This window comes from Lentinula edodes (assembly GCF_021015755.1).
Source record: "Lentinula edodes strain Le(Bin) 0899 ss11 chromosome Unknown C8R40scaffold_70, whole genome shotgun sequence".
Taxonomy (NCBI): Eukaryota; Fungi; Basidiomycota; class Agaricomycetes; order Agaricales; family Omphalotaceae; genus Lentinula; species Lentinula edodes.
The window spans coordinates 65,755-197,179 of NW_025764376.1; the positions used below are offsets into that span (position 1 = coordinate 65,755).

The following is a 131,425-nucleotide window of genomic DNA, read 5'->3' on the forward strand; positions in this document are numbered from 1 at the left end:
CTCAGAATCCGCCTCCGAACGATTACCTGCCCACCAACCTTGGGACCATGCAATTGATCTCATACCTGGAGCACCGGCGACCATGCGCACCAAGATCTACCCCATGTCCCTAAACGAGCAGGAGGAGTTGGATCGCTTCCTGGAAGAGAATCTGCGGAAAGGCTACATTGTTCCCTCCAAATCACCCATCTCGTCCCCAGTCTTCTTTGTGAAGAAGAAGGATGGGAAACTCCGTTTCATACAGGATTACCGGAAACTGAATGAGTATACTGTGAAGAACCGCTACCCCCTCCCATTGGTGGCTGATATAATTAGTCGGCTTCAAGGGGCTCGATATTTCACCAAGTTTGATGTACGCTGGGGCTATAACAACGTCAGAATCAAGGAAGGTCATGAATGGAAAGGGGCCTTTGCAACCACATGAGGGCTGTTTGAGCCTAAGGTTATGTTCTTTGGCCTCACCAACTCCCCTGCAACGTTTCAAGCACTTATGAATGCTATATTTGCAGACCTCATTGCAGCTGGAAAGGTAGCAGTTTACCTAGACAATATCCTCATCTTTAGCAGTGATCTTCAGGAGCATTGACGAGTGGTACGGGAAGTACTAACCCGGTTGGAGAAGCATGATCTATACCTATGACTGGAGAAGTGTGAATTCGAACAACAACAGATTGAATATCTAGGCCTTATTATATCGGAAGGGGAGGTGAGAATGGACCCAGTAAAAGTAGCTGCAGTTCGCGACTGGCCAGCCCCCACTAACCTTCGAGAGTTACGAGGGTTCCTTGGATTTGCTAACTTCTACCGGCGCTTTATCCGGAACTTTGCAAGGATAGCCAGGCCCCTGAACGACCTCACTCGGAAAGATATATCCTTCACCTGGATGGACACCCAGCAACAAGCATTTGATACCCTCCGAGAGGCCTTCATCTCTGCACCCATCTTAGCCCTATGGACACCGGATAGACCAACCCGAATCGAGGTAGACGCCTCAGGCTTTGCTACCGGTGGTGCCCTCATGCAGAAGCAAGATGATGGCCAATGGCATCCCGTCGCCTTCAGATCGGCATCCATGCAGCCAGCGGAATGAAACTACGAAATCTACGATCGAGAGATGCTTGCCATCATTGAAGCACTGAAGGATTGAAGGAACTTTCTAGAAGGACTCCCCCAATCGTTCGACATCATTATGGACCATTCAAACCTCGAATTCTGGCGCACTGCACAAGATCTCACCCACCGACAAGCCCAATGGGCCCTCTATCTGTCACGGTCTGACTTTCATATGATCCACCGTCCTGGCAGAGTAAACACCCAAGCTGATGCCCTCTCCCGCATGGCAGTTCATCATGTATCGGACAGCGACGATAACCGGCAACAGACAGTCCTTAAACCTGGCCACTTTGTAAAAATTGCAGTTTCAATCCTACGGAACCCCTTAGAGGATCATATCCGGACTGCCTCAGAACGGGAAGCACAGGTATTGGAAGGTCTCAAAACAGTCAAAGAGCATGGACTACAGCGCTTGGCCAATGGATTAGCTGAATGGGAAGAGGACAATGGGTTGGTCTACTACCGAGGTCGAGTATATGTACCAGCAAACGACAACCTATGCACTGAGGTACTCCGTCAATGCCATGACCATCCAACTGCAGGACGCCCCGGACTACACAGGACACTCGACTTGCTCAGTACCCATTTCTGGTGGCCAACGCTGCGCTCTTTTGTGGAGAAATACATTGAGGGATGCAAGGTTTGTGCCTGTAAGAAGATCCAATGACACCCACGGGCCGTAACTCAACCATTAAATGTACCATCCAGTCTATAGGAAGAGGTAGGGGTTGACCTGATAACAAAGCTACCTAACTCCCAAGGCTACGATGCTGTCTTGGTCTGCACAGACCTGTATGGAAAACAAATCCACGCTATTCCTTGCACCAGCTCCATCACAGCCGAAGGCGTTGCCGATATTTACTATCAAGAAATCTTCCGCCTCCATGGTCTTCCCCTTCACTTTAAATCCGACCGTGGACCCCAGTTTGCAGCTAAACTCATGTGATCCCTTCTCGCTAGGCTAGGAATTAAATTAGATCTAACCTCCGGATACCATCCTCAGTCCAATGGCCAAACCGAACGAGCAAATCAGGAAGTAGAGAAATACATCCGCCTCTATGTGGGACGGCGACAAGACGATTGGGCAGAGCACCTCCCCATGGCGGAGTTTGTGATTAACTCACGGACCCATTCTGCTCTAGGCATGTCCCCGTTTGAGCTAACCTATGGCTATCTTCCCCTGTTCAATATCCCAGTTGGCGAACGCAGCGGTATTCCAGCTGTGGATGACCGTATACGGATTCTCCGAGAAGCATGACAAGATGCCGGGGTTGCATTACATCTAGGAAAGAAACAACAGAAGGAGGGATACAAACACGGGAAGTGGAAAGCTCATCAATTTAAAGTTGGAGACCTAGTCTGGCTCAGTGCAGAGGACATTAACCTTCAGCTTTCCAGTGAAAAGTTGGGAGATTGGCAGCTTGGCCCTTATCGCATTCTGGAGAAAATTGGCCCTTTAGACTACTGCCTTGACCTCCCCCTATCCCTAGATTGCCTTCACCCCGTCTTCCATGTTGATAAACTATACCCCTGGAAAGGTAACTCCATTAACGGTGAAATACCAACACCACCAGAGCCGGTATACTTAGAGAATTAAGATGAACCGGAATACGAAGTAGAGGAGATCTTAGACAGTCGGGTTCAATGGAAGAAGTTGGAATATTTGGTTAAGTGGAAAGGTTACGACGCAGGGCACAACTCTTGGGAACCCGCAGCCAACCTCAGTCGGGCACCAAAAATTGTTCGGGCCTTTCATAAAAAACACCCAACAGCGGCAAAACCTTGACCATCGAGGGCAATGGTCATAAGGAGGGGGGTAATGTCATAAAGTACGCAGCCCCTATCATTTTCCTTTTCTCACCATCTCGACGCCTTTACTTGTATGATACATCATCCCATCACTGTCAAACCCCCATCGATTACTGATCCACCTGACCCATCTTCTCTTTCTACCGGCTTCCGCCACCTTCCTTGCCCCTGAACTGTACAGTATTACATCGTTGTTCTTGCAGACCAGATTATGTATATATAGCCAACCCCCCACAGCCTGGTCCCTTATCTTGACCTCTCTGTCATTATCTGGGACCAGGTATGTGCTTACTTACTACTACCTATGACTACAATACTCAATATATCTCTGTCATTATCTGGGACCAGGTTGCCTCCGCTCCGCTTAGTGGCTCCGCCTCACTGACCTGCTGAGCCACTCTGCCTCATCGCCTTGCTTAGTTACTTCGCTCTCCTGCTGCTTCGTGACACATCCCAGAAACCACAGGGTACACCAGAAGCAGCACCTTCAGAACCAGAATATCCTGTACTCCCACCACCTAGCCCAGTACTAGACCGACCCTCATCACCGATATCATCACTACCAAGATCTTCGCCACCTCCACCAGATCCGGAAGACCCAGATCCAGGAGCAGAAGTATCAGATCCAGAAAGTGACGACAACAACGACAATATGTCTAAAGTATTCAAAGCCTTTGACAAGGTATCTACGCTTAAAAGTGATGGATCTAACTGGGACACGTGGAAGAATCGAGTGGAGCTAGCCACCTGATCGATTGGATTTTCAGATCACCTCACATCAAATCCAAAAGATGACACTGAAGCATGGGAAGCCAAGAAAGACAATGATGGAAATTTATTAAATGCCATCGTGGGCTGCTTATCAGATCAGATCTATAGGCGATACAAGAATTACGAAAATGTCTTTGATTTATGGAAAAATTCGCTGAGTGATTTTGATTCGAAAAGTGCTCTCACTGAAGCGCACTTACAACAACAGCTCCATTCCATGTGCTGCCATGAACCGTCAAAGGTTAATGAGCATTTGGATAAATTGTTGGAAATCAGGGACAGTTTGGAGGCGCAGAAAATCACTATTCCCAAGGAAATGTTCAATAACACAATCATTGCTTCCATCCCAAATATATTCAAACCAACGATCAATGCATTGGTAGTAGTTGCAGCAAGGATGTCAGTCCCGCTGACCACAAGGGAGCTCGTTTTGACAATACGTGCAGAAGCATCAAGTCATACCCGAGGACAGTCTGGAAAGAAGGAATCTGCAAACTACGCCGGTGGAAATTTCAACCGCGGCAGGGGTGGATTTAACCAGATTGGGGAAACTCCAGAGGCCAGTCCAGGGGCAGAAGTAACAGCAATAGAGGAGGAGGTCAAAGTTGACCGAGCTCTAATAATTCCACATGCTACAATTGCAGTGGAAAAGGACATTTCACAAATAAATGCAGTTCACCAAAGCAACAACAGGCTAACGAAGCCCAAGAGAGTTCTCAGAAGAAGGAAAAGACCCAATCATCTGGGAGCGGCAGTAATAGTTGGAGATCGAAGAATAAAGAAGTGGGATCTTCAGCCACCATTGAGGAAGTACCCGAGTCATCGTGGGCAGCTGTGGAAGTTACCACAACTACATCACAGGAAATATTTAATTTTTCCGAAATTGCTAACAATTATGAGACAGCTTTTGTAGCATCTCACAGCAGCGGAGCAATTCTGTTCAACTCAGGATGCTCATCCCACATGACCCCACTTCAGGATAAACTTTGCAACACATGAAGTGTCCCTACCAGAATTATTCAGGCAGCTAATGCCGAGACTTTCACATCCAACACTGCCGGAAATCTCCAGATCGATCTTCCTATAAACACTGATGGAATTTCAAAATCACTTACACTCCAAAACACCCTCCTATGCCCCAACACGCCGAACACACTTGTATCATTGGGTAAACTCAATGATGCAGGATATGTGATGGTGATCAAGATGGAACTCTGAAGATCATCAACAGACAGGGGGAGACAATTGGAATCGTTCCCAAGACAAATGGTCTCTACCAGATTCCGAGTGCAGAATATGCCCACGCCAGGAACGCAACCAGGATGGTGTCACTTTATGAAGCACACTGCATCGCTGGCCACCAAAACTATACTTATGTCAAGCATATGTTCAAATCCAACCAGGTTCATAGGATCAAGTTAGATCCTAAGCAGATGGAAGAACCCAAATGCTGAACTTGCATGCTTGCTAAAGCTGCCAGATTCCCAATCTCCAAAATTCGGGCATCCCCAAGAGCAGAGAAATTTGGTGATGTATTTCACATGGATGTATGGGGACCAGCTTCTGTCCAGACGCTAAATCATTATGTCTACGCATTGACAGTCATTGACAAAGCAACCAGTTGGTTGGAGGGACTGCTGATGAAGGGCAAAGATGAAGCTTTTGCTCAATACGTAGTACTTCAAACCAGTCTCCAAACTCAATATGGCATAACAGTCAAGAAACTCCACTCCGATCGCGGGGGCAAATTTCTAAGTGGTGAATTCACAGCATGCCTGGAATTATTAGGCACTAGACATAGCCTTACAGTACATGACACTCCGGAACACAATGACATAGCGGAACAGAGTCACAGGACGCTACTCAATGAAGTACGCAGCCTCATGATATCATCTGGATTACCCAAATGGCTTTGGGGATTCATGATGGGGTACACAGTGTATGTATAGAACAGGACACCAAAGAAGGCAAATGGCATGATTTCTCCATGGGAGAAATGATTTTGCACAACCCCGACATCTCCAACTTCCACATCTTTGGAAGCACAGTATATGTTAAACGTGAAAAGGAGCCTGGGAAGCTTGACCCTCAAGCACAGAAAAGACGTTGGGTAGGCATTGAGCCAGAATCCAATGGTTACTTTATCTATTGGCCAGATTGCCATACAGTTTCAACTCAACGTAATGTGCAACTCTCTGATAGGCAGATCCAACCCATTGAGGGGGAGGATCAGGATTTGGGAAATCTGGAAACATTGGTCACTGAGTCGGAACAGCCTATCATACCAGTACCGGAGGAAATAGCTGAACCCATTAACCCAGATGTAATCACAGGAAAATGCATCAGGAAGCCGACCAAGAAAATCCAGGACATCATCAATGGACTTGGAGAGCCGAACCGAGAGCTCAGGCATCTTACAGCATCACTTGGTCAAGTAACAGGTGAAATCATCGCTGACCCCACATCAGTTGCAGAAGCAATGCGGCGTCCTGATTGGTCTCAATAGCGGGAAGCCATGAATGAGGAAATCCGAAGATTACAACAGCACAGGACATATGATATTGTCATTCCACCTGATGATGCCAACATCCTTACATTGAAATGGGTATTCAGGACCAAGAGAGACGAACAAGGAAAAGTCACAGGCCACAAAGCCAGACTAGTGGTATGAGGTTTTAACCAGATACCAGACGTTGACTACTTCCCAGATGAAACGTTTGCATCAGTCACAAAGCTAGCAGCAGCTCGAGCCATCCTCAGCACAGGAGCCAAACAGAACATGTTCATCCACCAGATGGACGTCAAATTGGCATATCTATATGGCAAACTGGATGACAATGAACAAATCTACATGAAGGCACCACCAGGTGTTGACATTGAAGTTAAAGCAGGACAAGTGCTTAAACTTAAGCTTGCCCTCTACGGACTTAAACAAGCCGGTCGCCATTGGTACATGAGATTCAGGGAGATCATGACATCAGTCAGTCTCACCAGGTCAAATTTCGATCATGCCGTTAACGAGCTTGCCTCATTTTTGTGTGAAAGAGAAAGGAAGGAATCTAATGGGCATGTCATGCCCTGGCTACAACCAGACCAGTCCCAGTACCCGCCACACGTTGTCACACGTCCTATCCACCTCCTGTACCTCCTCTGCACCTCCCCAAGTGCCACCAGGCACCTCCCCAAGTATTTCTGACACAACTACCCAAACATCCTTCACCCCGACACGCATACGAAAACCCTCCTAGCCAACAACCCCTTTAAGTATTAATCTCGATTACCTCCCTCCCTCGATTAGCTGCCTCATGTCTCCAGATGTTCTCTTGTTCATTTCCCGTTGATATGACCCATTTTTATTTGAGTCTATAATGCAGTAATTATGCATTTTCAACTGTAAAGTACTATCAGTGATACTGAGATTGGACAGTACATTGTATTCAGAGAAAACACACAGAACTACACAGTGATTGCATCTGAATGACACTTAAGTGGGTCTTCATAGCATAATACAGTTGTATTTCCAAGTAATAAAGCTCTAATACTAAAACCCACACTTGTGTTTGACTTGGACTATGACAATATCTGCAGAATTAAAGTGTTCCGAGCTTCACCTTTGTATAGCATTTCAATAGAGCTGAATGATAAGATTGAAAGATAACAATATTCCGGACCTCTGGAGTTAATTCCGAGAATATCAGGATTGATTTAGCATATGTCCCTCATCCGGAAAGCCTTCCGAGATGCAGCATGATTTCCATCAAAATCAGCACATGCTACAAGAATTCCACATGCTACAATGATTGATATCAGTTGTCAAGGGTTGTTTTGAGGATATATAAGGAGGGTGCTGGCCTCTAAATGAGAACAAGCACTTTCCCCCCCCACTTCTGAGAGGATTTGGTTGGTTGGTTAGTAGCTTCTGGCTATAGTGACAAGTGCACTTTAAATAAAGATGATACAGTGTTAACTTTCACTTTAAACAAGTTAGAGTTTAAGAAAGACAGAAAGAAAGAAAGTTCAAAGTCACAGATTACCATTATGCTTCAGAGTTAATAGCAGTCAGAGTGCTGTGAGTAGTGCACACTCTTTCTGTGGATTGTACTTGTAGTGTATAATACAAATCAGAGGTTTTGTTCAGTTCAGATAAAGTTAAAGAAAGATTTAGCATGCCCGAGTTTGATAGAATCTCGAGAGGAAAAACTATTCAACCTTAACATTATACCCACATGATGAAGATATTTGTAGAGTTGCAGTGTGATCTTGCTTTTTCAATGATAAACCCCCTTGAACTTAGTGTGTGATGATGGTTTGTGTTGGTGTTGGTGTGAGTGTTAAAGCTTGCATTAGCATTTTATGCATAGCCCAGAGTCAGCATATCACTGTACCTATTTAAGTAGCGCCGCAATGTCCTGAATCCCCAGCTTGGTATATTTTGAACACACACCCTTTTGCATAGGTCCAGTCCCTGTCCCTTTGTACCTGCTAACCATACAGATTTCTCTTTACACTCTGTTTCTTTATCTCTGTTTCTCTCAACTCTATCTCTCGTCTCTATGATTGTCTCCACGATCCAATACATGCTTTTACTTCACGTCTAAGCAACCCGAGTGAGTCTCCGAGCTCCCTCGAACAATACTAAAGCTCCCCAATGCCTAACGCCTTGGTGATCTGACCTCCCCAAAACCCCCTTGAGCTCCCCAACTGTTCCATAAGTTCTGGGACCTCAATCTAGGTAACGTCGAAGCTACCCCCTACGTCGAACTACGTGCCGCTTCTCCGTTACTACCTCCAACGCTCGAGGACGTTCACCTCTAACCCCCAGTTCTCGGGACCACCCCTCTCGGGCGTATACCTCCTTAGGAACTTACCCACTCAACACTTATTCTCTCTACAACCTATTCAATCTTACGTTGACGTTCCAGCGAGTACAACTCCTCCTACGCAACGCTACTAGGTTCCGTACCTCCACTTTCTCTACATACGCCATAGGGACCTCTTTGGACCTCACAGGAACCCTTCAAGGGTCACCTCTCTCTATCCCAGCCACTACTAGGTCATTCCCGTCCTCGGTCGCGGTTTCCGTAGCTCCCTTCGAGCTTCAGCCTGCTCCTAGCATGCTACAACATAAACTCTTCATACCAACACCTACCTTAAGAGCTATTCTGACCCAGATCTTACAGGGCACTCCAACCAACCAATCTAATACACAATATGCGAGTTCACTGCTATCAAATTTATTTAATAGCAAGGGGTAGCATTGGCAAAGGTTCCGCAAAGCTTTGAGAGCTAAGTAAGAAGCTTCGATCAATCAATTTGAATTGTTCTAAGGATTCGATATATTCCTTTGATCAAGGTAGATTCAGCACGATTCGTGCTTCGATTGTATTGATATGGGTATATCAAGAATTGGGGGTTTGAATCAAAGTAAATTAAAACCGAAACACACAGACCCCTACGGAGAGCTAGAACTATGTGCTGGCACAACCACACAACATGATTTGCCCTTAAGACCAACAACTGATCCTAAGTTCGAAGAATACCCAACAACTGGATATACTTCTCGCAGTCACAAGGAGCAGAACACAATGTTCCTATACTCGCAAGTGCTGGGCCCAAATGGCTGCTGGCAAAGAGGTTTCAGTCTGGCAGGAGTGTGTCTTTCCATTTTACGGATTAGCACTGCAACATCGTCCCAAAATCACTTGTATTCCAGATACATCGGATTGCTATTTATACATACAGAATATAGAGTCGCTCAGTACAATTAATTTAATACAATAAACGTTTGGAACCACAAGGAGACTTCTACAATCGGTCAGATACCATTTAATTTGAATCTTCATGTCCTTATTTGGTCCATAATGGTTCCAAGATTCTAGTATACCTCCAAACATAGGTAGGTACTTCAATGTTTATTTAATTTAATTGTCGTTGGAGAATGACTCGAATGGTGTTCAGCTGTCACTGCTGTTCAACACTTACTTCGATCATTTGTCACCTCGTCCGGAGGCAAATCAGCTCTCCTCGATTCTAATCCTATCAACCTGATTCATCTGGATTAAACTAATTGCTTCTCTCTTTCAATAGACACCCATTGTGCCTATACTCTATCAAGGGAGTTACGCATAGTATTCATTTTAATTGCATTCTTCAATATTTTCTACGTCAGGACTCTTGTGACATTCATTTGATATGTCTTCGGAGCCTCGCAGTACTTCAATCGTTCTTCTAGTCATTTTCCTCAACCATGCAACCTGATTGGTCTATTAGACTAAATCACAGTCTTTTAAATTAATGCATGATCTCGTTCTAGAAGGAGTATTTGATAATTCCTGAGTTCTAGAAAGTCATTTTGAGTCAATCCTCGGCTCATGGTCACTTGAGTAAGTTCTTCCAAACTCCTGCCAGTGTAAGGTCCAATAAGAATACCCTTGGTATGTCATACATGAATGGTCATCCTTCGGATGTAGTCCAAGTCTGGTATAGTCCTGCTTGACAAACAGGTAGACTGCTATCCGAAGGTAGTATCGGGGATGGGTAAACTAACCAACTTGTGGTAGTATGGGTATATGGTCCCTTCAACTTATTAGACTGATTCAGTATTGACTTTGACTGTCAATCTGGGTCTCAATTACAGTCCTCTTGATACGGATCTATACGTGAAAATGTCACAATTCACAGCATAGACGTCTAGCCAAAATTTAGGCGTGTCACTGTATTCTATCAAACTGATCCTTTTTGTATCATATTCATCCATGTCGATGATTTGACTATGCTTACCAAGACCATGGCTGGAATGGACACTCTAAAGAAGAAGATCAGGGACCAGATCAAAGTCATCAATTCTGGAGAAATCCACTGGTTACTAGGGATTGAGATCTGCAGATCTCTACATACATGGTCCATTCACTTATCTCAAAGGGCATATATTGACGCAATCCTATCTCGATATGGATTTGCAGATGTCAAACCCCTTTCCATCCCATTTGATCCACACATACATCTTACCAAGGATCAGATGCCAACCACCGTCAAGGATATCACACACATGTGTGACAAGCCCTACAGAGAGGCTGCTGGCGCCCTACAATACTTATCAGTAGCAACTCGACCTGACATCACTTATGCAGTCGGCATACTGGCAAAGTTTTTGCAAAACCCCGGAATCACTCACTGGAATGCTGTAATATGTGTTTATGCATATCTCAAATACACCCGAGACCTATGGCTTACATTCAGAGGAACACAAGCAGAAATTGAAGGATACACGGACACTGACGGAATGTCCCAGGAAGATAGACATGCTATCTCAGGATACGTTTTCATGCTCAATGGAGGAGCATTGTCATGGTTATCCAAGCGACAAGATACAATCTCATTATCAACCACGGAAGCTGAGTACTGTCAAGTCCATGCCTCGGGCTTCCATTCCGCCGCTCGGAACTCCGAAGATCTGCCCTTTATTGTAATCTTACTCTTATTGTTCTTTCTCGCTACACATACCCTTTTGTTCTAGTTCCTCCTTATTGTCTTTTACTTTACCCTGCAGGTACTACTCGTATAGCTCCTAGTAGTTAGTCCAGTGCTCCGCACTGATGCGCCGATCTGTAGATATAAATACTGCCTGTACGCTACTGTAGTTCCTCAGTTTAATTATCAACTTAGATCTCCCTTCTCAACTTAGCTCTTCTCTAAGTCTTCAGGCTCAACGCCTTGAAGTACGTTCCACTCGACCTTAGGACTTGAACGTTCTCTGGTCCGCTCCTCGTCATCGGCGTTCCCGCCGCTCCGACTTGGCTGCCACTTAGCTCCTCCCTCTATACTCTCGATCTCGGGGACTAACGGCGTAACGGCGGTGTTGTTAATAACTTCACTACTGTCCCACTCGTCTTCCGCACTTAGACACCTTGTGGCCCTGGCACGGTTACACGGTGTACATGATCTTAACAAGTACATTGCTTCGACTCACGCTGCTAAGGAAGCAATTTGGTTTAGGAACCTCTTATCGGAACTATGTGGCCCTATTACAAAACCAATTATTCTCAATGCCGACAACCAATCCGCCATCGCTCTTGCTAAAGATGATCGCTTCCATGCCCAAACCAAACACATTGACATTCAATATCACTTTATCTGATATGTCATCAAAGAAGGAAAGATTTGCCTTGTCTACTGCCCTATGAAAGACATGACTGCAGACATCTTTACAAAGGCGCTTCCATCTCTTAAGGCCAAACACTTTGCTGCGTCCATGGGACTAACAAAGGTTTGAGGGGGAGTGTTAACATTTGATGACTCACATACCATCTATGGAACATTGTTCACATATTACAAACCACTATCTCACTACCGTGTTATCAATCTCACCATCGTGTACTATTACTATAGGACTACCAGTAGGATACATTGTATTGTAATTCCTTTTTCTCCCGCTATGTTTAGCTGTAACATGACATCGTCTACCTTGGACTTGTATATAAACCTGTAGTATTCACCTCGTTGAATAAGCAGTCCTCTCTACTCCTTCATCATCTGATCTGTGTGATCAGCTACAGTGCTATGTGCACTCTATCTCTTACTGCCATTGCTGCTGAACATAACGTGATTATATTCTGACAGTAATTGGGTTGTTGAAAAACCAAAAGGCTGAACTTGAAGTTTTGACAGCAGATTGCAAAACCGGAGGCGGGTTGGAAAAAAGCTGAGCTGATGGCTGGCAGTAACAGACCTGCCAGCTCCATATTTCCACCAACCTTGATCATTGTATGAGCAATGGAGAAAGCTGACTGGAAAAGTGAGGCACATAGTGTGGACTATGTACCTATGACAATTCATACAAATTTAATATATATAAGGTAGCAATTTGTCATGAGTGACAACATGTACAATGTATCCCCACTACAAATACTCTAATGGACCTCCTCTACCTAATATGACTCAATATCTTCTTTGCATTGGCCCTCTTCCTCCCCCAACCCCCCAGCAGCAAGCAGTCCAGATGTACCAGGTCTTGGACAGCAGAGCTTTCAATGGGACTCAGTCTTACTGCAGTGGTGACATCTGCAAAACCTGGATGTTCATGAGGGCAAAGATACTAGCTGGAGAGTGCTCTCCAGCAGTTTTTCAGTACTGCTGGGAGCACTTTTCCAGTTGTAAAGTGCTTTGCTGCTTTCCACTACTTTCAAGCTTTTAGCTGAAAATACAGGTTTTACAGCTGCATCCCCGGCCAAGGTCGGCCATCAGTTCAGTGAATATCTGGACCCGCCTCCAGTTTTGCAATTTGCTGGGAAGTATGGTATAGATCCTTTAGCGCCGCGCCCCGCACGGCAGTCCCCGACTCTGAAAGTCAATATTTTAGTTGAATATGAAACCTGATTTCCCTTTCTATGTAGAAAGTGTGCTTAAAAAAAAACCCACATAGTAGCCTGGCAGCATAAGCAGGTATGTCCAGGGTACATCTACCTACCTCTCTCCCATTGCCATGTTGAATCTAAAAATGTGTGTGTTCCCCTTGAGATGGATGGGAACAGCTCTGAGCCTCTCTGAGCAGTGCACTGCAGTGCTCCGGAAACAATCAGTGTGCCGGAACCCCCGAAAGGCACTGCACATTTGTGTCACTGGGACACTACCATCACAAAAACTCATGACTTTTGATTGCCATTTGGTGCGAACAAGGACCTCCTCTTTCAGAGTCGGTGACCCGGCCCATATAGTGCGGGCAGCCCTTATTGTGGGAAAATCACTGATTTATTTTGTACATGTGTACAAAAGACACCAGGAACTGCTTCATGCATCAATTGTCGGTGGCAGATACCAAAAAATACAAGAAGCAGAGTGAAAGGTAAAAAACTACGCAGAACAGGAGAAGTTCGGCGGAATCAAGCCGTCGAACATAGGGATACCGAACGGCCAAGCTACAACTAAAAACCCGACAAAACAGTGTACGTCAAAAGTCCCCAACCAAGACCCAAAGAAGTCAAGTTTTAAATAAACCGCAAGAGATAGATTGACAAAGGTTCGAAAGGTTTAAGCTATGAACATAAAGTAGAGATTATCACGAGGCGGTAACTAGATACAATCCAGTCAATATCCGCTTGCCGATGACTGATGAGAAAAGAGACAGAGCGCAACAAATCGGATGCGTGTGTCCACGTCAATAGGTGGTCATCATCTAACGCCGCAGATGGAACTACGGGAACCATTGTGATCGCGTTTGATTTGCTGCTAGTAAGAGTAGCGCTGTGATTAGGAAATTACGACGCAAACGACGGCGGGTCCTAAATTCATATGGGTTGGAAAGGACATAAATCATATGATTGTTCCCGCCGGGGGTGAGGATATGGCAGAATGTGAAGGCAGCAAGGCGAAAAGATGATAGATATATCATACAGTAAATGCAACACCATTTCCATCGGGGATTTTATTTTCGTTTACAGTGGACAAGATAGCAATGGGAGATATGAATCGTCTGGGGACTAGAATCAAGCATCAGTGCCAGTGACCAATCATCATGATTAGACATAGTAAACGCACATAATCAAATCAAGAAAATATGGCAGCCTCATACCATAGGCGCTGGGCGGAACGACATGATTTCCTCGTATAATAATTCCTTGAGCTGTTCGCGACTTATGTCGTCCTTGTGCACTAACATGAAGAGACGATGAGTTCGTGGTCTAGATAGCTTTTTTAAGCACTCACAATCAAACTCGAAAAACTCTGGGTCGAGTGGGGGTGCCACTGGCTCATCATCCGGGTCATGCTAATAAGAGGTAGACAATGAGCGAAGAACTCATCGGAAATATGAGGACTCACATAGGCTTCGAGATATGGATGTGCTAACGCATCTTCCACTGTAATTCGCTTCTTGGGATCGAAAGTCTGACGCACTAATCAAGACATGACACTTGAAATTGAAATACAAATGACAAACCAGCGTCTTGGCCAAAAAGTCTACAGCCAAAGGATTCGCATTCGGGAATATTTGAGAAAATGGTCGCTTTTTACGGAAAGGAAGGGCACGAATGTAATCTCTGGACCGTCTGGTGGTGATGGCATAGAACTCGTCAAGTGTGGGTGTTCCCAAGACATCGAGAATGAGGGTAAGCTGATGGTGGTAGTCTCTACCAGGGAATAAAGGCTTTCCCGAAAGCATCTCTGCCAATATACATCCTACAGACCACACATCAATGGCCTAAGAGGTATCTTAGACGAAGCCGGGGTACAAAAGACAATAGTGCCTGACCTTTGTATACTGCTTGAACGTAAGCATGATTTCTGGTGCACGGTACCACCGGGTAGCCACGTATTCAGTCATGAAGCCCGTCTCTGTACCAGATGGCTCGGCGGTTTTCACTGACCGTGCGAGACCAAAGTCGCAAACTTTGAGATCGCAGTTGGCGTTCAACAAAAGATTTGAAGGTTTCAAGTCTCGGTGGATCACATCGGCAGAGTGCAAAGCCTTGAGTGCACGAAGTGTTTGGTAAATGAAGTATTGGGCGTGATCATCGGAAAGATCCTGAGTTCGAATAACACGATGCATGTCGGTCTCCATTAATTCTTGAATGACTGTAAACGAGAATAAGTAACTATCCGCCTAGCGGGAAAATATCACGCACGATATACTTCTTTAAAGGCATCCAGCGATGGTGGTTTGATGATGTCCAAAACAGAGATGATCTTTTTAAAGACGATTGATTATACAGTCAGAAAGGATGATCATTAACTGAGGCACATACATTCTCGCTGACTCCCGCTTCACTCAGGAATTTGAGCAGCTTTAGTTCTCGAAGAGTCCGAAGGCAAAACATTGAATGATCAAAAGGTGCAATTTTCTTTATCGCGACTTTTCGCCCACTGGGCCGATGGACAGCAGAGCAGACGATGCCATAGGCTCCTTCCCCCACGACGTCTAATACTTGGTATTGGGTACCTATGGAGATGATGTACATTAGGACGAGAGCAGCGAAAAAAAGGTCTATCGGAGACTGACCGACATTGAACCGAACTTTTCTAGGTGCAGCTACTGTTGAGGCTGCATGACTGTGTTTTGTCTTGGAAGCACTCTTAGCTTCGGTTTGTGTCTGCGTAGTATCAGGCATCGGGAAAGACAGTGAAGGAAGTGGGATGAAGGGAATGGGATGAGGAAGGGTTGAACAATAACGCCCAATTTGGCCGATGTTATGTACTCAAAACGGAGAACAACAACGCTTCTTTTGGAAGCCCGCCGGAATGGAAACAAAAGGACAAAACTGATTATTCATATCTTGTATTTCCACTACCATGGCAATCGATACTATCTATCTGTCTATCCCACTATCCTGGTTTCAAGGGCTCACTTGAACTGCAACTGCAACTTGCATGAATCAGAATCCTTCGTCATTCATCTGTTTGAAAATGTAACTTCTTGATCTGAGCGTCCAATAATCAATTCCGGCGACAAAACTCATATGTCTGCAATCATCTGCAAAGTCATCACTGAAACCAATCTTGGTTATTCACCATCTGCCATTCTCAATGCGACGTTAGTGGAATTGATCCATGCCTCGATCAGATACTATCAGGTGGGTGGTAAGCTGAAATGGACTGGTGGGTGTCGATTGGTTCATTGTTTGAACTGACAGCAACCCGCTTATGGCCTAAATAAACAGCAAACACTACATCCTTCAGAAATGCTATTACTCTTAGTTTCTCAGAGAAGAAAAATTTGGTCGAAGGCGGTCCTATAGTATCAATGCATTGCCTTCATCAAGAAAAAGTGAACGCTACAAGATGAGGAGCAAGAACCTACTACCCAAGATCACCGGCTAGAATGATCGCGTCTCGGAAGAAAACAAGATAATTAAGGGCATCTTCAGCAGGTCCAAGGTACGCGGAAGATAACAGCTGTACGACGTCGACATCTCTCGAAAGCAAATAGCTTTATGAACTACCAAAATAGTGATATTTACAGATGCTTCGCTCTGCAAGTGTGTGACATTTAGACCTGTGTTATTCGAGCGAAAGATACGTGTCAAACCTCAGACAGCGGGAGATGGGGATGAGAGAACGCATAAAATAAAAGGTATTCCGAGTCCGATTGTGAATCGGTCCTCTTCGAACATTGCATCCATGGCATGAAGTATCCGGCTCGAGATCCTATTCGACGTTCCGACATTGTATTCTGCTGCCACTTGCTAATGTCTGTTGGTACGGGTCAATGGTTCATGTCGATCGGGCTGGCATCTGCTGGCATCCATTAACATTCTGTAAGTATACATAGCCCATCACTGTCGTTTGAATGCCCTTCGTGGTCATTTCCATCTGATATCTGCCCCATGCCAAAGCAACACCTGCTCTCTCCTGCTGTCTTATCAGCACATGAAAATTGAAGTTGAAGGAGGGTAGAGGGAGGATGCATGGATGGACTCCTTTGCTTGGAATTTCCTTATTTTTCAATCTCACTTCTCGTGATTTGGGGTTTGTTGTTGAAAGGACGCTGGACATCGCGTAATGTGGATAGAGTTATAGAAGGTTATAGACAGGGGACGCAAATCTTTTCACAACCGTGATATAAATCAATCCCACAGGCCACTGTTGTCATTGATGAATATGCAGACGATGCATCGTAACCACTGACAACCCCCCAATAATTGCCAGAGCAACAGGCGGAGCTCTTTGAGAGCTTACATATGGAAGCATATGGATCGACATAAGAATGGGAAATGCTATCAACCATATATAGATATGAGGCTTTATCTGGGCTTTATCGTGACCAATGGAGTTGCTGTATCAGTGTATGTACCGTACTGGCTTCAGAAAAGTCCCTACAACTTCAGACAGCAGTTAAAATTTTGACTATATGATTTTGAGAAGACCTTCGCGTTGCGACTAGCGACCTCTAGCGACCACAAAGAAAGAAAGTTGGATGCGCTGACTGCGAATGGTGCTGTGCAGTATGCAAGAATTTTCCTGGGATTAGTTACCAAGTTCAGTAACTGTGATCTGAACTCATTTTGGCTCATGTTGGAGAGGATATCAAGTAAAGCCAGTAGCTCAGTATCTTGATGATCATCTCCATACGCTGGTAGCGATCGCCGAGCTCTGAGTAGCGGGAGTGCCAATTGATGTTAGTAAATCTTTTCAAGGGTCCTAGTACTTAGGTGATTCTTGCCTCACAGGACGGCTCTTGTCATTGTTGTATAGCTCGAACTCCTGAGTTATGGGCTTGAGTCGCAGTCTCTCCGTAATTAACCTTTATCCCTCCTTAGACAGAAATCCAGTCATATTTCAATAGCAATAGTGCTTAACATGCTGGAATTGAATGGAAACGCGGAAGGAACATTGTGGTAAGTCAAAAGAGTTGATCCAAAGTATAGATAAGGAGATGCCATCCTCCGTCGCAGTTTGGGCCAAAATAGCACATCGGCAACGTTGTCTTTGGTCCACAAAGATGTGAGTGACTGGCATTACTAAATTTAATGTTGGAAGAGCATATAGCTTGCTTCAGCGGTCCGGTGCCCGACTGACCTTTGACGCTTAGTAATCCAATCATGCCAGTGGCAGTGATGCCAGCGCAAATTCTTTCTTTATCCGCTACAGGGTGTATCACCCTCTGGGTTGTATCTCGTTCATTCATACTGCAAAATTCATACTGCAAACAGATACATCCTCTCTTATACGAACCCCCCGAATTTGCCCAAAATGTCGATGGAACAGCAAGCCAAAGCTCCACCGGATATGAAGAAGGTGGCCCAATTTTTACGAAGTGGAAATGCAGGAGTCAAAGTGCGTGTGGGTGCTTTGAATGGCAAGAGGATCGACTACTTTAAGGGTACGTAGTAGCCATCTCTATTTGCACCGCTCTCATCCAAACATACGGTAATAGGGAAATCTGCGGTGAAAGCCCTTCTTTCACCAGCATACGCGAAGCAAAAGAATGTCCCGAAAATTTCTACCGAAATAGAGGCCCAAACCGTTTTGAATGCTGTGAATGCATTCACATTCTTCCTACGCGTTCAGCGCGGCGGTCCTTCGGGCTCCTCCTCTTCCTCTCCAAAAACTCTGCAGATCATACAGGAGCAAAAGTTTGCTCAGGATGAATACTACGCGTGGTTCTATGATGGATCGCAGTGGACGACGTATGCGGGTGGTATCCTCATGGTTGCAATTATGCTAGGAGGTGTTATGTTCCCTCTTTGGCCACCCACTATGCGTTTGGGTGTATGGTACCTCAGTATGGGAATGCTTGGTCTCATAGGGCTGTTCTTTGCTATCGCCATCGTGCGGTTGATATTTTATATCATGACGGTCATTGTCGCCAGCCCAGGAATCTGGATATTCCCGCAATTATTCGCCGACGTTGGATTCGTGAGTACTATTAGGTATACAGTTTGTGAATAATTTACTCAACCCTTTTTCCGCAGGTGGAATCGTTCATACCGTTATGGGAGTGGGATGTGCCGAAGAAGAAGTCGAAAAAGAAGAAGGGAGATAAGCACAAAGACAAGTCAAGCGACGTGGAGAAATTGAAAAAGAATGGTGGAGCATTTGTGGAAGAGGTCGAGGATTCCGGGAATTCCAGGCCTCAAAGCAGAACTGCAAAGGTTGAGGAGGTTGAGGATGAAGATGATTAGAGGTACATTACGACCCGAATGTGTTGGGGCGGCTGCTGTTGTAAACAAGACAACTCTTGACGATGTGGCTTACATCTACGACTCTATCTATTTGTTTCTTTCGCGCTAATGGGTCACGCTGTTTATTTCTCTTTCGATACACAAGTAATACCGACCTCTCCAGGATGAAACTCAGAGTAATGCTACATCCTTTGACTTTCTCTGTCCATCCAAAGTATTATCGTTCGCTCGTTCGCCCCCATTTTTCGGATCGCGAAAACGTGATTTTATGCGCTGTATAAATGTCCGGTTTATGTAAGTTACCAGCGATCAGTCACATGCTGGTCAAAGCGAGATGTTCTAAATCTATTGTTACACCTTCCAATTAACGAGGGCTTTCACTATCACTATTATTCAATATGGACATTGTGAGCACTGTGTATCCTTCAATCTGGCTAACTTATCCAAGACTCTTTAGCGTTTGACTAACCTACTCGGCTATTTTGACGTTACTGCCGACCTTTTTCCATGGCACAAAAAACGCGTTCAAGCAATCGAACAGCGTCGAGCCATTCTAGATGATACTCTGCTATTTGACATCCTGCTTACCCTTGGAGGAATACGAGAGCCGGATACACTTTTTCCACCAAACGATGCTCCCGGTCTACAAAGGCTTCTGAACGCGATCGCCGAGTCGACTTATGATGCGCTTAAGAAAGACTGCCTAATTTACTATCTGCTAAAATGGCATAGAGATGGACGAGAAAGAAGGTTTCAAAGGGACCGTTTGATTCCGCCACAGTTTGCGCAACTGGCAGAGGCGTACTGGTGTTTAGATGCGGCGGTGAATGTACCGGTGAGTCTCTGAATCTGTATTTTTTAAAGGGATGCAAACGCGTCAATAGATTGCGGTATCATTACTTTCCGACTCGCGCTTGAATCAGGACTATTCTTCAAAAATTCTACAAGCCATATCCACAGCATCTGACATTGACCCTCATCCACTTGTTGTCGGATATGTTCGCACCGCGAAACCACTCCTCACTGAACCAGATGATCTGGACCTTTACCTGGTTGCCCTTGCTCATCACGGTCTTTGTGAAGCTTGGAATTTCCAACGGTCTTTCAGCGAACTGAGTCCTGCGCGCTCGAGGCTATTTAAGAAGATGCTCGAGTGGTGTGTGTCGCGTACGTCTCTGTTGTCCGTTCCTTTTCACTAAGCTGAGCCCCACGCCCACAGCCAATCTAAAAACGACTGCCCTTACACATCTACTCACTATACCGCTCACTCCCTTTGAAGAATCCATTCTTCACTCATATGCAAGCTTTCCGTCTGTGGCTGCAAATTCCACAAAATCGCCTTCCTCCCTTGGTCTAGCAGCCCTCCAAAATCTTGCTTGTACACGACTCATACAAATAGGCCTGTACGCGGACGCCATCAAACTCCACCGACAGTTCTCTGTTGCCGGTTTAAATTTTTCTTTGACCCCCGCCGCAACTAAAATGATTCAACAACGTAAAGACGCGATCGAGAATCTTTATTCAACATTGCCTGTAGTTGAACGCACTTTGTTGGATGCTGAGATTGAAGGGACCCCCATGTTCAGCATGCCGACTACCAACGTCATCGCTGATGATACCAACATGTCTGATTCATGGGAGGACATTCCTGCTAGAGATCTTTCGAGTAGCTCCGTTCGCATGAACGGAGTAGTTTCTACGGTTTCTCAAAACCATCCTCAAATCAACAGAGTAGTTTTGCCGACACCTTCCGCGTCTGCGTCTGCTACTGCTGACCTGATTCCAAGAGAGTCTCTTGTACCATTGATTTCCGCTACGGCAGTCCCATCTTCCTTCACCCTTACCAGCTCAACGGGTCCAGGGAACCACGAAAACCTTGCTTCCTCACGTTCAGTTGCTACCCGGTTTGGTGGAGCACCAATCTTGCCAATTGCCGGCAGTAGCGGAGACTCAAGTATCGCTCTGAACTCGAGTTTAGGGTTTGGTGGTACACTCAACTCGGGCGGTAGCACAGGACACAGTCTCAATGGTGAACTTACTCGACTTACTCAGCCTTCTGGCCGGAAAAGTTTGCCATTCAGTTCCGCTGCCTTTAATTCTCCAAATGGCGCTCTCGGTTTGTCAACCTCAGGGACAAGCTTAGGGTCGACTCCGACATTCTCTTCATCTAAGCGAAAACCTAATGCGTTCTACAAGCCACCCATTGTGAATAACCCACCGTTATCCAATCCTTTCAGCATAGATGATCCCGCGCCCGAGCTGAGAGGGGCATCTCGCCGTTCGACTACAGGGAGCCATAGTCCCGAGAGGCCATCTTCATCAAACGAGAAACAAAATCGTAACAGGGGAGCTGATCAACTTGCTGTCTCAGAAGACGGAAGGCAAAATGGGGATATCTTAGAAAATGAAGCGATGGCAGTTGACGACGGTCAAGGTGCAGGACTCGACTATCCTCTATTCATCAATGCAGGAAGCAATAGTCCCGAAAACGATGAAAGAAAAAGCCAGAGAAGCTTGATTAGTGCAAGCGGCAGCACTAACAGTGCTGGCGTTAGTCTACGAACCTCTCAAAAGCGACCTCCTGGGGCGTTTACAGATGAAGAGGACGAGGATATGATCGAGGACATTCCCTCTCACCCTCCACCTCGTCAAACCCGTTCCCGAAAAAGCAACGTTCCTTACACTTCCACCTCAGCCGCCACCGCAAATACTCATACCTCAGCTTCCGCAAAATCCTCCGCATCCGCGTCAACTTCCGCCAGGACGACAAAACCAAGAGGTAAAAAACCACGACAGACGACTATAAGCTCGAAATCTAAACGGCGCGTTCCAGGTGGGATGTCTGATGATGATGATGACGACGAAGAAGATGACGGAGATGCCGGCCAGGAAGAAGTTGAAGAGGACCAGGACCACGTAGCGCCTTTGGCTGCTCGCCGTACGATGCGTAAAACACGCTCGTCGGTCGCTTCTACGTTGTCGACTGAAGAACCTGGTCCGAGGAGAAGGTCGTCGAGGATATCAGTGGCGGGAGAGGCGGGGGCTGGCGGCGCTTCAAGTAAAAGGGTTACCAGGAAATCTACTGCTGGTACCGGTGGGAAGCGGAAACAACGATGATTTATGGCATTTGTGTTGAATGGTTGTTCTACTGGTCTGATATTTTTTTTGTTTCCAATGAAAATTCTCGATCCTCCCTAACTGTGGGGAATAATCGCGATGTTGAGCAGACTAAGAATGAACATTTACTTATCACGAAAGTATATATACGAATACGGTACGTCAACACAAGAAACAAAGGGCTAAGCGTTGACTATCGATCTATGCAGTCTTTTTCTGTAGACCCTTCGGCAGCTCCTTGACCCAGGGCAAAAACGTGCGGCCTTGCATGTAAGGTTGGAGAACTTCAGGAATCGCAACACCCTTCAAAAGCACGAAAAGGGGACTCTGAGCAGGATGCCACCAGTGCAAAAACAAGGGACATACATCGGGGGTTTGGTGGTTCTCCACCAAACAACAAAGGGCGCGCTCGGTAGCGCAGAGAGTACCGTTCAACATGTGGCAGTAAACTTTACGCGTTTGATCCTTGTTCTTCAGACCGCATCGGACCTCTAATCGGCGAGACTCTGACAAAAAGATTCGATCAGTAAACATAGGAAGAATTTCAGGGGAGTTGAACGCACGGTAGTCAGTACAATTCGAACACGATACAAGCTCCTTATATCCCTTCTGGAACGGGAACCAGGCCTCCAGATCGTATTTCATCGCAGCTGCCAAATTCAGTGCGCTAGAGACAATACCCACGACTTGATACCTTAGCCCAAGGCTCTGATAAAACTCTTCGCTGTTGGAGATCATGTTCTCTAGAGTTTCCCAGCTCTTCTCCGGGTCATCTACGATAAATTGTTCCACCTTCTCGAATTGATGAACACGGAAGATACCCCACATATCTCGCCCGGCAGAACCAGCTTCTTTCCGGAAACACGTCGAGTAACCCGCGTATCGGATGGGGAGTTGGGTCTTTTCTAGCCATTCGTCTGAATGGAAAACTGAAATGGGTTGCTCCGAAGTTGCGATGAGATATTTCTCGTCGTCGTCTGCGATAACCTTTCGAACCATAAGGAAAAGCATCTGGGAAAAGATTTGAATATTACGTGCCTTGTATAGTTCCTCGTCGAATTGGTCTAATTGGGCTGTTTTAGCCATCCAATCCTTGTTCATCATGAACGGAGGCTGAATCTTCTTGTAGCCTTTCTTCCGTAGGAAATCAAGGCCGTATGAAATTAGTGCTTGGTTAAGATCAATTCCATCGTTGGTGAGGTAGTATCCTCGATGCCCAGCAACCTTAGCACCTGTCATAGTCTTGAGGACAATGGTCGAATAAAATGTAATGAGTCAATTTTACCCACCTCGATCAAGGTCCATAGCATCTAATCTAAGTAACACTTCATGATGAGGCATGATTCCAGCCCGTTCAGAAGGTGTGTCAGTTTCGTTTGCGGGATGCCACGTCCGTATGATGGAGTTATCGTCCTGACGAGTAGTTGTATATCGGATGTAAAGGAATAACGCTGCAACTCACCTCCGTGTCACTGACAGGTACTTTGGGTCCGACAATATTTCCAACACCAGAAGCCTTCTTGCGCATCAGTGCTTCAAATTCTTTCGTTTCTTTCCGCTTTGCCTCGACTTGAGCATCAAGGTCTTTCTTCTTCGCTACAAGATCATCTGCCGATTCTTTTACCTGTTCGACGGTTGGTACAGACTGCAAGTCATGTTTGGGTCATGACGCGCCTTCTTTTTCGCTGAAATCTCTTTCTGGACAGCATTGACCTGTTTGCTAAGCCCATTTGCTTCGAAATCCACTAAAATGTAGATGCGTACGAGTGAATACTAATGATAAATGTCAGTAGTGGACGTACTCTTCACCCAATCATTGTACATCTGTATGATTTCATCCACAATCTCGACTGAGTGACCTCTTTTCCGTTGGGACTCCCTAATTTCTTCAGCATTTCCGCCCTTATTATCGATGAAGTGTAGCACGTCGAGAGTCATATTGAGAAGTTGCCAGCGAAGAAAGTAAAAGAAAAGTTGACTCGAATCGATTGGCGCTAATCGAACATCTAAAGCGCTTATCGTATCTCCGAGTCCTTATCTGGTCTGTATAGGTCTGTATTCGTTAATTGCCTAAAATACAAGCCAACATGAAAGGTAAGCCCGTGAATATTTCAATACTCAATAGGTTAAATTATTGCCAACCGGAGTGCTACGTTCACAGAGCTCGGTATTTCCTCGTTCATCCAGGGCTAACGTCTGCTAACGTCAAACCTATAAAGGGCCCAAATTTGAACAAATGGTCTACTATCTACCCATACTCTACCCACCTCTAGATCTCGTCTGACCGCTGGCTGGAAATTTGATCACCTTTTTCTTTGCTGGACAAAGAACTTTCTCCCCTGTTGGATTTATGCTGTGAGACAACATTCTCTTTTGATTCTTCGTTATGTATTCCTGACTTTATATCTCCTTTAGTATCATTACGATGTACTCCAACCTCCCTCTCCGAGCTTCAGTCATTATCTTTCTATGCGTTGCCCAAATCGGGTTGACACCAGTAGAAGCTGCCCCTGTTGATTTATCGGTGAGTCCATTGTCCATTAGTAATATCGTAGATTTGCGATCTCAGTTCACATCATGATAAGGCAAGCTCAGTAGGGTAAATGCTGACTGGGTATTTAGGACATTGTAGTGCTCCCGCACACTCAAACACTCAGTCCGACTCCCACATACCTTTTTGAAGCGCGCTTGAACACACCAGCACCAGCACCCGCATCCAAAACTCCTTCAGCAATGATCACATACCTGACCACAGGCAAACCACCTCGCAGACCGCTCACTAGCGAGGTCGTCAATAACTACATTCGGAAACTACTCAATGATTTTGCCGTTGCTCATCTTGATGCAGTCCCACCCACTTCCCAAACAATCCCAAACGCAATTTGGATCAAGTATTCGGATAAATGGGGTGGCCGACCGAAGTATCAGGGCGATAACTATATGGAATATACGCTGAAGTTCGTGGTTTCAGGTGCGAAGGAGCAAAGTAGGGATGGGGAATACGAGGGATTGATGGTTTTTGTGCAGACGGGGAGACCAGACAAGGGTAGGGGGGCTCTGAGCTACAATGGGACTGTGAAGGATGGAAAGGGGATTGTGGTTACTGAAGTGAAGCTTGGCAAGCTAATCAACGAGGGCGGACATCATTGATTCTCACAATTTGCAAAAACTCGTTAAATATAGGGACATACAAAGAGCGTACCGGCTCATGCAGGTTCCAGAGATCCAATAAAGGGGTAATCAAACAAATGTATCATCAAGGAGGAAGTGGGTGTTCTGGTATAGCCTTGTAGATCATACAGTAGTACATATGATTCGAGTCTAGAAAATTGAGTCGTATGGAATCCAGGCCATTCAAGTATAGCCTATCGAATTGACTTCACGAGATCTTGTAAGAGATAAATAGCCCAATGAGCTGAGATGTATGGAACTCCTGAAGCCAACTATTGTGCATATTTTGATTCACTTTCTGGTTCCAGGATTTTGTCTTCGCCCTTGTTCGTTGTCCCCTGTGCATCTGGCAAGATTGAGTCTCCGAATACTTCCGCCATTTCTTCCAATGTTTTACCTGGAGAAGAAATATGATGAATATAAATCTGGCATAGATCGAAGGAGAAGCAAGGATTATTATGGAAACGCACCCTTTGTTTCAGGAAAAAACATCACCATCACGATAAGGTTGACAAAATTGCAGCAGACAAACACCAGATAAAATTTGTATCCAACATTACTGATTCCGATAGGTGATACCTGCCAAAGAAATGAACGAGTCAATTTGGTTGCATAACACAACTCACTTGTGACAGCATGGTATTGAAAGCCCAGTTGCAACATGTTGCAACACTGGTTCCGATGGATCGAGTACTTGTTGGGAATACCTAAAGAGAGCATGATCATACAGTAAGTCCCGAGCGAGGTGAAAATTTTTGCTTACCTCCGAGGCCAACACCCAACTTACAGGGCCGAAACTTGCAGAAAAGATGATATTGGTAAGGAAAATCATGGCAATCCCAGCACTAAGTAAAATGCTTCAGTGAAGTCTCACAGAAAAGGTTCTGGTCCTACATTTGAGCACCTGGATCAGCAGGTTTGGTAGAGGTATCTGATACAGGGTTTGTTGCCAATATAGCTGCAACAATTGAAAATGTTGCCACAAATGTTATAGCACCAAAAATTAGTGGCTTTTTTCGTCCAACACGGTCCACGATAAACAGGATGAAACTAAACGGAAATGTCAACAAAACGTTTCCCAACAATACAACCACTTACATCAGAGTGGCAATTGGTCCGACAACCCCATAGATACCTTGCATGAGAAGTGCTTTCCCTCCCGTCATACCAAGACTTTGCCACATAAGAGGTCCGAAATAGCTAATGACTTTATAACGTCACAAGTCGAAGGAAGCGCATGAGCTCAGCTTTGTTGCGCAAATAAAAAGCCTATGCGTACTGTTGATCCCAGTAAATTGGGTAAATATTTGAACAGCGCAGCTAATCAAAGTACGCTTCATCATAGCATGCGTTGCCCAGAGATCGCTAATTTTCCGACTTCGGATGAGTATTTCGGCCTTAATAGTATCGTGCATTTCATTGTATTCTTGTCCAGCAGCTTCTTCAAGCTCAGCCGAGTTTTGAGCGCCATGAAGCAGATATACAACTTTCCGGGCTTCCTCGTCTCTACCTACTTCGAGGAGCCATCGCTTTCATGGGGAAACAAGTTGGAAGATGGAGGAAGAACAAGAGAGGTAAAAAATAAACGCACAGGACTGTATGGTAGAAACTGGACACCAACGAGCAACAACGCGGCTGGAAGTAGCTACAGTGAGAATGTATATCAGAGAGAATAGCCAAAAGCTAACAACAAATCCAACCTGAAGCCCCAAAGGTAATCGCCAGCTGGCATCGGAGTCAATAAACTGACATCCGTAACCGACCTGGAAAGGAGAGTCATTTTCAAGCTTAGTGTTGCACTGTTCCGCATACCCAGTTCGCTACGAGAAATCCTATTCCTATACTCTCTTGTGTCAGGCCAACGAGGAATCCACGTATTTTTGGGGGAGCGATTTCAGTCTAGTATGTTCAAGATATCAGTATAATCACACTTCTTATCTCATGCAAACACCCACGTTGTACAAAGGCACAGTCATCGACAAGATCCTGTTCGCGGGATTATATGTGAGCTCAGGTCGATCAAGCTAAAGACTCCGAGGACAAACCCAATCGCAAATCCTGCGATTATGCGGCCGAGAATGAGAGTCGCAGTGTTGTGTGCGCCGGTTTGCATTGCGCAGCCCCACAGGATTATAGAAGCACCAAACTATTGTTTGGTTTTAGTATTCAGAACGAGCCAACATGATGAACTTCACTTGAATCGTCCGTTTCCGACCATATCTGTCGTTCAGCCTGCGATACCATGTTGAGCTTTTCATTGAGATATGAAAAGGGGAAATAATTCGTACCATCCCGCAATTGCAGCTCCGAAAAAGCAACCACCTAAAAGCCGAGGGTACTATCACTATTAAAACACAAATGCAAAGTCAGGCAAAGTCACCAGGCCTACGTACCACTGAAAGTCGACACAATGGCGCCTTGTATGCTCGGGTCTGCACTAAACCGTGTCTCGAAACGATTCATTGTCAAAACTGAGGCGATTATACCACTGGGAGCCGTTAATGGTTTCCGGGAAAGATTCGCGACGGCACACACACCTATCATAGCTAAAAGTGCGATAAGTCTCCGGAAACAAAAGAATTAGAAGCGACTCACCCAAAAAGAAAGGCGCCTGACAATCGTGAAGATGAGACTAATGATTTCGGATAACAGGAAACCCTACCAATAGAGGAGAAGGCTGCGATGAAAGTGTTGAAGAGTACGCCCATGACAATCCTGGAGAAGAATTTATAGCACTATACAGGCCATTATATACATTTCCCCTCCTCAACCTAAAGCCAGGTGATCATCTGGTAGAACAAGCTTTTTCGTACCATACAATGATACAGTCACGTTGAAGAAGGACTTGATGAATAGTTCAAAGAACCTACCGCTCTATCAAGAAGACGAGAATGCCGTAGACAGTATTGAAATCTGTCAATGTTCTAGTATCTCTTGCTGCAAAATCAGGTTTAAAGATCTTTCCAATAAGCTCCAATCTTAGCGAAAAAGCTTAGGATCCGATGAATTTGACGGATCCGTGAATCACAAACAGGATTTTTGAGCCTGTCTGAGCCTGTGCGTCCATTATGCGATGATGAAAGCTGATAACCACGGTAAGCTCTATTCCAACGGATAGATTATAGGAAGCCGTAGACATTTCAACTAGGGAGATTGTCATTGTAGAGGTGGGCCGTATACAATGTACCATATACTATAGGTTGAACCTGGGTTAAACCGTTGAAGGAAAACGGATCCGGAGTGTGCCGTTACGTGACGTGTCTTTCACAGGTCACGTGGACATCCCAAGCCCGAATTCACTACAGCTTGAAGTGATTCTTCTACCTTCGTACCAGGCATTTTTCTAGACAGGTTCTCTTCTTTCTGAAGCCTTGGTCGTATTCACCAACATTGGCGAGACTCGGCTTGCTGTATTTTTACGTGTCGGCCAAGGGTATCTGACGTGGCGATTGAATTTACACCGAGTGCTTTTCCTCACACAACTTCTCTCTTTGAATGGCGTCTCCAGCTCAGCAACTTCCTCCAGGATGGGCAGCAGAATGGTGAGCGGATAAATCTTTTTCTCTGTAGTAATCTGAAAGGTCCACAGGGAGCAGACTCACCAAAGGTATCTTTTTATTGGTGAGTTTGTTCATCGAACCGCAGATTTCTATCCCCTGATTGTATCCAGAAACCGCGACGGGACACACGCAATGGGAGCCGCCTACGGAACCCAGTGCTCAAATGCAGCAACCGGCAATGGATAGTCCGCCAATTGGCGCGGCACCAGCTCACCATTCTAAACGACGTCAGTATGCTGCTGGCCAGACTCAGGCGTATTATGGGAGTGCCGAAGAGCCTTCTATGCTTCAGCCTATGTCACAGCCTCCGCAACAAGCTGGAATGGAGCCGCAACTTTTTACGCCTGGATTAGCTGCTCCGTCCTTCGCAATGCAACAGCAAGGTCAAACTCAGCCTCCGTATTATGACCCAAACCAGGCCCAGCAGCAGCCAGACTATATCAATAGTCAACAACAGCAGCCTGCATACGGCCAACCAAATCCCAACGCTCTTGCTGATCAATTCAGTCAAATGGGATTAGGCGGACAGAGGTCATTTTCGCTTCAAACAGCCAATCTTCTCACATCTCCTCCCGATCCTCGCGAGCTTTCCCTTCCTCCACCGGAAATACGGCTTCCTCCTAATGCTACAGTCACCCCTTCTCAGTTCGCCAACGCTGACCCGTCCTACCAGAGGTCAACCTTAAACGCGTTCCCCAACACCTCGTCCTTGCTGTCTAAATCCAAACTACCTTTGGCGTTGGTTATCAGCCCTTACCGCACAGTATCTGAGAACGAGCCTCAAGTTCCCCTCGTTACTGACACTGTCATTGCACGGTGTCGTCGTTGCAGAACCTACATCAACCCATTCGTGCAATTCATCGATGGTGGTAACCGATGGCGATGCTGTATGTGCAACTTGAGTAATGAGGTTCCGCAGATGTTTGACTGGGACCAGACCCGTAATCAACCTGGAGATCGCTGGAGCCGAGCCGAACTCAGTCACGGTACGGTCGAGTACGTTGCACCAACCGAGTATATGGTTCGACCCCCTCAACCTGCTGTCTACGTTTTCCTGATCGATGTCAGCCATACCGCGGTTCAGTCTGGTGAGTTTTGTATCTCTCTACACCGTTCAATACTCACAGCTCTCCCATAGGAATGGTGGCTACTGCTACGCGTACTATTCTCGAAAATCTTGATCGCATCCCAGACGAAGACGATCGAACCAAAATTGCCATTGTTTGCTTTGATGTTTCTCTGTATTTCTTCTCTCTCCCTCCGGGTCAATCCGAACCTACGATGTTGGTCGTTTCCGATGTCGATGATGTCTTCCTGCCGAAACCCACTGACCTTCTTCTCAATCTTGCGGAAGCACGCTCCGGCGGTGGACTGCAGAGTTTGCTTACCAGAATCAATGACATGTTCAAAGAAAACAGCATCATTGGTAGTGCACTGGGACCGGCTTTACAAGCTGGTTTCAAACTCATGGTACCGATTGGAGGTAAAATCATTGCGCTATCGTCAAGTCTTCCTAGTATCGGTGTCGGAGCGTTGAAAAACAGGGAGGATCCTAAAATTTTAGGGACTTCCAAGGTGATCTATGACCTCCTCACGCCCAACATTGTACTCATAGCTGTGATCAGGAGTCTGGCCTTTTGCAAGCTGCTTCGCCCTTCTATAAGACGTTTGCCATTGAATGCTCCAGGGCCCAAGTCTCGGTGGATATGTTCTTGTTCAGCAGTGCATACCAGGACGTCGCGAGCTTGTGTAAGAGTTCCATAGTACAATCTCTTGTTTCCTTATTCAAACTCGATTTCCCCCAGCATGCTTGCCTCACTACACGTCCGGTCAAACATATTATTACCCTGCTTTCAATGCCGCACGGACTGAAGACGCGCTTAAATTCGCGCACGAATTTGGGGAAGTCCTCGCAATGCCAATAATGTTGGAAGTCATCATGCGTGTGCGCGCTTCAAGGGGTCAGTTTGTCTTTGGAAGGCTACCGATGTTCTTATTAATTGTTCGAGAACAGGACTACGTATGTCGTCCTTCCACGGCAATTTCTTCGTGCGGTCGACCGATCTATTGGCTATGCCCACTGTCGCAACAAATCAAGGATACGCCATCGAAATTCAGATTGAGGAAACCATCAATACGCCTTTCGTTGTTTTACAGACGGCGGTATTACACACCACTTGTTATGGTAATGAATGTTCCAGGTCGTCCTCTTTTTTCATCTGTGCTGATCTGTATATGATTTGGCTCAGGCGAACGTCGGATCCGAGTCGTTACGAGTGCCTACCCCGTCACTTCCAACCTTTCCGAAGTTTTTGCCTCTGTTGACCAGATCGCACTTGCTGTTCTACTCGCAAATAAGGCTGTAGAACGAACGTTGTCCCACAAACTCGAAGATGCCCGTGATGCCGTATTTAACAAGCTCGTAGAGATCCTTCAGACGTACAAGAGTAGTATGACTGCCGCGGGTGCGGGAGCTAGTGCTCAGTTGGCCATTGGAGAGAATATGAAGATGTTACCTGTGCTGGTTTTGGGTTTGTTGAAGAATGTGCGTCGTTCCCTTCAGAAATCTCAGAATCATGGTCTTAAGTGAGACTTAGGTTGGTATAAGGCAAAGCGCACAAATTCCCCCAGACATCAGAGCGTACTCGCAAGCTCTGTTGACTTCGTTGCCTGCTCAACTGTTGATTCCGTACATATATCCATCGTTTTACTCGCTCCATAACATGCCTCCTGAGGTTCGTGAATCTATAACAAACATACTTCGAGGCAGGGCTAAACAACCTTGATAGGCTGGAACCGTAGGTCCAGACGGTGTAATCATGCCGCCACCGCTGCCGCTCACATCGGAACGATTAGAGAGACATGGCCTGTTCCTCATCGAAGATGGTCAGACTATATTCTTGTGGGTCGGTCGTGATGCAGTACCTCAGCTTATAATGGATGTATTCAATCTCCCGAGCTATGATGTGCTGAGAGGTGGAAAGGTAAGGGACCTGTTCAAGTACGGAACACTAATCATTTAACACTTCTAATAGACTACTCTTCCTGTGCTTGAAAACTCCTTCTCTCAGCGAGTCAATGCTATTGTTCAGAAGACCCGTGAGATGCGCCGCGGAGTATATTATCCTCACCTCTACATTGTCAAGGAAGACGGAGAACCACCTCTTAGACTTTGGGCTCTGTCTGCTTTGGTACAAGATCGTGCGGATGTGCTTCCAAGTTACCAACAGTTTATTTCGTCGCTCAAGGAGAAGGTAAGCTCTGGGCTATGCTAGTAAAAATCAACATTTTATCTGACTGTGCATATGAAGGTTAACGGGAATGGTGGCTATTAGGATGTTTTTTAAAGTATAATATGCCAATTCTTAATGATCCTTGATGGCCCAGTGCCAAAAACTCGAACGATTTGTTTAATTGTTGGATCCGCTTTCTTCACTTCAATATATATTGTCTCCCCTATCGTTATTCTATCCCATACTTTCGTCGATGCCCAATGGGTTCTTCCCCAGTGCTGTATCCTCATCCGAGATCACCTCGCCTTGGAGGAATGAAGCAAAATAAACAATACCACAATGGCCTATTCTGGCTTATTGTTGGCATCAGCAGGATTCATGCTGAACTCCATGGCACTGTCTTATGTATCAGACCCTGTATAAAGTGTACAATGTTTAACACGGAGAATGTCTTTTCCGAACTAGCCTTTTTTGTTGTGTCTCTCCCTCCTCGTCACCGCAACAACTCCTCGAATTGATGAACCTGCCAATGGCACCGTCGTTGCTCCCGGTGCTGCATTCAACTTACCTCCTCTTACCTCTCCGTTGCGGACTATAGCACTACCACTTACAACTAACTACACTGTATGGCTCTTGATTGTTGTGTAAAGGATATTTGTATAACATCCAGAACATATCCAGAATATATAGTGCATACCCTGACGACTTGTACGTACATATTCAAGGTATTGCCATTTTTTTGTGGGGAAGGGGGGTCACAAAGCATTGATTTCAGGCAATGCGACGGGTTTTTGGAATTAAGGCCCAGAGACCGACCATGGTACACATCATTGCAACCAAGCTAAGGAAAAAAGATCTTTAGTTCAAAAACAATTTGACGAACTTAGTTCATGAACTGACAACGGTTGCAGAGATTTGATACCGTATTTTGAAGCAAGTATACCAGTAATGAAAGGCAAGGCCGCAGAACCTGCCATCCCGACTCCGGTAATCAATCCCATACATGCTGTGAAGAGGTAGGCGGGTATCACTCGCGCCCCATGACCAACTAAGATAGGCCATAAGGGACCTAGGAGGACTCCAACAAAAGAAACCTAAGCAAGACCAGTTTCAATGCTTGGTAGCAGGAACTTTGGTGGAAGGTTTACCGCAACAGCGTTCTCGATAATGGATGGCACAAACCAAACTGTTAATTCCAGTCTAGAGGAAAGAGAATTCACTGCCTTCGCTAGAGCCTCGACAGGAGGAATTATACCCGATTGAAAGTAAGACATAGATAAATACTACTGTGTGTTCACCGATCTGGCAAAGAAAGGAAGATCAATTGAAATCGAGTCCGGAGCACAAATCTGAAACTGGTGCCCACCCTCTTGTTGATGTACATCAGTGCGAGCCGACCCAGAGTGAGTCCTTTATAGCAAAGACATGAGTTTCAAGAAACACCCTTGGTAAAGCGAGTTACTCCTACCACCAAAGAACCCAGACGAGATGTATCCAGCCGCAGCACCTCCGTCACGTTCTCGAATGATGAAAGTAACGATCCAGCCTGAGATAGCGATTCAGCACCTGCATCTAAAAAGAGACCATACTGCGGCATGCCTCCGATGGTCACTTCCACTCCAACATATATGAGTGCGAATACCGCTAGAAGATGAACAACACGGATGTTGAATATCTGTTGATATAGGTTGACGGATGTTGGAGTCGTAGTGAACGCATCTTCACTGGGTTCTTGGCCTATTTCCATCAGGAGTTCTAACAGTGACAGCCAGAGTGAACGGATGCCCACTGGTAAAAAAAACTGGATCTCCTCACCCTCTTGGCGTTTAAATCGAAATACAGCGCATAGAATTACAGTGTTTGATACCGCAATGCCAGCAGAAATAATATAGTGAAAGGACCAGTGGCGTGCTTGAGAGAATTGGGTTGCGACCAGTGGAGAGCAAAAGGCACCCATTCCTTCGAACCCATCAGTAGACAGCAGTGGTCGGGTCGACAAGTATTAAGCCCTACCATATGATGCATGCAGCATCATAAGTTTTGGAGATTTATTCTTTTTGAGACTTCCTACAAATCCGTTGGCTTGCGCGCCCTAGTTGTGATTCAGATGAACTAACGCGAATGATAGCGACAATTGGTAATTACCTGAAGGCTCATGCCAAATCCAGCGAAAAGAAAAGAAACCACCAGCGCGGGGAACAAAGGCACAGGACTTTGAATGACATATGTAGCAAGCAGGAAGAGCGACCCGAGTATCATGACCTGAAGAAGAGTGAGTTGATATACAGACCAGTCTGTTATACGCGAACCGACCTTTCCAAAGCCCAATCGTTCATTGAGCCAAACATTTGCTCCAGCCCCAATGATAAAACCCTACCAAGGTTGAAATACAAATGGGTTACGAGAGAACACCAGGAGAAATGGGGTCTTTCAACACTCACACAACAATTGGACACAAATAACAGCGATACAACGGAAAATCCAACCTATGAAGACATATTAGATCAACCGCATTTTCTTGGAAGCAGAGATCCGTACAGAATAGTAAGCTTGGATCACGGGGAGAAGTGGGCCCACGGATCCATCGTTCCAGCCTTCTAGAGCAAAGCACCAACACAAAGCGGCAAACTGAATAACGCTTCGCCTATTCTGTTTCCGGGCGACCTGATCGGTAACAGCTGGGGATTCTTCATACTGCAATGGCCGAGTTTGATTCAAAATTGCAGTCGTACTTTCAAAAGTCTGTGTTCTAGTTGGGGGTACACTGTCTTTGAGCGACGAGGCTATTGTGGCTATCGTTTCCGTCCCGGAATCTGCTCGAATGACAGAAGGACGTCGCGTTCGTTCAGAGAGATGCGAAACTGGAAAAGTATGAAGGTCGAGAGGGTAGTTAAAGTCTTGTCCGACAGATGATAATCGTCTTGCATTTGTATTTGCACCACTAGCTACTATCGAAGTAGCGAGATGCTTTGGGACGGCTACTTCGGATAGCTCGGGTACGTCGCCATCATCGAGAGCGGAATCGTCCGCAGATGAGTCTACGCGGTCCATGACATTGTCTGATCTATGTATAATATGTGCAGCGCCAGCGAGGGAGGTCATTTTTGAAATCTACGTGAATTGTAGGCAGAAAGTCCAGTCGAAAGTGATAAGCAGACGCATATTATGAAGAGGCCTATTTATCCGATACATCCAAACGGCGAAGGAAGAAAGGTCCGACAGTGGATGCCAGGGATTGTCAGAACTTCATTTCATGGTCACTTCGTGGCTCAAGTTCCGGAAATATGTTTAAACTGGATCAGTAGATTTTATGTCAAAAGGAGTGTACGACGAGGTTGTGGGTAATGTACGTACAACTTCACCTACATAATAAGTACATCAACCTCTCTGTACACGTCTGCACCGAGTTACGACAATTTTCCGGAAATCTATGGAGTTCCGCATTTTACCCCGCATCAAGCTTTCGTGAGGCATTACGAATTCGAATCAAGCCCGCGACGACTTGGATTCTTCAATGTTAGCTCTGGAAGCGGATATGTCTGGATATGTAACGTGAATCGTGAATTCATTTCCGAACGAATAGATGTAACAGTCAGGCGAAGTGGATGGCATTTACATGCTCTATACGGCGACAAGTCCTGCCATTCTTTCAAACCATCTCACGAGGGACGCAACCTTGCGCACACTGGCATCGCTGCCGCCAAGTCGAAGATCTGGTCTTAACTGCATATCTTCATGGGCGTAGGGCATGGTACGATAGCAAATTTCAAGTTTGGATTTGAGATTGGGTGACGCAGTAAGTGTCGGTGAAGTCGAGGGATCATGCGAAGCCGTTACGTCTAACAGTAACAATCAGGTTCGGTAAACAAAATAGTGAAGGTCAGCTTTACGAACTTTGAACGAGAACCACATCTCCACGTTTTGCTGCTACATCCTTCGGTCCGGAACCACCCCAGACATCAGCCGTCTCCCTCCAGGCAGTGAGTTTAGACAGAGAACCATCCTCGTCGCCCAATATCATTTTTAGAATTGAAATCTCCTTGCCTGCGTCGGGGCCCTTTTTCGTCCGGATCGTATCCGGGCCCTCGACTTCCAGAACAGCAAGAAGTACATTGACTTTGGTACTACCAGATACAGTCTTGCCTGATTTTCGGATGACAGCAAGAGATGTAATGGAGTGGAGATTAAAATGGAACTTTGGGAACCGAGCAATGGAAGATGAATCGGAGTAATTGAGTGATTGAGATTCTTGCGTTTCTTGAGTCTCAAGTTGAGATTCAAGTCGGGTAGTGGTGTTGATAAATGATCTGGAGTTGTTCAGCCTAATGCTTCCTTTCGAGTTTTCTTCGCCGACCATAGGTGTTGGAGGCCAAGTAATGAAAGTCGACGCGTCTATGGAATATTTATCGAATTATTGCGTGTACGAGCCATTGCTTGGGCATACCTTCTTCCTGCAGCTCCTCTGGTTCCTCCTCAGATTCAGTATCTTGAAAAATGGCGTTCTGGTAGATCAAAGATATCCGACGACTTGCGGCTTCCAATGTCGCAGGCGGCGGAAGGGAATACGGCAAAGATAGAGAGAGCGGGGGCCCATTTGTAACATCCTGAGGAGAGCATACCTTTGTCCATGTATATTGTAGGTTCTTTCTGGAAGACTCTGAAAGACATTTAGCAGAAGGAGCTCCTAGAAAGACGTGGTACATGGGAAAGCGAGGTCTCGTGATCATGTAAGCATCTCGATTCTGATTCTAAGTCTCCGGCCTTTCTGTCCATCCTTCTTCAATGTCGCGTTCATATAATTGACTTTAATTCACCAGGGACTCGAATGCCTATACAAGCAAGCTCTACTCAATTCTTGGCAAATGGCCTCTTCATACAATAATGACTCGCTTTCAATAACTCCCTCCTGGCCATCTCTATATAATCCCCGCTCAGAACTATTCGACATACAGCGTCATAATCCTATTCAGCCCGGAGGATTCTATCTTGTCAACTCACAAGGTGGGTAGCTAGTCAACCCGAAATCTTCTTTTGTTCTGATACCCTGACGTTGTATCTCCAGATGTTTTCCGGTTCACACTATATTGGACGCTGGTATTCTATATACCGGTCTTTGTCCTCTTTGGGCTATACGCGTTCTTCAATCTAACTTTTCCACCACACACGAACCGGGAAATTGCGTTTGGAAGATTGCACGACGAAGAAGACGACGCAATGGATGATGATGAGGAGGAAGAAGATGAAGATGAGGAGGCCTATCCAATGTCTCCAATGTCTTCTGATCCCCATCCCCCGCGTCATCGTCACAATCCACGAAATGGATACTACGCCACTTTGCGCTCGGAAATCACTACCACTTCTACTGTTCCTACTACTTCGCCACCTTCAGTATACATTCAAAGCCCTACATCAGCTACAGCGGGCCATCCTTTTCTCTCAGTATCGCACACTTCACCAGCGCACTTCTATCCTCCTCATCCTTCGTCGTCTTCACACTCCCCGATGATCACCAAAGCGACTGGAAACACCAAAACTCCAGTTTTGAGAAATTTCAGTAAATCTTTGAATAAAAACAAAGTAATGAAAGCCAATAAATCCAAAAATGCAGCCCGTTCTCGAATAACTTTTGCCCTCTTGGTCTTTTTCGGTTTTCTTATCTTATCTCTCATCGGCGCCGTCGTATCTTCAGCGATAGTGGGGTACATCCTTACCGGGCTATATAAGGCTGGAAAGTTTTACATGAGTACTTGGGTACCTTTTTTGTGGGCCGCGATCAGTGTCATGGTTGGGATGCTGAAGTGAGCTATTTCTTGCCCCAGTTGTATACTAATTCTCATACGGTCTTCCTAGTGTCTGGCCGTCAGTTATCAACTTGATATAAGAAATTTCAACCTTATCTCTGTATATCGAATGTACGACGCAAGGCAAACGCAAGGGGTATCCCCAGTTTCCCCAGAGTAGCCTATTATTCAGTTTCACGGATCTCCGGGACCAGGCTGAACATTGAGCCGCGCTAACCTTGCAAGTACGTACAAACTCAACCTTGTTATTGTTGTTACATCCAATCATTTGACATAATGAACATAAGAAGAGCATAAGAATCAGGACTAACGTCCCGGTAATATCTACTGGAACGCAAGAGAGTGCGAAGAGCGAAGAGCAACGGACCCTATAAATTTTTTACGTTTCCCGTCATCCTCTGATACATCCAGAGAAGGAAGCAAATAAAAAAGACCAATGTGTGGCCTTTCGCTTATCTACCTACCTTTTTCTGCCTCCTATCATGTCGTCCTTTTCCACCGCCGTCCCACCCGCTGCGGGGGTTGGCTTGAAAAATGCCGTCTTCGATGGCGAGCCCTCCTTTCCAGTAGACGAATTTGCGCTCGATGATAGCGACTCAATAGATTCACCTGTAATTCTGAACCCTACTTCAGGCGTTAATCCAAAACATGGTACCAGCAGCATGGAATCATCGATCGTCGCAGTTACTGGTACGAATGCTGATTCGAGACGGCTATCGTCCACAGTACAGGACCCTCTCCATTCTCTACATCCTTTCCCAGCTCGCCTACTATCCGAACGCACCCGACGCCCTTCCGTCATTCGGGCAGAAAGCTCAGATTCAACCGCTAAAACAATCTTAACCTCCTTCACTGGAAAAGAAGACCAGAACATTATATCCGTTCCGGTGACTAGGGTGCCGACCGTCGAAAGTACATCTGGGATTCTTGATCGAGTTCAGCAATTGCACTACCAGGAATCGTCGGCAAATCAGGTCATCAAAAAGCAAAATAGGAGGAGTATGATCCATTTCGCTGCTTTGTGCTGGTGTTTTATATTGGAAGGTTGGAACGATGGATCTGTCGGACCTCTACTTCCGGTCATTCAAGCTTATTATTCTGTATGTCGTCCAATGGACTTCACAGCCCTATCTTCATCATAATTAATATACTTCTTCAACTTAGGTCGGGTTTGCTGTGGTGTCGTTGTTATTTGTATTCAATTGTTGTGTAAGTGTTCTAGTTTATCATACTGCCTACTCACACGTTGCACATAGGGCTTTGTCATTGGGGCTGGGATAAACATTTGGCTCAACGAGCGATTAGGATTTGGGAAGGTTTGTCTTGGGTGATTTCTGGTTTGCATCACTCAAGTGAATAAAACGTTACCCCAGGTTATGGTTCTCGGGTCTCTCTTACAGCTTGCTACCTACGCAATTCAAAGCCCTGCTCCTCCTTTTCCTGCAATGGTTCTGTCGTTCTTTCTAGCTGGGTTAGGCATGAGTCTCCAGGCGAGTTTCCTTCCAATAAGATATTCGACGGAGAGCTGAAGCATCTAGTGGGATTTAGAACGCACAGGCGAATGGATTCGTAGGAAGCCTCAAAAAGAATAAATCCACCAAGTTGATGATGCTGCACGCGTCTTACGGTAAGGTTATTGTTGCTTCCCAGTTGATCGTCGTCCACTCACAGCCGTTTCAAATAGGACTGGGAGCCTTCTGCTCGCCGCTGATCGCCACTCAGTTCTCTCAAACTCGTCACTGGTCCTTCCATTATATCATATCTTGCGGTATCGCGGTATCCAATACCACTGTTCTTTGTGCTGTATTCCGCCTGAAACGTCAAGAAGGTGAGATTTGATCCGTTCTTTCCATTCTGACATATCTTTTCTTGTTTCTCGTTCTTCCTTATCCATATCCACCTCCTCCGCTGTTCGGTAGACTGACTGTTGACACCTAGAGCTCCTCAAAGAAACAGGCCAAGAACCAAACGAAGAAAGACCATCCAACGGCGTAGCTCTGACTTCGAACAATCTGTATCGCCAGATATTCAACATCAATGCTGTTCACTACTTAGCACTTTTCGCGTTTATCTACGTAGGAGTTGAAGTGACTATTGGGGGCAAGTCATGTTGGTTGCTTCTTCACCTTCCATCCTGCTTAAATTGGACAATAGGATGGATCGTTACCTTCATCATTCGAGAACGAGATGGTGGTGCTAGCGCAGGATATATCTCTTCCGGATTTTTTGGCGGTGAGTGTTACTATGTCTCGTGGTTTGTGACTAAAATACATACTTTCCTCACAGGACTTACCCTCGGTCGTCTTGGCTTAATATATATAAACAAAAAAGTGAGTTTGCGTTTGGTATCATACCAGCTAATACCCAATATATCCTGTAATCCGTCAATCTGATCAGTACTACCAGGTCGGCGAACGGAGAGTAGTATTCATATATGTTCTACTCTCAATCGGGTAAGTCCTTCAATTTTGAAATGGTCAATGAAACAGGCAGTGATCCCAGCTCACAATCTTCCTAGGCTGGAAATCACTATCTGGTTCGTTCCGTCCATCATTGAAAACGCTGTTGCGGTAAACCCTTCCCCCAGAAGTTATGTTCCCCTAAAGACTAATTGAATTTACAGGTTTCTTTTATCGGAGCCATGCTTGGACCACTTTTCCCTATCCTAGTAGGCTACGGTGCGCGCGTACTCCCTCCATATCTCTTCACGGGAGGTATGGGCTGGATTACCGGTGTTGGGACTGCTGGGTCTGCAGCGTTACCTTTCATTACTGGTGTCCTGGCATCGAAATATGGGATCAAATCTTTGCAGCCTTTGTGAGTTAATAATTGATACCTATTGGGGACCATACATATGCATGTCGATACTTACTTCTTTTTACCGGTAGCTTGGTTGCGATGATGTGTACGCTCGTTGGGATCTGGGCAGTTGTTCCGAAAGGGCGTCGCATCGCTTCATAGTGATATTACTACTAGTGTCCCCCTGCGGGGACCTACACTTGGCTTGGTCACTTGCACTGGAGAGGCGAAGATGATCGCTGCATTCTCGGATTTCCGACATGATAGTCCATGTGCATGATCTTCCATGATTCACAGCTATAATCGCGCATCAATCTTTGTGCATTTGCCATTAGCCCGACTCAATTCAGAGTTTTCTTTTTCGAGTGAAATCTTTTGCTCATGCAAACCTGAGATGGTAGCTATAGCTACATATGAAGTTTATTAACCTTCACTATTAGGATACGGGTAATCTTGAGGGATTCTCGATCGGTGCCCATGCAAAGTGATAAATGATACCCCGATGTGCTGTTGAAGGTATGTAAATACTGAGTTGTATGCCAAAATACTTTTAAAAACTGGATGATTTACAATTGGTGTCTGTGCACATTGTGCGCTATTTCATCAGCCTGGCGACATCAGGTACTCTAATTGAGTTGAACTGATAGTAATAACACCAAATACGCGAGGAGGGAGGGGCTCGGTCTGGCTCGGTACTAACTGGTACTAATACGAGGAGAAGAAAAGGACCCGGGAGCTCCTACTAAACCCCATCCGAATTAGTGTACTTTGGCACCAAATTCTGCCATTTTCAACCTTGGACGAAATTAGCGTACTTTAGGCTCCTGTAGATTTTTTTCAGGTTTTTGATGGAATCCGTTGATCGGACGTGTCGCTTAGCTGACTGCTTAGCGCTCCAAGTAAGGTTTTGGAGAAATTGCATAATGATATAGGCCAAGGTTCAGTAGTGTAGAGGTTATCACCCGGGATTCTGATTACTTGACTTCCCGTAACCCAGGTTCGAGTCGTGGCTGGACCTAAGACAATTTTGTTCTGTGTTACTTACCACTTCTTGAGGGATCGTTGGGCCAGCTTGACTTATGAATATTGATGAACCTTCCTGAAGATCATCGATCATCATCTCAGGAGCTTGTGCTGTTTATATCAAAATCCTCGCATGTTACAGAAAAGGTATCATTAGTTTTCTCAACATATTTAACAATAACAAATCAGTTACACTTACTTGTATATATCTAGTACATGAGGCAGCATTGCGACTCTCATCCGGGACAACTTACCCTGCTGCCTTCACCAAGACCTCTCCAGCCCAGACTTACTGGTGGTCAATGTCAATGGTACACTGATCCGCAACATCTACATCCCTTCCAAGTTCTCACACACAAACTGGTGCAATTGGTCTGATGTCGACCCCTGGGATGCTTTCATAGAAAATACTCACGTTCTCATGCAACTCAACACCCCTTCCATTACAGCCAGTGACATTAATGCCTGAACTGGTGAATTATTACCTCACTCGGGACACCCGGATTGCGTATTGTCTGATCTTACCATGTCAACACAAGGCAGACTTCTCCTTAATCTCTGCAATGACCACCATCTCACGATTCTCAATAGCTGCACCTCGTTACCTGGTACCCACTCTTCCATGACATCCTTCCAACACCGTCACAATGCTCAAGGTCTCACCATTACCTTAACTTCTGTAATAGATTACTTTATAATTACCCCATTTCTCTTCCCTTTCGTATCCAAGCTTAACGTGAGCCCTGAATCAAAATGGTCCGACCACTCTCCCAGCACCCTCGAAATTATCTCTCCTGGGGTTTCTCCTACGCGGGTTCCCATCAGACCTCCTCCTCGCCAACCTGCAATTCACCTTCCATTACTCACCAATTCAGATTTCTTCCAGGACAGGATACTTCACTCCAAACCTCGCTCCCACTAGTCTCAACTGCTCATCTTGTATGGCCATGCCTCACAGTCTTTGCTTCCTTTGCCCCCCCCTCAAAATCTATACAGACCGCTCATGCTCCAATGTGGGCCAACCTAATGCCCATGCTGGGTCAGGTGTCTTCTTCGGTAATTCATCTCATTCACTAAACACCATTGTGCATGTCACGGGAAAACAAACTAACAACCGTGGCAAACTCTTGGCTGTCCTCATCGCAATCCAGAAATCTCACACGAGACGCTGTCTCAAAATATTCTTGGATTCCAAATACGCCGTTCACGCTATCGTCTACCATGCTCCTGTCAAGTCCATGCCTCGGTGCCCTACTCCGCCACTTGGTACTCCGAGATCCACCGTTTATTGTGATCTTGTTCTTATTGTTCTTTCTCACTACACATTCCCTTTCTACCTAGTCTCTCCTTATTGTCTTATTCTCTACCCTGCAGGTACTACACATATAGCTCCTAGTATTTAGTCTGGCGCTACACTCTGATGTGCCGATCTGTAGATATAAATACTCCTGTACTGTATTGTAGTTCCTCAGTTTAATTATCAACTTAGATTATCCTCTTAACGTCTTTGACTTGAGACTACCTCTGATCTCTTGTCTCTCTCTAGTCTTCAGGCTTGTCACCTTGAAGTACTCTCTACTCTATCCTCAGGACTTACAAGTCCTTTGGTCCGCTCCTCATTGTCAGTGATACCGCAGCTCTGACTTGGCTGCTTCTGGCTCCCTTCCTTCTTTACTCTCGATCTCCGGGGACTAGTGCATGTCCGTGGTCACTCAAACAATGCTCACAACGATGCTGCAGATAACCTGGCCAAGTTAGGGTCATCTCTCACACTTCTGTTAAGATCATGTACACCGTGTAACCGTGCCAGAGGCCACAAGGTGTCTAAGGGCGGAAGATCAAATGGGACAGTGGTGAAGTTATTAACAACACCGCCGTTACGCCGTTAGTCCCCGGAGATCGAGAGTATAGAAGAGAGGAGCCAGGAGCAGCCAATTTGGAGTGGCGGTAACGCCGACGACGAGGAGCGAACCAAAGAACTTATAAGTCCTAAGGTTAGAGTAGAACATACTTCAAGGCGATGAGCCTGAAGACTTAGAGAAGAGCTAAATTGGAAAGGGGATCTAAGTTGATAATTAAACTGAGGAACTACAGTAGCGTACAAGCAGTATTTATATCTACGGATTGGCGCATCGGTGCGGAGCGCTAGACTAACTACTAGGAGCTATACGTGTAGTACCTGTAGGGTAGAGTAAAAGACAATAAGGAGAGACTAGAATGAAAGGGTATGTGTAGCGAGAAAGAACAATAAGAATGAGATTACAATAAAAGGTGGATCTTCGGAATACTGGGTGGCGGAATGGGGTACCGAGGCATGGACTTGACAACTTCCCCGACCTCTCTCCTCCCTGGACTTCCTATCCTCCCCTGCCCCTCCCTCCTTTGAACCTACCACTCCCTCTGGCATCCCAAAGGTCTCCTCCTCCCTACCAGAACTGCCCCCTCAACCTGCTCCATGGCTAGCTCCTCCCCCTCCCCCTGTCTGCCCATCCTCACATCGAGGCTGTAGCCACAAATAGACACAACAACATGAAATTTGCTTGAAATTGTCCAATGCTGCCAGCACCGGGAGTGCGGCTTTTTGGTGATATTACAATGACATCCGCCACCCCCTGCGCCCATCTCCCAAAGTCTCCCTGCAACAAATTACTGATTCCTTCATCCCTTGCATGAACCCCCCGATGACATGCCTAAATTTTGGCTAGACATCTATGCAGTGAATTGTGACACTTTCACACATAGATTTGTATCAAGAAGACTGTAATTGAGACTGACAAGACCATGCCTACAGGTCAATAACTATAGAGGTTCTGAGGTCGGATATGGGCCGGATATGGCCCGGGATAACTCTGAGGTCCAGAGCTGAGTATTGGCCTGTAGTATACACTGGGAGTGGGACGTCGGTGAAGCTATTAGCAACACCCTTCACACACTGTTGGTGTCCCCGGGAATTATGGCAAGAGTGCAAGATTGGTATGAGCAGCCTAAATGGGGTTCCTGATGATCTGGGAGTCCGGAAGCAAAGGGTAAAGAAGATATTAAAGACTGGGATAAGATGGTACACTTGATTTCAAGCTTGACTACAACGTACAAAGTATTCTAGCTTATATACATCCCAAATACAGTCAGAAGACCTCGATGAAAGCTCGAAACAATAAATAAATACAATGATGGTCACAAGGTTATTATTCCGAAGTCCGGCCGCTCCGGGCCGGGCCGGGAAGCATATTGAGTGAATTGCATGCATATGACAGAGACCCAGATTGACAGTCAAAGTCAATACTGAATCAGTCTAATAAGTTGAAGGGACCATATACCCATACTACCACAAGTCGGTTAGTTTACCCATCCCTGATACTACCTTCGGATAAAAGTCTACCTGTTTGTCAAGCAGGATTATACCAGACTCGGACTACACCTGAAGGATGACCATTCACGTATGACATACCAAGGGTATTCTTATTGGACCTTACACTGGCAGGAGTTTGGAAGAACTTACTCAAGTGACCATGAGCCAAGGATTGACTCAAAATGACTTTCTAGAACTCAGGAATTGTCAAATACTCCTTCTAGAACGAGATCATGCATTAATCTAAAAGACTGTGATTTAGTCTAATAGACCAATCAGGTTGCATGGTTGAGGAAAATGACTAGAAGAACGATCGAAGTACTGCGAGGCTCCGAAGACATATCAAATGAATGTCAAAGAGTCCTGACATAGAAAATATTGAAGAACACAATTTAAGGAATACTATGCATAACTCCCTTGATAGAGTATAGGCACAATGTGTCTATTGAAAGAGAGAAGCAATTAGTTTAATCCAGATAAATTAGATTGATAGGATTAGAATCAAGGAGAGCTGATTTGCCTCCGGACGAGGTGACAAACGATCGAAATAAGTGTTGAACAGCAATGACAGCTGGACACCATTCGAGTCATTCTCAAAAGCAATTAAATTAAATGAATATTGAAGTACCTACCTATGTTTGGAGGTATACTAGAATCTTGGAACCATTATGGACCAAATAAGGACATGAAGATTCAAATTAAATGGTATCTGACCGATTGTAGAAGTTTCCTTGCGGTTCCAAACATTTATTTTATCAAATTAATTGTACTGTGCGACTCTATATCCTGTATGTATAAATAGCGATCCAATGTATCTAGAATACAAGGGATTTTGGGACGACGTTGCAGTGCTAATTCATAACAAGGAAAGACACACTCCCGCCAGACTGAAACCTCTTCGCTAGCAGCCATTTGGGCCTGGCACTTGTGAGTATAGGAACATCGTATTCTGCTCCTTGTGACTGCAAGAAGTTATATCCAGTTGTTGGGTATTCTTCAAATTTAGGATCAGTTGTTAGTCTTAAGGGCAAATCACGCTGTGTGGTTGTGCCAGCACATAATTCTAGCCCTCTGTAGGGGTCTGTGTGTTTCGGTTTTAATTTACTTTGATTCAAACCCCCAAATTTTGATATACCCATATCAATACTGTTAAGATCGTGTACACCGTGTAACCGTGCCAAAGCCACAAGGTGTCAAGTCCATGCCGCGGGCCTCCATTCCGCCGCTCGGTAGTCCGAAGATCTGCCCCTTATTGTAATCTCACTCCTATTGTTCTTTCTCGCTACACATATCCTTTCGTTCTAGTCTCTCATTATTGTCTTTTACTCTTTCGTTCTAGTCTCTCCTTATTGTCTTTTACTCTACCCTGCAGGTACTACTCGTATAGCTCCTAGTAGTTAGTCTGGCGCTCCGCACCGATGCGCCGTTCCGTAGATATAAATACTGCCTGTATGCTACTGTAGTTCCTCAGTTTAATTATCGACTTAGATCAACTTAGATCTCCCTTCTCAACTTGACTCTTCTCTAAGTCTTCAGGCTCAACGCCTTGAAGTACGTTCTCCTCGACCTTAGGACTTTAACGTCCTCTGGTTCGCTCCTCGTCATCGGCGATACCGCCGCTCCGACCTGGCTGCTACTTAGCTCCTCTCTCTCTACTATCGCTCTCCGGGGACTAACGACGTAACGGCGGTGTTGTTAATAACTTCACTACTGTCCCATTCGTCTTCCGCACTTAGACACCCTGTAGCCTTGGCACGGTTACGCGGTGTACATGATCTTAACACAAGGTGTCTAAGTGCGGAAGACGAGTGGGACAGTAGTGAAGTTATTAACGACACCGCCGTTACGCCGTTAGTCCCCGGAGATTGAGAGTGTAGAGGGAGGAGCTAAGTAGCAGCCAAGTCGGAGCGGTGGTAGCGCCGGTGACGAGGAGCGAACCAGAGGATGTCTAAGTCCTAAGGTTATAGTAGAGAGTACTTCAAGGCGATGAGCCTGAAGACTTAGAGAAGAGCTAAGTTGAGAAGGGAGATCTAAGTTGATAATTAAACTGAGGAACTACAGTAGCGTACAGGCAGTATTTATATCTACGGAGCGGCGCATCGGTGCGGAGCGCTAGACTAACTACTAGGAGCTATACAAGTAGTACCTTCAGGGTAAAGTAAAAGACAATAAGGAGAGACTAGAACGTAAGGGTATGTGTAGCGAGAAAGAACAATAAGGAAAGATTACAATAAAGGTGGATCTTCGGAATACCGAGCGGCGGAGTGGAGGACCGAGGCATGGGCTTGACAAATACAATCAAAGCACAAATCGTGCTGAATCTACCTTGATCAAAGGAATATACCGAATCCTTAGAATGATTCAAATTGATTGATCGAAGCTTTTCCTAGCTCTCAAAGCTTTGCAGAACCTTTGACAATGCTACCCCTTGCTATTAAATAAATTTGATAGCAGCGAACTCGCATATTGTGTATTAGATTGGTTGGTTGGAGTGCCCATTTGATTCCTTCCTTTCTCTTTCACACAAAAACGAGGCAAGCTCGTTACTGACCCCTCCGCATCATCCTTTGACCCTGCCCATATTGCTGCCGAGGACACTCATGCGCACGCTATTCCACTCCCCTCTCCACCTGCAACTCATCCTGCCTTCAACGATCCTCTATCCCTCAATGATATTTCCTCAATTAAGTCATACTTCAAACATACCACCCACTCGAACTCCACAGGTGTCAATGCTGCCACCTATGACCTCCTCATTGACATTGACAACAATCTCCTCCTCCCTCTTTTCCAATGCGCTGTCGAACAACGCAAAATTCCCTCATCATTGCCATTGCTAAACCCGGTAAAGATTTGACTAAAACCTGCAACTACCATGCCATTGCCCTCGAGAGCTGTGTCCTCAAATTTGCCTCTCTTCTTGTACATCACAAACTCTGCCTAGCCTTAGAGCAGTCCAACACCATCCCACCTTCTCAGAATGGCTTTCAGGAAGGCTACTGCACAAACAACAACACATTCATCCTCTGTACCATCATTGACAAAGCTTGGGCACGAGGGGAAACCATTTACTTAGTGTTTGTCGATATTTCCAATGCCTTTCCCTCTACCAACCAGAGTTCCCTATGGAACAAACTCTCTGATGCGGGTCTCACTGGCAAGTACTTTGACTGGCTTTGATCACTTCACAACCAAATGACCTACATCATTGCCCACAATGGCCAACTGTCCCATGAATTCCATGCGTTCAGTGGAGTCCTCATGGGTGACCCTTCCTCTCCCACCCTCTGGAATATATTCCTCTCCACCTTTAACCTATCCTTTGACCCCGAGGATGTTGAGCTTCGGATGGTAGTTATCTCACATCTCGAACATGCAGACAACATTGTACTCATCTCTCAAGGTCATGCTGGCCTGCAACGCCATCTCCGAACATTCGAGATCTGGTGCCAAAATAACTCTCTTCTTGTCAGCCCCGGAAAGTCATGGGTAATGCTCTTCGGTCACCTTCCTTTGGTCCTTCCTCAACTCACACTTTCCAATAAACCCCTTAAATTCTGTGATGTAAGCCGATACATTGGCATCTTCTTTCAATCCACCCACCATAACATGGTCGCTCCCCACTACACTGAAAAGCGCGATGCCGCCGTTGGGACTGCACATGCAATCACTGGCTGCAATCTGCCTGTTGGAAATTAATGCATGCCTCCCTCCATCACTAAACAACTATACACTGTGCTCGTGGACTGCCACCTCACCAACAGTTGTGAGATCATACCCGATACGGACCCTGGTCTTATCCAGATATGCTTTCTACATTGTATGCTCAACCTCTCCAACAACTCTGTCATCACACCATTATTCACCAAATCGGGCATCATGCCTATTCGCACCCGCCGCGCATCACTCGCACTCCGATACCTCAAATACCTCATCACTCTCCCTCCCTCTCACTATGCGTTCTCGGCCCTCTAGGAGAATGACAACCTTTGCCGTGCTGGCTCTCCATGCTGGCTCTTGGACTTGGACTTCACCATCTCCCAACTCCCGGGCCACCACCGCCTGCCTCACCTTCAGGATCTCAACAGTGACTGTATTGACACTCATCAAAACCATTGAGTTCTCCACAAAAGCTGAACTACAATCCCATATTGACACCTGGTCAAAACTCTCTTTACTCAGAAATCGCCTGAGACCGAAGGAAGAGGGTCCAGCAAAACAAAAAATCATTGGACTTCGGCATTATCTCACTCAAATCAAGAACCACACTCATCGTTGCACTGTCACCAAACTCCTCTGTGGTGACCTCACCCCCCAAGTATTCCGAGCCTCTGCCTCACCCCAACTGAGGTTCTCAATCGAGCCTGTTGTGCATGTAATCTGCAGGGACAGACTCCACAACACCTTCTGTTTCAATGCCCGTCTCTTACCTCTATCACTTCTCTCCGATCCGAGTTCTTCTTGTCCATTTGACAGTCTCAGCCTCTCCCACGCAGCCCAAACCTTTCGGATTCCACTGCGCTACACTATCTCAGGTTATTAGTTTTCAACTGGAACCTAATCGTCCCCACCGCTAAGTTCATCCATGAGGTCGTGACTCTCTGGCAACTCTTTTTAGATACTGGTTTAGATGGCCCCTTGGAACATGTTGAAAGTGATCATGAGTCGGAAGAGGAGTGATTTGCATCTGTTCTGTTCTGTTCTGTTCATATATGTATACAACAACTACCCTGTACTATATTCCCTTCATTCTGGCTGCAGTCTACCATCCCAGGTTGGATGAGCATTTGCTGCAGCGAAGATTGCTGGGCCCGGCTGTTCCCTTGTGGGACCCCGTCGACTCAATGGAGCCGCGTATCTATCTATCTATCCATCTATCCAATTCTCCATTCCCCCCCCCCCCCCTTGGAGTATGGCTGAGGGACCAGATCGAGCACTCACCCAGACCCTAAATAGCTAGTCAGAGGAAACACAGTATACATTTCCACTTCCATGATACATCATTATTGAATCGATGTTTGTTACATGGGATTTGTGGCATGTAGTCGGGCCTCCCATTTGTTCACGGTCTATGTTCGAACAAAGGAAATGATGATTTCCTGCCGATTCATGAAGAAAGGGCCGGATCTGAAAGGTAAAAATTCTACGTGGAGGTCCTTGCCGCGTTTCTGAGCAGACGTCAGCCTTGGTCAATAATTTGAATGATGTTAGTTCTCGTACCTCTGTGATGAATTAAGCCATCCTGACAGCGTCCAAGTAGAACGGGATCCCTACCTGAAAGTGACCACTGACTCCTCACTCTGTAGACAAATGTGTACGTATGATCACTCATATAATCTCGAACTTTAAGTAGGCTGACCTTGGTGTACACACGCATGTTTTGGTTCGCGCAATTGCAGCGCTATTGAACGAATATGAGATGAACGAGGTCATTGGCCTGGCGACACGTTATGCAGAAGTCGAAAAATGACATAGGATACAAAGCGTCGGTATGATACAACCCAGGGAAGAGGCATTTGCAAAAATGAAGTTGGTGAAAACAGGTGATACTGAGCGTGGGGAGTATCGCCTATAGTACTCGGGGATTGCTTGTATAGGCTTTTATACACTTGAAAGCAAGCTCTGCGGATAGAGTTAAGAGGAAAATGTGAAATACATGATGTTCGGGAGCGTTACAAATAGTGACAGAAAAATGGAAAGGCTTTTTATCATTCTGAATGCATCTGCGGCTTCACCCAAAGTTCTTCCTTGCTAGTCCTTGCTTAGCCTCGATCCTTCCCTTGAAACGATGGGCTGCAAGAGTACTCTCGCTGCGAAATAATTCATCTTGACCATTTTGGCAATGGCGATTCATGTATACCCATGTATACCGGGCAATGAGGCCTTGAGGACATGTACAAAATCGACAAAGAGAAAGAAAAAAACCCGGTCCGAATTTACCGGTGACCTCGGATTGACCCCACCGCTCAACATGGGCGCGCAATACGCAAAGACTTCCAAGAATACCTTTCGTAACATGGTATACAGTGATTGCGCATCACTTAAACTTCTTTTCTGATTGATTCTATCAGGCTTTGGGCTTTACAGGAGCAATGTTCGTCGCTGCGTTCGCGTTGTACGCTTCGAAGAAACATGTTGACGGGCGGAGGAAAGCAGATCTGGAGAGCTACGAAGCAGGCGAATCTCCAAATTTCTAATGAAAGGTGGATCTCCGCATTAACTAGAACTTGCAGAACTCGCTCGTAGGCCTCAAAATAGTTCAAAATCAAATACTACCTCGAAAGCTTGACTTTTCAGCTTCGACAGTGTCATCAACTCACACAGCGTAACAGAACTACTGCCCTCTTGTGATTCAATCATATCCATTCAAGGACAGCTCCGGCGCATAACGTTTCATTCGCGTTTTTGCTTTGGTTCTGGGTCTCTCTCAGCCACAACCACATCAGCTCCGTAGCTCGAAAATCACTTCGTCTGCTTTTAAATCGCGGAACAGGCTGCAACAGGGAATGCCTGTGACCCTGGTATCATCACAAATTTTTGAATACGGGGTTTGATCTGCTGAGTGGCAAAACTACTGGAGAGGAGAGCGACGACATGGAGAGATTATCCAGGGCTTCATGTTCAGAGAAAAACGTTGCACATTCTTCTTCGTCGTCCATCTCCATACGTCTATTATCACCGGCCGAAGACAGCATTCAAGCAGCCTCCAAACCCACTCTACTTTGCCCTACCATCTAGCACGGGAAACATTATATGGCTTGTTTTCTCGGCTTGAGGATATATCCCTCAAACCACAGCCATTGAATCCTCGACTGCTCTAACCATGTCTTCCTTCTCGCATAGACTCACAACCAAGCTTATGGTGTCGGTCAAGCCCTTACACACGAATTGAATCAGCATCGCGTACGGAGACCCCTCCATTCCAAACTCTATTTTTCGTATCGTGCTAACTTACAACTACATCACTGTCTATGAAGTCAGTTACCATTCAAATGAGCACAGAGACTTAAATTCTTCAAGCTTTGGCTGATTGTTTCACTTTCAAGTGAGATACCCAAATCTTCTGCAATGAGTAGAAAGGCCTTTTCTCTGAAGACCTCTGTTAATGCGGAGCTCCCATCTTCCAATCGTAGTATACACATACCCAATGACAAGTGCGGTATTATTGGTGTTCGCTCCGACATTTAGTGGAGCAATGCTCATGTCTGCGAACAATGAGCAATGGAATCTCAAGAATCAATCAGCAGAATGACCTACCCGCTATTTTCAGATTCTCCACTCCGTACACGTTGAGCCGAGAATCGACAACTCCGCCGGCTTCGCGAGGTTTCATTGCGCATGTACCAAGCTGAGTACAAGAGAAGATGATGAGCAAAGATCGGGAGTAGGATGGATTTTCACCCACCGAATGCCAAGTCGTACCCACTAATGAGGGCAGACGAAAAGTATTTAGTAGATAGAAAATAAAAGATCCACATCCCTCTCACCGATGGCTCTAATGTAATCATCTATGGCTCTATCATCTTCCTTCGAATAAACAATTTTCGGGGAATCAATGGCAAATGGACCAGAGGCAGAAGGGATTATGGATGCTGTGCTTTTGGTAGGTACAACGTACGAAGTACCATTGCAGGACATAGTGCACGGGGTACCATTGTTGACGCCGGAAACTGAAGAATTAGAACAAAACTTGGGATGCCTAGCAGGAATTTCTCCTCTGAATGACTTCATCCGGCGAGCAAGTTCACGAGCATGCTTGTAGCACCATCGAAGGACCGAGAGATCTGCAGGACTAAGAACAGAAAGATTTCGGTCGGACAGGCCAAGGAAGTAAATATCCAGCAAGATATCATACGCACTCTTCTAGGAATTTGGGATCGAACCTTAAAGGAGCCCAAGGATTTGTAGGAGAAGAAATATGGGTGTAGCCTGTAGCCCGAGGGTACGCCTTCAAATAAACTGGGTTTTTATTGTGATCAGATGAATGGCTATAGAAAACCGACCATAAAAAAGATTATTCCAAATGTCTTCAACCCCGATGGAGCAGAATTTTGGACATCCCTGCATAGTATAATAATCAATACTTGTTTTCCAAATTGAACGAGAGAAATGTTCTAACCCCGCAGTTGGAACTAAGCATGCGACTGGCTTATCCGGGGCCCCAACATAAAACTCCTCCCATATCTGTCTGAAAGAGGGCCCAAGCTCTTCAAGTTCTTCTTGCGTAGGCCGTAACTTGACCCCCGCATCTACGGAACTTGAAGCAACAGACAGCATTCAACATTATGATTGTTATCAAAACAAAATTCAGCTCACTTGTGTGCCAAAAGCCCTGAGCCTTCCTCTTGCCATTCCTTGAGGTGGGCTTTGATGGTGGATTGTCAGTCAGCGGTGGTCAACATTGCCTAACACAAGTTTTACGTTTGATAGCTTCTTCATCTCCATTGAATATATCGTCTAGACAGTCGGAGTCTTCTGAGGCGAGATAGGGGGTAACACAGAGGGTATGATCTATGCAAATATCACATAGGTTCTGCGACACGATCGAAATGAGGAGTTACCGTTATAATTCTCTCCTACACCTGGGAGATCAACTATCTGACGAATATCCGCGTCTGCTAGATAACGTGCAGACCCGATTCCAGAACTGCATAGAGGCCGCGAACCAAATATGAACAGAAAATAGGAAGGCAGCAGAAAAAACCGAGTGAGTAAATTATACATATGTTTGTGTAATGTGTTTCAGCTCACCGTTCCAAAATTGCGGGCGACCCGAAAGCTCCACTAGAAAGTACAACTAGGCGGGAAGCATATGCGATTCGAGGCGGCAATCGAGACTCTACATTCAAATCCTCACGAGCAACATACTCAACACCGATTGCACGATTATCTCTGGAAACAAAAGGCATTCACTTGAACAAGTGGAATTGAAATGCTAATGGAAACTTGATATACTTGAAGATCACTTTGACCACTCGCCGGTTGGTCAGGACATGCAAGTTATTGCCTTCGTTGGGGTCCAAGCTAAAGTTTGGAAGATTATACAGAAAATGATGTGCAACGTCGGAACGTTTTCCAGTATCTGAGTCAATATATCTAGCACGAAGTGGTTCAGTTGATCAGAAAATGGAATACATTAACACATACTTGTGCCAAGGCTGAGAAGGGGCAATCTTTGTCAATGAGGTGAACAGTAGGAAGCGAACAGACACACCCCATATACATTCGTTGTTTGAAAATCGTTGATATCAGCGGAGGGTGAACTTTTTCTGTCTTTATCATATTGCGCCGCAGTTAAGAACTCTTTGCCAATGTTGGTGTCGTGTCCTCCATGAGAGACTTTAATGGGTCCCGTGGACCCGTGCGCTGACGGGCTGTCAGAGGGAACTTGGTAGGTTTCAACCTGATTGAAGGTGATCAGAAAGATGTGCAGCTGCTAATCATTCAAACACTTACTTTTCTGGCCAAAGGGATAAGTGAATTTGACCCCCAACCAGAATTACCTAGTTTTTCCCAGTCGTCGTAATCAGATGCAGCAGCACGGGTATAAATCATGACTAGGGTTTGTTAAATGATGAGGAAGATTGACTTGTGACACCACTACTCACAATTCACAGCAGACCCACCACCCACGCAGCATCCAGAGGGAACGGAAACGGATCTTCCACCAAGTGCTTCACTGTGAACACTGTTGTGGAGTGTAACAGTATGACCTTGAACAAGGCTGTTGAGGTATCTAGCGGGCTGAACGTGATTGTGCAGGTTGAAACTATGCGGGCCTGCTTCTATAACCTGAACACAATTGGAGCGAGAGTCGACATCCAGGGAACTCGGAGATATACCAAAATCTTCAACGATGAATCAGCTTGAACAAGACGACCAGCGATGATACAGGCGGCAGTACCACCTGTACAGGGAGATATGAGTAACATCGCTCGTTAAAAAATTCATGTTGAAGGATTGCGAACCACCAGCGAAAACAATATCGTATGTATCGAAGAGAGGCATGAGATTTTATGATATGCAGTCTTCAGGTGAGAGAGGCGCTTTATACCATTCATGACTAGCTAATACCTGCTTTGGCTTTACTGCATAACTCTCGAAGTGGAGCCTCACGTACCTCAACTGAGTTTGTCCTCTGTGGCACCAGGTGATTATCTCCTGGTCATATCAGTGACGGGAACATATCGAGCTAGTCGGGGCTATACGGGAGCAATGGATCGAGGTCAGTGCTTCCCGAGTGAAGATAAGACGTCTGGAACGCTCAACATGTACTTGAATTTTCAACAAGAGCAGGTCAACTACTTACTAACGGTTTCTACGAGCATTAGGAACCCCCTATGCCCAAGGGGCAGTTAGATTCTGAATTAGAGAAGGTGCTTCCGAAGTCGCCCAAGGAGATATTTTGAGTAGGTAAATCGTGATAGCCAGTGATATAGCATGGACACTCATTGGAAAAATCAGATAATTACGCGGCGCCAGTAGGGCGCAACCTGGAGGATGGTGGCAGAACGACGATGATTCGTCGGCATGCTCATTCTGGTTGAAGCTGTTTCGAAAGATAGACTGCCGAGATCATGTTGTCCCACACTATACTGTATAGCGAGCGGTTGGTAAAGCATATCTGTAGTTTCAGGCCTCAAAAAACAACGGCATCTGTGAGCGGGACATCGACATAGGGGATCTACCCGGGAACGTGCGGAATGAAGGTAGTAAGGTGGACAGCATACCAGAAAGCGGGAGCGCTGAAATAAGATGTCGAAAAGTTCTGAGTTGAGTGAGTAATACTGAAGGCCTTTTCAGGACAAGCCCCCGTCATAGTTAATAACCTTACTCGAGGCTTGAGCCATATCATTACATTCCAATGCCAATATATCCCGGGCTCAACTTCACAGCTGCCGGTACTATGGTATGTCAAAGTCGTGGGTTTGGACAACTTTATCAGAGCCTCGGCGTAAGAATACATAAGAACAGCATAACCGGTTTTTGTAAGACGGCAAGGAAGAGTTGGACTAAGAGGAACACAACTTCATACTTCACAGTGCTTGCTATTTACCCTTAGACCTTGCGAGGGGTCCCGAAAACATTTACTAAGGTTCTAGAAAATGAGCAAGAGTCAGGGAATAAGCAAGTCTGACTTACCATTGGGGATATATTTTGAGCTAGTAATCATCGACATAAATATAGGGAGGTACAGTCCTTAAGCACCGAGGTTTTGGGTCGTCTTCACGCCAAACTGGCAGCGAAACGTCTCCTACGCTAAAAGGGAAATTTGGGATGTGACACAGTTCCTAGAATATAGAGATAGAACATAAATTCGTCAAAGTCGAGCGAGCTTTCATATTCACCTGTTCACCGCATGCAGGCTTGCACCTAATCCAAACGTTCCAGTCAAGCCATTGTATCAAATTTCCTAGCTCGAGTTTCCAGGCATCCAAAACTGCATTCCGTACAAGAGGATGTGCGGATGACGTTGGAGAGTCAAAAAGGGAACTTAACCCCTCATGGACGCCCATGGCCCACATCTTAGTCAAAGCTCGGCATAGTTCGCGCGTCGTTCCTTCCACCGCATTACGTAGAAGAGCTTCCGACTTTGTACGTGACGTGGTTGAGATGGACGAAGTGTGGGACAATGCACATTCTTTGTAAACGGGAGAAGCCCAAGCAAAATCGGAAGCGTTCCCGACAGGAGACAGAGTACAGGATGGATCGCTGAACAGTGTACTCAATCAGTCGGAAAGCTGTCTTCACTTGCGTATCCTGATTGTTTGGTTGAACATCGGACTGGGGCCAGGTAGAGTTAATGATGACCCAGATGTCTTCGAGGGGTTTTCCGTACAGGCTGATGATGGAATGTAGGTAAGCAGGCCAGTCGATACCGTGTTCGACGGCCTCAAGCTGCAAAGAAGACCACGGTGTTTCTGCGATTTGTTCCTCCAAGTACTTCCTCACCCGCACAATATCATCCTCATCGATACCGAGCAAACGATGGGCCAATCTAGGTTTACCAGAACGAACAGCAATCAACGACGGAGCTAGTGTTGTGTCGTAGAACGACACAAAATGCGTCAGGTCGAGCTGAACATGACTTAAGCCAGGATAATAGTCGAAAGGACCCAGGAGTTTTAGTGTTTGAATTGCGTCAAAGGTCGTTATGGGCACTGTATATGATGGTATCTTCATAGGTCCCGAGGGCGCTGGCATGTATGTTGAAGTCGGCGGCGTTGATTTCAAATGCTGAGAAGAGACGAGCTTCACCGATCCAAAGTTGCAGAGCATTATCTCGCTGAAAAACGTTCAGGCTGAGAATATTCATACTCTAGGATCTCTAGTATCCTGCTCACTAAATTACGCCAGTCCTGAGAATACAAATTAGAGCCGTAATCATATACTTACCCGTTGGCAAACTTACCTGATAAACCCATCCAATCCCAATTTCGACGCCCACTCGCACATTTTGTGAATCCTTGATCCTTCGTCCAGGGCCATGTCGGGCTTGATTTCGCCCCAAGCGAAGATATCCTGACTATCCATTGAGCCCTGGGGGAATGCCGCTAGCGCTGTACCAGATCCATCAAAGTAAAGCACCCGAAGAGGACGGCCAACCACAAAGTTATGAAGCCAACAGTTTTCAGCTCCACCGAATATTCGACAGAAAGTGTAAGACGATTCAGGCTCAAATGCGACCCAGTCCATGGTAGGGATGTCCGAATCTCCTCGACCGTGATAAAGCATGGTCCCGGATTGAACGATCCCGGGAATGATGGTGTGCCCTGTACAGTTTAAGTCGGAAAAATACAAGAACTAGCACGTATAATACTAACCGTTTCGATACCGTGAATTAGGGATGGATTGTAGTAGAGAACTGGCAGTCGAGAACACGAGGTTTGCGGTAGAGTTATCGGCAGATGGTTTGTTCACGTCCCAGTATTCATGGTCATTCGACCAGTCTTGTAATTCAGAATGAGCAGAATGCAAGGATTGAGAAACACTCGAAAGCGGTTTTTGCTCCACAGTCGACGAGTGTTCTACTAAGCTAAGAAAGATGAGGGCGAAAGCAGTCAGCCACGTAGCCATGGTCATGACAGTAAAGGGAAGCGAGCAAGCACCTTTGAGTTAGATTATATAGAGGTAACGAAACTTTAAAAGAATTCTAGTCGAAATTCTCAGAGCGCTTGTCGCTGGTCACAGTGAGCGCTCATGATCATAGATAGACCTTCATGGACGTTCAACGGCGTTTTCTAGTCCAAAATCAAATCTGATAAGGCAACGTTTTCTCCGCCGCTCGCTGGCCAATTCGTCCAAGCTAATTTTGATGGTGATCAGGTCGACCTCGCATTCGTTACCTCTATTGGTCTGGGCTGTTCAAATTATACAGCGTCTCGATAACGTTGACGGATACTAAGCTTGATTTTTGGCTGGAAAGGTGACTGAATGTGGTGCTGCATAGTGACCAGTCACTGAGTCAGGTGGTAAAGATAGTCGGAATGATCCCCGACTCCGCAACTTCCCGCAAACGTTCAGTATATTTTGGTAAGAAATCAAGGTGCTCTTGCAAGAGAACCGGCCTCAGCCCACCGTCCGAATGCGCACGCGCCGTTATGGTTGGCTTCATGCATGTGTCCTATTGTCTATTGCCATGGGCTACAGCGTATTGCCTGCAATTGTTCATGTGAACCGTCTTTATTCATACGGCAATTTCAGCTGAGCATTTGAGGCTATAAATACTTCCTTTCCCAAAAGCAACGTTTGACATGGATTGCACGACAGAAGAGATCGCAAAGCACGACGATGCAAGGTCAGTCTATGTCAGTCTATGTACCTTGATGATCTACTCATCTTTCTTCCCAAATGTCTAGTTCTTGCTGGATAATCATTAAGAATGAAGTTTACGATGTAACTGAATTCCTGTCGGTGCGTTCCGTCTCTTATCTCTTCGCTTGTACTTGACGATTTCTTACACTCCCGGAATGCAGATACACCCTGGAGGCCCTAGTATCATTCTGAAATACGCTGGAGGTGACGCAACTTCTGCATATGACCCAATACACCCACCAGATACGATCCAAAAGAATCTTTCACCCTCTCAGTGCCTTGGGCCGCTGATCACGACTACAAATACTACTGATAGAAAGGATCGCGTCCCCGTAGAACGAACACAAGATGAGATGAGGGTTGAACGAGAAATGAAACGAAGACCACCCTTGAACCGCGTACTGAACTTGGCTAATATCGAGGTACGCAATAGCACCTCTTCGAACTCATTGTTCATCCTTAGTTATTGATTCATGATTGTCGGTTTGTCAGGATATCGCAAAAAGAGTGCTTCCGTATCCTGTTCAAGCTTTCTATTCAGCAGGGACTGACGACGAATTTTGTGAGTACCTTTTGGCATTGGCACCGGGAGCTTATAACTCTCTCTTCTTCATTCACAGCACTTCGAGAGAATGCCAGGGCGTTTGATAGGTTTTTCTTTCATGCCCGGGTGATGCGACCAGTCTCAAGTTGCGATCCCTCTACAAAGATATTGGGATACGATTCTTCTCTCCCTGTGTTCGTTTCGGGGGCTGCTCAGGCGATTCTTGGTCACCCAGAAGGTTCTTGATCACTCGCGGCAGTCTATTCCATCACCGATCTTACTGGTACATTACAGGTGAACTCAACATAACACGAGCGTGCGGAAACGCCAGCATCATTCAAATGGTCTGCACTTTCGCTTCTATCCCTCGAGCACAGATAACTGCCGCAATGCTTCCCTCCCAAACCCTCTTTTTCCAACTTTACAAAATGACCGACACGGCTGCAACTGCCAAGGTAGTACGAGAAGCTGAGGAATTGGGGTATAAAGCGATTTTTCTCACTGTGGATGCGGTGGTCGTTGGTAATCGAGAGAAGGATGTAAGGAGCCTGTGGGTCATGGAGGAACAGGAAGGAAAAACTCAATATTACGTTGAAGGAGATCCAGAAGCAACGACAAATCTTTCCGGGTCCAGTGCTGTTAATCGCAGGAATGTGTTCGACCCAGACCTGAGCTGGAAGGAGACTATACCCTGGCTACGTAGCATTACCAAACTCCCTATTGTCTTGAAAGGCTCGTTTCTAAATGTATCGTAGTCGTAACTTTTACTGATGCTCATTGGCTAGGTATCCAATGCGTAGAGGTATGTTGCGTGTTAACCTCACCTATTCGCAGCTTACAAATCCCTCTAGGATGCAGTCTTAGCTGCTGAGGCAGGAGTTGAAGGTATCCTGCTGTCAAATCACGGAGGTATGGATTGGTCAAACACATTCTGTACATTCTGACTCCTAGCTAGGTCGGCAATTAGAATCGTACGTCTGATTGGCTTCGGAGCCACAACTGTGCGACATCTCAATAGTCCGCAATGTATTCCATAGCTCCCTGCCTCCCCTCGAGGTTTTGTACAGAATTCGTCAGCAGCGACCTGACGTCTTTGATAAACTCGAAGGTCAGTGTTTCCCATGTCACAGAATATTTTGGTTCTGATCCGTCGGGGTAGTATATATCGATGGTACGGTCTTCTGCAGGTCTTCTGTATACTTACGGGAGTAAGCTCACCTAAATGATTGTCACAAGGTGGGATACGACGAGGAACAGGTGAAAATCTTCGTCGCCCGTTTTTTTCCTGCTCATGTACCTTTCTTGAACTTAGATGTGATCAAGGCTATTTGCTTAGGAGCAACAGCTGTCGGACTGGGACGACCATTCCTCTACGCTCTAAGTGTATGCTCCCAGATTCGTGGAATATTCTATGGGCTTAAGTCAAATAATGTCCGCTTTTTCTTAGGCATACGGTGAAGCCGGTGTAATCAAACAGCTAGACATTCTCCGCCGCGAAATCACAATATCTATGCGACTTCTGGGGGCTGCTAGCATTCGCGATTTGACTCCGGAGGTGGTGAGCGTTGGAAATTCCGGTTTGAGCTTCCGCATATTGTCTCTTACGTTTATTTCACAGGTGGAACGGGTGGATTGGGAACCCGTTCGAAGACGAATTGGCAAGCTATAACGAAACTTTACAAGTAGATTGTTACAGAAGAGTTTGGACCGTTTGACTCAAAGCGCGGACCGATGGTTCAAAATAATTGACCGTAATCGTGAATGCACGAACACCTACCTAGAAATTGAGTTAGCGTTCAGGATATCATCATAAGTACCTGAGTTATTGTATATTAAACACCATGCGCAATTTCACGGATATATATGTATGAACTGTACTACTACTATAGCTTATGAACGAGTCCGTGGCATGTAGGATAAACATGGCTGACCAGAATGGCATGCGTTCAAAGGCGATCTACACTTTCTTCGTGTATACATGTCCGCTTCCATCTCCTTTTCCTCTTTGTGGCGCAGGTTGATGGATGTGGTGAGAGTGAGAAACGCCGTCGGGCGAGGTGCTCCATCCGGGAGTGCGAGCGTGATGCTGGGCTTCGTGCGTGTAAACAGGAAGCTTGACTGCCCTCGTAATCGAGGAATCAGATTCATGCAGGTGATATTCGCCAGGGCGTTTGGAGATTGTGTGCTCATCTGGGGAACAAAGTTATACAGGAAAGTATGAACGCACGGTGAACTCACATTGGGGCATATTGCCACTCTGCCTTCTTTTGTCGTCGCGAACTTTCATACTGAAAAAGAATCCGGCAAAGCCAGAAACCAAGAAGGCCATGGCGATTGCAGTATTCTAAAGGCGAGTATAGTTAGCCTAATGTTGGTGGTATAGACAGCGCATTGATGATACACACCCGACCAGTTCTAGGATGCAGTTTCGAAGGTCCTGAGCTGCCAGTGGTATTTCCGCGAACAGGAGATGTTGCAGACATTGTTCGTGGATAGCTGCAATAAGGTTGAGGGATGGTGGTTGACTCTTCCCCAATTTGGGCGGTTTTTATATGGCATCAGAGTGTCTCAGACCGTATGGCTATTACCTTCTCGGAATCGAAAGTCGACTTTCATAATTTTGATTCCGATGAGGAAGATAGAAATTTTTGACGAGCTATCACTGTGAATGTACGAAATGTTAATTACTAGGTGCAAGTTCAAAGAAGGTGATAGGATGAACCAATCGATGATAACGGGGAAAACACGTAAACGCTACACTGACCTCCATCATATATTTCCGTGTCTCTCTTTCTTCTTTGTTCGAGGTATTTGTTCGATGCATACATAGCAAAAGTGGAGAAGACCACGACACCAGTGACGCCCAAACCCTATGCCAAAAAAAAAACCCAAGATTAGTTTGAATCTCGCGCAAACAGCGCAAAAGCTCACTATATTTCTCCAGGTACTTTTCTGCGTTATTTTATAATCTGCGCCAATGATGTAAAATGGCCTCTTTCGCATTCCTTCTAGTTTCTGGACTTGTGGTCTGTCAGGTTGAGGTTCAGCTTCCTTGTTCGCGTTCATGTTTATTTTTCGAGTAAAGAATCAAAAGATTGCGCGTCTTAAGAGTACGGTATGTAGAATCTAGATGTGGTAGCCCAGTGTTAGCCTGAGCTACGTAGTTGGCCTGGGGAGGTGAACGAATGTTGCGAAGAGGAAATACCGGGCCGGCCACCGAAGCTCGTCCCTTCTACTACTAGTAGTACGTCTCCCAGCGTCTCCCAAGTGCTACTCTGCGCAAATACTCGACCCGAAAATCGAAAATTAGCTTCAAATTTGTGTGAACGGGCACTACTCGGATATACAGGAAGAGTCATGATTCATTTCTTCCGCACGCACGTATCATTATCTCCTCAACGTCGACGCACACCAGGCCGTGTTGATATCAGGTTAGGTCAGCTTATACAACCTTCAAGATGATCTTCTAGGTTGCTTCCAAAGCCCAATCAACCTTGAACCGATACCTTTATACGTTTTCGTGGACAAATCATACAACATCCTTTCCGCAAATAGGATTTAATGAAGTTTATCATCTTCTTTGACTTCATTATGCTCACGGCGTACGTGAGTCTCTCTCTACATTGGGGTGAGTGTCGTGAACTTCATTTCACACGCTTCAGCAAGCTCGGTGTATTCATTTCATTGCCTACATAAATGGTGCGCCTTAATCCTCCCCATTCTTATCATGCCTGCTAACGTTCACTACACATTAGCTCCTTATTGTGGCAGATGCATTTCCCGCGACGCCTTCCGTCGAGGTTCATGGTGTGGATGTGGATCAGTTTTTTACTGCGTGGGCTATCCTCAAATTCACCTGGCAAAGCTAGTTCATACGACTGATACTCGTACAGTGTTCGGAATGTCTCACTAGGCATTCACCTGTACACCGACCAATGTGCAGACCATTCAGCCCGAAGGAGGTTTGGGGCATTAAAATCATTCAAAATTGGAATGACCCTCCCAGAATTGGACATCCTGCTGATTATTTCCGACATGAGTTATGTCGGGTTGACCCTGGCCGCTCTACTACCCATCCGATTTTCGAGAGAGGCGAATTGTGTCCTCTTACGCAGAGAATTTGGATACCATTGAGAATCTACCGTACCAGTGTGATGCGTGAAAGCTCCACCGCTGGACCTAATGAGATAGCGGTGAAACTGAGAGTCGATCCATCGAATGGTCTTGCTCCAGCACGGTGTGTATTCTTTTCATCCTCTCTACGCAATCTCTAATTACTACCTTGACGTTCCATCCAACACACACCACCTACTGTTACAGATGGAGACTTACCGATCACCCTGGAGAAGTATGTCCTTTTCGCCTTTCCGACATTTAACTTAACTCATCAATATTTGAGTGTATTGTGATTCGTGAAGATCGGAAGCCTCTCACAAGGGAGCTTCTCGAAACGATATACAGTTTTGTTGTACATTTCATGGACTATCCCATTGATGATGTGGAACAAGAATCGTGGGCTCAGTGGGATGGACTGTTGAACCCATCCGTTTGGCACTTTTTTGCTAGGAAATATTATCAGAAACAGTCTGAAGAATCTGGCCGAAATGCCTTTCATTATTTCTCTCCTTTGTTATGCACTTGAACAATACTTGTTTGTACGCGCATGTTCGGATTCAAGTCATTACCTCTTTCAAGTTAGTATCTATTACAGTCCTTTGCGCGACAACATCATGCTCGTTTCCGCTCGAAGTCGCTCTGTTTGGATTTACCATTCGACGGTATGAAACAGATTGGGAAAGTTTGATAACCATGAAAAGTCAAAGGCCTTGATCAAGATATTGGAGCCGTCTACTGAAGGATTCATAAACAAGCGCTCACGAGCAAGGAACCATGTGATCGTGTGAGCAATCCAACAGCGCCGTGCGATGACGAATCGTTCTATTCCCGCTAACCCCATTGGAAATGTCTACCTCTCGCGACCGTGTCGAAGACACGTATGAACGACAAAATGATCAACGTCTGGACGATCTACACTCAAAAATAAGGACGCTCAGAGGGGTGAGTCCGAGCAAATAACTCGATATAAACTCTCCTAACGACCATTCAGGTAACAACAGACATTCACGACGACGTCGAACGACAAAACCTCATGCTCGACGACACATCAAATACCTTTACCTCTTTCGCCAACTCCCTCACACAATCATCGAGAAGAGCAGCTCATGCGTTTGGGTTAACGTCAGGCGGTGTCAAAAGCTGGCGCGTGGCGATGTACGTTGTAGGAGCGTTTTTGTCGCTGTGGATAATGGGCAAGATATGGTGGTGGTGGAGTGCTAGTGGAGAGACAGTGGCTTGATGTCCTACAATTGGGTTAGATAACCGTCAGTAGTGTACAATACCTCGGAACCGGTGCGTCTGTGTTACGTTTTCTTTCGACCGAAGCTCACATTTATTGAAGGTCTAATGTGTACCATTATATGCTACCATTTATATCATATACCCTGTCATTTTCCTCTCACCGATCATGACATTTCCGTGGACGTACTCACGCTTTCTCCAACAACTTCCAAGTCTTGAACTCAGACAGCCCAGAAAAAGAATCGCGGATAAGTTCCGACGCTCGATATTCCATTTCAGAGGAGACCGCGACTTTCAGGCCGTCTTGGGGGTGTTATACTCGGGTACTATTGGCTCTCAGATCCATGCTACAGTGCGGATGGAAAGTTGCGAAGAGGAATTTGAAGATGGACATGTCAAGTCTCAAGGGAGAAACGAGTTTGAGCTCGGTATCTAGTAATTTGCCAGTACAGTGTGTTATTTCGTTGAATTCACGACATCGGTTTGAAACTTTATAGAAATTCAAACAAAATTGTAGTATCATCCATCCACTTGTCCTGCATTTCTACCGTCATCATAGTAGATACCTTTTCAATGTCTGTTCCCCCTAATGCATCTCGGAGGATTGAGAGTGCAACATTGTCGCAATGATCTGTTGTTGACGTTTTACAATACCTGGCGGTTGGCACAGCACATGCGACATCCATACATCTCTGAAAAATATCAAGAGGCTCTTTGGTCTCCAATTCGTCTTCGTACAAATCGACCAAGCCATCTGTACACATCAAGAGACACATACGAAGGACTATATCATTCCCCTTTTTGTCAGTATTCAGTCTAGACGGTGAATCGCCAAGTCTCTTTGATTTGAGATCGACGTATTTCACGTCTGGAACATTGGAGATGTACGGTGGAGTTAGATTTCGGTTGTTGACGGAGTTGATTAACTCTCTTTGATTCCGAGACTGCGAAGCGTGTAGGAATACTCGATCGGTGTAAATTGAGGGAAGTTTATATGGGTAGTCTCCGCTAACATGATTACACGCATGTTGAACTAGACGTAGACGTTGGGGGGTTAGGCTGATGCTTACCTCTAGTCACCGCGAGACCACCCAAAACGCGATTTCGAGACAAGACTTCTGGTTCATTTGGATGTCCTCGTATGAGCCGCTCTCTTTCTCGAGGGTTCAGACCGTTGTGATAAGAGCTCAGAAACATTGATTCGCGTCGATCGTCATAGCTTGACTGTATTCCCAGAACTACAAAGAAGTATCTTTTTATTATTATTATCCTGATTTATCGATGAAAAAATCCAAGGTAAGTGGGTTGCACTTACCAGCATAACTATCACCTAAACTGGCTACCCAAAGATCTTCATTATCAGGATTCGTCAAAGCAATAATCACAGTAGTTCCTTGCATAGAACGCAAGACCTTACTACGGTGATCACCGCCGAGGATATTTTGGACCTCGTATTCTGTAAGGGAGGATAATTGGCTTTCGGAAGGTATGCCGGAGAGCAAATCCACTAGCAGAGAATCGTCAACAGTTGTGATGACTTCTGCAAGTAGGGAGGACACTGAGTCAGGATCTAGCTTGGGGAAAGCGTTATTGAGACGATCTTGGACCTTTGTTGATAGGTGTTCGGCGACATGGTTTACTGTATCGTATCCCATATGTCCTAGTATTGAGTAGCATCGTAAGTAATTATTTCGATTTAATTTGCTACATAGTGTAGCCGACGTAGATTTCGATGAATTTTTACTCACCATCGAAGATAGCACGAAGCTTCCATACCGATCCATTCGGCAAAGTATATTCATGAACGACATACCTGTACATCTTGATTCCAGTTTTCTTCAAGTCCGTTCGGCTGGAATGAAACACAGTGCGTGGTTCCGTGTGCTCGAGCATCAGATTGACGTGCAAGTTCGGTGCTGATATCTGGCTCTGGTATAAGCGTGTAGGACCATGAGCCGTCACCAAACCTCCATAGAGATATTTCTCTCGGAGAACCCCTCATGGTGAGAAGCAAACGTCTCTAAGCGCCCGAAAAGTGTGCCAGCGCTTAGGTTGAGAACGCTTCAACTCTCTCGCAGTCGAATTTCTAGAGGCTTTTCTGATGATCGACTATCATTCAGCAACCAATTGCAGCCAACTGCGTCCGGTTTAACGTCAGCTCGATTTCCTGATGTTTCGATAACTCCGGATAAAGCGTTCTTACATCTATCTCCTCTATAACCCTCTTCACAAATGGCCAGCATTACCAACCCCGATGCTCGAAACGACCTGACGAAACGCGTCTTAGCGCAAATGACGCTTTCGCAAGCATCAAACCCACTCACTGCACCACTTCCTTTGCCAAAAGAGAAGTTCACACCTAGCGAACGAGCTCGACGACGTTTTGCCATCGAGGGCAACGCCATTGTCACTGGTGCAGGCGGCATTGGGTTGTCTGCTATCCGGGCTCTTCTCGAACACGGAGCATCAGGAATTGCCATATTCGATGTTCCCGTGTCGTATGCTACGTCCACCCCCGCCATCGATGATCTGAAAAAGGATTTTCCTCAAGCCAAGATCGCCACATATAACGTGGACGTGAGGGACGAAGAGCTGGTCAACAAAACTGTCGATCTTGTGACTGAAGACTTTGGTGCGGTTGATATGCTACTGTGTTTCGCTGGTGTAGTGGGATGTGAGCATGCGCATGAGCTCAAGGCAGATGATTGGAAACGGGTGATGGACGTGAATGTTACTGGGAGTTGGTTTTGCGCGCAGGCTGTTGGGAAGTAGGTTGTCTTTTTTTACGTTCCTTCCTCTTTACCGATTCATCCTATCAGGAAAATGATAGCTCAAAAATCAGGCGGTAGCATCCTCTTCACGGCATCCATCTCCGGACATCGAGTCAATTTCCCTCAGCCCCAAGTCGCTTACAATACTTCCAAAGCTGCTGTGCTCCAGCTTACTCGTTCTTTAGCCGGTACGGTCTTTAGTGATGATTTCTTTCCGTTGTTTAATACTTGTTCTGCTTCTTCCTTTGTCCCACTGTCTACAGCCGAATGGTCGTCCTTTGGTATCCGTGTTAACTCTCTTTCTCCTGGATATATGGACACCATCCTCAACGAAGGTGCTGGGCTCGCTGTCAGCCGGGCAATATGGGCCGACCGAAACCCCATGGGCCGAATGGGTGATGTCGAGGAACTAAGTGGCGCTGTAATCTTACTCTGCAGCAAACAGGCGGGAAGGTATATCAATGGTGTGGATATTGTCGTTGATGGTGAGTGATAATTCCGGTTTTTGGATACAATGGGCACTGATCCCTTCGAAAAGGCGGAGGTATCATTTTCTAAGCTCAGGTACTTATTTTGAGTTAGAACACTCCTTGAACAAAAAATTCCCTCGCAGAGACTCCGATCCGTGAACTGTAGCAGCTAAAATTGTAACAAATATACGGTCATACTAAATTTGCACAAACGAACAGCTTGATTTGAACTTGAATAATGGGGTTATAGTATGACCTGTTGTTCATGCCTTTTCTGGACTAACCTCAAGTCCAAATGTTCGCCCTTGTTCGCCATGGAGAAGATCCCAAATCCTTCGAATTCCTTTTGCCAGGACCTTGGCCAATCTTTTCCTCCAGAACTCATCCGCCTGGCACTGCACCACATGGGCTAGGTTTCCCGCCTGTCGGATGTCCCTCTGGAGATTGATTTTCTGTGACACGAGTGATTCGGCAACTACAATTTGTAAGTACGTGCACTGCTGCGCACTGGCTTTCAACTTGTTGATTTCTTCAAGGCTACTGGTCACTGGTGTGTTCTCCCGAATGTCGGACGCGTACCTGCCCAAGATTGCTCCAGGCATGGGTTTTGATCTTTTTTGCCACAGCGTTCTCTTCGCGTCGTTTTCGTATCGGATGTCAGAAAGTTATCGGAACACGAAAGGTCAACTTGAATATGTACAAGCATCGATGGTCAAAAGGCTTTCGCATGCGAACACGTATGCTTGACCTGAAGAGTATAGCACGCTACCGCTCCCTCGTTTTCTACCTGCAACTTCGAAGCAGTTATACCTCGAAAAATTTTACTCCGAGTCGCTATGACTTGAAAATGTTGTGCGTCCAGCTGGAGGTTTGTTCGTGTGTTCAGAAATTTGGTTAAAGCAAGAATGACAAGGACGATCGAGACTGTCCCGTTGAGGGAAGGGGAAAAGAGATACGCTCTCGAGGTATTTTCCTATTGTCATTCTCCGCGCAGAGAACTTAGAAGTGTCTTACCAGGGCTTCCGAACGCCGACGTGGTGGTAATTTCAGCTATGCGGGAAGTACTCAGATCAAAACCAAATATCATCTACTTATCAATGAAAAAATTCAACGGACAGCGAAGATCCGCTTTTCGCGACGTTGTGGAATGCCATTGTAAGTAGTCGGCGAGCAAGGCAGCTACAAAAGCTCTCCGCAAAATCCTCAAACGCTGTGGCATTCCTATAGCCAGAAGAAAACTAGAACCTAGAGTCTGTTCGCCAATTATCTGTCTGGAAAAGATCAAAAGGCTCCACTCCCTGAGTCTGACAGACGTTGGACTGTCGCAGTTCATGTCCAACCTTGCCTCGCTATCAAATGCTACGACGTGAAACTCGTCACTCCACAGCGGCAGCGTGAACAAATTTCTGAAGACGTATATGAACTCACTGTTCGCTGGTGGCGCAGCGTTTGAAACAAGGGAACGGTTGAGACAGGATCAAGTTGGACATTTTCTGACAAGCGATTTGATTCGGGGTACTATTGGCCCCCTAGAAGTGGGTCACACTGGGATGTGGGTCATTTGGTAGTTCTAGGCTGTAATCCATATCTTGGCCAGTAACTTTGATGTATGTCATGTGAAGTAGCATCGAACAATGCGCTCAGCACAAATCCAATGTAAACAAGGAGTGGAATGAGAAACAGTGGATAAATTGTTCGGAGAGGTCAGCCGAATTACATGATTTTCCTATTTCTCTCCCCCCTCCTAGCTGAGATCGACACTTCATTCAGCCGCTATCCTGTTCCAACATTCAAAATTCATCATATCGCTTCAGAAACACCTAACAAGCATATTGCCTTTCCTTATGATATCTCTTTGTCCTTTCATGGTCACCTAGAATGGCTCGACAAAACATTCATCATTTTTCGGGCACCTCAAAAAAGCAGCCGCCATATCTCCCAAACGAGGCTCTTGAATCTTCTCAAATTTCGAGCAAACGATGGATACAATACTCAGACCTCCTATGTCTAACCAGGAAATTTTGAGAAAATTTTTGCTACCTTGGGACCGTGGCCGCCGCACTGAAAATCCCTCAATGGGCTATCCAACTGTATTATTCTCTGTGCTTCGAAGTTTGGGTTTCTTGGTCATCTTAGCGCTTCAAGTGTGTTGCAATATCTCTCAAACTTATCTTTCATACTGATTTTATGCTTCCCTTCCATAGAATGACTTCGAGTGGGTTGCCGACCATATTCAGCATAAACTTGATGGGTTAACTTTTGACACAAGCACTTGGGGGGTTATATTTTGCTTCGACTCCTTGTCTACACAAACACATAATATATAGTCCTAGCATTAAATGCACCTATATTGAGCATGAATTGGGGTTAATTGAATATTGGATGACCTTTGGAGTCTGTTCCCAATGGGTGACCCACTTCCTGATGATTTCCTGATTTGGACCCTGCTTCCGTAATTAATTCACTGCATGACGGTTTCTGCTCCTACTGACACAAGTATATGGCTCAATTTGTTTCTACGATATCTGCTCAATATATTTTTCATATCTCAAGTCAAGGTATGCAAGCCTTTCTAATGACATTCATGTTTATTGCTATCATGACCCACTTCTCAGTGAGCAATAGTATAGTGGGGCGTAAGAATTTGCGAATGTTCAACGGACAAGTTGTCCTGACCCCAGCTTCAATCAGACTCTGTGCTCATATTCAGTAAGCAATTTTCTAGACCTGACTCTGTACATTGCCAGCTCGGGACCGAAAGAGAGCGATAATAGGGAATGATAGTGAAACAGCAACTTGAATGTATATTTTCTTGAGTCCACCTTTGATTCTCCCCTGAGTTTGACAGTTCTAGTCAAATTCTGATTCTTGATTTCTGAGGATCCGGATATCCTGAGAGATTTGCAGACGAAGGAACCATACATTCTTTAATGAACATCTTTCGATTCTTTCTCGAGCTCGACGTGGTGGGAAAACATGGCATACTATTCTAGGCTGCTATCCGAGCAGAATGCCAATCGGAGCGGGGAGGTAAGCAATAATACTGATGCACATGCTCGTGCATTGCGCCCAAGCTCTTCTGTTTTGTTTATGCAGTGAACATAAACATATTCAAAGTAAATAATATCTACAGCATCGTCGGTGAATCGTCAGTTGTGAGGTCGTCCTCTTATCCCTCAATGGTTCCAGGGACGATGTTCCACCGGGATAATCCCTGGAACCGGCGTTCAGCTTTTGGACCGAGCCGTGTAATAAACTTCCCTTTCCTTTCTCAAGTTCAAGCTTTCAAGGTTTGAATTTGGTTCTTCGTGACGCGTAAGCGCGCGCCAATCACAACCATCCGGGAAAATGTGGTGACATGTCACTCTCCTTGACAATATGACATCGATATTTCATTCATGCTCTGTCCCACCTGCTATGTGGTTGCATTCAAGAACGACAGATATGAATCGATAGACGATTAAATTTTGTGCCGCTCAGAAAATGGTTGCAACTCAAACCTCATCAGCCTTCTCATGGTCTTTTAGGATGGATGGATAGCCAGTTCCTGCCTGTAATTCTTCTGACTCATACCGATAAAGGCGAACATACATACGCGGCTTCTTTGGTACGCGATATTACTATTTGTACAGCAGATAGTGGCAGCTCTCCTAACGCGTTCAGTACATTTCATGCCGAGGGCACTCAGTGGATATAGTCCTGTGAACGTTCCTCGGAAGAGGGCTAAACTGCCCGATTCCAACTACCAGCCACTTATAGAATCAAAATGTCCAATCGTACCCAGTCAGCAATTAAAAATCAAGAAGCTTCCCCTATGCATTTCCTGTCCTCAAATCCTTCAAGCTTCTCACGTTACAAAATCCATGAATTCTTCTTCGACAGATCCAGGCACTCAATGAAGTCCGGGGAGTCCAAGTCATCCGTTATTATCGAGTTGTAAACCTGACGCTCTAATCAGACGGCATGGTTAGCCATCGAATATCCTTTCCCAAAAATATTTAAGCGGTACCATTTCCCTCCAAAGCCTCAGACCTTTTCCCCGTCTTGTCTTCAATCAACTTCTTCACCATCGTTCGCCGCGTCTCTTCCATGTTTTACTTCTCATCTTTCCTGCTGTTAGGACCGATTGGTGGGGCTTTGGCCGCCATCGGTCCTGTCACTGACTTGCATATCGTGAACTCGTTCATTCAACCTGACGGCTTCAACCGCTCTGGTGTCCTTGCTGAGGGCGTCTTTCCTGGACCACTCATCACGGGTAACAAAGTTTGTTCTGTTTGCAGCCATTTCATTGTTTGCCGCGCATTGATATCCGTATAAAATTCTAGGGCGACAATTTCCAGATCAATGTGATTGATGAGCTCACTAACGGAACGATGCTCTTGAGCACTTCGATTGTATGTCACTCCAGCACGATTTGACAGCGGTAGCTTCATCGTCCCTATTCCTAGCATTGGCACGGCCTTTTTCAGAAAACAACCAACTGGGCAGACGGGTATGCAAATACTTTTCCCTGCAATTCTTTCATTCACCAGTGATTGGTTTTCTCTTAGACCGTATGTATTATCAACCAGGATATACTTGTTCTCAACTGGCACTCTTCTAGAGCATTTGTGAATCAATGTCCTATCGCCGCGAATGATTCCTTCCTGTACAATTTCAATGTTCCGGACCAAGCTGGGGTATGCACATTTTTTTCATGCTTTTTTACTTCTTGGGAGCTGATCTTTTTTTCAGACTGTAAGTTACGTCCGATAAGCGAATTTATCGTTTCCTAAAAGAATCTTCAGTTCTGGTATCACAGTCACCTATGTATGTATTTTTTGATTGATCCCCGTTTCCGTTTAAGCGTTTCACTGAGTATCTCAACAAACAGCCACTCAATATTGCGATGGATTGCGTGGACCCTTGGTGGTGTATGACCCCCAAGATCCATACGTTGACCTATACGACGTTGATGATGGTGTGTTTTCTTATTTTTCCCTACAATTAAATTTCATGCTGCCCCCAGATTCAACTGTCATCACACTCGCTGACTGGTACGTTGTTTCACTTGAGACTGATTCTCATCGGCCAATTTGAACCTTGAATTGCTAGGTATCGTAAGTTTTCAATCCTTCTTGATGTTGTGTGTTCCCAATCTCACATTTGCCATGATTTATCAGACGTTCCCGCCCCTCAAGCTGGCGCTGTTCCGTATGTATTTCGACGTTGATTGATTTGATTCCCTGACTCTGGCTTTAGGACCTCGGACGCTACTCTCATCAATGGCCTAGGTAATTTTTATCGATTGTTAAGTGCGAATGTATAGTGAACAGCTTGAACAGGACGATCCGTCAACGGTCCAGCCGATGCACCCTTTGCTGTAGTCAACGTCGTGCAGGGTAGTCGGTCAGTGAGCAAGGAACTCTCGACCTTGTGGATTCTAATTCTTCGTTCGATCAGCTATCGTTTTCGTTTGGTGTCGATATCTTGTGATCCGAACTTCTTGTTTTCGATTGACGGGCACACCTTTACTGTACGCGATGCGTTGTGTCTACGAATCTCAGTCTGGGTTGGCTCACAGTTGAATACAGGTCATTGAAGCTGATGGTGTTAATCATGAACCCATTGTCGCTGATTCCATCCAGATTTTCGCTGGTGAGTTATGTGTCCTGTATGTCCCAAGGGATTCACTCATGGATGGTTCAATGTCATCAGCTCAACGATACTCGTTCATTGTGAGCTTGCGATTTGAACCTGTAGCTCTGGGGCTAGTCTGACCTTTGGCACATAGCTCACTGCAAATCAAACTGCTGATAATTATTGTACGTATATGCTATTTGCCACGTCTGGCATGCTTTGCAAACATCTACCCCGACATAGGGATTCGTGCCAATCCTAACAACGGACATACCGGCTTCGCTGGGGGTATAAACAGCGCGATTCTGCGTTATTCTGGCGCCCCTGTTGCTGATCCGGTCACTACCCAGACTTCTGCCAACCTTTTACAGGAAACAAGCCTTGTGGTAAGTTTCATAATCACTATTTTCTATTTCCTATTGCTCATTATACCTGGTCAGCCGCGTGAAAATCCCGGTGCTGTGAGTCAATGTGGTGAACTCACCTTGAACAAACTCTTGATCTGCTATTAGCCTGGAAATGCAACTGCCAACGGCGTAAATGTTGACTTGAATCTGGTCTTATCATTTGTGCGTGCATATGATATGTCCAGCAGAACCTTCATTAACCCTTACCTGTAGGTTGGAGGACGGTTCGAGATTAACGGGGTATCCTTTGTACCCCCTACAGTCTCTGTCTTACTTCAAATTCTCAGCGGAGCCACTACAGCAGGTAGCCGTCGACTGATTCCAGTACTTGAAATATTTATCTCACAATATCCACAGCCGAACTTCTACCCAGTGGCTCTGTTTACACATTGCCCTTGAATTCGGTCATCCAGTTGAGCTTTAATACGGTTGCAGTTGCAGCCGTTGGAGGTCCTGTAAGCAATGGATTTCTTCGCTCGAGTTCCAGCTTGTCTCTAAACCTATTCACTTTAGCATCCGTTCCATCTTCACGGGGTAAAGCGTGGCTCGCTGGCGTCCTAAATGAATATCAACTTATGTTTGTCTTCAGCACACATTTGACGTGGTCCGAAGTGCCGGAAGTACCGAGTATAACTATATCAACCCTCCGCGCAGGGATGTCGTCTCTACTGGTGCAGCTACTGACAATGTAACCATTCGTTTTACTACTGATAATGCTGGACCATGTGAGTGAAGCCCATCTTCCACCCTGCTGAAACCTACTGACCATGACTTCTAAGGGTTCCTTCACTGGTAAGTGAAATGAATCCAATATTAAGTATACGTTTTCATCATATTGGTTTATCCGACAGTCACATAGACTGGCATCTGGAAGCGTGAGTCTTCTCTTCTGCTTTGAGGTCACCTTTTGACCAGTGAGTCGCCAGTGGTTTTGCCATTGTTTTTGCTGAGGATGCCCCGGACGTCGCCGCCGTTAATCCCGTCCCCGGTAAGCGTTTTCAGAACTTGAAACTCTTCATTGGCCGTTAACATCACTGGCACGTCAGACGCTTGGAATCAACTTTGCCCAACTTATGATGCTTTGACCCCTGCACAACTTGGTGGAAATTAAGGTGCCTAAAGGCACCGACAAGTTCCAAAATACAGTCTATCCTTGAATCTATCTTCAAGCATCCCCCTTCATTTGATATTATATAGATAATTATTGGTACTCGTTTATGGGACCACACCATCAACGTGGTGGGGCCGTGTAACAATCTATCTGAACCTTTGTCCTCTTCTTCTGGCTGATTTGATTCAATTTTTCGTTCAAGTTTCTAAAATGGCCCAAATTTGGTGTTATGTACTCATAGCATGATCAATATCAATACCCATCCACTCTACCTCGCTGACATCTTTAGCAAGCCCTTTGGAGTCCTCCGCCTTTGGGTCCCGCTTCTTCCTCTTCGCTTTACCGAGGTCGCTGCCTGCATCATTAACCCCAACCCCAAGCATCTTCTCGTTGTCTGTATAAATGGGATGTCGACATAAATAAGTCTCCGAACTAGTTGGAAAGCAATGATCACTTACATTCTCCTGAGATTAGCTCGTCTACAATGTGATTACTACCTGATGTGATGTACTTAGCAGAAATACCCCGGGCGATAAGTGGTTGAGCGAGCATCTGCTTGAGTTGAGCTTTCAGGGCAGCTGCCGTGGCTTGGTCGGCTTTGCGTTGACGCTTGTTAGGGTTATCACCGTCGGAATCACTGGCAGATAAGATGAAAATGTTTGAAAGAAAAGAATGATGCTGACACATACCTGGCGAAATCAGAGTCTAGTTCAATCTCCATTGCCTCTGCGGTCTCCTTCATCCAAGTCCGTTCATGTTTTGCCTTTTTAGATTTGTGATGTGTCGTCTCAATTTTTCGAGCGAGTTGAACCCGGGCTTTGAGTTTGTCAAGCATACCAAGGTCAATAGACATTTCTTGGATTTCATCCTCCTCTATGATATACCTCAGTAACCGACGTACTGCAAGTACAAAAAAACGCGGCTCACGTCGACGAAGATTCCCCAATAGCGCCCTAACAACTTTGCGTTCATCCGGTGCACACATCAACATACTGAAACCCTTCCTCATAGCTCGGGCTGTTCGCCCATTTCGGTGGATATACACGTCTGCTGAGCGAGGAATTTGGTAGTGGATTACGTGGTCAACACTGGGAATGTCAAGTCCACGGGCGGCTATGTCCGTCGCGAGAAGGACAGAGTTGGGGGTGCTTTTGAATCTGAGGGAGAAAGAAGCCAGGCGTCAGTAGACAGTAATTTCAGCCAAAAGAATACATGAACATAACAACATCCACATCCAAAGCAAAGCAACGTGGAACAAGAATGTAGTACAGACCTATCCAAGTTCTTCAGTCTTTGCCTTTGCTCCAACTGGGAATGCAATGGAAATGCTTTGATATTCAGTAGTTCCGCCAGTGGTGACAAACGTCTGATTCCATCTATCGAACTCAGGAATACCAGAGAGCGGCCGGGATATCGTAAGAGAAAGTAGTACAGGTATACATCCTATGGAAGGGAACAGATGAAGATATCAGGAGATGCAGATGATGAAAGTGAAACAGGCAAAACGGAACATGCGAAACAGTAAGAAACCGCACCTTGTCCGCGGAAAGGCATTGAATTTTACCCTCGGTCAATGTGGAGACTACACCGCCCTCAGGGCTCAAGTCTATGACTTCGGGGTCGCGATCGCGAAAGTCCAATCGTAGCAAAAGATCATCTGCCGATGGTAAATTATAGGTGAGAAGACTCTGTGATTCGTTGTGACCCACCAAGTGTTGACGCTGGCTTGTTATTCTTTTGAGGATGTTTTGATCTTTGCGGTTTCGCTCTCCTCTTGACATTTTTTTGTAGATCCTTACTGAGCGTGGCGGAGAACACGAATGTCTGCATCTGGTCTCGAGCAACTTTCTCTTTGTCGTCCTGGACGTCGAACCCTGGCTCACCATGTATGGATGGAACATCGTCCGGTATTCGATCTTCCCTAAACATTCGTAAAGATGGCGAAAGGTAAATCGAGAACACAAATGCTTACAGGGATTCCCGTAAAGTAAGTCGAAGGATGTTGTCCAACTCCGCAAAATGACCTGCTTCAATCATGCGGTCGGCTTCGTCCAAAACGAGAAACCTCAGACGCTTCAGTTCTTTGGCCAGAGTCTCGTTCTGAAAAACATCATGAGAATGCAGCGTAGGGATCAAGTTCATAACGCACTTCCTCTATGATATCCCACAAGCGACCCGGAGTCGCCACAAGCACATCCACACCCCTATCTAGAATGCGCTTTTGCTTCTGAACGGACATGCCACCTACTATCGCCGCTGCGCTGACAGTGGGTGGCGGTTTCTTGGCGGTAGACTTCAAGTCTCCTTGTTCTGTTCCTTTCCTTTGCTCTTTTGATCTTCCATCGTGTTTATTGTTGACGTGTTCAATCTCGATGGGATCCTTGTAAGTGCTGAGACACGCGTTCAAATGAGTCGAAACTTGAAGTGCAAGTTCACGAGTCGGAGCTAGAATGAGTGCTTGTACTGGACGGTGCTTGGACGAAGGTCTTTGTGGTGCTGCCAATAGCAGCTTGTGAAGGATAGGAAGACCATAGGCCAGTGTTTTACCAGATCCCTGCTAGTTTTAAGTGCGATAATAATGAAATCAACAAGAAAACTGACTGTCTGAGCAACTCCAACGACGTCTCGCTGCTTGAGAGCAAGAGGAATAGCTGCGGCTTGTATGGGCGTAGGATTTAAAAACTTATTATGATGAAGACATCTGGTGAGTTGGGGATGAAGATTATAAGGATGCCAATTTGGCAGTAACTTTTCTGCTGTTATGAATAAATACTAGCATTATGTCGAAGCCGATAGCACTCACAGTCAAAGTGTTCTTCTTCAACGACCACATCAACTTCACTCTCGCCTGTGACAGGCTCCTCGGAGGATTCAGCTTTCTCTTCTTCCCGTCTGGCCTCATCGACGCCGATAAACTAATGACTCGGTGAGCCCGATTGCGGAGCCCAGACCAGTTATTATTCGGCGTACATTGAATCTAGCAACCCTTCCTGATTCAGTCTCTTCGTAGGTAATCTCGACACCCTCTACTTCTTCCAACTCCAGAATTCCATCGTCGCCGTCCAATCCAGTTTCCACCGGACGCGAAACGGTGGTCCAAGGAAGGTTGTCGGCACCATCATGCTCCACCTTGAGTTTTTTGCGCGACGAGCCTGCCAAAACTGAGGGAACACGCTTTCTGGACAATTTATTCCTCATTATGGAGGAAAGAAAAATTCGGTTTAGCGCTCAGATGCCAGATAAGATACTTATCTTATCGTTAAAGATATACATAAAAGATGATCCTTGTTTCGAAGTCGTTCTCCAGACCCAAATGCATCATCCATAGTCATCCATTTCTTCGTTCTGCAAGCCGGCTACACATATACTCTTTCGGATTGGCTATACATCAATTCTTATACGCTGGCATGGACGATAGACATTTATTCTCATCAGCAAAAAGCTTCCCAGCAGTTCCCAGCTCTTGTCATGGGGGTCATCACAGACGAAACACTCTCCAAATATCACGAAAGAGTCGAAGGGAAGACGGTCATTATTACTGGTGCAGAATATACCCTTTCTTTTATGTTGAGCAGAGAGCAAACGCGCTCTTCAGGTGCCGGGGCAAGTATAGGACGAGCAACAGCCATTCTATTCGCATCATATGGGTTTGCCTCTTCCTCATCCTTCATGGTCTGCTCGGACTCAGAACTTTCAACAGGGCTAAAGTTGTGGTCGCTGACAAGAGTTTGTCTGGCGTAGAAGTAACTGTGTCAGAGATCCGATGCATCAAAGGGTGAGTGGTAGCTGCGGTTCATTCCTTGCACATAGATCCTTAATATTTAGTAGGGAGGTGGTTGGATGCGTATGCGACGTCACTATATGGGAGGATGTAGTAGCAATGTACGACCTCGCTATTCAAGAATTCGGTTCAGTGGACATAGTAGTGCGTAAATTTTATAGGTTTTTGTGTATACTTCCATATAGAACCGCTAAAATTGCAGGTTGCCAACGCAGGTGTAGGCGAAATTGGCGGTCGTATGATGTATAATCCCAGCGAAGGACGTCCAGTCAAGCCGCTGACTACAACAATCGACGTGAATTTGACCGGTGTTCTTTACAGTTACATTCGTTTACTACTCGATCCATTTACAACTCATATATATCCTGAGCGTATAGCCGTTCACCTTGCCCAACATTATCTACAGCTAAATCGACCTATGCAAGACATGTCCTCTGAATCATCATCCTTGAAGTCCGTCGTTCTCCTAGGTTCATTGGGTAAACTTAAGCTGTCTTAGATCATAACATTCTTCTAGCTTATGATACCCCACTATACTACAGCGTCATGGACTGCATTAACAAAAGCGCCAATGTACACCGCTTCGAAACATGCTGTTCTGGGATTGATGCGCTCTTTAGATGCCTCCTTCGTATCTAGAGGTCTTCGCATCACTAGTATCCATCCTTTCTTCGCAGGTATGTGTGAGCCCTTACTACTTACTCACCGAGACAAGCATAAGCTGTTGATTTTCCTATTTCTCAGCCACTTCCATGGTCCCTAATGTCATTCGACTGCAACTAGCAGGAATTCCTCTTGCTCCCGTTCCTAGAATCGCCAGAACAATCCTCTATGCGGCGACTCAATCAGACCCCGCTTGCAGTGGGGCGGCATTCTGGGTTCCGGATGGAGGTGCTTTGGTGTTCATGGTATCAAGGGAAGAATTCAAACCCGGTGTGTACGACGATATCGATAGGAGTTCAAATGCGACGTCCGTGTATGTCTTTATGTTGTCGACATCCATATCCAACAACTGCCTTACTTCTTTGATTTCAGAGGTCTGATTGGACCGAAATATCACATGAGACGAATCTATACCATAACGCGGCTATTATGGAGGGAACTAGTAATCGTAGGTGGTTTTACGACGGTTGTGGGGTATTCCATATGGGCTGGTGTTTGCCATTTGTGGTGTCACAGAAGGTAATCTTGGTATGCGATATTGTGCTTTTGCAAGCGCTCACTTATATCCCGAGGCGGTATCGAGTCGTACTTCGCTTGTATGATATGATTCGAATGAAACCAACAGTTTTCATATTTCAGATTAAACCAAGCCGTCTGTCCTCTTCTGTCCTCTGCACAATCGAGGACGTCTGCATGGAAAAGTTTGTTGTGTCTCGTCGGCGTCGCATACTTCCGATGTAACGTATCTTTCTTGTCAAACTCTGTCACTTTTGTCTGTTTTACAGGTTATGAAGATCCACAGCCACTTCTTGAGTATCAACTATGACCAAGAGACCAAGGAACGAACAGTAGTATTGTGATATTGTTCTCGTGCGCCCGGTATTCCAAAACTTCTTTCACTTCCGCATCATTCGGGTAATGTAGGTTATATCTTCAATGCTGAACCTGATATTCAGGCGCAACGGATGAAATAACGGGTTGTAGTCTGCGAACATTGACCACCATTCTTTCCGACTTCGAAGATGCGAAATCCCGCAGTGGGAGTTGTGCGTACGTAGGTGTCCGTTCAAGTTGACCACCGAATGATTAGTTGAAAAAGAAGAAATCTCGTGTTAGGTCCGTACCGGCTGTATTACTATGTCTTCTTCTTATGGTACTATCCGTCAGGTTTTGAATGTGGTCCATAAGAGCGTATGTAGCCTATCATGTGCCTGTGGTCAAATTCCATTAGGAAATTAGGATCAACAAAACGAAAGGATTCCTCAGAGAAGGACCTCTCCGAGGTATGAATATAAATTGTCTGAATCCGTATCTCGGCGGCAGCACCTGATTGGTAATAGTACTTATCCGAAGGGGGCAGAACAGGTCCGGATATGCTGTCATATAGTATGTACCAATAGCTGTGAGTCTGTGACCGTCTTCCTGCATCTTCCCAGCTTCCCGTTTTGACAAGATGCATAGCAGTAGTAAGTACATCCTGGACTATCCTGGATCGGTCGTCAAGCTACCGTCAGGATCATTGCAGTAATCCTAGGTTATCATCTTCATTCAGGTCCGTGTATTGATTATTGATACTAAACATTCAGTTCACATGATTTGAACCCAACATAGAGGATATTCTTGGGATATTCAGCAGCGGTTCCGAGAGCTGCAACCTGTTACACCATGGTTGCACTCAGGCGTACGAGCGGGAGTCGATAAGGGTCAATGGAGATCTGTTTACGTACTACTCATATATAGGGTAACAGCCTCTTGGGCTCTCTTGAGCCCTGCTTGACCTATTGATCTATGTATACCCTTTCAAATTCAACACAAGCTGTCAGTGTTTTTTCCAGGTTAACACATTAACATAAAATTTTCACAAGTTCGCCCCAGATGTATTCCATGGGAGGGGGATTCTGTTTCACCCGTTTGACCGCTGTTCCTTTCCCCAAGCGTTTGAGCGATACATTGTTGATGGAACTGTCATCACCACTTACTCGAGGACTGCTCCGGGGCAAGTCGTTGCGTTGCCTTGAACACGATTTATTTCTTTATCTGGACAGTTACTCCCAAGCTACGACCGAGACACTGTGGTCCAATTCATGGTACATAGCCGTGCGCTAGATTTTACGATTTCACGTTCATACTCGCTCATGTTGGAAGTTGCTCAAGTCACGGGGGTCAACTCTGGAGGAACTTGACCTTTGGGGTTCAGCACTAGCTATGTAGTCTGATGCGCACCTTTTCCACGACGACAAAGGTCCTGTGGACCATAAGCTAACCGTAAGAACTCGAAGCTTGAAGAGCAAAGCCACTCTTTTTATGGAACACCATGCATCTAAGTTTAATTTGTACACAGTACTTTATATATATAATAGAAAAGCAAAAATAGGACCAATAAAACTTGGACGAATAAGCTATGGACACTGACGCATTAGCGTGCAACAAAAGCCGAGGTCCATGATAGTAATATAGCAAGTCTAGAAGATGAAGGTAAACGAGTGTGGGTGATGATAGTAGGCGAACGATAGAGTAACACGGCATAAAATATATAAATAAGAGATAGAAAAAAGGAATGTGTGTCCGAATTCGTGATGGGAAGCATACAGTACAGCAACGCGAAAGCGGGTTGTGAGCTATGATACACTGGCAGAATAATTCGAAAGTGTGGTGTTAGAGTGATACAGTTGTGTTGAATTCTGTCCATGGCGAGGGCAATTGAAAACGGAGGCTTTGATTGAGCTTGTTGAGATCAACGAAAAAGAAGAAGCAAAGCAAAATCCATGGGAATGCCTGCGCAAGGAGATGTTATGAGCGCGAGTGTCCGACCTGTTTAGGCGCGCTTTGGAAGCAAATTCACCACCCTCGACTTCTTGACTTCCCTCCCCCCTTTGCCAAAATACCTTTCCGACTCAAAAGACCAATGCAGTGAACCGACCATCCAATCCTCCAGTCCAGTGACATAGATTTGTACCTGCCGATCTATCTCTGGACCCCAAGAAGGTAACTGAGCTCGATCGTTCATGAAGCGGTCAATAGACTGCTGGCAAAGTTGACCAACCAGATCAACTGCGGGCTGTAGATCGAGGGAGTGATGGTTCATGATGACGGGGATCATGTTATGAGTGTCTCCTTTCGATTGTTCAACATTGTAGGAAAAGATGTCCTGTTCATGCGTCCAAGGACCAACGATGGGTACAGGGTTTAAAAAATACAGAGTGCGGGGGTGAGTAATGAGCGTGTAAAGCACGAGGAAAAGGTGTTTCGGTTAATATCGTGAAAAAAAAAAAAGTGAGGATGAAATGACATACGTTAGACCACGTAACCAAATCGTTGGCAGCCTCGCCCAAGCTACGAATGAGTGGGTGTTCCATCACTTCATCCGGTATGTCGAGGTTATTAGAGTATTCGATTAATACGAAAGACGTCTTGCATCCTAACGTCAGAAAACACGGAAAGAAAATTAATAATTGACGAATACAACGTGGGTGAATAGAACGTACCTGACGTATCTCTGCGAAGGGCAATGTATGATTCAAGATCAGGTATTGCGCCCTCCTGCCGATCGTTGGCTTGTTCCGTTACGCTCTGGAAGAAGAAGTCAAGCGTCTCCATGAAGCGTTGCTGGACTCCGGGAGATGCAGTGCTAACGAGCCGCTTCCAATAACTGCCCAGAACGGTTAGCAAGAGTAGACGTAGTAGCAGTAAAAAATTCCACAAGTAACTCACTCTCTGGTCATTTTGGCAATACGAGGAGACTGGTGGTTTTCAGGATGATACAAGGTATTCATCACCACATCTGCTGTGGTCATGGTTCCGTGATTATCCATATCGTCAGAAAGGTTGTCCAAGTGGAATAGATAGGTGAGGAAGTCATTGCAGACTCTTAATTGAGGATAAGCTGCAGTAGGATAGACCATCGCTGATGATCATATGAGTATAAGTAATGTATAGACCCAGAAATACATACCGGCTAGCAAGCCACAATTCAGCCCGTGGTATCTATCGCGTATCTTGCCCACTAGATTATCGCCTTGGAAAAGCCACTTCTTCGTTTCGGTGGTAACCTGTTTTCTGTGACGACTAACATGTGGTTGAAAGGGACAGTCAGATACGAGATCTGGCAGAATAAACTTTGTAGGAGCAGATGAAGGCATAGCGAGTAGTGAGATTAGCAAGATTAGCAAAGGCGAAAGCTAAACAATAACAGCGATGCGAATGAGAGTTGGTTAAAAATGGGAAGGTGGATTAGAAGAGTGAGAAATGAAAGTAAGGTAAGACGAGACGGAGGCAAACAGCTTTTAAGCATACGCAGACATACCACGATCGGACAGCTAAATCCGGCAATCTATGATGAGCGTTCACTCCGAGGCCCATTCCAAACCACAGCACAGGAGTATTAGTCCGAAAACGTCGTGAATAGATCGTTTCGGTCCAAATACGTATATGTCCCATAATGCATAAATGGGATTACCAAGATTCAATGGGTCCCGCGAAAGATATCGAAGGGAGCCAGGAACTCCCGAGCTGGCTGTCCACAATCCGTTCAAAACATGTCCGGATTCCCGTCTTCGTTCTTGTGAATCATGAAATATTTGTCCAAATAACACAGCACTGATTTTGAGAGGACGGAAAGCTCTGCATTAGTGGCAACCTGAGAATGATATATGGATAATTTGGGCGAAAGATGGGAGTAAAACCCGTCGAATTGTCAACGAATAGAACAGGATGGTTGATGGCGTAACGGAGGACAGGTCATTTGGAATCCGGGCGTGTCACAAAAATGACTCAAAGTGTGTCACTGTGCACGCCGGAATCCGCCGCTTGAACTTGAAGCGCCGTCACGCCCATCTCCATCTCGCCTCGAACAAAAATCTACATTCTAAGACTTAGATTGAAAACTGTGTTGATAGTTGGCGCTACGTCTTCGAATCCTTGGAATCTAGCCGCCTTTACCATGCGTTCAATTACCTCAACCGGGGATGTAGAATGTCGAAGGAACTCTTCAGAATTCTTCGAATCGAATCGCCTTTTTCGTTCTTACTGGACATCCACGCCAGCATGAGCTTCTCTCACTGGCCATGACATTTTTTTACACCTGTGTTCTTTCTGACTCTTCTTTTCCAAGTAATCTGCCATCTATCGCGATATCGTTACGAAATCTGGTGTCTCTACTCAAGCCCAACTCTGTATTCTCGGAACCTCCTATGCTTGGAAATCTGAATAAGTTTAACTCCCAATGCGGTAGCTTTAATGAAGATCTTTTGCAGCCGCCAGTACATAATGCCAACGCTAAATCTGTGAATGGCGGCTAGCTGGGGATGGTATAGTGTTCCCTCGATGCCCGCCACCAGTGCTCTCAACTTGACAAGACATGAAGTGATACTAGTACCGACATACTGCTTGCATATTAGCACGATCTAGAATCTTACTTTTCATTGTTGGTCAACAGTGATAAGCTGAACGAGCTGAAAATTTTCAGCGCTCCACCCAAAAGCGTGCTACAATTCTAGCGAGGTCGGTCAGATCTTTAAAATTACCACTGGAGCCTAGGCCCCCTTTTCAACAGCCAATGACGGCAGAGTCAATCGATTACATGTGATACTGGAGGTGTAGCATCGATAGTAGGTGGCATTTGAGCTATTATTTGTGGTATACGAGTCGGATAAGTTCTCTTAGTTCACCAGTCAGATTTTATTTACTTTTTCTTCCTCTATTTGAGCTTAGTTTCATCATCTCAACTTCGAGCCAACAATCAATCTCAAGCCGGTACTAGAAGTTCATGTCGATCTAGCATCGTACTAGCTCGAACCACACAATAATCATCCAGGCCTTTCCGTGCGATTTTACAGCTTAGTTGTTTTCCGAAAATCGTATATTATGCCGGAAGATTTTGAAGATGCGGAGGTTCAAGAGAGTAATACTCTTGGCTCCAATCTACTCGATACATTATGAGGTTCTTCAAGACTCAGCTTCTGAAACATGCTACATGCTACTCGCGTGCAAATCGAAGACTGGTCGAAAATTTCCTCAAATTAGCATAATTAAACCATTTCCGAAAAAAAAATCTGGTCAAATTCTTACACGGAGCGGGTCATCATCATCGAAATGCACCAGTCACATCGTCGGAGTGTACGCTGGTTCTTTTCACAGTTTTAATAAACAACTCATATCCGGTGAAGATTTGGAGCGAGAGAAATCGTTAGCTTGAAATGGCCGACATGCCCGTTAAACAAGGTAATCCTTTACAGTAATAGTACTAAACGGGGGGGCCTGCATGATAATCCTAAAATATGTGAACTTGAAGAGCGACACGCAGGGGATGTTTCAAGCTTATCATTGCCCCGTAAGTTCACTGTAAATCTACTCGATACCAAGGTCGGTTGATCTACTAGATATCGACGACGGTTGATCTACTAGATACCGACGACGGTTGAGGTGCGTTTAACCTGGAGCGAGTCAAGAGCCACGGTGAATAGCTACAATCTGAACCGGAACCCGGTTCCGAGTGCCTCAAAGTCAGTCGATCCTTTCGGACTTTTGAGTCCGATTCCTCTACGTTGTTGAGCGTATGCGTAGGAGAAGTATATTGCCTATACCATACTGGTGAACATTAAAGTCAGCGCCTCTCACCTCGAGTGCGGATCATGCGCTCAGCTTTGATTGAAGGTCAAGCACACATATAATCCGGTTATTGCTTAGCCGCAAAGCTTGGTGCAAGAAACTTGAAAGTCCCCCCCGATAGAACAGGGATATCCACAATGTGATTCAATTCAAAGCTTTTCTCTTGCGGCGGCTTCTATCTTACACCGAATCGGTGTCTGTCGGCGTATACAACGATAGTGTTTGAGAAATATTAATGATTGGAAGGTATTGACTCGGAGGGTATCATCAAGTCACGACAGTACAAGTTCAATAGCATCGGGGTAAACCACACGTCGGAGGACAGAGAACCACGGAAAGCAAGGTGACTGTCGGTGCCGCTCGGAATACTTGAACGGACTTATACGGAACAGGCTATGAATTATACCACCGAGTATTGGAACTTGAATGAAGAAACTAACAGGCGAGTTGAATTTGATGGAAAATGAATAGCAACCAGTGGAATGACTTTCCTCCCTGGGAACAGATATAGGGTGAGCTAATACGAGCTTCATGATGCCATGAGTCGTCGATATCATAAATAACAGTGGGTATCCCTTGAAGTTGTGATGCCAGCACGGGCATTTTAACAAAATCGTATGAAGACTCCGCTCGAGCATGGAAGCGAGCAGTGAACGAGTTATGTTCCTTGAGTAGCAGCAGGTTTTGGCCATTACGCGATAGCTGAGTCGTCAATGTCGGTGTTCAGGAAACGTTTTAGCGTCCTAATCAAGGAAATTAATGGTCAAAGCTGTACTTACTACAAGAGTCACATGATCCTGAACGTTTCTATTTTGGTCACTGGCAGTGTCGGTGACGTTTTGTTCTCGAGTTGTCATAACCTACCCTTTTCTGCCGCTGCATTCGTGCCGTTGTGAATAGAGTTGTTTATCCTGCTTCTATGCTCACTCACTGACTGATTCCTGCCAGACTTTAGCTGGCTGAATCTTGAAGTCCGCAGCTGAGCTCATAATGAACACGCCAAAGTCGAATCGCCATTCAACAACTCCTCGTCGAACATTTGGTGCAGATGATTCTGCATTGGACGATACTGATGCTACACCCACCAGATCTGCTCTACGAAGAGCTATACCCCGCATTTCATTTGGGAGTTTGCATCGTCCGAGTTTTAGTTTCAAGAATAGTTCCGATAACGAAGACGGCATTGTTGTGTCGCTTACTGCCGATAAGGCTCCCATTCCTTCTGTTACTCAGCCTGCTCCGGAAGTGTACGCCACACCTTTGCCGGTGCTTTCAATGATCGTGCTGTCTATTGTACGTCTTCATCTCACTTCTTTATCTTCCTCTCTATTCACAGCTTTTGTTCTAGACTCTGTTGGGCGAATTCCTGTCTGCGAACGTTTCCACGCCGTTTTTGTTGTTCATGGTCAAAGGCGAGCCTATCCACCCCACTTTTCAATACATTTTCTCAGCAATGTTAATGTCAGGTTTTGGAAAGATCACGGACGAAGCTGAAATTGCGTTTTGGACTGGAGTTCTTGGTGCGTCCCCTATCCGACTGATTTTATCATCCCCAAATTAAAATAAAAATAATATCAAGTGGCCACTTTCTTCCTCACACAATTCCTCACTTCCTTGCTATGGGTGCGTTACTGCATGATATTTCCGAATTTCCTGTCACGAAAGACCCTTAGGCTACTATCGCGGAAAAGCATGGCCGGAGATCCGTTCTAATCGTCTCCCTATTGGGTAGTGCTGTGACCTGTGCAATTTTTGGGACATCCACTTCTCTTCAACAAGCCATATGTGTACGTCTTTTACAAGGAATTTTCGCAGGTGCTGTCGGTGTTGCTCGAGGCTCCGTTGCTTTTGTGACAGATACCAGCAATGAAGGTAGAGCTTATGCTATCCTAGGGTATGTCAAACAAATTTACCCTCCACATGCTCATGTTCAATAAGGTTCACAGTTTCTGCTGGGGATTAGGTGGTGTCGTTGGTGCCATCATTGGTGGAACTTGTAAGAGACACTGAGTGAGTTGAAGCCAAATTCAAACTGACCTCTGGCTGTCAGTCGAACGTCCGGCGGACAAATGGCCTGGCGTTTTTTCTGAATTTCCAATATTCGTCGAATTCCCGTATCTTCTCCCTTGTGTAATGGCTGCAAGTGTAACTCTCTCCGGTAAGAAATACTGCTCATCTAAAAATTTTTGTTTTAAACACAACACACAGGCTCGATTTTGGCTTGTTTTCTAGGGCCTGACGGTGGTCCTCGCCGGGGGGCGATCCAACTTCTCCCTGAAAAGAATTATGACCATCCAACAATTCCTGAGGAAGACGAAGAGTCCATGCCACCCAGTCCGGTATTCGAAAATCAAGACACCCGGAATACATTTACAGGTTCACTCAGAAGATCAATCGGCAAAAGACTTTCTGGATATCTTGGCAGTCGCGCACCCGATACATTACCTGGTTTAGAATCCCCGCCGCCTCAACAGGCCGTTCCTATGTCTATCGGAACCAGACTTGAGCGGACCCGCACAGTATCTAATTCAAAGCCCAGTCGATTTAATGGTTCAGCATATGGTTATGGCAGCCATCGAAATAGATTGGCCAGCAACACCAGTTTGGCTCGAAGGCTCTCTAACCGCCGAGGTAGTGCGGTTAGCTATGGCAGACGTGGTAGTAATACCGCAGATGGGTTCCCCTTGCGCGAATCGTTCGTTAACGATATGAACTTTGCTCAAAGGCTGCTCATGGCGAATGAGAATGCGGTTACAAATATTGCTGATCTTTGGGTTGCCGCTGCATTGAATGTTGACAACGAGAATCCTTTTGAAAGCGATTCTGACGTAGACTCAAATCAAGGAGACGGAGACTCTGATTTTGATGACCCTCTTGAGGATTTTGCAGATAATGACATTCCTGCCTCACCTACTACACATTTTCCACGTCGCAGCTCTCGACCATCTGTCAGTGGGTCATCTATTCGCCCGGCTATTGGGTCTACACGCCAACAACCCTTCGGATCACCTCGCCGTCCTTCTGTCCCATCTAGGGCAATACCTATTCGTCAATCCTCTTACAGCAGCATGTCTGATTATGGGACGCCTACATCTCGCAGATTCTCGAATGTCCCCAGTATCTTTTCTCATCCCGGTGTTAGAACTCCAATTGCCGTTTTAGATGCGCAGCAGCTTCTCCTCCGCGACGAAGAGGTAGTACCTGCCGATATAAATGAAAATGAAAACTTGGAACCTATCCTGGAATCTAGACGTGCATCAACGATTGTACCTGACGAAAATGAAGTCCTGCACGAGAAGCCGCCATCGCTATCGTCCCAGATCCCAATTCTCGTTATCATTCAGTACGGTTTATTGGCACTACACAGTACCACACATGATCAAATATTTATGTCCTATCTTGTGACGTGGGTAATGTCAGCCTTTCATGAAGTAGATCGTGCTTAATTCTTTTTGTACGCCAGTGATTATGACTCTGGAGGTCTCAACTTGAATGCAGGACATTTTGCACAACTTAGTGAGTTTTCGTATCGAGTGTAGATCTTGGGTGCTTATACGCCTTCATCACAGTTGCGTTGATGTGTTTAGCTCAGATCTTTTACCAGTTCTATCTGTATCCGTATGTCCTAGTCTCTGGTTTCATCCCTTGTCATATCGTTTGACTATTAGCATTTCCCGCCTGGCTCAGAAATCTCGGGTGAATATTTTTGGCCAAGCACTAATGTCTTGAACTAACCTCTTTCTCCTCTAAGGCCCCCAAGAGGTCGTTTCTCACATCTAACCATGTTCCGGCTTGGTTCATTATTCTTCATCCCGTCATATCTTTCCGTAATTCTCTATCGGGTACCTTTCGCCAGCGAACAGGAAGATGGCAATCTGCCCCTCATGACCGGTGAGTTCTCCAAGTCCAAAGTTTTTTTCTCTAATATCTATGACTCTTCGTAGCGTTGACTATTAGCACGTAAGCTATCCTGTTCTGCCGAAGGAACTCTTCATTGTTGACCTCAACTCTAGTGCATTGCGTTTCTGTGGTGGTACCTTTGCATATACGGCCATCTCGATTTTGTTGAATTACAGTAAGAAAATCCTCTTATATAATGCACTTCATCTTAGTCATCTCATTTAGTGACGCCTCCTGACGCTGTCGGGTTCGCTAATGGGATTGCACAAAGCATTGTGAGCTTGGCTCGGTGTGTCGGCCCTGTTATGGGTGGCTGGGTACGGTTTTGTGTTCTGACCATGAATCTGACTATCTGATGGATCTTTGTTAGCTATGGTCAGTCAGTGTAGAAGGCAATCCGAACGGATATCCTCTTGGATTTATTGTTTGCGCCGGCGTATGTAGTCTCGCTGTTCTTCACAGTTTGTTCATTCGGTGAATTGCACGAGCAACTTCCTATTCATTTTCTACAGCACATTTTTCGATGTCGCGTGTTGTCTCATGTCGTTCTTGGACTTTTCATTTAGGTAAAACAGTGTATAATTATTAGGCACGGCATAATTTCAACTTTCTCCTTATGCTTCACCGCGGGGAAGGGAAAGCACGTATCGGTCAAGAATTGAACCTCTGTAATTCGGCCCATCATTAAAAACATTCGAACGTCAAACTCTACAAGTACTGTATGTACGGAAAAACCAAACATATAGCTACCTTGCCGACTTGGGGTCACCAAAGAAAATTTCAGCAAACCAGGTACAGCTCAGAACGTCGGGAGTTGGGACTTTGCGTCATCTGCTAATGACTTCGGCTTCGGCCATGGCTGGAACTTTTTTTATTTAATTAACAGGTTTGAATGAAATCCTTGCGTCATAATTCGCCAGCTTCCTGGTAAAAAGCATGGCGTTCGTCGTCGCTTGAACAAGTTTACTGTTACGCAGTAGTGGTTTACCGTCCACCGCTCCAGTCCAGATTCGTTCTGGACTCAGCTTGAGACACGGCGTGTCTATTGTACCGTATTGTAGTTCACGATATACCCTGATATAGTACCACCGCATCCTGCGAGTTAGCTGTTCTCGGACGTCCTGACCCACGCGGACCATTCAGAAGCCAACCTTTTTCACGTCGTCCTAGTCGGGGGTTTGGACTAGGTCGAGGCCTCTTCCCACTAGATTGGCTCGAACGGCAACGGCAAAAGAGCCAAATAAATCAGAAGGGGTCACGATGAGTGAGAGGAATAACATCTTTGCGACTTGAAATCCTTTTCTGCCTAAGCAGGAGCACGACCCCGCACACCATATCCCGTGTGTGCGGGCTTTGCGCGCAGACGACACGAGCCCATTGGCATGTTAGATCCCTGCGTGCTTGAAAAGAGTCACGACAAACCTCTATGCTCTCAAACAAGATTTCAAGATAAGGGAGACAGATTCAAGCAGAGTTTGATATACGGATGATGCCGTGTACTGGTAATTGCTCCCAGAATTTCAAGGGTTTGTGAAAAGGTTGATAGAGTACAGGAGGAACAAGGCAATACTCATTTGCCTGTCTTCGTTGAGAAAGAAAATTTTTCGTCATCTCCAGCTTCCACATTCGACGTCTGATTGCTGGAAAAAAGTTTGCTTGGGTACTTCAACTTGACTATAACTTCCGCGGCGTCCATAATTAGAAATCAAGCTTTGACCTCGTGCAACTGAGTACCGAGGGTTTTTACGTGGAGATACATATTACTGTCGATGGTTCATAGCACTATTATGTCGCAGTGTTACCTCCTAGCTCATCTCGTAAATTCTGTATAATCCCTTCTGCTTCTGGGAATCGGGGCAGGAAGCGGCACTGAAAGTCTGGTATCGAACTTGGGATTTCATGAGCTCTAAAACAAGATAGTCGAGAAGAACTCTTACATCAGGATATCCTTGGAAGGTCTTTGCTTCGCTGGAGGGCCGGTGGGGGTCTCAGGTTCGATACAGAGGGCCCAAAGGATCATGCATATGTCGATGAAAAGCGCGTTGTCAGCGACATGCCGTCCTAAGCAAATCCTATCGTACGAACTTCGAATGAGGAGAGAAAAGCAATGACAGCAGGAGCTCACCTTCTCCCAAAACCATAAGCACAATGTCCGTCATCAACCTCGTATTCCTGTCGAAGCACAAATGCAGCTCCCTTTTCGGACTGTTGAAGGAATCGCTCCGGCCGGAATTGGTCGGCATCAGGACCATAAATATCTCTGTCACGATTCATGGACCTAGATTGAGTAGAGTCGGCGTCAATACGCTTCTTCGAAGAAAACATGAGAAGCTTACCACACATTTGGAATACATGCCGTTCCCTTTGGAATAAAATATCCTTCGTACCAATCATCCTAAATTAAAGCACAGTGAGTGGATCCCATGCCGGGGAGGAAAATACATGGAACGGACCTCTATTGCAGTGTGCGGGACAGCCAAGGGTATGGCGGGTTGCCATCTCAAAACCTGGCGTAGTTGGCGGTGATATCAACAGAGGAATGAGAAGTGGAAAGGATAGATGAACCTCTTTGACGATTGCCCTCAGGTATGGAAGTTCTGGCATGTCTGCGAAAGTTGGATTTCGTGATCTTCCTACCACACGGTCTAGTTCGCGTTGAGCATGCTGTTGAACGTTCGGATGTAAAACCATAGCATAGAGGAAGAGCATCAAGGTCGTGCTAGTCTGTTATTATTGATTGAAAAAAAATCGGGGATACTGCAAGGGGTGAAACGTACAGTTTCGAGAGCAGCAACACTTGAAAAAAAAAACAATCAGCTTGATATATCATAGAACATTGTGAATGCGTACGAGAGAGAGCCGGCAACCCAAGCCTTCTCAACATCACTCAAACCTTCCGCAACCTGGTCTTCTGCTAAGCTGACGCAAAGACTTGATCGGTGTTGGTCGTTCCGCATCTACTCCATACACATGATACAATCAGGAAATAAAGATACACTTGAACTTAGATAGAACTTGACTGTACTCACTGCATCATCAAAATACGTCTCGAAGATGGCTGAAATCCGCGAAAAGTCTTTTTGGGCATTCTTCTTCCACTGCGCTATTGTGGCAGGCAGATAATCTAATACAGGTAGAACGTCGACCAGATAAGCGCCGGGATATAGAGCATTAGTGAAGCGATGAGCGATGTTGCCGAGGGTTTCGAGTGGGTCCGGTGTAAGGCGAAGCTCGTCAGATGTGTCCGTTAACTTGAACGGCAATCGGACTTGGGAGTCCAGAGAAAGAGATTGTTTGCCATATATGACCGAGATTATGGTCGAAGCTGACCTATGATAAGCACATTCAATATGGAATCAACAGCAAAAGGCACAAGCCATACCGGTTTATTTTTGTGAGCAAAGGTGAAGAAGTATCACATAACAAATCGTGAGCGAGGATGATTGCTTCCTCGATCTGAACAGGCTGATACTGTGTGCTAACTCGAGCATTTAGGACTGCATGACCTGCACGACGCATACTTTGCCATCTAGAGAAGAGAATGGAGATCAGGATTGCATACAGTATCGATAAAATGAGGCTCATGCGCGACGTAACACATACGGTTTGCCATATCGTGCGAACGGCATCGATAATTGACTCCCAAGGTACTCCGCGACTACATTCTTGGGCCTATCTGAATAATTTGCAGATCGTCGCTCCAAAAGTTCTGTCGCTGCAGCTTGGGTGTTTAGAACGACGATATTTTTTCCTGCCATATTCAAATACATGATGGGACCTGTGCATGTATGAAGAATATCCTACGGATGGAATATCATACGGACGGCAACTTACCGTACTGGTATTTCCATTTATCGAAGATAAGCCATATCTGCGACGCTGTAGCTAGTTCAAGAACGTTCCCTAGAATGGGCAACCCTCGAGGGCCAGGTGGAAGGTGTTTTCGATTCCGGGAGAGCACCAGTTGCAGGACTAAGAGAGTGAGAGCTGCGAGTCCCACAAGAATAAAGCCCATCGATGCTGCGCAAGTCGAATTTACAGGGCAATACAAGGACTTCGAGCATTTTGCCCTTGAATTCTTATAAGCAGAAACCAATTAGGTCGAGAACAACAAGAAAAAACGAGACATATCGCAGCATATCGCTCACAATAGCGGTGTTGTTAGAACCCGAGATCGTACGGCGGGAGCACTAACCGAAGTAAAAATCCGAACATAACAGTGCCTAGTAGCGCCTGCATTAGATCAGGTAACAAGGCAAATAGATACGCGCATCTTTAGCTTTACGAACGATCGCAACCGGAGGAGGCGGAAGAGCTGGCATGGGAGTCCGCGGATGTAGCGCAGGTTCATCTCGGGTTTCTGTGAATCATGAGCTCTTCACGCTCAGTTCAACGATATGAAGACCGCAGGTAGTTTGTTTTATAAAGGTCCTTCCAACCGGAAAATCTACCGCCCAGATTCAACAAGAGTCGTACATCGGCAAAGATGAGTAGTAAAAAAGCTTAAAACCCTTATTAAACATCCCTGATATCCTGTAGTACGCATGCATCCTATCCTATCGTATCCAGTTGTCGAACATAGCGAATGATCTGGTTCCTGACAGGAGTCGAAATCGCGTCTGCTCGACTCTGGTCACGGTATTCGTGAATGACAAAAGAGGATTTCTCGAACAAGAACTACAAACCACAGAATCGCGTCGAAGGCCGCCAGAATCCGGGGCACATTCGATCTGGAATCTCAGGGTATCCAAGTTTACCCCCTAAAGATCGGGAATCGTACCCATTTGATGGGAAGGGAAGGAATGAAATTACTTCAATTACACCAGGATTAGTGACAATAACATGAATACACAGGCATACAGTTCGATGAAACAGTGTTTAACCATAGGCAATTGATGCTGCGGGTAAAATTTTTGGCACGTAACGCATAATCCGTAACATAGCCCAGAGCTCAAATGAGCCGTAGGCCCAAAAACTCGAAGCGGGGCTTCAACGCCGCACCGCGCGTTCCGATCAAATCCAACGGGCCTTTTCTTTCTGTTCCTCCCCAAGACATAAAATGAGAGAAGGCATATCCATATTGACTATGTACATACATGAACATAACAAACATAACAAACAACTAATACGCTACCAGTATGCAAGAACAAGTCATGGTAAACGTACCTGTAATTGGATTACATAATCAATCCCAAATGACTTTGAGAACTTGAATTTGGGTCTTGATGACCAGGTCTTGTCGCTTGAAGCTTGAAATTCTTGCAGCTCATTGCTATCGAAAATCTGAACATTGAGTAATTGAGCATTGAGGTTGGAGTAAAGTGCCTCCTTCATGAGAGAAGTCATCTTCTACACATGAGATATTGAAAGATGGTTTTGAAGTGCACGCAAATGTCCTATATTTCTTGTGTTTGGAGTTGTTGTATTTGACAAGATGTTGAGCGTGAAGTTGCATATAATAGTGGTATATTCAACCTTGAGGTGGCCAATTTTGGATGATGGGTGAATCTTTCTCTGCAGAGAATGCAAGTTCATAAGAGCATTGGAGGTGGTGGTGCGAGAGAAAGAGACGACGACGAAAATTTTACAAAGATCACATGAGCAAAAAAATCCCCATTTCGTATTCTCACATGACTAGAATTATAGACTAGGGATGAACAGACAGAAATTGAAGCAAGAGATGGCCTCAAGAATGCGCCGTTGCTTATTTTCGGGCATTGAGCCATGGCATCAATATTTGAAACTCAGTTCAAATGAGTATTTCGTACCTTGTTCATACTCAAACATTTGAACATGGGTTATATGAAGGTCTGACTGTGTAATTGGCAAGCGAGTTTTGTTCATGCACCCAGTCATTGTAGAAATTAGACAATTACATACTGTATCTTTTGAGTCTTGACATCTCCGCGAAACCTCAGCTCTCAACAATGTTCTCCGCATTTCCTGAATCTTCTAACCAAAAGAAGTTGCCAATAGCAGAGCCTAAGGCCTTTTTTGAGGATCTTTGACCCTTTGACCCCTGAGTAAACTGTAACATGACAAATTTGCCCGGAGATGAAATCAGATTGAGTGTATATGAAGAAGGCATCAGGAAGACATGTACAGTTACGAGGCTGAATATATGAAGACTCGTCCTTATGTACGTCGTTCAATTCGCGATTTAAGCACTGTACTTCCTTTTTAGACCACCTTTTTTGCCTATATATGGTATGGAGTCACAGAGTCTTGAAACCTTTCAGTTAATTGTGACATGCACATGACATGATGTGATTATTTAGTGACTACTCCCGAAATATTACCGCTGGTTTAGCAGCATTTAAGTCCATTTTCATTTTATTTTCTCACCATATGCTATGTATGGAGTATTGAGGAGGTTGTGCATGGGTGCTGACTGCGCGCCCTAAATCTTTGACTTATGATTAATCCAAATACTTCAATGCATTGGTTCCACTGGCCAAGTGAATGCTATGCACAGCTGTGCAGTGGCCCTCTGTCAAGTCCATGCCGCGGGCCTCCATTCCGCCGCTCGGTACTCCGAAGATCTGCTCCTTATTGTAATCTCACTCTTATTGTTCTTTCTCGCTACACATACCCTTTCGTTCTAGTCCCTTCTTATTGTCTTTTACTTTACCCTGCAGGTACTACTCGTATAGCTCCTAGTAGTTAGTCTGGCGCTCCGCACCGCTGCGCCGTTCCGTAGATATAAATACTGCCTGTACGCTACTGTAGTTCCTCAGTTTAATTATCAACTTAGATCAACTTAGATCTCCCTTCTCAACTTAACTCTTCTCTAAGTCTTCAGGCTCAACGCCTTGGAGTACTCCCTATTATAACCTTAGGAATTAGGCGTCCTCTGGTTCACTCCTCGTCATCGGCGATACCGCCGCTCCGACCTGGCTGCTACTTAGCTCCTCTCTCTCTACTCTCGCTCTCCGGGGACTAACGGCGTAACGGCGGTGTTGTTAATAACTTCACTACTGTCCCACTCGTCTTCCGCACTTAGACACCTTGTGACTTTGGCACGGTTATACGGTGTACATGATCTTAACAGTATAATTAAACTCAATCCGTTAACGTCGTACTGACATATCATTTTTTATGCCTCCGAAAACTCGAGCTCAATCTAGAGCTAACTCCGAAGAAAACACTTTCTTCACTACAGCTCAATCATTTGCCCCATTCTCCGACTCTATCTCTGCCATCGGTCAACCACGTCGCCGTAATCGCGGTTTCGGTCCAGCCACAGTTCCTACTACGTCGACTCTTCCTGAAGCCATGGAAGAGGAACAACAATTTGAGTACAGCACCTTGTACACTGGTGACGGACAACCTGTTCAAGTCCTGACCCCTCGCCGTGGACAACCCCCCGTGGTCGCTCCGGCTCGGGGCCGGTCTACTACTCGAATTGATTCTCCAATTCTCCAAGCCATCGCCCGCCGTACGGGGAAACAACCCCAACGTCGTGCTACTTCTGAATCTCCTTGTGACCCACCTCCTCACTTCGATTTGGACACCGGTGATCACGATGATCAAGACCCTCCTGTCGACCCCGACGATCCGGGCGCCGACAACAATCATGACGATCTGGATGACGACTCCGGCGGTTTACCGCGTGGTGAACCTGGTGACCCCAGTGGACCTGGTGGTTCTGGTGGTCCCGGCGGTCCCGGCGGTCCTGGTGGACCTGGTGGACCTCGTACTCCCATATCTCCTGACATCCCCAACGAGCAACGTGCTATGTTGGAACTCCTCTCGGGGTTCAAGGGCTCCATTGAGACCCTTGGTACCGTCCTCGCCGCTCTCGGCCGCCCCTCTGACAGCTCTGAATCCAAGAGCAAGGTCAAGGAGCCAGAGGTATTCGACGGTTCGGATCCCCGAAAACTCAAGACGTTCTTTGTCAATCTCGCCCTGGTCTTCAATGACCGTCCAAAGTACTTCACCGACCAACGGAAGGTGAACTATACCCTTTCCTATCTCAGTGGGTCAGCCAAAGAATGGTTTGTCCCTGATATTCTCGACCCGGATCTCGACTCGCTGCCGGCCTGGACATCCTCCTTCAAAGCCCTTGTAAAGGAGCTTCAGGATAATTTCGGCGTTTACGACGCCCAAGGCGAGGCCGAAGATTCTCTCGGTAATCTGAAGATGAAGGAAACCGAGAACATCCGGAAATACAATATCCGGTTCAACACCCTGGCTGCTAGTACCAACTGGGATTCTGCTGCCCTGAAATGGGCTTATGGACGAGGCCTAGCTGAACGCATCAAGGACGAAATGGCGCGTTTGCCCGAGCCGGCGACGCTCACCGATTATCGTCAAGAAGTTCTTCGTATTGACAATCGTTATTGGAAACGCGAGGAAACTAGAAAGCGTGAGGCTGGTAAGCCTTTTGTTGCTCGGAACCCGAAGAAGGGTTCCTCGGACTTCAAGACTGGTTCTTCTAACCAGCATAACAATTCTCAGCCTTCTGGCTCTTCGGCGCCGTTCACGCCGAAGCCTAAACCCTTCTCTGGTGGTAAGCCTAACAACAATGGTAAGCCCCAGAATTCTTCGAATTCCGGCCAATCCGGTGGTCAGCGCCCCGCGTTCAACCATCTTGGTGCAGATGGGAAAGTCCTTCCCTCCGAGAAGGAAAGAAGGATGAAGAACAACCTTTGTCTCTTCTGCGGTGGTAAGCATCAGATTGCTGACTGCAATAAGCGAAAGGCCCGAGAATCGAAGGGCCGTGCTGCCGAGGTTGAAGAAACCCCCGAAGCAACCGTTGAGGTTGTTGAAGAGGAATCGGAAAACTAGTCCGCAGCTCTTGTTCCCCGGTACGAAACGGGAGCTGCATTGATCAGGTTCGTACCTCACCTGGGGAGTTATATCTCAACGCGTCCGCTCTTTCCTCTATTGAACGATCTCTTGTAATATCTTTGACTACTGAATTTTTGTTATCCGATTCGGCCGCGCCGGCCGAGCCCATCTCTGCTCTTCTCAAATTTCCTACTCTTGTTGATTCTGGTTCTACTGACTCTTTCATCGATACTCGTTATGTTTCTCAGAACTCTATTCCTACGACCAAAATCTCTCCTGTTAATCTTCGTCTCTTTGATGGTTCATTATCTTCTAAACCCATTACCGATATGGCAAATATCGCCGTTCGGTTCCCTTCCGGCGAGCTGCTTCTCTTACCCTTTTATGTTACACATTTAGATTCATCTTGTAAAGCAGTACTAGGTTACAGTTTCTTATCCCGCTACAATCCGTTGATTGACTGGGCATCTCGAAACATTACGTTCCGTAACACTTCACACCTTGATTCTCCACAGACGTCTGTACCTTCTGCTATCAACCCCGTTGTTGCAAAGGTCGCTGTTCCGCTACCGGAACCTTTGCCGTCGGTTTCACCGACAATTCTGGAGACCCCTCCTGGGGACTCACTTCGCTCTCGCTCTCGCTCCCGCTCTCGGACTCCACGGGCCAAGCCCCTTTCATCCAAATTCCCCTTTGAACCCATCTATTCTTATCCTACGGTCTCTCAATTCGCTGCTCAACTGGAAACTCCCGAGGTCGACATTGCACTTGTCAGTGCTGCAGTCTTTAACAGGGCTTGCAAGGACGCTGGTATGGAACCCATTCTACTTCGTGCTATCCACTCAGAGGTCGCGGCCCGCGCCGCCGATCGCTCTTCCACCACTCCTACTGTCCCTCCACTCCATCCTTCTATCCCAGAAGAGTACGCAGAGTTTGCAGATGTCTTCGACGAGATTGCTGCAGATTCACTCCCTGAACATAGACCTTACGACTTGAAGATTGACTTGGAAGAGGGCGCTTCGCCGCCTCTCGGCCGTATTTACCCTTTGTCTGAAAAGGAGCTAGTCGCCCTTAAAGACTTTATTGACAAACAGCTGGCTACTGGTGCCATCACCCCATCATCCTCTCCTCACGGCGCTCCGGTCCTTTTTGTCCCGAAGAAAGACGGCAAACTTCGCCTTTGCGTCGATTTCCGTGGACTCAATCGTATCACCAAAAAGGATCGTTACCCACTTCCACTCATATCAGATCTCCTCGACGCTCCGAAAAGAGCTAAAATATACACCAAATTGGATCTCGCTCACGCTTATCATCTAGTCAGAATCGCTGAAGGCGATGAATGGAAAACCACCTTTCGGACCCGCTACGGCTCTTACGAATGGAAGGTCATGCCGTTCGGCCTTACGAACGCCCCTGCGGCTTTCCAACGGTTTGTTAATGACATCTTCTCTGACATGCTCGATGTCTGTGTCATCGTCTATCTTGACGATATTCTGATCTACTCTGATATGCCAGAAGAACACCGAGAACACGTCAAGGAAGTTCTTCGGCGGTTACGGAAACATCGGCTTTACGCCAACCCCGACAAGTGCGAATTCAATATGGATACTGTTGAGTATTTGGGTTATATTCTTTCTCCCGACGGATTGACTATGTCCAAGGAGAAAGTACAGACAGTGCTAGAGTGGCCGGTCCCGAGGAAGGTTAAGGACATTCAGTCCTTCTTGGGTTTTGCAAATTTCTATCGTCGTTTTATCTATAATTATAGCGATATCGTTGTGCCGATGACTCGGCTTACCCGAAAAGGCGCTTCCTGGATCTGGGACAGCAGCTGTCAAGAGGCCTTCGAAAATCTCAAGACTGCTTTCACTTCTGCGCCGATACTGGCCCATTGGGAGCCGAATCGCCCACTTATCGTGGAAACCGACGCTTCCGATTATGCCATTGCGGCTATTCTTTCCATCCAATATGCTGACGGTGAAATTCATCCTCTAGCCTTCCTTTCCAGAACGCTTCATGCGGCTGAACTCAATTACGATACCCACGACAAAGAGCTACTGGCCATCTTCAAGGCCTTTAAAGCTTGGCGTCATTATCTGGAAGGCTCGGGTGATCCGGTGGACGTCGTCACCGATCACAAGAATCTTGAGTATTTCTCTACTACCAAGGTTCTTACACGCCGACAGGTCCGATGGTCAGAATTTTTACATCAATTTAATATGGTCATTCGCTTCCGACCGGGGAAACTCGGCGAGAAACCCGACTCGATAACTAGACGCTGGGACGTCTACCCTAAAGAGGGGGATATCGGCTACGCCCAAGTGAACCCTCACAACTTCCGTCCTATCTTTACTAACGAACAACTCACTGCGTCTCTTCGAGCTACCTTCTTGGAAGGTCCGGTTTTACGAGCCTCGATTATCATGGATATCGAAGCCCTACACCAAGCCATCATCCTCGCCCTTCCCGCCGACCCGAGCTCCGTTGTTGGTTTGGAACTTGCAAAAGATCCTTCCAATGAACGTTGGAGCTTAGGTAGTGACAAGCTACTACGCCTTGACGACCGTATTTATGTTCCAAATCACGGCAATCTTCGCCTTCAAGTCCTCCGTTACTTCCATGATCATCCACTTTCCGGCCATTTCGGCCAGAACCGCACTCTCGAAGCTGTACGTCGTCAATACACCTGGCCCAAGGTCAGAGACTTTGTTCGTGACTACGTTACCTCTTGCATTATCTGTGGTCGCAATAAGCCCTGCCGTCATCGGCCTTACGGCTTGTTGAAACCTCTGCCGGTTCCGGTTCGACCATGGGATTCCATCTCCATGGACTTCATTGAGCAACTGCCAATGTCGAATGGCTATACAGCTATCCTCGTCGTCGTGGATCGATCTTCCAAACAAGCTATATTTATTCCAACTCATGACACCATTACTTCCGAACAACTAGCTGAGCTTTTTGTTATTCACGTCTTCTCTAAGCATGGTGTTCCTAATCATGTTACTTCCGATCGTGGTTCCGAATTTGTTTCGGCGTTCTTCCGGGCTCTCGGTAAAGCGCTCTCCATGGAACTTCATTATACCTCTGGATATCATCCGGAAGCCGACGGGCAAACTGAGCGTGTCAATCAGACTCTCGAACAGTACATCAGGATCTATTGTTCCTACCAACAAGATGACTGGTCGCCTTTACTTCCGATCGCCGAGTTCGCCTATAACAACGCTCCCAATGCTTCCACTGGTATTACTCCATTCTTCGCTAACAAAGGATACCACCCAAATATCACCGTTCGGCCCGAGGTCGACATGAAGTCTGACCTAGCCAGAGACTTCGTCGTCAACCTCGATGAACTCCACGTCTTCCTTCGAGAGGAAATCCTTTTAGCTCAGTCTCGTTACAAGGAACAAGCTGACAGGAAAAGAATCTCGCACCCGGAGTTCCCGATCGGCTCCGAAGTATTCGTTCTTGCTAAGCACATTCGTTCTACTCGCCCTACTGAAAAATTCTCAGAAAAATATCTTGGTCCTTTCAAGGTCATCAGTCGACCTGGTACTCTGTCTTACGAGCTCAAACTCCCAGACTATCTTCGCCGCATTCACCCGGTTTTCCACGTCTCACAGCTGGAGCCGGTTACGCCAAATCCGTTCCCGAATCGTACTCAATCTCCTCCACCTCCAGTCGAAGTTGATGGTGAAGAGGAGTACAACGTTGCCGAAATCCTCGACTCCAAGCTGGACAGAAGGTACAAACGTTGTCCTCTACGTTATTACATTCGGTGGGCCGGTTATGAAGGTACCGACGATGAATTCTCCTGGGTTGCTGCTGATGAATTACATGCTGACGAACTGGTACCCACATTCCACGCTCGATACCCTTTGAAACCTGGACCTTGATCACACAAAAACATTTTATTCCTTTTCCCCCGCTTCCGCCGTGCTCCGCCGAAGTTTACTTTGTGCGTTTAGAGGGTAAACACGATGATAGTAATTGAGTGTTTACCTCTCTCTCTTATTTGCTTATTATGGTTCCTTTAATCACAGTTTTCACTTAGCTTCCATTTGCACTTACACTACTTATACTAAACTAATTTATTTCTTACGCCGCCTCGCGGCCCATCCGCCTTCTGACTTCAAAATTGCGTTGAACATTTTTTTTTATATATACAAAAGTCCAAGAAACAAGATTATACAGGAGGCAGAGGATTACAAGAAGTTACAAGAAGGGCCGCAGGGCCGATGTCCGATGTCCGATTCTACTACACTGCCCTCTCCTTCCCCTTGTCAGAGGTCACCGTGGTCGCCGCCGTCGGCGCCGGCGCCTCCCCTTCTCCTTCTTCCTCTACTCCCATCTCCTCCTCTTCTCCTTCTCCATCCTTCTCCACTTCCTGCCCCTTTTCTCCTATTGCCTTCTCTTCTTCTTCTTCCTCTTCTTCTGCACTCTCCTCCAATATTCTTCGTCGCTTCAGCGGTCGCCGCCGCTCGGTTCTCCTACTCGACGGCCCCGCTATCGCCGGTCCCTCTCCCATACCCATCATTGCCATCCTGGTCTCCATGGCGATAAGACGGGCATGGTCATCTTCTTGCCTCCTCAACAGCTGTCGAAGGTACTGATGCGACTTCGAATTGGCCTCCCTTAAGGCCCTCAGATCGGCGAGGCTCTGCGCCATCTGACTCTCCATGACGGCAATCCGCTCACCGGAACCGCCTTCCCGCTTCACCGTCGAAGGTCGCCCCGAAAATGAGCACCGGACCTTGGAGTCATGGCAGGGCTTACAGATTACGGAACTCCGTTTGCCCGCCTGCTGCAGACAAGGGATTTTCTTGACCTTGCACCTCTCACAAGGCTCCCTCTCCTCTTCGTCGTCATCGTCGCCGTCGTCCGGATCTCCACCAACTGACTGAAAAGAAAATCAGTACGATATCAACAAATAGGTACTCAGATTACTCACCGGTGCCGGGACCTTTGCTCTCCCTTTTCCTTTCTCCCTCCTAATCTCTACCACTGGTCGACGAGGAGACGCCGACATCTCACTAGGAGAAGTGCCCCGTTGACTTCGGGCAGACGCCGCGTCGGCCAATAACCTGCGCCTCTCCGCTACTTCTTGCTCTTGTTGACGAGCCCGAAGGGCCCGCTCTCGCGCCTCTTGCGCCGCCTTCTCTCTAGCTGCTGCTGCCTTAGCAGCCTTTTCCTCCGCAGCCTTCTTCGCCGCTGCTGCCGCCTTCCTCGCCCTTACTCTTTCTACCCTTTCCTGCGCCTTGCGGATTATGTCGTCCTCGTCCTCTTCCTCCAAACCTTCCTCGTCATGGGCGGTAAGGTCGATGGGTGGCGGTGGGGCGGGTCGTGACCTCGAAGGGCCGGCGGTAGTAGAGACGGTAGTGGTGGTAGTGCGACTAGTCATTGTTCGAACTTAGAAGTTTTGGGAACTTGGGTCTTATCGGCGAAACTATGGGCCTTTTATACGGCAAAATTGCGCACGGACCAGCGAAAATTTTCCTTCGAATTGTACTTGGTGTACGGTGTACCGAAAATTTTCACGGATGACTAATGCCAATTCCCGGTACTAACGGCATTTGAAAATTTTCCTGCTGACTGATAGGCCAAATTCCCGATGCTGACGGCCTTTAAAATTTTCTTTGGTGACTAACCAACTCCCGGTATTAATGGCTTTCGAGGGCTCAAGCCTAAGAGGGGGATACTGTCAAGTCCATGCCGCGGGCCTCCATTCCGCCGCTCGGTACTCCGAAGATCTGCTCCTTATTGTAATCTCACTCTTATTGTTCTTTCTCGCTACACATACCCTTTCGTTCTAGTCCCTTCTTATTGTCTTTTACTTTACCCTGCAGGTACTACTCGTATAGCTCCTAGTAGTTAGTCTGGCGCTCCGCACCGCTGCGCCGTTCCGTAGATATAAATACTGCCTGTACGCTACTGTAGTTCCTCAGTTTAATTATCAACTTAGATCAACTTAGATCTCCCTTCTCAACTTAACTCTTCTCTAAGTCTTCAGGCTCAACGCCTTGGAGTACTCCCTATTATAACCTTAGGAATTAGGCGTCCTCTGGTTCGCTCCTCGTCATCGGCGATACCGCCACTCCGACCTGGCTGCTACTTAGCTCCTCTCTCTCTACTCTCGCTCTCCGGGGACTAACGGCGTAACGGCGGTGTTGTTAATAACTTCACTACTGTCCCACTCGTCTTCCGCACTTAGACACCTTGTGACTTTGGCACGGTTATACGGTGTACATGATCTTAACACCCTCAATCACATGTAGCTGAATGTCTGTCACTATCCAGACTTGATTTCTGCTTCACCTTCAGTGCACTCTTCAAGGATATCACTTGCTTTTGAGTCTCATCAGCCTCTTTCCATCTCTTGGAGCCAGAAGAATAAGGGCCAAGCAATGAGAGAGCTTTACATGTGATTGCAGGCCACTGCACCACTGTGCATGGCAAAAACTTGGCTCCTTTCTTGGGGGTTATTAAATACTATGGAATCAAAAGAATGGGGCACCTTTCAGGCACCAACATTAAATGTTTTTTGTGAAAAGCAAAATAAAAGCAAATCTACATAAACTATCTATGGAGAAACAGGGAGTAAGTAACTGAGTGAGACAAGAAAAAATAATTGTGACAGAGGGTCACAGTCCTATAATATCCCATGCCAGTGTAAGACCTTGGTCAGAATTGGTCTTGTAGGTAGGATTGTGTGATAGTAGTTTATGGTGTAGCATGCTAGGAGCAAGCTGGAGCTTGAAGGGAGCTATGGGAACCATGACTGAGGACTGGAACAACCTAATGGAAGTTTGAGGACATTGAGAATGACCCTTGAGGAGGTCCCTACATAGGACAATAACTGATGTAAGATGGTGTGAACTGGAAACCTGAGAGCATAATACAAATGGGGGTTGTGAGTTATTGGGACCTGGAATGTCAATATGGGTAGGTTGGACTGTTAACAGAGGAGCATTCTAGGAGTAAGGGTTCCTAGAGCAAAGTGGGGAATCTGGGAGATAGCCCCGGGATGGGAAGGAGTTGAGGTTGGTGTTCTTGAGTTATGGAGGTCACAATAGAGAAGTCATGCAGCATTTAACAAGAGGGGAGCTTTGTCATTGCTTGCAGATAAGGTCCCAGTACTTGGGGAACAAGTAGGGAGCTTTAGGGAGATGTTGGGGAGGTTGGCTCATCAAAACAATGGACATTTAGGGAGCTTTAGAATTCATCAGGAAAACGGTCCCTGGATAATATCCAAAAATTATTTGAACTTATGGCAAATTGCCAGCTCTTTTCAGGTTTATGGTGTTATTAGATATTTACTGAAATTGCATGGTCCCCCTTGAGAATTTACAGAAATTATCTGGTATTGTAGAGAAGTTCACCGAGATGTAGAAAGCTTTTTGACAGGCTAACAGCCATATTCTAAGAAAATATTGTAAAACTCAATTGAATTCTCTGATATTATAGCATATTTCGGGATCTGGCCATGCTTGATATTCAATAGGACAAAAATATTAACCCATTAAGCAAGAATAATATAAAGCAAGTGTAAGCAAATGAGATGAGGATTAAGGCTAAAAATTTGCTACATTGTCACCCAAAGCTAACCATTATTCAAAATCATTGCCCTCATCATCTGCACCATCACCTGCATCTGCTTCGATGTCATGTCTATCTCCCGAGCTTGTTCGTTTTACTGTCTCTGGATTCCCAGAAACGGGAATGGGATTGGCCCAAGCAAAAGCTTCGAAATCGATACGATGGAGAACTTCAGTGGTAGATAGACCATGCACCGTAAGACCGACAGCCTGAACAATTGTTAGTACATGAAAAATGAAATTTCAAAATGTTGAAGCATGCACAAAGCTTTCAGATACAGCTTATGAACAAACATATGAAAGTTAAGCTTGCTACTGCTCTCAAGGCCTTTTAAGATGTCAAGGAATGTCTGCTACTGGGTTTCCAATCCAGACAGTGGAAGATCATCCTTTTTAGATTTTCCAACATCAACCAAGACAGCATGTATCTAGGTCAAATACTACTAACTGTGTGAGGCTGTGGATGAGATACATACCACACAACTTGCCATTGCTAGCATATTCTTTGGTAACTCTAACTCTAAAGGTCATTTTGGGATTGAAGATTTGAAAAGTTCGGCCTTGTGTGGTGCAATGTAAGCTTTTGAGAACTTCGAATTGCTGAACAATGCATTATTGAGATAACATACAACAACTTCATGTTCAAAAGGATGTGAATAGTCATATTGGCCATTCAGTGACACAAGGCCATCAGTATTCAAAAGAATAGTCAATACAACACATGCATCCTATTGTCATAAAGTACGCAGCCCCTATCATTTTCCCTTTCTCACCGTCTCGACGCCTTTACTTGTACAATACATCATCCCATCGCTGTCAATCTCCATCGATTACTGATCTATCTATTACTGATCCACCTGACCCATCTTCTCTTTCTATCGGCTTCCGCCTCCTTCCTTGCCCCTGAACTGTACAGTATTACATCGTTGTTTCTCGCAGACTAGATTATGTATATAGCCAACCCTCCACAGCCTGGTCCCTTATCTTGACCTCTCTGTCATTATCTGGGACCAGGTATGTGCTTACTTATTATTACCTATGACTACGATACTCAATATATCTCTGTCATTATCTGGGACCAGTTCGCCTCCGCTCCGCTTAGTCGCTCCGCCTCACTGACCTGCTTAGTCGCTCCGCCTCACTGCCTGGCTTAGTCACCCCGCTTCCTGCTCCGCTAGTCACTCCGCCTCTGCCGCTTCGTGACATTAGGTCAAGATCCATTACTGCACTGACAGCCTACCGATAAGGTTGTCCTTGCAGGATCTGTAGACACCACGTCTTCCCCAGTCCCGCCCGATTCTGAAACACCTGCTGCCAGTATAGACTGCTCCACACTCCCACACGCACTTGACCCCAGAGACCAAGCTCACGCCCACAACAACAACGATACTTGGCGCGATTGCCAGTCTCAACCTTGCCCCAACGCCCTTTCGAACTCGATCCGAGAGCCACTCACTGTGAGCAATATAACCTTCCTGCCAATTCCCCAACCCCGATTGCCTACTCCCATCATGTCGACTCCTATCCCGCCTGCCCCAAATACCTCTGCTGAGGATCTCATGGCTCAGCTCATCAGACAAGTAGCCAGCCTTGCTACAGCGATGGAGGAACGCTCATCATCCAAGTCAAGCATGAACAAACCCGAGGTCTTCAAGGGTAAAGATGGTGCTGAAGCTCGTCGCTTCATGGCTCAGTTCCAAAATTGGGCGTCAGAACAACCGGATCTCGCCAAGAGCCAAGTTAAACTTATCAAGTCCGCCCTGGGCTTCTTCACAGAAAGTGCTGGAGATTGGGCAACTCCCCATCTGTTACACTTCAGTGCAGAGAATCCCCCTTTCGGAGGAAACTGGGATACGTTCTTGAAGGAATTTAGCCAGCGGTTTGAACCAATGGACCCAGGTATGGAAGCCCGTAGCGAGATCAAGAACCTCAGACAAAGTAAAGGGCAGACAGTTGCAGAATTTGCCCAGAAGTTCAAGGATATCGGAGATCGGACTGAAATGTCTGATATTGATTTACGGGAACGCTTCTTCACCGCCTTACTTCCGGAGATCCGACAACACCTTATCATCGTAAACATCGCCCAAGGAATCGCTCCGACTTTGAAAGAGGCAATCAAACGAGCCATATCGGTGGATGTCTACCTGCATGATCCCACCATGACCGGCCGAAACACCGGACACGCTCCCGCACACACCGCTCACATTACCCCTGCCGACCCTCACGCCATGGACATTGATGCTACTCATACCAGCACTGGGAATAGCAGGGAGGCCTTCCTTGCCCGTATGCGCGGACGATGTTTTGGTTGTGGAGCTCAAGGCCATGTTAAGCAGAATTGCCCACACAAGGAGACTACCTGTCGATACTGTGGACGCCGGGGACACCTAGAATCCGTCTGTCAGGACAAGTTCATGGGACTTAGTCGCGACCGTGGCCGACGCCAACAGCCTCGCCGTCAGCAGATCTCAGCCACGGTGGCACCATTTACCTTATTCCCAAACGAATCAGTTCAGATTGCCGCCTCAATCCCAACACCTGTCGCTGGACCTGCTACACCGAGCCCCGCCAATCAGGACTTCTCCACCCAAATTGGACAAATAAGGGAATTGTTGGACCGTGCTAATGCCATGTCTCCTCCGTCCTCTGGTTTTCAGCAGGGTTTTTAAAGAGGGTACCCGCTCCGGCTGCACCGAGAGTACCCCATAATCAGTTTACTATGTTCGCTACCTCTTCGTATGACTCGCTCCCATCATGTACAATATCATCTATTTGGGAATTAAATTCCAGCTCCCCACATTTCCGAATTCATGCGAAACTGAGAGGAAGGAACCATAGTATAACAACCGCAGCCATGGTAGACTGTGGAGCTACCGCCCTGTTTTTAAACCAAGACTTTGCCACCAGAAATCACGTAACCTGCGCACCCCTCCATAAACCAATTGATGTATTCAATATCGATGGTACACCTAACCGAGCCGGGCGAATCACCCACTTTGCACGCTTAGCACTCACAGTGGATAACCAGGAGCGATGGATGGATTTCCTGATCACAAACTTAGGAGGAGAGGATATTATTCTCGGACTCCCCTGGTTACGGAAGGTAAATCCAGAGATTGACTGGGAGAGGGGACGACTTTCAGTAAAGCCACCCCGGGTACATATAGAGGAAGTAGAAGATGAGCAGACTTCACACCCTCACCTAGTGGCGTCTACTACCGATAGTCCAATCCAGGAACTCCTGAACGAAGGATCCCAACGTGAACCCAATCACACTGAGGCAGACCTAGAGGAGAATGAAATCATAACAGCAACGGAGGAATCCCCAATACACCGAATACGAGCCAATCACAAAACGCGTCGGGCATGGGTGAAAGCGGGGATATTGGAAGAACAAACAGAGGAAGTATGGTGCTCAGCAGGGTTCACTTATTCTCAACAACTAGCAGAGGAGGCTAACCGCGATAAACCCATTAAAACCTTTGAGGAGATGGTCCCTGAGCAGTACCGAGACTTCAAGAAGGTTTTCTCCGAATCTGCCTCTGAGCGATTACCTGCCCATCAGCCCTGGGATCACGCTATCGATCTTGTACCCGGAGCACCAGCAACCATGCGGACAAAGATCTACCCAATGTCCTTGAACGAGCAGGAGGAACTCGACCGCTTTCTAGAAGAAAACCTACGGAAAGGCTACATCGTTCCCTCGAAGTCACCCATCTCATCTCCAGTCTTCTTCGTGAAGAAGAAGGATGGGAAACTCCGTTTCGTACAGGACTACCGGAAACTGAATGAGTATACTGTGAAGAACCGATATCCTCTCCCATTAGTTGCTGATATCATTAGCCGGCTTCAGGGAGCGCGATATTTCACCAAGTTTGACGTTCGCTGGGGCTACAATAATGTGCGGATTAAGAAGGGGCATGAATGGAAAGGCGCATTTGCAACAACTCGGGGCTTGTTCGAGCCTAAGGTTATGTTCTTCGGTCTCACAAATTCCCCTGCCACATTCCAAGCACTTATGAATGCGATATTTGCTGATCTCATTGCAGCTGGCAAGGTGGCAGTCTACCTAGACGACATCCTCATATTCAGTAACGACCTCAAGGAACACCGACAAGTGGTACGGGAAGTATTAACGCGACTAGAAAAGCACGACCTCTATTTGCGCCCAGAGAAATGTGAATTTGAACAGCAACAGATCGAATACCTGGGACTTATCATTTCAGAAGGGGAGGTGAGAATGGATCCGGTCAAAGTAGCGGCTGTTCGTGACTGGCCAGTCCCTACCAACCTCCGGGAACTGCGAGGATTTTTGGGGTTTGCAAACTTCTACCGGCGCTTTATCCGAAATTTTGCAAGAATAGCTCGACCTTTGAACGACCTAACCAAGAAGGATACCAGCTTTAACTGGACTGGTACACAACAGGAGGCATTTGACACCCTTCGAGAGGCCTTCATCTCCGCACCAATCCTTGCTCTATGGGCGCCAGATCGGCCCACTCGAATTGAGGTAGACGCATCAGGCTTTGCTACGGGAGGCGCCCTCATGCAGCAGCAAGACGATGGTCAGTGGCACCCGGTAGCCTTCAGATCGGCATCCATGCAGCCAGCAGAACGGAACTATGAAATATATGATCGGGAGATGCTTGCCATCATTGAAGCATTGAAGGACTGGAGGAATTTCCTGGAAGGACTTCCACAACCATTCGACATTATCACCGATCACTCCAACCTCGAATTCTGGCGCACAGCACAAGACCTTACCCGTCGACAAGCCCGATGGGCCCTCTATCTATCACGGTTTGATTTTCATATGATCCACCGTCCTGGCCGAGTAAACACCCAAGCTGATGCTCTTTCTCGTATGGCAGTACATCATGTATCAGATAGCGATGACAATCAGCAACAGACCGTCCTTAAACCTGGCCACTTCACCAAAATCGCCGCTTCAATCCTACGGAACCCCCTAGAGGATCGTATTCGGAAAGCCTCAGAGCGGGAAGCACAAGTACTGGAAGGTCTGGAAACAGTCAAGAAGCACGGGTTACAACGCTTGGCCAATGGGATAGCTGAATGGGAGGAGGACAACGGGTTGGTCTATTACCGGGGCCGAGTATATGTACCAGCAGACAACAATCTACGCACCGAGGTACTCCGTCAATGCCATGATCATCCAACTGCTGGACATCCCGGATTACATGGGACACTTGACCTGGTCAGCACCCACTTCTGGTGGCCGACACTGCGTTCTTTTGTGGAGAAATATGTTGAGGGATGCGAGATTTGCGCCCGCAAGAAGATCCAACGGCACCCACGAGCTGTGACTCAACCACTGGATGTACCATCCGGCCTATGGGAAGAGGTAGGGGTCGACCTGATAACACAATTGCCTAACTCCCAGGGATACGACGCAGTCTTGGTCTGTACAGACCTGTATGGAAAACAAATCCATGCTATTCCTTGCACCAGCTCCATTACAGCCGAAGGTGTCGCCGATATCTATTACCGAGAAATCTTCCGTCTCCATGGTCTTCCCCTCCACTTCAAATCTGACCGCGGACCTCAGTTCGCAGCTAAACTCATGCGATCCCTCCTCGCTAGACTGGGCATTAAATCAGATCTAACCTCCGGATATCGCCCTCAGTCCAATGGCCAAACTGAACGCGCAAATCAGGAAGTGGAAAAATACATCCGCCTCTATGTGGGACGACGACAAGATGACTGGGCAGAACACCTCCCCATGGCGGAGTTTGTGATTAACTCGCGGACTCACTCGGCCCTAGGCATGTCCCCATTCGAGTTAACCTACGGATACCTTCCCCTGTTCAATATCCCGGTTGGTCAACGCAGCGGCATTCCAGCGGTGGATGACCGCATACGGATTCTCCGAGAAGCGCGACAGGATGCTGGAGCTGCCTTACATCTAGGAAAGAAGCAACAAAAGGAGGGATACGAACGTGGGAAGCGAAAAGCGCATCAATTCAAAGTTGGGGACCTAGTTTGGCTAAGTGCGGAGGACATTAACCTGCAGCTATCCAGTGAAAAACTAGGAGACCGACAGCTAGGACCTTACCGTATTCTGGAGAAAGTCGGACCTCTGGATTACCGCCTTGACCTTCCCTTGTCATTAGACCGCCTTCATCCTGTCTTTCATGTCGACAAACTATATCCATGGAAAGGTAACCCCATCAATGGCGAAATACCAACACCACCAGAGCCGGTGTACTTAGAAGATGAAGATGAACCGGAATATGAAGTGGAGGAGATCTTGGACAGTCGGGTACGATGGAAGAAGTTGGAATATCTAGTAAAATGGAAAGGTTACGATGCAGGACACAACTCTTGGGAACCCGCACCCAACCTCAGCCGGGCACCAAAAATTGTTCGGGCCTTTCACAAAAAACATCCGACAGCGGCAAAACCTTGACCATCGAGGGCAATGGTCATAAGGAGGGGGGTAATGTCATAAAGTACGCAGCCCCTATCATTTTCCCTTTCTCACCGTCTCGACGCCTTTACTTGTACAATACATCATCCCATCGCTGTCAATCTCCATCGATTACTGATCTATCTATTACTGATCCACCTGACCCATCTTCTCTTTCTATCGGCTTCCGCCTCCTTCCTTGCCCCTGAACTGTACAGTATTACATCGTTGTTTCTCGCAGACTAGATTATGTATATATAGCCAACCCTCCACAGCCTGGTCCCTTATCTTGACCTCTCTGTCATTATCTGGGACCAGGTATGTGCTTACTTATTATTACCTATGACTACGATACTCAATATATCTCTGTCATTATCTGGGACCAGTTCGCCTCCGCTCCGCTTAGTCGCTCCGCCTCACTGACCTGCTTAGTCGCTCCGCCTCACTGCCTGGCTTAGTCACCCCGCTTCCTGCTCCGCTAGTCACTCCGCCTCTGCCGCTTCGTGACACCTATTGGATAGATGTAATTTGACTTGTGCACAAGCTCATGTGCCTTTATAATACCAGCAGGTGAGTTATTGATGTCTAATGCTGCAAGAATTGATGCTGAATAATTCTTCAAAGATCCTTGTTCCAAGCTGATGTGACCCGATACCTAAAGATAGTAAGGATGTCATGTTGAAGGCCTGGGCATGAACATGTACATATTTGATTAAAGGATTGACATATTTTGAAGTGTCCCCACATTCTAAATGGTCTGTTATATCATTTTCACCTTCAAACCCATGTTGTTTTGCTGCCCAGACAAGAGCATCAAGAGTTAGCTTTTTGAGACCAGATACAGTGAGACAGCATGCATCAACATTGCATTGGTATTCCTCTTTTTCACATTCTTCTTTCAGCTTGGGTTCCATGAACAGTAGTAGACAGCCATGTACCTACGGATCGGCACATTGGAGTGGAGTGCCAGACTAACTACTAGGAGCTATACATATAGTACCTTCAGGGTCGAGAATAAGACAATAAGGAGAGACTAGGTTAAAAGGGAATGTGTAGTGAGAAAAAACAACAAGGATGAGATTACAATAAATAGTAGGTCTTGGTATACCGAGCAGCAGAGCGGGGCACCGAGGCATGGACTTGACACCTAGAACAATAACTGGCATGAGAAGTCAAACTGAGACTAGGAACGTTGACATGCCTAAATTTTGGCTAGACATCTATGCTGTGAATTGTGACATTTTCACATATAGATTTGTATCAAGAGGACTGTAATTGAGACCCAGATTGATAGTCAAAGTCAATACTGAATCAGTCTAATAAGTTGAAGGGAACATATACCCATACTACCACAACTTTGTTAGTTTACCCATCCCCGATACTACCTTCGGATAAAAGTCTACCTGTTTGTCAAGCAGGATTATACCAGACTCGGACTACATCCGAAGGATGACCATTCACATATGAGATACCAAGGGTATTCTTATTGGACCTTACACTGGCAGGAGTTTATGAGCCGAGGATTAACTCAAAATGACTTTCTAGAACTCAGGAATTGTCAAATACTCCTTCTAGAACCAGATCATGCATTAATCTAAAAGACTGCGATTTAGTCTAATAGACAAATCAGGTTGCATGGCTGAAAAAAATGACTAGAAGAACGATCAAAGTACTGCAAAGCTCCGAAGACATATCAAATGAATGTCAAAGAGTCCTGAAGTAGAAAATATTGAAGAATGCAATTAAATGAATACTATGCGTAACTCCCTTGATAGAGTATAGGCACAATGGGTGTCTATTGAAAGAGAGAAGCAATTAGTTTAATCCAGATGAATCAGATTGATAGGATTAGAACCGAGGAGAGCTGATTTGCCTCCAGACGATAACGAGCTTGCCTCGTTTTTGTGTGAAAGAGAAAGGAAGGAATCTAATGGGCACTCCAACCAACCAATCTAATACACAATATGCGAGTTCACTGCTATCAAATTTATTTAATAGCAAGGGGTAGTGTTAAGATCATGTACACCGTGTAACCGTGCCAAGGCCACAGGGTGTCTAAGTGCGGAAGACGAGTGGGACAGTAGTGAAGCTATTAACAACACCGCCGTTACGCCGTTAGTCCCCGGAGAGCGAGAGTAGAGAGAGAGGAGCTAAGTAGCAGCCAGGTCGGAGCGGCGGTATCGCCGATGACGAGGAGCGGACCAGAGGACGTTAAAGTCCTAAGGTCAAGGAGGACGTACTTCAAGGCGTTGAGCCAGAAGACTTAGAGAAGAGCTCAGTTGAGAAGGGAGATCTAAGTTGATCTAAGTTGATAATTAAACTGAGGAACTACAGTAGCGTACAGGCAGTATTTATATCTACGGAACGGCGCATCGGTGCGGAGCGCTAGACTAACTACTAGGAGCTATACGAGTAGTACCTGCAGGGTAGAGTAAAAGACAATAATGAGAGACTAGAACGAAAGGATATGTGTAGCGAGAAAGAACAATAGGAAGAGATTACAATAAGAGCAGATCTTCGGAATACCGAGCGGCGGAATGGAGGCCCGTGGCATGGACTTGACAGTATCCCCCTCTTAGGCTTGAGCCCTCGAAAGCCATTAATACCGGTAGTTGGTTAGTCACCAAGGAAAAATTTTAAAGGCCGTCAGGATCGGGGATTTGGCCTATCAGTCAGCAGGAAAATTTTCGAAAGCCGTTAGTACCGGGAAATGGCGTTAGTCATCAGTGAAAATTTTCGGTTCACCGTACACCAAGTACAATTCGAAGGAAAATTTTCGCTGGTCCGTGCGCAGTTTTGCCGTATAAAAGGCCCAGAGTTTCGCCGGTAGGACCCAAGTTCCCAAAACTTCTAAGTCCAAAAAATGTCCGCTAGCCGTACCACCACTACCACCCTCACTTCCGCTACTACCGCTGGGCCTTCGAGGTCCCGAACAACAATTCCACCACCCGCCGACCCTGTCGACAACGACGAGGAGGAGTTGGAAGAAGACGACGATGAGGCTATCCGGCGGGCGGAGGAGAAGGTCCGCAGGATGAAGGCAAGGAAAGCGGCGGCGGCGGCGAGGAAGAAGGCCGAGGAAGAGGCAGCTAGGAAAGCTGCTGAGGAAGCGCAGAGGCAGAAGGAGGCGGCAGCTCGGGAGTTGGAGGAGTGCCGGAGGGTAATGGCGGCGGCGGCCACCGCTCGAAGTCAGCGGGGTTCCTCTCCAGGAGGAAGTTCGGTTTCCCTACGACGACCAGTGGTGGAAATTCGAAGGGAAAAGGGGAAAGGCAAAGCCAAGGCCCAGGTGAGTAATCGTAAGTTTTCGACAGTAACCTTAACTAACATTCCTGGTCTTGTTTGTAGCCTGTTGGAGGGGACCCCGACGACGGCGGTGACGGCGACGACGACGACGACGACGAAGATGAAAGAGTTCCCTGCGAACGATGCAGGAACAAGAAGATCCCTTGCCAGATGCAGGCTGGCAAGAGGAGTTCAATTATTTGTAAACCCTGTCACGACGCAAAGGTCAGATGCTCGTACTCCGGGCGTCCTTCGACGGTGAAGCGAGAGGGGGGAGGACAACCGATCGGCGAGCGCCTGGCAATCTTGGAGAGCCAAATGGCTCAACTGCTGGCAGACAACCGGCAGCTTCGAGAGGGCCAGTTGAAGGACAACACCTACAACCGCCATATCAACCGCAAATTGGACTGGTTGATGACGGACGCCGTGAGAAGGAGGAAAACGCCACCGGAGATGCCGGAACCAGGGCCTTCGCGGCTGCCGAAGAAGAGGCGAAGGGCCGTGGATAGTGAGGAGGAGGAAGAGGATAGGAGGATGGAAGAAGAAGAGGATGGAGAAGGAGAGGAGGAGGTAGAGGAGGAGGGAGAACCGGCGCCGAAGAAGGCCCGGTCGGAGAAAGGGAAGGAGAGGGCGGAGTAGAGTAACATCGGACATCGGACATCGGCCTTCGGCCTCTTCTTGTATACTTCTTGTCGCCCTGCCCTCGTTGTACAATTTTCTTTGTTGTTTGGTCTTTGTATATATAAAAAATGTTAACTCGATTTGAGATCGGAAAGCGAATGGGCCGCGAAGCGGCGTAAGAAATAATTAGTTCGAAGTGTAAATAGTATAAGTATGAATGAAATATAAGTGCAAATAGTTCGAAGAAGAATGTAAGTAATTAAGAAAAAGGAGATAAACACTCAATTTGCTATCATCGTGTTTATCCTCTAAACGCACAAAGTAGACTTCGGCGGAGCGCGGTGAAAAAGGGAAATGGAATAAAATGATTTTTTGTGATCAAGGTCCAGGTTTGTGAGGGTATCGGGCGTGGAACGCCGGTACAAGTTCGTCAGCATGTAATTCATCAGCAGCAACCCAAGAGAACTCATCGTCGGTACCTTCATAACCGGCCCACCGAATGTAATAACGTAGAGGACAACGTTTATACCTTCTGTCCAGCTTGGAGTCGAGGATTTCGGCAACGTTGTACTCCTCTTCCCCATCAACTTCAATTGGAGGTGGAGGAGATTGAGTACGATTCGGGAAAGGATTCGGCGTAACCGGCTCCAGCTGTGAGACGTGGAAAACCGGATGAATGCGGCGAAGATAGTCTGGGAGCTTGAGCTCGTAAGACAAAGTACCAGGTCGACTGATGACCTTGAAAGGACCAAGATATTTTTCTGAGAATTTTTCAGTAGGACGAGTAGAACGAATGTGCTTAGCAAGAACGAATACTTCGGAGCCGATCGGGAACTCCGGGTGCGAGATTCTTTTCCTGTCAGCTTGTTCCTTGTAACGAGACTGAGCTAAAAGGATTTCCTCTCGAAGGAAGACGTGGAGTTCATCGAGATTGACGACGAAGTCTCTGGCTAGATCAGACTTCATGTCGACCTCGGGCCGAACGGTGATATTTGGGTGGTATCCTTTGTTAGCGAAGAATGGAGTAATACCAGTGGAAGCATTGGGAGCGTTATTATAGGCGAACTCGGCGATCGGAAGTAGAGGCGACCAGTCATCTTGTTGGTAGGAACAATAAATCCTGATGTACTGCTCGAGAGTCTGGTTGACACGCTCAGTTTGCCCGTCGGCTTCCGGATGATATCCAGAGGTATAGTGAAGTTCCATGGAGAGCGCTTTACCGAGAGCCCGGAAAAACGCCGAAACAAATTCGGAACCACGATCGGAAGTAACATGATTAGGGACACCATGCTTAGAGAAGACGTGAATAACAAAAAGCTCAGCTAATTGTTCGGAAGTAATGGTGTCGTGAGTTGGAATAAATATAGCTTGTTTGGAAGATCGATCCACGACGACTAGGATAGCTGTATAGCCATTCGACATTGGTAGTTGCTCAATGAAGTCCATGGAGATGGAATCCCATGGCCGAACCGGAACCGGTAAAGGTTTCAACAAGCCGTAAGGCCGGTGACGGCGGGGCTTATTGCGACCACAGATAGTGCAAGAGGTAACGTAGTCACGAACAAAGTCTCTGACCTTGGGCCAGGTGTATTGACGACGTACAGCTTCCAGAGTGCGGTTCTGGCCGAAATGGCCGGAAAGTGGATGATCATGGAAATAGCGAAGTACTTGAAGGCGAAGATTGCCGTGATTAGGAACATAAATACGGTCGTCAAGGCGTAGTAGCTTGTCGCTACCTAAGCTCCAACGTTCATTGGAAGGATCTTTTGCAAGTTCCAAACCAGCAACGGAGCTCGGATCGGCGGGAAGGGCGAGAATGATAGCTTGGTGTAAAGCTTCGATATCCATGATAATCGAGGCTCGTAAAGCCGGACCTTCCAGAAAGGTAGCTCGAAGAGACGCAGTGAGTTGTTCGTTAGTAAAGATAGGACGAAAGTTATGAGGGTTCACTTGGGCGTAGCCGATATCCCCCTCTTTAGGGTAGACGTCCCAGTGTCTAGTTATCGAATCAGGTTTCTCGCCGAGTTTCCCCGGTCGGAAGCGAATGACCATATTAAATTGATGTAAAAATTCAGACCATCGGACCTGTCGGCGTGTAAGAACCTTGGTAGTAGAGAAATACTCAAGATTCTTGTGATCGGTGACGACGTCCACCGGATCACCCGAACCTTCCAGATAATGACGCCAAGCTTTAAAGGCCTCGAAGATGGCCAGTAGCTCTTTGTCGTGGGTATCGTAATTGAGTTCAGCCGCATGAAGCGTTCTGGAAAGGAAGGCTAGAGGATGAATTTCACCGTCAGCATATTGGATGGAAAGAATAGCCGCAATGGCGTAATCGGAAGCGTCGGTCTCCACGATAAGTGGGCGATTCGGCTCCCAATGGGCCAGTATCGGCGCAGAAGTGAAAGCGATTTTGAGATTTTCGAAGGCCTCTTGACAGCTGCTGTCCCAGATCCAGGAAGCGCCTTTTCGGGTAAGCCGAGTCATCGGCACAACGATATCACTATAATTATAAATAAAACGACGATAGAAGTTTGCAAAACCCAGGAAGGACTGGATGTCCTTAACCTTCCTCGGGACCGGCCACTCTAGAACTGTCTGAACTTTCTCCTTGGACATAGTCAATCCGTCGGGAGAAAGAATATAACCCAAATACTCAACAGTATCCATATTGAATTCGCACTTCTCGGGGTTCGCGTAAAGCCGATGTTTCCGTAACCGCCGAAGAACTTCCTTAACGTGTTCTCGGTGTTCTTCTGGTGTATCAGAGTAGATCAGAATATCGTCAAGATAGACGATGACGCAGACATCGAGCATGTCAGAGAAGATGTCATTAACAAACCGCTGGAAAGCCGCAGGGGCGTTCGTAAGGCCGAACGGCATGACCTTCCATTCGTAAGAGCCGTAGCGGGTCCGAAAGGTGGTTTTCCATTCGTCACCTTCAGCGATTCTGACTAGATGATAAGCGTGAGCGAGATCCAATTTGGTGTATATTTTAGCTCTTTTCGGAGCGTCGAGAAGATCTGAAATGAGTGGAAGTGGGTAACGATCCTTTTTGGTGATACGATTGAGTCCACGGAAATCGACGCAAAGGCGAAGTTTGCCGTCTTTCTTCGGGACAAAAAGGACCGGAGCGCCGTGAGGAGAGGATGATGGGGTAATGGCACCAGTAGCCAGCTGTTTGTCAATAAAGTCTTTAAGGGCGACTAGCTCCTTTTCAGACAAAGGATAAATACGGCCGAGAGGCGGCGAAGCGCCCTCTTCCAAGTCAATCTTCAGGTCGTAAGGTCTGTGTTCAGGAAGTGAATCTGCAGCAATCTCGTCGAAGACGTCTGCAAACTCCGCGTACTCTTCTGGGATAGAAGGATGGAGTGGAGGGACAGTAGGAGTGGTGGAAGAGCGGTCGGCGGCGCGGGCCGCGACCTCTGAGTGGATAGCACGAAGTAAGATGGGTTCCATACCAGCGTCCTTGCAAGCCCTGTTAAAGACTGCAGCACTGACAAGTGCAATGTCGACTTCGGGAGTTTCCAGTTGAGCAGCGAATTGAGAGACCGTAGGGTAAGAATAGATGGGTTCAAAGGGGAATTTGGACGAAAGGGGCTTGGCCCGTAAAGTCCGAGAGCGGGAGCGAGAGCGAGAGCGAGGTGAGTCCCCAGGAGGGGTCTCCAGAATTGTCGGTGAAACCGACGGCGGAAGTTCCGGTAGCGGAACAGCGACCTTTGCATCAACAGTGTTGACGGCAGAAGGCACAGACGTCTGTGGAGAATCAAGGTGTGAAGTGTTACGGAACGTAATGTTTCGAGATGCCCAGTCAATCAACGGATTGTAGCGGGATAAGAAACTGTAACCTAGTACTGCTTTACAAGATGAATCTAAATGTGTAACATAAAAGGGTAATAGAAGCAGCTCGCCGGAAGGGAACCGAACGGCGATATTCGCCATATCGGTAATGGGTTTAGAAGATAATGAACCATCAAAGAGACGAAGATTAACAGGAGAGATTTTGGTCGTAGGAATAGAATTTTGTGAAACATAACGAGTATCAATGAAAGAGTCAGTAGAACCAGAATCAACAAGAGTAGGAAATTTAAGAAGAGCAGAGATAGGTTCGGCCGGCGCGGCCGAATCGGACAAAGGAAATTCAGTAGTCAATGATATTACAAGAGATCGTTCAATGGAAGAAAGAGCGGACGCGTTGAGATATAACTCCCCAGGTGAGGTACGAACCTGATCAACGCAGCTCCCGTTTCGTACCGGGGAACAAGAGCTGCGGACTAGTTTTCCGAATCCTCTTCAACAACCTCAATGGTTGCTTCGGGGGTTTCTTCAACCTCGGCAGCGCGGCCCTTCGATTCTCGGGCCTTTCGCTTATTGCAGTCAGCAATCTGATGCTTACCACCGCAGAAGAGACAAAGGTTGTTCTTCATCCTTCTTTCCCGTTCGGAGGGAAGTACTTTACCATCTGCTCCTAGATGGTTGAACGCGGGGCGCTGACCGCCGGATTGGCCGGAATTCGAAGAGTTCTGGGGCTTACCATTGTTGTTAGGCTTACCACCAGAGAAGGGTTTAGGTTTCGGCGTGAGCGGCACCGAAGAGCCCGAAGGCTGAGAATTGTTTTGCTGGTTAGTAGAACCAGTCTTGAAGTCCGAGGAACCCTTCTTCGGGTTCCGAGCAATAAAAGGCTTACCAGCCTCACGCTTTCTAGTTTCCTCGCGTTTCCAATAACGATTGTCAATACGAAGAACTTCTTGACGATAATCGGCGAGCGTCGCCGGCTCGGGCAAACGCGCCATTTCGTCCTTGATGCGCTCAGCTAAGCCTCGTCCATAAGCCCATTTCAGGGCAGCAGAATCCCAGTTGGTACTAGCAGCCAGGGTGTTGAACCGGATGTTGTATTTCCGGATGTTCTCGGTTTCCTTCATCTTCAGATTACCGAGAGAATCTTCGGCCTCGCCTTGGGCGTCGTAAACGCCGAAATTATCCTGAAGCTCCTTTACAAGGGCTTTGAAGGAGGACGTCCAGGCCGGCAGCGAGTCGAGATCCGGATCGAGGATATCAGGGACAAACCATTCTTTGGCTGACCCACTGAGATAGGAAAGGGTATAGTTCACCTTCCGTTGGTCGGTGAAGTACTTTGGACGGTCATTAAAGACCAGGGCGAGATTGACGAAGAACGTCTTGAGTTTTCGGGGATCCGAACCGTCGAAGACCTCTGGCTCCTTGACCTTGCTCTTGGATTCAGAGCTGTCAGAAGGGCGGCCGAGGGCGGCGAGGACGGTACCAAGGGTCTCAATGGAACCCTTGAACCCCGAGAGGAGTTCCAACATAGCTCGTTGCTCGTTGGGGATGTCAGGAGAGATTGGGGAACGAGGACCACCAGGTCCACCAGGACCACCCGGACCGCCGGGACCACCAGGACCTCCAGGTCCACTGGGGTCACCAGGCTCACCACGCGGTAAACTGCCGGAGTCGTCATCCAGATCGTCATGATTGTTGTCGGCGCCCGGATCGTCGGGGTCGACAGGAGGGTCTTGATCATCGTGATCACCGGTGTCCAAATCGAAGTGAGGAGGTGGGTCACGAGGAGATTCAGAAGCAGCACGACGTTGGGGTTGTTTCCCCGTACGGCGGGCGATGGCTTGGAGAATTGGAGAATCAATTCGAGTAGTAGAGCGGCCCCGAGCCGGAGCGACCACGGGGGGTTGTCCACGGCGAGGGGTCAAGACTTGGACAGGTTGTCCGTCACCGGTGTACAAAGTGCTGTACTCAAATTGCTGATCTTCTTCCATGGCTTCAGGAAGAGTTGACGTAGTAGGAACTGTGGCTGGACCGAAACCGCGATTACGGCGACGTGGTTGACCGATGGCAGAGATAGAGTCGGAGAATGGGGCAAATGATTGGGCTGTAGTGAAGAAAGTATTTTCTTCGGAGTTAGCTCTAGATTGAGCTCGAGTTTTCGGAGGCATAAAAAATGATATGTCAGTACGACGTTAACGGATTGAGTTTAATTATACTGTTAAGATCATGTACACCGTGTAACCGTGCCAAGGCCACAGGGTGTCTAAGTGCGGAAGACGAGTGGGACAGTAGTGAAGCTATTAACAACACCGCCGTTACGCCGTTAGTCCCCGGAGAGCGAGAGTAGAGAGAGAGGAGCTAAGTAGCAGCCAGGTCGGAGCGGCGGTATCGCCGATGACGAGGAGCGGACCAGAGGACGTTAAAGTCCTAAGGTCAAGGAGGACGTACTTCAAGGCGTTGAGCCAGAAGACTTAGAGAAGAGCTCAGTTGAGAAGGGAGATCTAAGTTGATCTAAGTTGATAATTAAACTGAGGAACTACAGTAGCGTACAGGCAGTATTTATATCTACGGAACGGCGCATCGGTGCGGAGCGCTAGACTAACTACTAGGAGCTATACGAGTAGTACCTGCAGGGTAGAGTAAAAGACAATAATGAGAGACTAGAACGAAAGGATATGTGTAGCGAGAAAGAACAATAGGAAGAGATTACAATAAGAGCAGATCTTCGGAATACCGAGCGGCGGAATGGAGGCCCGTGGCATGGACTTGACAGGTAGCGTTGGCAAAGGTTCCGCAAAGCTTTGAGAGCTAAGTAAGAAGCTTTGATCAATCAATTTGAATCGTTCTAAGGATTCGATATATTCCTTTGATCAAGGTAGATTCAGCACGATTTGTGCTTTGGTTTGTATTGATTTGGGTATATCAAGAATTGGGGGTTTGAATCAAAGTAAATTAAAACCGAAACACACAGACCCCTCGGAGGGCTAGAACTATGTGCTGGCACAACCACACAGCGTGATTTGCCCTTAAGACCAACGACTGATCCTAAGTTCGAAGAATATCCAACAACTGGATATACTTCTCGCAGTCACAAGGAGCAGAACACAACGTTCCTATACTCACAAGTGCCGGGCCCGAATGGCTGCTAGCGAAGAGGTTTCAGTCTGGCGGGAGTGTGTCTTTCCTTTTTACGGATTAGCACTGCAACATTGTCCCAAAATCACTTGTATTCCAGATACATCGGATTGCTATTTATACATACAGAAAATAGAGTCGCACAGTACAATTAATTTAATACAATAAATGTTCGGAACCGCAAGGAAACTTCTACACTCGGTCAGATACCATTTAATTTGAATCTACATGTCCTTATTTGGCCCATATTGGTTCCAAGATTCTAGTATACCTCCAAACATAGGTAGGTACTTCGATATTCATTTAATTTAATTGTTTTAGAGAATGACTCGAATGGTGTTCAACCGTCATTGCTGTTCAACACTTACTTCGATCGTTTGTCACCTCGTCCGGAGGCAAATCAGCTCTCCTCGATTCTAATCCTATCAATCTGATTCATCTGGATTAAACTAATTGTTTCTCTCTTTCAATAGACACCCATTGTGCCTATACTCTATCAAGGGAGTTACGCATAGTATTCATTTAATTGCATTCTTCAATATTTTCTACGTCAGGACTCTTTGACATTCATTTGATATGTCTTCGGAGCCTCGCAGTCTTTCGATCGTTCTTCTAGTCATTTTCCTCAACCATGCAACTTGATTGGTCTATTAGACTAAATCGCAGTCTTTTAGGTTAATGCATGATCTCGTTCTAGAAGGAGTATTTGATAATTCCTGAGTTCTAGAAAGTCATTTCGAGTCAATCCTCGGCTCATGGTCACTTGAGTAAGTTCTTCCAAACTCCTGCCAGTGTAAGGTCCAATAAGAATACCCTTGGTATGTCATACGTGAATGGTCATCCTTCGGATGTAGTCCGAGTCTGGTGTAATCCTGCTTGACAAACAGGTAGACTGCTATCCATAGGTAGTATCGGGGATGGGTAAACTACCCAACTTGTGGTAGTATGGGTATATGGTCCCTTCAACTTATTAGACTGATTCAGTATTGACTTTGACTGTCAATCTGGGTCTCAATTACAGTCCTCTCGATACAAATCTATACGTGAAAATGTCACAATTCACAGCATAGACGTCTAGCCAAAATTTAGGCGTGTCATCCCCCCCAAACTAAAGAATTTGACCGTCCTCGGTCATTCGTAGTTTTGTATAGGGAAAGGATACCCAATCTGTTATTAGATTGATTTGACAAGACTATATCTCCTTTTAATGTAAATCACTGGGTTTGGATCTCTACTTCTCCGTGCTCTCCAATCAATTTGGATGCCCTCAAATGGGTTTCTAGTGCTCATCTTATCAATTTATTCACACGCCTGCTACGAATCATAACAGTTTAGTGCTCAATTTGAATTGAATACATTTTCGGTATTCGTATCACATTTCGAAATTTTAATTCACAATCTTTTCATCATCTAGTCACAGAACGAGCTTCCATTTCACGGAGAGCTGCTCTGACGTACGCACTGATTCAGTGTGTACGTTTATTTGGTTCGGGGCACCTGGTTCAACAAATTTTCGTTGAAGTCCGTTTTCTTCCCTTTCTTTTCCTTCCTTCATCTCGTTCTTGTCAATTCAAAATGACTGCCACTTCGAGTCAAACTCAGGCTGCAGTTTCGACCACGCTTCTTCCTACCTCTCTTATGGAGGCCCAGGTAATTCTGGCGGGTCTCTCATTTAAATCAACACTCCCTTTGTTCTTCGAGAGCGCTGTTTTTGTTTGTCTTCAACAGGGAGATTACTCCCCCCCTATGCTCGATTCTCAGAATTTTCCGGATTTCGATGGATCTACTACCTTTCCAGCTTTTTTGTATCCTCGTCCTCTGGTTCCCTTCTGCTTCCCTTCTAACACTTCGCGTCCTCTATCTGTTGCCTCAGGCTTGGACTTATATTGTTCAGTCCAAATGGCCGTGCGGACGTTACAAAGTGGGGATGAGGATTCCATTGAAACCGATCCGATGGAGTTATATCATTTATTTGAAGAAGCTGCCCCGTATCTGGTGCGTATTCCACTTCTCATTGCTTTTATTTATTTTAATTGTTCTTATTAGCTTTATATTCATGAATTCTGGATGGGAAGGGCGAATTGCCCTTTGTTCGCAGAACAAATCCTTCTAGCTGCCGAGTTCTTATCTGCCCGTCTCCCCGCATTTCTTCGCGATAGCTTATTACAGCAGTGGGGAATTCTCCCTGAACATCGGTCTTCTTCTACGGTAAGTCTTTCCTGCTTCTGAAGCAATCCTTTTATTCATTTTAATTCGATTTGTAGGATGCTCCTGTCCTTGAACACTTCCCCACTATTCCCATTCCTTTCTGTCTTCGATTCCGCGAAGGGAGCGCCATGATGCGTCTGGCGCCTTCCAAAGAACTGGCGCCTTCCAAAGAACTGGATGTCTTTGCCTCGTTACACGGTAAAGGCTCTCCTGGGGCTTCAAAGGCAGTTTCGCCTCCCAAGGTTTCCGATGTCATCTCGCCTATCCCTGCCACTAAAGCACAAGCTGTGCCCCCTAGGGCACTTCGAAGGAATCGGGAGATCGAAAGCCTCAAAGCTGACGCTTCCTCATTTCGTGAGTATTAATTTGATTTCTTGGTTTCATTCTATTTATTTATTTCATCTTTGTTTTGATTTAGTTGCTTCTCCCCGTTCCACCCGTTCAAAAGACTCCGATAATGAGCTTTTGAGTGGTTTCCCTTTAGTAGACGCAGCTCCTCGAGCTTCTTCGTCTGCCAAAGTCTCTGTAGGCCGAAAGGAGCCTAAATCCAAAACTACCGTCAAGGTAGTTGAAGATTCTAAGGCTGATCATCCCCCTCCTGCTGGTATGGCTTACAAAAGGGTTCGACTCCCTCCTCGTTCGAGGAAAAATACTTCGATCGCCTCAAAAGGAAAAGCGCGACAAATTGTTGTCACTGATGAGGACTCGACTTCCAATGAAGTTGAGTCTGAAGATACTGCTCCTCCTCCAAAACGCCTCAAAACGACATCTTCCATCTCTGGTAAAATTTTATTCTTCATTTTTCGTCTCATTTTATTAATTCAATTCGATTGTAGCTTCACTGCCTCGTCGTCCAGTTAAACGGGTGACCGTCCCCAAACGAGTATCCAAGGCTGCAGCGAAGCCCGTTCCCGAGCGTTCCCCAGAGAGTACCTTCCAACCGGTACTATTGGCGGATGCTCAAGGACACCTACGACTTCCAGAGCAGTCAACTGGTGCCTTCGCACCTTTTCCAAAGTTTGCACATGCCAGGGTAAGTCACAGTGATTCAACTTAATTTAGTTAATACTAATTCTATTAATTTAATAGAATAGCGCTCCCTTGAATCGCGAGAATCCCCTCCTCGCCATCAATCCTGAGTTTCTTGCGCTGGGCTCCATCTTGGAGACCCAAAATGCTCGTTTTACTATGCAGGATCTAATGCAGGTGAACCGGGTGATTCGCGATGTAGGATTTCTTCTGACGTTTTAATTAATTTAATCGCTAACATGTTTCAATTTATGTAGCCTTCCCTCCCCAGTCAGGCTTGCGTTTCGGCACTTGCTCGAGGGGACTTGGAAGCCAATTCTGCTCCCCTCCCAGGATACAAATGCCAAGCTTGCTCCTCTCGGAGCTTAAAGTGCTTAGGATCCTTGGACGTGGAACTGGCCATGGATGTGCTCAATGCTCTCCATACCGCTTCCTCGAGCAGTACGCACAGTAAGTTCTTTTTATTCTATTTGATTTGATTTATTTGATTTGATTCATTCGATTTTATTTAGATCTAGCAAACTCATTACGACGAGCTGCCGACCTGAACGATCAATTAAAGCAACTCGGATCTCTTTTCGATACCACCAAGGAGCTCTTCCTGCGGTCCATTCTGGACCTTCAGAATGCAGGAACGGACCCTATTGTCGTACTTAAGGCCCTCAAGGCTGCTGAGCCCAATCGCCGGGCAATCAATTTGAATGAGTGGACCCTCTTGGCCACTTTATTCCGTTGGCCCAGTCCATTCAACTTGAGTGGGCTGGATTTCGACAATCGTACCCCCGGTGAATGGATCGAGCTGCTTCGCAGCATCCATTCCGGAGAGTCAACGGCGCACATCGACGAACACGGACACCTGGTCGAGTCTTCCCCGCCTCCAGATTCCACTACCGAGGCTTTGGAAGGCCTCAAGGAAGTCGAGAGGGGGTCTGCGGACGAGGGTGCCAGCAGTCAAGTAGGGGGATCAGTTCCTATGGAGCTGGATCTCCCTACGATCGAGAGTTTGGCCGAGCGAACTCTGTCTCCTGAAAAGGGGGCAGAGTCAGCGCAGACTCTCTAGTCGTAGCTGGTTCCTTGGGCGTCGGGGTGTTATTTTTTTTTAATTTTTTTTTATATTTTGTCATACACGGACGGGCTTCCATGCCCATATATCTCATTATAGCTGACCACTCGCGGTCGTATCGTCTGGGTTTCTTAACCCAACATCTCATCTATGGACCTTTTCAGGACCACCGGTCGCTCAAGACCATTTCATTTTATTAGATTTATTAGTCTAATATCTTTTGTATTTTCTTGTATTTCTTGTAGGTACGTTTACCTATTATTTTTGTTGTGGATAGCTTATGCTATCCTGTATATATCAATTTACGAGCTTGCATGCTCATGTTTATATTAATTTGAATGAGTGAACTTAAGTCTCATTTTAATTTGAATGAATTCCTATAACCATTGTTCACTCAATATACTTTTCAACTCGATTCTTGTTTTAATTTGAATAAGTGCTTGCGAATTATTGAGCTGACTCTGAGTTCCACCTTTGAATAGGGGTTCAAAGTAAGACTCCATTCCGGATCCTGTCATGAATTTTCATGCGAGATCAGGACCGCAAGACTTTCCTGTCTTCATTGTCCTGAGTGCTCAAGTTGATCTCCGTTCACCAATGATCATAACAACGTCAGGAGGTATTCTCAACTCCACTTTCAGGTTCTAAGCGCAGTTTCTTTACTCATTCCGCTTATTTTGACCTTCTGTATGATCACTTTGATCAATTCTGGGTCACTGCATTCACAATACCATTCAATCTGATTGCAAAACTATTAGTCTAATTGAAATTTTGTAAATTTTCAATCAAATCGATATCTTCCTCCCCCAAACTAAAGAATCCAACTGTCCTCAGTTGTCCTAATTTGGTCAGGAGCTTGATTTCACTGTTTCGGTATAAAAGCTCAGGCCAATTGGCTTTCAATATGCCATTCGTTCCAAGTCGACTTGCATTAGTCGAACTCAGTCGAGCTCTCATTCCATATAAAGTTCCATCAACATCTATTATCGTTCATCCTAGCATGTCTATCCATCACAAGAAGGATCTTGACATTGCTCGAGTTGCTGAGCCCCACTTGGGTGCTTTGCAGCAGTTACTTGCTTCGTACAAAGGCAAGAAGACGAACAATCCCAACAAGGCAACAATTTCTGTCCTTCGTCGGTCTACCGAGTATCTTCATGATCTCTTGGTATGTATTCTTCATTCAATTTAATTGATATGTATCAATCTAAATCGTTTATTACCAGGAAAAGCCTGTTACACTTCGTAGTCATGTTAGACAGATTTCTGACTTGACTGCTCGTCAGAGCATTATCGATACTTTGTGTCTCGGGCACAAACTATTTCCTGACATCGTCAGTGATTCTCACTTCGAGCAACATCTTAAGTTCATGGCTTTTGCCAATGATGCTCGTGTACGTATCACTTTTATTCAGGACCATTTACATTAATAGTCTTTCAGAACACTTTCGTTAGGAATCGTCTCCTTGATCGTGCTCGTTCTGTTCATTCGGATCACGAGGCTTCTACTCGTTCCGATAATTCTCGTTTCGTGAAGAAGTCCAAGAAGAAAACAACAAGATTTGCTTCCTCTCGTGACGTCAAACGTGAACCTAGATCTGTTCGTTTCGACTCTGATGTCGAGGTAAATTCTCAGATCTAATCTCAATTAATTTGATTTATCAATTTCGTTCAGATGAACTCAGCCTCCGAGGACGAGTTGGTGTCTGGAACTGAACGCAGTTTCAAACAGAAGCCTACTCTCTCTTTTATCAAGGTGAGTTAAAATGGGATCATGTTCTGTATCTACGACTCATTCTATGTCGTAGAATCGTCGCAGCACTCCCTATCCCACCACTGGTTCCAACAAAGGTTCCAATAAGGATGAAAAGTCTGCTGTGAACGATGTTTCTCCTCGTCTCAGCAAGGTTCATTGCCACGCTGACAGTCATGTTTCTTCTAACTGTATGTCGTGCCTCGCTGAAGATAAAGGTGATTTAATTTAATTCAAATCCGTTTCAAATGGATTCTTATTTCATGTTTTAGTGACCCATAGCAAGCATATCAATCATGCTCTTGCTCAAGTCGTATCTTCCAATCTCGATACTCCGCCAGCTCCTCTTGAGTCGCAAAGTACCAAATTCATTGCTGCTACACTCAACTTTCAGGCAGCTGAATTCGAATTTAACGCAAATTTGGTCAAGACTTATGCAACTCGTGCACGTATTGCCGGACGAAGCCTGCAGCATCTTGAAAAGTCGCCAAGATTCTGGTTCAGACTCTTCTACTTCTGACGCAAGTTTCGCTACTGCTCAGAGTATTCCCACCACTGGTCTGAGGACACCGTCCGTCACTCCTACAGAGAATGCTGTTCCAGTCCCAAGACCGTCAAACGAGCCACTACTCCATTCACTCGTGGTGTTACTCCTATGATGAAGACAAAGGACACGTCTCTGCCTAGGTCTGCATTCCATCTAATTGATTTTCATTTAAACTGATACATCATCATTTAGATGCATTCGTTTTAAAACCCATAAATATTATAAAAACAGTTGTTCGTGTTGACCCACTGTCTTTACATGGTTTCCTCTATTCGTATTCATTCATTTCATGCCTACTGTCTTTACACGTTCACAGCTGTATAGTAGATGCATCATCTTACCATCGCCATTCATTTCATGATGTTAGTTTGTAACAGTATATCATCTAGAGTTTCAATCTGATTATTGATCCTCTTCCTCACTGAGTTCTTTGTCAGAGTTGGTATCTGAGAGTCTCAAATGCGGTATGGCATTGAATATGTAATCATTTTCTGGTGTCATCCAATATTCATCTTCGTCTTCTACCATTAAATCAATTGTTCGGAAGTTAAGTCGATAAGCTCGTGAATATTGTTTGGCAATTCAATTGGTTCATTTCGCGTGAAATGCGGCAATACTCTGAAGGCTCCGACCTTCTCCTTGAGTACTGTTCCATCCATTTCAGCAATGATATAAGCCACCCTTAGTTCGTCTGATTACGACCATAGGTCCTCTATACCTTGGATACTCTTTCTATCCAAACTCTTTCAATTCCAGAATTCCTAACCTGGAC

At 46.2% G+C, this 131,425-nt stretch overlaps 28 protein-coding genes and 1 non-coding gene across 29 annotated transcripts; 17 read left to right on the plus strand and 12 right to left on the minus strand.

Annotated features, from left to right (window-relative positions):
* Positions 1 to 14,254: 14,254 nt before the first annotated feature.
* C8R40DRAFT_1074807 (mitogen activated protein kinase-like protein) lies at positions 14,255 to 15,794 on the minus strand (the record flags this gene model as incomplete). The annotated part of the gene is made up of 8 exons (XM_046226767.1): positions 14,255 to 14,340; positions 14,395 to 14,455; positions 14,509 to 14,574; positions 14,627 to 14,887; positions 14,939 to 15,261; positions 15,312 to 15,372; positions 15,432 to 15,625; positions 15,686 to 15,794. The coding sequence occupies 8 exons, from the start codon at positions 15,792 to 15,794 to the stop codon at positions 14,255 to 14,257; spliced, it is 1,161 nt and encodes a 386-aa protein (XP_046079544.1).
* Positions 15,795 to 18,256: 2,462 nt separating this feature from the next.
* Positions 18,257 to 19,641, plus strand: C8R40DRAFT_1156546 (translocation protein). The gene is made up of 3 exons (XM_046229614.1): positions 18,257 to 18,505; positions 18,560 to 19,041; positions 19,098 to 19,641. The coding sequence occupies exons 1-3, from the start codon at positions 18,376 to 18,378 to the stop codon at positions 19,305 to 19,307; spliced, it is 822 nt and encodes a 273-aa protein (XP_046079545.1). The 5' UTR covers positions 18,257 to 18,375; the 3' UTR covers positions 19,308 to 19,641.
* Positions 19,642 to 19,830: 189 nt separating this feature from the next.
* On the plus strand, positions 19,831 to 20,506 carry C8R40DRAFT_1062074 (ELYS-like domain-containing protein; the record flags this gene model as incomplete). The annotated part of the gene is made up of 2 exons (XM_046225452.1): positions 19,831 to 20,142; positions 20,192 to 20,506. Coding segments are annotated over 2 exons (627 nt in total), but the record flags the coding sequence as incomplete, so codon positions are not given.
* A 20-nt stretch (positions 20,507 to 20,526) lies between these two features.
* On the plus strand, positions 20,527 to 22,541 carry C8R40DRAFT_837873 (uncharacterized protein). Its single transcript, XM_046236396.1, has one exon. It carries the CDS (start codon positions 20,790 to 20,792, stop codon positions 22,422 to 22,424), a length of 1,635 nt encoding a protein of 544 aa, XP_046079547.1. The 5' UTR covers positions 20,527 to 20,789; the 3' UTR covers positions 22,425 to 22,541.
* On the minus strand, positions 22,517 to 24,475 carry C8R40DRAFT_1134810 (uncharacterized protein). Its single transcript, XM_046229324.1, has 8 exons — positions 24,227 to 24,475; positions 24,099 to 24,169; positions 23,887 to 24,048; positions 23,714 to 23,837; positions 23,463 to 23,656; positions 22,988 to 23,411; positions 22,791 to 22,930; positions 22,517 to 22,727 (listed from the first exon to the last, which is right to left on the minus strand). Exons 1-8 carry the CDS (start codon positions 24,360 to 24,362, stop codon positions 22,626 to 22,628), a joined length of 1,353 nt encoding a protein of 450 aa, XP_046079548.1. The 5' UTR covers positions 24,363 to 24,475; the 3' UTR covers positions 22,517 to 22,625.
* A 127-nt stretch (positions 24,476 to 24,602) lies between these two features.
* Positions 24,603 to 25,671, plus strand: C8R40DRAFT_838056 (uncharacterized protein). Its single transcript, XM_046236398.1, has 5 exons — positions 24,603 to 24,779; positions 24,840 to 24,948; positions 25,047 to 25,395; positions 25,452 to 25,542; positions 25,608 to 25,671. The coding sequence occupies exons 1-4, from the start codon at positions 24,775 to 24,777 to the stop codon at positions 25,472 to 25,474; spliced, it is 486 nt and encodes a 161-aa protein (XP_046079549.1). The 5' UTR covers positions 24,603 to 24,774; the 3' UTR covers positions 25,475 to 25,542; positions 25,608 to 25,671.
* Positions 25,672 to 25,701: 30 nt separating this feature from the next.
* On the minus strand, positions 25,702 to 28,479 carry C8R40DRAFT_838018 (sugar transporter). Its single transcript, XM_046236397.1, has 19 exons — positions 28,466 to 28,479; positions 28,258 to 28,397; positions 28,191 to 28,206; positions 28,133 to 28,141; positions 27,989 to 28,083; positions 27,884 to 27,917; positions 27,791 to 27,827; positions 27,641 to 27,741; positions 27,551 to 27,581; positions 27,408 to 27,494; positions 27,296 to 27,358; positions 27,187 to 27,240; positions 26,875 to 27,124; positions 26,694 to 26,802; positions 26,490 to 26,645; positions 26,359 to 26,440; positions 26,222 to 26,302; positions 26,066 to 26,174; positions 25,702 to 25,992 (listed from the first exon to the last, which is right to left on the minus strand). Exons 2-19 carry the CDS (start codon positions 28,301 to 28,303, stop codon positions 25,868 to 25,870), a joined length of 1,485 nt encoding a protein of 494 aa, XP_046079550.1. The 5' UTR covers positions 28,304 to 28,397; positions 28,466 to 28,479; the 3' UTR covers positions 25,702 to 25,867.
* A 611-nt stretch (positions 28,480 to 29,090) lies between these two features.
* Positions 29,091 to 32,490, plus strand: C8R40DRAFT_1177816 (protein transporter SEC24; the record flags this gene model as incomplete). Its single annotated transcript, XM_046232741.1, has 12 exons — positions 29,091 to 29,137; positions 29,185 to 29,216; positions 29,266 to 30,243; positions 30,294 to 30,730; positions 30,781 to 30,904; positions 30,961 to 31,116; positions 31,170 to 31,340; positions 31,405 to 31,700; positions 31,753 to 31,890; positions 31,945 to 32,139; positions 32,191 to 32,409; positions 32,467 to 32,490. 12 exons carry the CDS (start codon positions 29,091 to 29,093, stop codon positions 32,488 to 32,490), a joined length of 2,817 nt encoding a protein of 938 aa, XP_046079551.1.
* Positions 32,491 to 32,863: 373 nt separating this feature from the next.
* On the minus strand, positions 32,864 to 35,439 carry C8R40DRAFT_1222359 (MFS general substrate transporter; the record flags this gene model as incomplete). The annotated part of the gene is made up of 13 exons (XM_046233282.1): positions 32,864 to 33,229; positions 33,289 to 33,482; positions 33,537 to 33,588; positions 33,644 to 33,690; positions 33,755 to 33,798; positions 33,857 to 33,934; positions 33,973 to 34,143; positions 34,204 to 34,347; positions 34,402 to 34,480; positions 34,534 to 34,650; positions 34,702 to 34,761; positions 34,830 to 34,874; positions 34,927 to 35,439. 13 exons carry the CDS (start codon positions 35,437 to 35,439, stop codon positions 33,160 to 33,162), a joined length of 1,614 nt encoding a protein of 537 aa, XP_046079552.1. The 3' UTR covers positions 32,864 to 33,159.
* Positions 35,440 to 35,689: 250 nt separating this feature from the next.
* On the minus strand, positions 35,690 to 37,147 carry C8R40DRAFT_1134830 (uncharacterized protein). Its single transcript, XM_046229325.1, has 3 exons — positions 36,833 to 37,147; positions 36,283 to 36,780; positions 35,690 to 36,227 (listed from the first exon to the last, which is right to left on the minus strand). Exons 1-3 carry the CDS (start codon positions 37,113 to 37,115, stop codon positions 36,010 to 36,012), a joined length of 999 nt encoding a protein of 332 aa, XP_046079553.1. The 5' UTR covers positions 37,116 to 37,147; the 3' UTR covers positions 35,690 to 36,009.
* On the plus strand, positions 37,134 to 38,486 carry C8R40DRAFT_1134836 (uncharacterized protein). The gene is made up of 3 exons (XM_046229326.1): positions 37,134 to 37,389; positions 37,451 to 38,186; positions 38,239 to 38,486. Exons 1-3 carry the CDS (start codon positions 37,251 to 37,253, stop codon positions 38,267 to 38,269), a joined length of 906 nt encoding a protein of 301 aa, XP_046079554.1. The 5' UTR covers positions 37,134 to 37,250; the 3' UTR covers positions 38,270 to 38,486.
* Positions 38,487 to 38,578: 92 nt separating this feature from the next.
* C8R40DRAFT_838152 (major facilitator superfamily domain-containing protein) lies at positions 38,579 to 41,311 on the plus strand. Its single transcript, XM_046236399.1, has 13 exons — positions 38,579 to 39,289; positions 39,354 to 39,398; positions 39,446 to 39,505; positions 39,563 to 39,679; positions 39,738 to 39,816; positions 39,874 to 40,017; positions 40,128 to 40,289; positions 40,344 to 40,421; positions 40,476 to 40,519; positions 40,596 to 40,642; positions 40,708 to 40,759; positions 40,813 to 41,006; positions 41,078 to 41,311. The coding sequence occupies exons 1-13, from the start codon at positions 38,672 to 38,674 to the stop codon at positions 41,148 to 41,150; spliced, it is 1,713 nt and encodes a 570-aa protein (XP_046079555.1). The 5' UTR covers positions 38,579 to 38,671; the 3' UTR covers positions 41,151 to 41,311.
* Positions 41,312 to 41,925: 614 nt separating this feature from the next.
* C8R40DRAFT_t298 lies at positions 41,926 to 42,006 on the plus strand. The gene has a single exon. It is a non-coding gene; the product is annotated as a tRNA-Gln (tRNA).
* A 531-nt stretch (positions 42,007 to 42,537) lies between these two features.
* Positions 42,538 to 43,414, plus strand: C8R40DRAFT_1177822 (uncharacterized protein; the record flags this gene model as incomplete). The annotated part of the gene is made up of 3 exons (XM_046232742.1): positions 42,538 to 42,825; positions 42,887 to 42,950; positions 43,008 to 43,414. 3 exons carry the CDS (start codon positions 42,538 to 42,540, stop codon positions 43,412 to 43,414), a joined length of 759 nt encoding a protein of 252 aa, XP_046079556.1.
* Positions 43,415 to 51,331: 7,917 nt separating this feature from the next.
* Positions 51,332 to 51,557, plus strand: C8R40DRAFT_1177824 (uncharacterized protein; the record flags this gene model as incomplete). The annotated part of the gene is made up of 2 exons (XM_046232743.1): positions 51,332 to 51,379; positions 51,432 to 51,557. The coding sequence occupies 2 exons, from the start codon at positions 51,332 to 51,334 to the stop codon at positions 51,555 to 51,557; spliced, it is 174 nt and encodes a 57-aa protein (XP_046079557.1).
* Positions 51,558 to 51,884: 327 nt separating this feature from the next.
* On the minus strand, positions 51,885 to 55,593 carry C8R40DRAFT_838514 (GMC oxidoreductase-domain-containing protein). The gene is made up of 20 exons (XM_046236400.1): positions 55,481 to 55,593; positions 55,329 to 55,427; positions 55,203 to 55,267; positions 54,969 to 55,152; positions 54,817 to 54,917; positions 54,575 to 54,763; positions 54,508 to 54,518; positions 54,316 to 54,456; positions 54,112 to 54,252; positions 53,922 to 54,007; positions 53,782 to 53,871; positions 53,677 to 53,725; positions 53,480 to 53,617; positions 53,364 to 53,421; positions 53,220 to 53,308; positions 52,848 to 53,152; positions 52,766 to 52,785; positions 52,618 to 52,708; positions 52,505 to 52,565; positions 51,885 to 52,449 (listed from the first exon to the last, which is right to left on the minus strand). The coding sequence occupies exons 2-20, from the start codon at positions 55,366 to 55,368 to the stop codon at positions 52,338 to 52,340; spliced, it is 1,971 nt and encodes a 656-aa protein (XP_046079558.1). The 5' UTR covers positions 55,369 to 55,427; positions 55,481 to 55,593; the 3' UTR covers positions 51,885 to 52,337.
* Positions 55,594 to 56,418: 825 nt separating this feature from the next.
* C8R40DRAFT_1177826 (uncharacterized protein) lies at positions 56,419 to 58,443 on the minus strand (the record flags this gene model as incomplete). The annotated part of the gene is made up of 8 exons (XM_046232744.1): positions 56,419 to 56,450; positions 56,503 to 56,522; positions 56,569 to 56,651; positions 56,709 to 57,072; positions 57,146 to 57,646; positions 57,705 to 57,719; positions 57,773 to 58,133; positions 58,185 to 58,443. 8 exons carry the CDS (start codon positions 58,441 to 58,443, stop codon positions 56,419 to 56,421), a joined length of 1,635 nt encoding a protein of 544 aa, XP_046079559.1.
* A 671-nt stretch (positions 58,444 to 59,114) lies between these two features.
* C8R40DRAFT_1163964 (FMN-dependent dehydrogenase-domain-containing protein) lies at positions 59,115 to 61,388 on the plus strand (the record flags this gene model as incomplete). Its single annotated transcript, XM_046230432.1, has 12 exons — positions 59,115 to 59,158; positions 59,220 to 59,274; positions 59,337 to 59,597; positions 59,668 to 59,737; positions 59,796 to 59,957; positions 60,014 to 60,465; positions 60,571 to 60,628; positions 60,738 to 60,827; positions 60,956 to 60,976; positions 61,032 to 61,102; positions 61,167 to 61,277; positions 61,338 to 61,388. 12 exons carry the CDS (start codon positions 59,115 to 59,117, stop codon positions 61,386 to 61,388), a joined length of 1,446 nt encoding a protein of 481 aa, XP_046079560.1.
* A 288-nt stretch (positions 61,389 to 61,676) lies between these two features.
* C8R40DRAFT_1074822 (uncharacterized protein) lies at positions 61,677 to 62,202 on the minus strand (the record flags this gene model as incomplete). The annotated part of the gene is made up of 3 exons (XM_046226768.1): positions 61,677 to 61,909; positions 61,958 to 62,063; positions 62,125 to 62,202. The coding sequence occupies 3 exons, from the start codon at positions 62,200 to 62,202 to the stop codon at positions 61,677 to 61,679; spliced, it is 417 nt and encodes a 138-aa protein (XP_046079561.1).
* Positions 62,203 to 62,947: 745 nt separating this feature from the next.
* C8R40DRAFT_1134887 (putative zf-MYND domain-containing protein) lies at positions 62,948 to 64,555 on the plus strand. Its single transcript, XM_046229327.1, has 6 exons — positions 62,948 to 63,325; positions 63,382 to 63,418; positions 63,475 to 63,554; positions 63,613 to 63,956; positions 64,040 to 64,067; positions 64,119 to 64,555. Exons 1-6 carry the CDS (start codon positions 63,281 to 63,283, stop codon positions 64,359 to 64,361), a joined length of 777 nt encoding a protein of 258 aa, XP_046079562.1. The 5' UTR covers positions 62,948 to 63,280; the 3' UTR covers positions 64,362 to 64,555.
* A 126-nt stretch (positions 64,556 to 64,681) lies between these two features.
* Positions 64,682 to 65,075, plus strand: C8R40DRAFT_1163966 (uncharacterized protein; the record flags this gene model as incomplete). Its single annotated transcript, XM_046230433.1, has 2 exons — positions 64,682 to 64,777; positions 64,827 to 65,075. The coding sequence occupies 2 exons, from the start codon at positions 64,682 to 64,684 to the stop codon at positions 65,073 to 65,075; spliced, it is 345 nt and encodes a 114-aa protein (XP_046079563.1).
* Positions 65,076 to 65,568: 493 nt separating this feature from the next.
* Positions 65,569 to 67,079, minus strand: C8R40DRAFT_1177830 (phosphatase 2C-like domain-containing protein; the record flags this gene model as incomplete). Its single annotated transcript, XM_046232745.1, has 5 exons — positions 65,569 to 66,110; positions 66,148 to 66,315; positions 66,393 to 66,737; positions 66,826 to 66,844; positions 66,891 to 67,079. 5 exons carry the CDS (start codon positions 67,077 to 67,079, stop codon positions 65,569 to 65,571), a joined length of 1,263 nt encoding a protein of 420 aa, XP_046079564.1.
* A 115-nt stretch (positions 67,080 to 67,194) lies between these two features.
* C8R40DRAFT_839198 (uncharacterized protein) lies at positions 67,195 to 68,515 on the plus strand. The gene is made up of 4 exons (XM_046236402.1): positions 67,195 to 67,845; positions 67,897 to 68,036; positions 68,112 to 68,333; positions 68,387 to 68,515. The coding sequence occupies exons 1-4, from the start codon at positions 67,310 to 67,312 to the stop codon at positions 68,404 to 68,406; spliced, it is 918 nt and encodes a 305-aa protein (XP_046079565.1). The 5' UTR covers positions 67,195 to 67,309; the 3' UTR covers positions 68,407 to 68,515.
* A 3,892-nt stretch (positions 68,516 to 72,407) lies between these two features.
* Positions 72,408 to 75,455, plus strand: C8R40DRAFT_1177832 (laccase 1; the record flags this gene model as incomplete). The annotated part of the gene is made up of 24 exons (XM_046232746.1): positions 72,408 to 72,581; positions 72,644 to 72,712; positions 72,767 to 72,810; positions 72,922 to 72,997; positions 73,192 to 73,278; positions 73,327 to 73,354; positions 73,481 to 73,511; positions 73,560 to 73,591; positions 73,643 to 73,706; positions 73,761 to 73,833; positions 73,892 to 73,955; positions 74,016 to 74,035; positions 74,092 to 74,122; positions 74,181 to 74,323; positions 74,378 to 74,398; positions 74,450 to 74,506; positions 74,558 to 74,648; positions 74,702 to 74,799; positions 74,858 to 74,878; positions 74,934 to 75,069; positions 75,124 to 75,136; positions 75,196 to 75,219; positions 75,271 to 75,332; positions 75,391 to 75,455. 24 exons carry the CDS (start codon positions 72,408 to 72,410, stop codon positions 75,453 to 75,455), a joined length of 1,524 nt encoding a protein of 507 aa, XP_046079566.1.
* Positions 75,456 to 75,682: 227 nt separating this feature from the next.
* C8R40DRAFT_1177833 (P-loop containing nucleoside triphosphate hydrolase protein) lies at positions 75,683 to 78,653 on the minus strand (the record flags this gene model as incomplete). Its single annotated transcript, XM_046232747.1, has 12 exons — positions 75,683 to 75,849; positions 75,914 to 76,092; positions 76,145 to 76,328; positions 76,383 to 76,612; positions 76,729 to 76,898; positions 76,991 to 77,112; positions 77,165 to 77,376; positions 77,428 to 77,555; positions 77,605 to 78,009; positions 78,057 to 78,211; positions 78,259 to 78,370; positions 78,426 to 78,653. The coding sequence occupies 12 exons, from the start codon at positions 78,651 to 78,653 to the stop codon at positions 75,683 to 75,685; spliced, it is 2,292 nt and encodes a 763-aa protein (XP_046079567.1).
* A 270-nt stretch (positions 78,654 to 78,923) lies between these two features.
* Positions 78,924 to 80,177, plus strand: C8R40DRAFT_1006360 (uncharacterized protein; the record flags this gene model as incomplete). The annotated part of the gene is made up of 8 exons (XM_046222809.1): positions 78,924 to 78,996; positions 79,051 to 79,102; positions 79,156 to 79,230; positions 79,284 to 79,380; positions 79,439 to 79,556; positions 79,614 to 79,715; positions 79,779 to 79,913; positions 79,981 to 80,177. Coding segments are annotated over 8 exons (849 nt in total), but the record flags the coding sequence as incomplete, so codon positions are not given.
* A 2,392-nt stretch (positions 80,178 to 82,569) lies between these two features.
* Positions 82,570 to 84,323, minus strand: C8R40DRAFT_839214 (isoprenoid synthase domain-containing protein). Its single transcript, XM_046236403.1, has 5 exons — positions 83,852 to 84,323; positions 83,611 to 83,803; positions 83,385 to 83,548; positions 83,193 to 83,317; positions 82,570 to 83,047 (listed from the first exon to the last, which is right to left on the minus strand). Exons 1-5 carry the CDS (start codon positions 84,036 to 84,038, stop codon positions 82,715 to 82,717), a joined length of 1,002 nt encoding a protein of 333 aa, XP_046079569.1. The 5' UTR covers positions 84,039 to 84,323; the 3' UTR covers positions 82,570 to 82,714.
* A 2,983-nt stretch (positions 84,324 to 87,306) lies between these two features.
* On the plus strand, positions 87,307 to 91,136 carry C8R40DRAFT_1134971 (major facilitator superfamily MFS-1). The gene is made up of 17 exons (XM_046229328.1): positions 87,307 to 87,397; positions 87,454 to 87,798; positions 87,854 to 87,917; positions 87,972 to 88,025; positions 88,085 to 88,128; positions 88,179 to 88,399; positions 88,452 to 88,501; positions 88,556 to 88,663; positions 88,714 to 89,911; positions 89,969 to 90,021; positions 90,075 to 90,123; positions 90,193 to 90,201; positions 90,257 to 90,396; positions 90,450 to 90,465; positions 90,519 to 90,580; positions 90,631 to 90,722; positions 90,776 to 91,136. The coding sequence occupies exons 2-17, from the start codon at positions 87,496 to 87,498 to the stop codon at positions 90,881 to 90,883; spliced, it is 2,571 nt and encodes an 856-aa protein (XP_046079570.1). The 5' UTR covers positions 87,307 to 87,397; positions 87,454 to 87,495; the 3' UTR covers positions 90,884 to 91,136.
* Positions 91,137 to 91,936: 800 nt separating this feature from the next.
* Positions 91,937 to 94,636, minus strand: C8R40DRAFT_839272 (cytochrome P450). The gene is made up of 12 exons (XM_046236404.1): positions 94,240 to 94,636; positions 94,009 to 94,183; positions 93,788 to 93,934; positions 93,435 to 93,735; positions 93,256 to 93,362; positions 93,183 to 93,201; positions 92,971 to 93,129; positions 92,859 to 92,912; positions 92,742 to 92,800; positions 92,531 to 92,683; positions 92,343 to 92,477; positions 91,937 to 92,293 (listed from the first exon to the last, which is right to left on the minus strand). Exons 1-12 carry the CDS (start codon positions 94,418 to 94,420, stop codon positions 92,191 to 92,193), a joined length of 1,593 nt encoding a protein of 530 aa, XP_046079571.1. The 5' UTR covers positions 94,421 to 94,636; the 3' UTR covers positions 91,937 to 92,190.
* Between the last annotated feature and the right edge of the window lie 36,789 nt (positions 94,637 to 131,425).

What these genes read in the sequence shown, in the direction of transcription:
- C8R40DRAFT_1156546 (XM_046229614.1), top strand. Translation starts at nt 18,376, where the DNA reads ATGTCGATGGAACAGCAAGCCAAAGCTCCACCGGATATGAAGAAGGTG. An exon ending in GAGGATCGACTACTTTAAGG is followed by an intron (nt 18,506 to 18,559) that starts GTACGTAGTAGC and finishes ATACGGTAATAG; the next exon opens with GGAAATCTGCGGTGAAAGCC. An exon ending in TATTCGCCGACGTTGGATTC is followed by an intron (nt 19,042 to 19,097) that starts GTGAGTACTATT and finishes CTTTTTCCGCAG; the next exon opens with GTGGAATCGTTCATACCGTT.
- C8R40DRAFT_837873 (XM_046236396.1), top strand. Translation starts at nt 20,790, where the DNA reads ATGATTCAACAACGTAAAGACGCGATCGAGAATCTTTATTCAACATTG.
- C8R40DRAFT_1134810 (XM_046229324.1), bottom strand. Translation starts at nt 24,362, where the DNA reads ATGACTCTCGACGTGCTACACTTCATCGATAATAAGGGCGGAAATGCT. An exon ending in GTACAATGATTGGGTGAAGA is followed by an intron (nt 24,170 to 24,226) that starts GTACGTCCACTA and finishes TCTACATTTTAG; the next exon opens with TGGATTTCGAAGCAAATGGG. An exon ending in TACCTGTCAGTGACACGGAG is followed by an intron (nt 23,838 to 23,886) that starts GTGAGTTGCAGC and finishes ACTACTCGTCAG; the next exon opens with GACGATAACTCCATCATACG.
- C8R40DRAFT_838056 (XM_046236398.1), top strand. An exon ending in CTGCCCCTGTTGATTTATCG is followed by an intron (nt 24,949 to 25,046) that starts GTGAGTCCATTG and finishes CTGGGTATTTAG; the next exon opens with GACATTGTAGTGCTCCCGCA. An exon ending in GCTGAAGTTCGTGGTTTCAG is followed by an intron (nt 25,396 to 25,451) that starts GTGCGAAGGAGC and finishes GTTTTTGTGCAG; the next exon opens with ACGGGGAGACCAGACAAGGG.
- C8R40DRAFT_838018 (XM_046236397.1), bottom strand. Translation starts at nt 28,303, where the DNA reads ATGGGCGTACTCTTCAACACTTTCATCGCAGCCTTCTCCTCTATTG. An exon ending in CATTGTGTCGACTTTCAGTG is followed by an intron (nt 27,918 to 27,988) that starts GTACGTAGGCCT and finishes CTCGGCTTTTAG; the next exon opens with GTGGTTGCTTTTTCGGAGCT. An exon ending in GATTACCTTTGGGGCTTCAG is followed by an intron (nt 27,241 to 27,295) that starts GTTGGATTTGTT and finishes TTCTCACTGTAG; the next exon opens with CTACTTCCAGCCGCGTTGTT.
- C8R40DRAFT_1134830 (XM_046229325.1), bottom strand. Translation starts at nt 37,115, where the DNA reads ATGATCACGAGACCTCGCTTTCCCATGTACCACGTCTTTCTAGGAGCT. An exon ending in AGAGGAGCTGCAGGAAGAAG is followed by an intron (nt 36,781 to 36,832) that starts GTATGCCCAAGC and finishes AATATTCCATAG; the next exon opens with ACGCGTCGACTTTCATTACT. An exon ending in AGATGTGGTTCTCGTTCAAA is followed by an intron (nt 36,228 to 36,282) that starts GTTCGTAAAGCT and finishes TGTTACTGTTAG; the next exon opens with ACGTAACGGCTTCGCATGAT.
- C8R40DRAFT_1134836 (XM_046229326.1), top strand. Translation starts at nt 37,251, where the DNA reads ATGGCCTCTTCATACAATAATGACTCGCTTTCAATAACTCCCTCCTGG. An exon ending in CTATCTTGTCAACTCACAAG is followed by an intron (nt 37,390 to 37,450) that starts GTGGGTAGCTAG and finishes TTGTATCTCCAG; the next exon opens with ATGTTTTCCGGTTCACACTA. An exon ending in GTCATGGTTGGGATGCTGAA is followed by an intron (nt 38,187 to 38,238) that starts GTGAGCTATTTC and finishes CGGTCTTCCTAG; the next exon opens with TGTCTGGCCGTCAGTTATCA.
- C8R40DRAFT_838152 (XM_046236399.1), top strand. Translation starts at nt 38,672, where the DNA reads ATGTCGTCCTTTTCCACCGCCGTCCCACCCGCTGCGGGGGTTGGCTTG. An exon ending in AGCGATTAGGATTTGGGAAG is followed by an intron (nt 39,506 to 39,562) that starts GTTTGTCTTGGG and finishes ACGTTACCCCAG; the next exon opens with GTTATGGTTCTCGGGTCTCT. An exon ending in TATGTTCTACTCTCAATCGG is followed by an intron (nt 40,643 to 40,707) that starts GTAAGTCCTTCA and finishes CAATCTTCCTAG; the next exon opens with GCTGGAAATCACTATCTGGT.
- C8R40DRAFT_838514 (XM_046236400.1), bottom strand. Translation starts at nt 55,368, where the DNA reads ATGCCTCTCTTCGATACATACGATATTGTTTTCGCTGGTG. An exon ending in TCAGGGCTTTTGGCACACAA is followed by an intron (nt 53,618 to 53,676) that starts GTGAGCTGAATT and finishes TGTTGCTTCAAG; the next exon opens with TTCCGTAGATGCGGGGGTCA. An exon ending in GATCCCAAATTCCTAGAAGA is followed by an intron (nt 53,153 to 53,219) that starts GTGCGTATGATA and finishes TTCTGTTCTTAG; the next exon opens with TCCTGCAGATCTCTCGGTCC.
- C8R40DRAFT_1134887 (XM_046229327.1), top strand. Translation starts at nt 63,281, where the DNA reads ATGAAGTTTATCATCTTCTTTGACTTCATTATGCTCACGGCGTAC. An exon ending in TTTCATTGCCTACATAAATG is followed by an intron (nt 63,419 to 63,474) that starts GTGCGCCTTAAT and finishes ACTACACATTAG; the next exon opens with CTCCTTATTGTGGCAGATGC. An exon ending in TTACCGATCACCCTGGAGAA is followed by an intron (nt 64,068 to 64,118) that starts GTATGTCCTTTT and finishes TCAATATTTGAG; the next exon opens with TGTATTGTGATTCGTGAAGA.
- C8R40DRAFT_839198 (XM_046236402.1), top strand. Translation starts at nt 67,310, where the DNA reads ATGGCCAGCATTACCAACCCCGATGCTCGAAACGACCTGACGAAACGC. An exon ending in TGCGCGCAGGCTGTTGGGAA is followed by an intron (nt 67,846 to 67,896) that starts GTAGGTTGTCTT and finishes TCATCCTATCAG; the next exon opens with GAAAATGATAGCTCAAAAAT. An exon ending in GCTTACTCGTTCTTTAGCCG is followed by an intron (nt 68,037 to 68,111) that starts GTACGGTCTTTA and finishes CACTGTCTACAG; the next exon opens with CCGAATGGTCGTCCTTTGGT.
- C8R40DRAFT_839214 (XM_046236403.1), bottom strand. Translation starts at nt 84,038, where the DNA reads ATGCCTTCATCTGCTCCTACAAAGTTTATTCTGCCAGATCTCGTATCT. An exon ending in CCTTCGCAGAGATACGTCAG is followed by an intron (nt 83,318 to 83,384) that starts GTACGTTCTATT and finishes TTCTGACGTTAG; the next exon opens with GATGCAAGACGTCTTTCGTA. An exon ending in ATTTGGTTACGTGGTCTAAC is followed by an intron (nt 83,048 to 83,192) that starts GTATGTCATTTC and finishes ACGCATGAACAG; the next exon opens with GACATCTTTTCCTACAATGT.
- C8R40DRAFT_1134971 (XM_046229328.1), top strand. Translation starts at nt 87,496, where the DNA reads ATGAACACGCCAAAGTCGAATCGCCATTCAACAACTCCTCGTCGAACA. An exon ending in TTTATGTCCTATCTTGTGAC is followed by an intron (nt 89,912 to 89,968) that starts GTGGGTAATGTC and finishes TTTGTACGCCAG; the next exon opens with TGATTATGACTCTGGAGGTC. An exon ending in AGGACATTTTGCACAACTTA is followed by an intron (nt 90,022 to 90,074) that starts GTGAGTTTTCGT and finishes CCTTCATCACAG; the next exon opens with TTGCGTTGATGTGTTTAGCT.
- C8R40DRAFT_839272 (XM_046236404.1), bottom strand. Translation starts at nt 94,420, where the DNA reads ATGGGCTTTATTCTTGTGGGACTCGCAGCTCTCACTCTCTTAGTCCTG. An exon ending in TGAGGGCAATCGTCAAAGAG is followed by an intron (nt 92,913 to 92,970) that starts GTTCATCTATCC and finishes CAACTACGCCAG; the next exon opens with GTTTTGAGATGGCAACCCGC. An exon ending in GCATGTATTCCAAATGTGTG is followed by an intron (nt 92,684 to 92,741) that starts GTAAGCTTCTCA and finishes TACTCAATCTAG; the next exon opens with GTCCATGAATCGTGACAGAG.